At 37.3% G+C, this 143,842-nt stretch overlaps 10 protein-coding genes across 27 annotated transcripts in view; 2 read left to right on the top strand and 8 right to left on the bottom strand.

The window, feature by feature from the left end:
* LOC109095276 (DNA (cytosine-5)-methyltransferase 3A-like) overlaps window positions 1-14,304 on the bottom strand; it is a 17,733-nt gene extending 3,429 nt beyond the window's left edge. Inside the window, exons 1-22 of one of the 3 annotated variants that reach the window (XM_042762188.1) lie at window positions 14,115-14,304; window positions 11,618-11,741; window positions 11,370-11,515; window positions 10,774-10,972; window positions 8,806-10,535; window positions 8,512-8,680; window positions 6,459-6,527; window positions 6,116-6,162; window positions 5,287-5,418; window positions 4,558-4,635; window positions 3,927-4,076; window positions 3,707-3,814; window positions 3,458-3,587; window positions 3,171-3,284; window positions 2,959-3,003; window positions 2,443-2,522; window positions 2,208-2,320; window positions 1,927-2,110; window positions 1,430-1,514; window positions 929-1,074; window positions 631-721; window positions 339-487 (exon numbers count right to left, since the gene is read on the bottom strand). In XM_042762188.1, coding sequence (XP_042618122.1) covers window positions 339-487; window positions 631-721; window positions 929-1,074; window positions 1,430-1,514; window positions 1,927-2,110; window positions 2,208-2,320; window positions 2,443-2,522; window positions 2,959-3,003; window positions 3,171-3,284; window positions 3,458-3,587; window positions 3,707-3,814; window positions 3,927-4,076; window positions 4,558-4,635; window positions 5,287-5,418; window positions 6,116-6,162; window positions 6,459-6,527; window positions 8,512-8,680; window positions 8,806-10,535; window positions 10,774-10,972; window positions 11,370-11,515; window positions 11,618-11,741 — 4,089 coding nt within the window. In that variant the 5' untranslated portion in view covers window positions 14,115-14,304. The remainder of the gene's footprint in view (window positions 1-338; window positions 488-630; window positions 722-928; window positions 1,075-1,429; window positions 1,515-1,926; window positions 2,111-2,207; window positions 2,321-2,442; window positions 2,523-2,958; window positions 3,004-3,170; window positions 3,285-3,457; window positions 3,588-3,706; window positions 3,815-3,926; window positions 4,077-4,557; window positions 4,636-5,286; window positions 5,419-6,115; window positions 6,163-6,458; window positions 6,528-8,511; window positions 8,681-8,805; window positions 10,536-10,773; window positions 10,973-11,369; window positions 11,516-11,617; window positions 11,742-14,114) is intronic. The other 2 variants (XM_042762189.1, XM_042762190.1) reach the window with 2 other exon arrangements.
* An 11,632-nt stretch (window positions 14,305-25,936) lies between these two features.
* On the top strand, window positions 25,937-64,852 carry LOC109072692 (nucleolar protein 4-like). Its single transcript, XM_042762187.1, has 11 exons — window positions 25,937-27,199; window positions 43,512-43,664; window positions 47,983-48,094; window positions 49,603-49,712; window positions 56,271-56,424; window positions 60,151-60,452; window positions 60,577-60,762; window positions 61,040-61,228; window positions 62,160-62,279; window positions 62,416-62,605; window positions 62,771-64,852. The coding sequence occupies exons 1-11, from the start codon at window positions 26,858-26,860 to the stop codon at window positions 62,989-62,991; spliced, it is 2,079 nt and encodes a 692-aa protein (XP_042618121.1). The 5' UTR covers window positions 25,937-26,857; the 3' UTR covers window positions 62,992-64,852.
* A 6,443-nt stretch (window positions 64,853-71,295) lies between these two features.
* LOC109095281 (protein-tyrosine kinase 6-like) lies at window positions 71,296-78,563 on the top strand. Its single transcript, XM_019108968.2, has 8 exons — window positions 71,296-71,735; window positions 72,291-72,412; window positions 72,916-73,082; window positions 74,700-74,868; window positions 75,275-75,433; window positions 76,488-76,669; window positions 76,754-76,907; window positions 76,991-78,563. The coding sequence occupies exons 1-8, from the start codon at window positions 71,374-71,376 to the stop codon at window positions 77,194-77,196; spliced, it is 1,521 nt and encodes a 506-aa protein (XP_018964513.1). The 5' UTR covers window positions 71,296-71,373; the 3' UTR covers window positions 77,197-78,563.
* A 2,324-nt stretch (window positions 78,564-80,887) lies between these two features.
* ppdpfa (pancreatic progenitor cell differentiation and proliferation factor a) lies at window positions 80,888-83,270 on the bottom strand. 2 transcript variants are annotated; one of them, XM_019108983.2, is made up of 5 exons: window positions 83,068-83,270; window positions 81,788-81,886; window positions 81,598-81,675; window positions 81,385-81,481; window positions 80,888-81,297 (listed from the first exon to the last, which is right to left on the bottom strand). In XM_019108983.2, exons 2-5 carry the CDS (start codon window positions 81,840-81,842, stop codon window positions 81,174-81,176), a joined length of 354 nt encoding a protein of 117 aa, XP_018964528.1. In that variant the 5' UTR covers window positions 81,843-81,886; window positions 83,068-83,270; the 3' UTR covers window positions 80,888-81,173. The 2 variants fall into 2 exon arrangements, with proteins under 2 accessions (XP_018964528.1, XP_018964529.1); XM_019108984.2 differs by having other exon boundaries at window positions 81,788-81,865; window positions 83,068-83,224.
* A 501-nt stretch (window positions 83,271-83,771) lies between these two features.
* Window positions 83,772-93,645, bottom strand: LOC109095282 (tumor protein D54-like). Of its 14 annotated transcripts, none has more exons than XM_019108969.2 (10): window positions 93,443-93,645; window positions 92,890-92,987; window positions 91,222-91,370; window positions 90,831-90,890; window positions 89,740-89,787; window positions 87,491-87,592; window positions 86,226-86,249; window positions 85,861-85,905; window positions 85,249-85,297; window positions 83,772-85,085 (listed from the first exon to the last, which is right to left on the bottom strand). In XM_019108969.2, exons 1-10 carry the CDS (start codon window positions 93,459-93,461, stop codon window positions 85,017-85,019), a joined length of 663 nt encoding a protein of 220 aa, XP_018964514.1. In that variant the 5' UTR covers window positions 93,462-93,645; the 3' UTR covers window positions 83,772-85,016. The 14 variants fall into 14 exon arrangements, with proteins under 14 accessions (XP_018964514.1, XP_042618114.1, XP_018964517.1 ...); XM_042762180.1 differs by having other exon boundaries at window positions 85,861-85,902; XM_019108972.2 differs by lacking the exon at window positions 85,861-85,905.
* Window positions 93,646-94,162: 517 nt separating this feature from the next.
* LOC109094875 (dnaJ homolog subfamily C member 5-like) lies at window positions 94,163-102,442 on the bottom strand. The gene is made up of 5 exons (XM_042762179.1): window positions 102,284-102,442; window positions 99,018-99,149; window positions 97,901-98,114; window positions 97,274-97,445; window positions 94,163-97,163 (listed from the first exon to the last, which is right to left on the bottom strand). Exons 2-5 carry the CDS (start codon window positions 99,125-99,127, stop codon window positions 97,051-97,053), a joined length of 609 nt encoding a protein of 202 aa, XP_042618113.1. The 5' UTR covers window positions 99,128-99,149; window positions 102,284-102,442; the 3' UTR covers window positions 94,163-97,050.
* A 270-nt stretch (window positions 102,443-102,712) lies between these two features.
* On the bottom strand, window positions 102,713-107,578 carry LOC109095286 (solute carrier family 17 member 9-like). Its single transcript, XM_042762178.1, has 11 exons — window positions 107,390-107,578; window positions 106,416-106,515; window positions 106,140-106,264; window positions 105,604-105,700; window positions 105,244-105,340; window positions 104,921-105,008; window positions 104,544-104,578; window positions 104,295-104,410; window positions 104,062-104,117; window positions 103,899-103,928; window positions 102,713-103,127 (listed from the first exon to the last, which is right to left on the bottom strand). Exons 1-11 carry the CDS (start codon window positions 107,478-107,480, stop codon window positions 102,961-102,963), a joined length of 1,002 nt encoding a protein of 333 aa, XP_042618112.1. The 5' UTR covers window positions 107,481-107,578; the 3' UTR covers window positions 102,713-102,960.
* Window positions 107,579-109,781: 2,203 nt separating this feature from the next.
* On the bottom strand, window positions 109,782-115,408 carry LOC109095287 (glucose-induced degradation protein 8-A homolog). The gene is made up of 5 exons (XM_019108987.2): window positions 115,327-115,408; window positions 114,609-114,736; window positions 114,223-114,419; window positions 112,110-112,307; window positions 109,782-110,430 (listed from the first exon to the last, which is right to left on the bottom strand). Exons 2-5 carry the CDS (start codon window positions 114,727-114,729, stop codon window positions 110,257-110,259), a joined length of 690 nt encoding a protein of 229 aa, XP_018964532.1. The 5' UTR covers window positions 114,730-114,736; window positions 115,327-115,408; the 3' UTR covers window positions 109,782-110,256.
* Window positions 115,409-124,305: 8,897 nt separating this feature from the next.
* Window positions 124,306-133,148, bottom strand: LOC109095288 (YTH domain-containing family protein 1-like). Of its 2 annotated transcripts, none has more exons than XM_042762177.1 (6): window positions 132,696-133,148; window positions 132,087-132,111; window positions 130,541-130,620; window positions 128,445-130,070; window positions 126,796-126,840; window positions 124,306-125,936 (listed from the first exon to the last, which is right to left on the bottom strand). In XM_042762177.1, exons 1-6 carry the CDS (start codon window positions 132,720-132,722, stop codon window positions 125,910-125,912), a joined length of 1,830 nt encoding a protein of 609 aa, XP_042618111.1. In that variant the 5' UTR covers window positions 132,723-133,148; the 3' UTR covers window positions 124,306-125,909. The 2 variants fall into 2 exon arrangements, with proteins under 2 accessions (XP_042618111.1, XP_042618110.1); XM_042762176.1 differs by having other exon boundaries at window positions 128,436-130,070; window positions 132,696-133,123.
* A 1,019-nt stretch (window positions 133,149-134,167) lies between these two features.
* On the bottom strand, window positions 134,168-141,641 carry LOC109095289 (sodium/potassium-transporting ATPase subunit beta-1-interacting protein 3-like). The gene is made up of 6 exons (XM_019108992.2): window positions 141,398-141,641; window positions 138,852-138,989; window positions 136,214-136,294; window positions 135,785-135,982; window positions 135,399-135,459; window positions 134,168-135,258 (listed from the first exon to the last, which is right to left on the bottom strand). Exons 1-6 carry the CDS (start codon window positions 141,449-141,451, stop codon window positions 135,245-135,247), a joined length of 546 nt encoding a protein of 181 aa, XP_018964537.1. The 5' UTR covers window positions 141,452-141,641; the 3' UTR covers window positions 134,168-135,244.
* Window positions 141,642-143,842: the final 2,201 nt, after the last annotated feature.

Here is a 143,842-nt window from a genome sequence, read left to right as displayed (position 1 = left end):
TCATAAAAGTAAGATGGAAACACTTCTGATAAACAGCATGTCTAAAGGTGTGTTCTTAAGGTGCATTTAGTGTTGTTTGGCCATTTTTCGCAGACAAATTCCAGCCTTTTTAATAGGAATCCAAGCAATATGGAATATCTTGGGAGGGCAAAAGATTTTTCCATTGCAAATTTTGCATCAGGTTCAAGTTCAACCACAATGCTGATTGGTTTGAACGTAACTTCTGTTCTGTATGAGATGTGCTTCATACATCACTACAGAAGACATTTTTGTCAAAATTTCACTAATGGTGACCACATCTCAAGCCTGGTGGAAAAAAAGGAAAAAGTATTTTTTACCTCCAGGAAACGACAGATATCAGCCTTGTCATGGGCACTCATGGCTACTACATTCTCAAAGAGCCAGAAAAAGGGGCGATCATCATCCTCTCTTGGCCTCATCATGGTTAACATGCGGTAATATTCAAAGAACAGTCGACCTGTGCCTTCTGAAAGAAGATGAGAAATTGAAACTGAACTTTAAAAAAAAAATGGTTATATAAATAACTTCTAATTCTAAAGATCATGCTCAGATCAACCTAAATTTCACATTAGCATAAAATAGAAGAAAATATATATATAAATATCTTACCAAAAAGACCTTTTCTGGCTGGATTCACCATGGACAGGTCATTACAGGGACTTCCCCCAATCAGGAGGTCAAACGGCCCCCACTCGGCCAGCTACAAAATGGTACAACAAAAGAGAACTTTTAAAGTGTTCTTTCCAGTGACTTCCCCTTGTTCTTACGGATATGAGAAAGACCATTTAAAAATAGCAATGTTTAGCTATTAAATCTGGTAAACTGTTAAAATTCTTATGCAACTTGAAGAATGTGAATGATGATATTCTATAAATCAATATTTTCTGCGATAATGCTCTATACGTACATGTTTCCTTGTGATGGTGCGCACATCTTTTACATATTCAACCTGGCCCTCATGTTTGATCATCCCAACAGCAATGGAGTCTTCACAGATCTCAGAGGCAATGTAGCGCTCCACCTTAAAACCCAGGTCTTTTAAAACCAGATAGCCTGCAAAAAGTAGAAAATAACATTTAAAACAAACAACAAAAAAAGAATTGTTGTTATAAAATTCATTTAATTGTTTTGGTCTTCAACTCCCATAATTCATTGCCACTGCACAAACTTTAAGGTAAACAAAGACAAAAATAGTAACTGCCGCTGTTTCAGTATTTCTATTGATTCAAACAGATTTAAATGAATAGTTCAGCCAAAGACTCCTTTTCATCTTGTTCCATATCTGTATGACTTACTTTCTTTTGCAGAAGACAAAAATGAATTGTTGAAGACTATCCTGACATCATGAAACATTAATTTTTTTGGTGGAAATATTCCTTTAATATTAAAGCAAAACAAGCGAGCAGACCTGTTGCAATCCCATCAAACAGGGAGAGGACTCTGATTGGACGACGCTGATTTGCTGGAATTGAAGGATACACTCGGTGTGGCTCCTAAAATAAGGACAAAAACAGGGTTCTTCATATTAAAACATCATTCTGGTTTTTCCAGATTTCCTTAATCAGCATATTATAATACTTTTTGAAAGATCATGTGACACTGATAAATCGTCTAATGGCTGATGAAAATACAGCTTTGTCATCAAAGGAATTACATTTTAAAATATATTCAAATAGAAAAGTTATTTTGAAATGCAATAGGATTATTTCACAATTTTATTGTTTTTACTGTATTTTTGATTCAATAAATGCAGCCTTGGTGAGCATAAGAGACTTTAACTTTTAAAAAGTCCTAGAAACACCAAACTTTTGAATGCCGATATATATTAAAATGGTGATGCAAATAGCAAAATATGAATATGACTAGTTGGATATCTAACCCAAGGAGGATAAGAATGACACTCACAAATTCAAAGGCACTGTTATTGGCGAAGTACTCCTGGACACGAACACTCCAGTCCGGCCTGAGCTTGAGCACGCCGTGGCACTTAGAGGGCTGGCAAATGTAACAGCTCCATGGGTCAACCTCCTTTAGCTTATCAAACGTCTCTGGTCCCACCAACACATTCAAACAGTCTTTACAGAAACACCTGAACAGAGTGAAATAAAGAGAAAGACGGTGAAACAATCTGTTATGATGGATAACACAGCATTAAGGTTTAAGTTCGTAAAAGTTTGAGTTTTAACCTGCAGCAGCTGGCGTTTCCACAAAGAATGACCTCTAGTCCAGCACAGCAGATGGTGCAGTACGACTGATAGCCATCATCATCATACCTGTACAGCGTCTCTGTAAAGTTCTCCTACACAAACACAAAAAAATGCACATTAAAAAAAAAATTACACTCCAGCCAGCAAATATTAAGTAGCTTGTTAATTTTATGATTCCACACTAAACAGAAAAGGAACAAGAATCGATTCATACCTTGCACTTAAAACAAAGGCTTCCCTTAAAAAGAGGATGGAAAGTTTCAACGTTGGCATTTCCACAGGACAGGCAGAAATCTGGAGAAAGAACAATGAGAACAGACATTCTGTATGATTATCTTGTAATGAATTAAAATACATGACTGAGCAATTAGAATGTCCTAAAGGCAAAAATAAGTTGTTAAAAATAAAATGATAACATGAAAGGTATGAAAATATTGACAGTGCAAGTATAAATTAAATCTGAAGTGTTTCCACATCTTTTTGACCAATGAATCTGCACGCCCTTTGCTAATTTTTTATATTTTCATTCATAACTATATTTGCACAATTTTACTATGACCTTTTATTAAGTTGTATTAATTTCCATAATTTTTCCAGACAGGGATTTCAGGCCATAATTTTATAATTTCCTCATATCACCAGGTTTTCTAAATTTAAATTACAGTTGATCCCTAGAATAGCTTCATTAATAAGACCAAATTATGAATTTGAGAAATTTCAAGTGACTTACCTTCAATGTTTCTGCCTTTAAGGGTTACCTCATTGACCATTTGATCTGAGAAGCAGAGGAAGACAAAACATAGGTATGTTTTCTCACCAAAATTATGTAAATGCCTAAAAACACACTAATAATCTGCAGTTCAGTGTTTTATGAAATAAAAACATGATTTGTGCTCTTTATGGCAAAGTTCTGGCCTATAAGCAGATTGATCTATAATTCACCTCTGGTGTAATCCTGAGTTGACTGTCTGTTCTTGCTGACATACTTCCTCTTGGCTGGAGGCTGACAATCAGACACAGAGGAATCGGACTCAGTTTTATTACTGGTAGAGCTGTCTGTGAAATGGAAAAAGCAGAAGGCACTGTTGTTAATCAACCTACATCAAGATTTTGCTTATTAGAGCACTTTCACACAATTCAATCTCACTCTTGTAGTTTTTGTTATTTTCAACTTTCAAAACTATTGTCAATCACCGACTGTTTTTGCAATAACATTTTTTTTTACATACCCACAAGAGGCAAAAAGCCATCAGGACCTATGGGCTGGAAGCCTCCAAATGCCCAATCCAGCATAGCCTTCACCTCTTCCCCTTTCTTCTCAGAAGGGGGGAAAGTCTTTCCACAGCGCTCCGCTGCCAACTAAACAAGGACATAATTATATAATGCAATACTAGAATAAGAATAGAAATAAGAACTGGTTCTGGATCCCCAATCCTAGTTTTTAAAAGAATGGCTAAATAATTATGTTTTCACTGTACCTCTAGGATTTGATAGATGGCATTCTTGTAGGTAGGCAGACCTTCATAGGATTTACTACAAAAGCACTTTGCAAATGCAGCGAAGGGCAGCAGTCCCTCTGTATGAATCTAAGATTAACAAGAGAAACATGCTTCAACATGAAAATTATACTTTGAAGATTAAGAGGAAGCATCTATCAGATGAGAATCAGGAAAAAGCAAGCTAACAAACACTCCTAACCTCTGAAAACATGCCATCGCCAAACCACTCTACACGCCTCATAGACACAGGAAGCACCCTGCCCTTCCACACCACCACCAGTCCAGGCCACCAAGAGAAGCCCTTTACTTTTCCCCACACAAGCTCTCCAATGGCATAACCTTTTCCATCCTGCACAGAGAGAAACAGAAAGTCAATTCTACATGTTGCATTCATAACATGGATGTCTTATTCTATCAACCGAAAAGTGACTGTTTAAGCAGCGTGAATATAACTTTTCAAATGTCAGAACAATCCAAAGTAAACCAAAATAATATTACTCAAATGTATAATATTCATAATATTCACCCCAAAATGAAAACATGCTGAAAATGTACTCACCCTCAGGCCAAGGGAGTACATTTTCAGCAATTTATCATTTTGGGGTTAAATACACCTTAAAGTCTTCACATTACAGAAAGACTTTACAGAGCATGTTCAGCATGCTGTATGCAATGACATGCAATTTAGATAATAATGTCTGCTAAATTAATCAATGCAAATCATATGAAACACATCTGAAGTTTACTTAACATGGGTACTGGACTAAAGTATGTTTGCAGTGTGATTAAAGAGAGATTTACATACAATACATCAATACTTCAATACATACATTGTACGGTTGTTCTCTCTTTCCAGGTCTGGGGCTCAGGGTCGAACTTGTTGCAGATGAACGAGCATTGTTCTTAACTTCAATTAGTAGATCAGATCAATCAGTGAGAAACAAACATACACAAAGGTAGAATACATAATCTAAATTTTCTGAAATCTGCACACATAGTTTTAATCAAGTCTCCTGCTGATCTGTCTTTGCCAGCTTTCACAATGCTAACTTCTGAGAAAGTCTTGTTGAAGCTTAAATTGATTAACTGATTAATTATTTCTCATCATGAAAAGATTTGAATTTTTTTTATACACATTAAGCATTTTTATCATTATTTATGTATGTCAGCATATCAGTACAGCATGCATGACAATGCACACAATGAATTTCAATTTATTTGTAAAGCACTTTTCACAACGTACTGTATATCGCTTCAAAGCTGCACAAAAAAAAAACATCATGGAGAAGATGATGTTATAAATGTTAGCAAGGCAATTACAGAGGAAAAACAGACACGGACAGATAGGTACAGGAGGAACATAAAATGAAAATTAAGATGAAGACTCCAGAGACCAATCTACCATCCGGAAAGGAAACCAGCTCACTCATGCACACAATGTAATAAAAAAACAGCTCAATGTAATACAGAGAGCGTAAATGGGAGAAATCTGAGGAGGAACCTCTACACCTGCGATAAACCAGGCGGAGCACTGAATCTTATCCTGGGCAGGTACATACCGCCTCTGGTTTGCCGTTCTTGTCTGGGTTCACCGGTTTGCTCCAGGTGCCTGTACCAGCCTGGAAGACTGTACGTTCCTGTGGTTTCTGCCGTAAACTGCTGTCCCAACCGTATATTCCCCTAACGGAGCCCTACAGACCCATACACATGCACCAAAATTACACACATGTATGCTGTCAATCAGGTCACATGACTCCTATGGTGACGTAATTAGTATCTGGGTGCTAAAGTACAGATGTGTAGAAAAGGAAAGAAAGATGTTAAATCGAGACCTTAGTGTGGTGATACGGTTGGTTTGTGTGTTTTTTTTTCCTGTGATAATCAGTCTTAGTTTACTTCATTATCTCTATACAATGTGAAATAGTATTCAGAAAAGTATTCACTGCCAAAAGCCTGACCATTAGACTGCTATAATTAGTGATAGACTGATATGTTGATCAGGCCAGATTAATAATTGCCAATAACCATTTGTTACTTTTATTCAGCAAGGGCATGTTAAATGGATCAAAAGTGTAAAGACTTCTAATTTGTTAAAATACATTTATATTTCAAATAATGATGTTATTTTAAGCTTTCTATCAAATAGTCCTGAAAAAAATTGGCCAGCACAACCGTTTTACCTATTAAGAAGAAGAAGAAGGAAAGGAAGAAGAAATGTTTCTTGAGCACCAAATCAGTATATTAGAATGAATTCTAGAGGATCGTGTGACACTGAAGAGTAAAATTCAGTTTTGCCACCACAGAAATAAATGACATTTTAAAAGTTATAAAAATATAAAAGAGTTAATAGTTATTTCTCAGCCACAGCTGTTTTCCAATTATTATTACCTCATGTAGTGTGCTACAGATATCTCCATCTTTCCTTATGTCCATTTCTGCAGGGAAATAACATATTATAAATAGTTAAATTGAACAGTCAAGTATAAATGTATATATTTTGAGGTGGATAAACAAAGAACAAAGATAGCAACAATTAAACATTACTTTGAGCACAGACAAACAGAGCATTTACATTTGCAATTTCAATGCAATGGATCAACTTTCTTGAGCATTTAGGGTGGAAGCAAAGGAAGGAAGTTCAGACCAACAGAAGTTTCCCACCAGAAGCGTTTGAGATCATAAAGCATTATTCTGTAGCTGCTCTAGAACCTCTTAAACATTTCATTCACACCTCTCTGACTGGTGATCTTCTCCAGTTGCACCACACACGGCTTCACTGTGTTTGAGTGTTGAACCATGTCTGGAAAACAGCACATTGTTTACATCAATCTAACCAGCCTCTGCTGGATCTGACTGGATAGAACTTTAACTGCACTATACAGCTATACAAAAAATTTATATAGATTACAATTTGATAATTTTATTGTTAAAATGTAAATTAAATGATAACATTAAACTAATCCATGACAATTCACTGGGAAAGTAATATCGTAATATGAGGAGTACGCTTATGATCTTGGCAGTGTCCAATGAGCTGCTTCCCACAATGAAAAAAAGAAAAGCCATTGTCAGCCTGCTCTGACATGATCTGATCTGATCCAAACTTTTTCCTCAGCAATGAAACTTTGAATATCTTTCATACTGAAAGCCAAGAACCTTGCAAAGCCCAATGATTAGTCAAAGTTTTTAGTTCTTCCTCACCATTGCTCATCATAGCAGCCCTTGCCTTGAAAGTACAATGTAGCATTCAGATGAACTAATAAAAAACCAGTGCGCCCTAAATTCCAGAAGTTACATATTTATTAGTGGGTCTGTGAGCATTTTTCTGCTGTGTAGGCAGATTTTTTTTCAGGTTTCTCAACTTGTTGGAGACTGAGGATACATGTCAATGGCTACATTTACATGCAACCAAATAATCAGTTTGTAATTGGATTGACAGCTCAATCGGACTGAAAAATCTTCATGTAAACACCTTAATCGATCCGACTCGATCGGAATGAAATTTCGATCGGATTGAAGGGGGTGGTTTATTCCTTTTCTAATAAGATTGAGAGTGCATGTAAACACTTGATCGGATTGAACCCTGAAACTGAAAGTACTGTGCATGTGCAATGACGCAGAAATACTGTTAGTGACATATGATGCGCGGAACGAACGGCTCTTCATTTTGAATAAAGTGTTGTATGAACGGGTGTCCTGTCATTATAAAACTCTCCTTTCTCTCTGCAACTGTGAAGTGGAACAGGACAACCTCCCACCAGTCCTTGTTTTGGATTCTCATCTACAGGCAACCTGTTTTGGGCACGTGGAGGGGCATTTTTACTGCATGATAAATATGATCAGAACGGCACAGCGGTTTAAACGTATATGTGTCCATAAATAGATAAAATATTAATTCTGCTGTTAAACATAAAGAAATTGTGTAGGAGAGTGGTTATTATGTGCAAACAATGAGAAATGATGTAAAAAAAATCAATTCCGATTTGAAGCTTGTGACATATAAACACACACATCAACCCAATCACTTTATTTAACGTTCATGTAAACACTACATTCAGATTCATCAATATGAATTAATTCAGTCCAATTGAACCAAAAATTGTGCATGTAAACATAGACATTGAATACAACGTTTACATGGACATCAGGAATCTAATTATTTACCTTATTCTGAATAAGACAATATAACGATTAAGGTTTGTACATGAGTTGCTTTTAGAATATTCCTTTCATGTTCCTGTTTTACATGTTATAGTACATATATCGATTAATGGCACACGTCATTACGTTCCGTGACGCCATCCGACGTTCCTTCCAGAATTTTATGTTTCAACAAAGTTCATTTTTGGTACTATACAGTTTTGGGTGTTTCATTTTTAATTTTATGAAAGCTTCAAGTGCAGTTAATTATATGTCATGCTATACGTGCAACAGGCGATGATGAATAAAAATGTGCCTTCTTGCTTGAAGCCTTGCTTTTTTGTTTGCTGTCAAACGGTTGACCATTGTTGTGCGTGTATCCTGTCGCAAAATCCCGCAAAAAGTCCTACGCGATGGTAATAGTGTGATTAAGGTGTGTACATGTCTAAACTGCACCTCAATAAGGCAACTAAAACAAGAATACTCCATGTCTTAATTCGATTAGTGTTTACTTCGAGTATGACTTTAGCCAGACTAAGGCAATCAAAATCTCTGTATACATGGTAGATTCTTAATCAGAGTATTGTCTTAATCATGTTAATATTAGACTATTGTTGTCCATGCAAACCTTCAGGACAAATTACCTGATGTGCTGCTTCTGTTTTTTTTCATTCTCCCATTTCTGGGAGAAGAAATCTTGTCTTCAGTGTGCTCTAAAGAAGAGTCATCATTGGAATCCAGATCTTTCGCCATTTCTGTTTCACTTTCACTTGAACTATCATCCCAATGAGCAGCATCCCCATTTTCAACAGCCTGTGTGTAAGTAAACCCATTTTAAACATGACAAAATTGAGATATATGGATAAAATGGTAGAACGATAGATAGAAACATAGATAGGTAGATAGATAGGTAGATAGATAGATAGATAGATAGATACCTGTGCAAAGATATTTTCTGCTTTAAGAGATGGACAGGGCAAAACCAAAAAACAGAGGACAAGTCTCTTGAAGATAGATTCTGGTGGAAAAGACTTGAGCACATTACACCAGTATCGTTCCAGAGTAAGAGTTGATGACGTGTCTTCTTCATCCTCTACAAGCTGGTACTCCAAGAACTCATCTGTGAGCTTAGCAGAATCCTCAGGTTTGGAGCAGATGCCAAATTGTACTGCAAGGTCAACTATACTCTTTCCTGTGACCTTTAATCTTCCTGCCGGGCTAAGGAGTTGTGAAATGCCCCTCAGGACACTATCGCTCAGAGGTAGACTGTCAGCAATGGAGGTCATAAGAGTTTTGTAGAAAGCTAAACACTCATCATGAAACACGTTCAGGTAATCTGCTAGGTCTTCTTCTCTGGTGGAGATGAAGTCTTCCACCGCACCACCTAGACTGAGCTCAGTAGCAGGAAGGCAGAATGTTGAGTTCTCCAGGAGGGTTGGGTCTCGTTCCTTCAGGTAGCGTATAACCGCTTGAGGGCGAAGAAAGCTGGAGGCATACGAACGTAGGAGCCCACTTGCTTCTCGAAGGATCTGGACAAGATCAGCGTGAACAGAGCCTTTGCTTTGTTGCAGGTGCTGCTCGAAGACACGGAGTGGTCCAAGAGCATGATCCAGAAACATCAAGGTGATCCTAAATTTAGGATTCTCCAACTGCGAACAAATCTGCTTAGCTTTATCATTATTTTCATCACAGGAAGTGAAGTATGATACCAAATCACTCCACATTCCAAGCATCCTTTGAACAAGCACACAAAACTCCTCACAATTGTGTGAGAGGGGAGTGCTGGTGTCTTTTAGTTCATCAATGCCCGCAAACAGCATCTTGAGGTTGTCGTTGCTGGTGGAACAAGTGGAGAAGTGTTCATAGATGTCAGCAATAAGTTCCTGAACCTGACTGGAGTGCACCTTTAGGCCAGCACTGCAGGCATAGTCAGGTATGCTGTAAAGTCCACCAAGATCAATCACCTGTGGGTTGAGCTCCTGAATCTGCGACACAATACTTCCTGAGGTCTGTTCCTGGTCATTAACATAGAGAGCTACCATGTTGCCAGCAGGAAGCTCAAACTTTTGGAGGACACCGAGTAAACATCCAGATACAGAGCTACCATCTTCAGCCTGAAAGACATCAAGGAGACGGATACAATATCTTGATTTCTTTTCCTCAAAAAAGCCGACTAGCACCACATGGCAGGAGCTCCTTTCTATGTTCTCTGCATCAAGTGGCACCTGCCCGTATATATAGATACAGTACGGATTGCTCTTACAAGCAGAAACAATATCATTTGGATAATTTAGGCCGAGGATGTAGCTTGCAGTACGTTGCGAGACCTTGTTGATCCTTGAGGGTAAACTGGAAAGGCAATGGTTTTGAATGAAAAGCAGCATGGTTTCACTATAGGAAATATAGTTTTCAATTAGCTTTCTACCAGATGAATTTAATCCTCCCATATCATGCTTCATATGCTTCTGAGTCTTCTGGTGTCGCTTAAGATCGGAAAAACCAGTGTGTAAAACAATATTGTCGTCACACAAAGTGCAGTAAGCACAGTTGTCTCCCTTATGGCTGGCTCTGATCCATTTGAAGGTTCTTTGCCATTTAGGATCATAAGTCACAGGTCGCCTCCTTCCATTCAATTCCATGTTTTTTTCAGACTCGTCTCTTACTCTGCCTGTATAAAATGGAAAACAAGTTACATCAGTGTTGTGATGGAATAATATATGTATTTCAATGGCGAATTTATTTCCCAGTCCTATTGATGTTTTTATAGATATTGGGGCATATTTTAACATTCTCCATGATTGTGGGAAAACTTAATCAAATAAAAGTCAAATTCTCAATACAAAAAAAAAGAGAAAATTTAAATAATAATAAAAATAAAAACTGAATGGACAATAATGGAGGCTCACCAGATTCACGTGGAGTTCTCCAGGATTTTGGAGACTTAACAGGGTCATCTACTTGTACAATATCCTGACCATTACGAGCTGCAACTGGGTTGTACTCTCTCCCTTGCCTCTCATTGGCAAAGAAAAATTTCTTGAACCATTTCAGAAAGGTGAAACTGGGTCTAAACTTTCCTGTGAGAAGCTGCTTCACAGGGACTGGCTAAAAGAGGCATAAAAATGGGAGAAAATCAACATACTGTAAAGAGCTTGACAGATAACCTACTTCGCAAATTATACATGATTCAAGGGGTGCACGATAAATATCGGCCGATAATTAATGCGCATCTCGTCAGTAAAGCTGGTTCTCTAACAGCGGAAAATTCCATCATGTGCGCATTAATTATCAGCCGATTTTTATCATGCACCCCTGCAAGATTCACATTTAAATATCCAGCGTGTGGTTTCTGTACCACTTGCGGGACTAAACAGAATAACAACAACATAAGAAATACAACCAAATTTACACATATCAACATATCAACATTTACAATTTTATATACAATTTTATATGCAGGAGGATTACTGGGAGTAAAAGAATAGATTAAGGTTAATCTGACCTCTGTTACACCTGATTTTCGGAAAGCTGTCTGCAGAAGACTGTAGTTCTGTAAAAAATCAGACCTCTTTTGGGATTCAAACTTTACTTTGCTCATGTCAATGGATCCTGGGAAGAGCAAGTCCATAAGCTGGCAAAAACAAGCACCTAAAAAAAAAAAAAACACAGTAAAGAAAAAGAAAGAATGATGTTCAGTTTAAAGGTGTTGGCAGTTGTGTAGATATTAACAAAATATAATGCAAACAGTACCTGAACGACATTGCTCCACTTGAGTAAAATTAATCTGTAATGTTTCGTTGATCCAGGACAAAACTTCATTGCGACTGCACTTGTCATCAGGGCTATTGGGGTCCAGACTTACATTCGTAGCCATCTTATGATTTCATAAGCAAAATAATAATGCATGTGAGACAGCAATTAGAAGTAATAAATCATAACCAAAGGTAATTACATTGCACATTTGAAATCATAGAAGTGTTAGTAGTTTTATGCTTACATTTAAGGTATGACACTAAACCAGTAACCACGTAACTTTGCACATCTATATATAATTTTGTAAAAAAGAGAGAGTGTTTAATATTTAATACATATGGGTAATTGAGTGACTCTTAGATTCATAAGAAATGTATAATGTGAAGTTAATCTCAAAAGCATATGAATTATATCATGTAAAGCTCCATGTGAGATACATGGTTTGAGGTTAAAGGCACAATATGTAAGAATTTTTTTTTTTAATTAAAATATCCAAAAACCACTAGAACATTGTTACATATTTTGCTGACTTGTGTACTTACATTATCTCAAATGTTTCGAAGAATGTTTAAATCCAGAGAAATAAGCTATTTTAATTAGTGACACGGATTGTGTCCATAGTGTCACTGTGTCGCCTGCCAATGACGTCACACCACTCGAATTCAGTTTTTTTTTTTTTTTTATAGAAAACAAATGGAAACACCAGAGATGCTTTAATATGTTATGCATTTTATTAGACAGATGTCGACCACACAGAGTAGCATTATAACAGAACTTCCAAACGTATCTAGTATGATAAAACCGCCCTGCTTTCCCCCACATACTCACAACCGGAAGGAGCAGAAGCGGTCGACTGTGGCATAACAAAAGCTCCCGCTGCTTTCGAGCCGTGTGTCGCGCTCATTCAGCGACCTCGTTTTGCTTCGATGGCTTTCAACCTCACCCTGCTTCATTCTACTACGTTAATTAATCATTAACTCATCCATGAACATGATTTGTGCCCGAGTCCAATCGGATTGCATCGGCTGTGGGGATGAAGATGACAACTCCCAGGATTCCACACTCTGTTTATTTTGAATACACACCCTCTAGCGGCGAAAAATTACATATTGTGCCTTTAATCTAAAAGGCATGATAATAAATAAATGTTTTGTATAGTGATGTTACGTTCAACACCGAAGCTTGTATAAAAAAACCAACACATTTCACATTAAAGCACTGTATCGGAGCTTGATTCGTGTTTGAGAAAAAAAGCAAGTGATCTATGACGTCCGAAGCTTCAGTATCTGGTTCAAACGAAGCGAACCTCAGCGGCGTTTCCTTTACATTATAATGTGTTAGCACTGTTTTTTTTTTTTAATTGTAATTTATACATTGATCTTAAAAATTAACTTTGGCCATAAAATAGTATAAGGGCTGCGGCAGAGTTAAAATAAACAGATCATAGATTTAATTTATGTTTTATTTATTTAAAATCAATTAAAACGAAACAAATTAACAACAAACACAATAAACATTAATAAAACAAAATATAATAAAACAAAAAAAATAGTTGTAGAACCAAATGTGAACCACTGGCTGTAATAGAACGTAACACTTTAGAAGGTGTTATTTATTTTTATGACCACTAGATGGCCACAGCATAAACAGTTTTAAAAAGCGTCGAGTAATGAACCTTTTTCAGATACAACTGTATTGAAAGCTTCACTGGTTCAGAACGCTTCACTTCGCCATCACTAGTTTTGTATTGTGAAGTCTAGAGAGCCTAGTTTGGCTCATGCTGGACTTCCTCAAAACTAAGAAAGCCTTCAGCCTCTCTTGCGTCAGAGTGTTAAGCAACTCCTCCCCAGATCAGGAAAATCTCGCGGGGTAATTTTTGCCGCGAATGCTGCACACTTAAAAAGTGGCTTTCAGTTGTACAGGTTTAACCGGTGACAACAACACAGTGAATCGCAAACAACGAGCGGACGAAATCTAATCAAAGTTATGAAATAAACACGCGATATAATAAACAACCCGGTAACGTGAATGAGATATTAAGCGGTTGATTTATTGATGACATAAGCGAATTGTGGTGCTTTAAAGCTTTCGATTCTTTTATAATCTTGTCAGTGATCCTTACTGTCTTTTTGAACCCTTTCAAAACAATTGGATTAACGCTAACGAAGCTGAAATGTCATTTCATTTGTGTGATTTTAACTTTAAAGGTTGCTTTAACCCAGACGTAAACTGCTAACATACAGTGCGTAACATGTTTGCAAATAACGACAATTTAGTAAGCGCTCTTTCTATTGATAAACCGTAACCGTGTTCTCGTTGTATTAAGACCGATTGCCTTTGTCAGTGTGTCTTTGTGTTGCTGTAATGGTCGCTCAGATACAGCGAAACTGTATGGGATCATGACACATAACAATGGTTTCTGTTTCAGCAGAATTGCAACACAGACACAAAATCGGACAAAAACGTGCTTTTAAAAACATCAAATATGTCCTACCTTATTTGTACCTTAGTTCCGGAGACCTCTCTACTCCCCAGTCCAGAAGATTATCGCCAATCCACCCCAGTGCCTTCCCCCAACACATGCATTGTGCTTCCCAGGATTGGCCTGTAGAAACCGAAGTAGGAGGTCCTGTTCTGCATTAGCTAGCTAAGATTTCTCACGTACGAAAGAGCGTGCTGATTTTCGGTGACAACGGTATTTTCACGTCAAGATACAGATGTGAAATAAATTTGAACTGATTTAACACGTGTCCAGCTGTTTAATTCGTAATTTAGCAATGCACGGAGCGCTCGCGATTTTTATCGCAGAGTTTAAAAATATCCCTATCGGTTATAATACATTGTGTTAGTGTTTAAACCCATAAAAACTTATTTTAAATATTTCGATAAAATTATATAGTGAAATAATTAGAATGTAAAAAAAATGTACATGGAAAGTTATACTTCAGCGATGCTCGTCTGGACAGCTTTTTTTTTTTTAAAGCAGAACGGAATGATTCACGTTTTACTTAAATCTTTTCAAACGAACTGTCAATCATATTTAATACATTAAATGATACAGTGATGCATATTTGAGTACAAGCGAAAGCCACGTGATGGCCACGCGCAAAAATGTTTGTGTGCTCAATAGTAAATAAATGGATTTACATTCGTACATTTTGGATTATTATATATCAGTACCATCGGTGATCAAACAGACATTTGAGGAATTGTGTTGTTTTTATTGTCAAAAGCACACAAAGCTTGCGGTTAAAGTGTTTAAATGCCGTCACATATGGCTCCAATATAAATATTCTACACAGTAAACAAAAAAAGGTTATGACGCTGAAATGGCGGGAGGCGAGCCGTGGGTTGAACGCGTGCTGATATGGCGCCTTCGGGAGAAAGGGCTTGTTTTTCACCGCCTAAAATGGCGGGCCAGTTTAAATTGGTTCTTCTGCAGTCTGTTATAACTAATGTGACTGGATTTGTGTACTTTTAGACCGCAGTTTGGTTCCACATGTACTAGACAAAGGCAAGACGACCGTGTAAGTTTGTAAATCTCAATTTTGTCAACTGTTTGCCAGCTGTTTACATTCAGCCACACATTAACACGTGGTTAGTGTTTTCCATTCTATTCTGGAAGACCATTCAACCAATCTCAGCGTTTGATTTTTTAATCATTCAAATTGTTATGTAAAGAAAGTAGCCTATAGAGCTTTAAGAGAAATAAATGTTGCAGTGATAAAAGCACAACCCCCTTTCAGTCCTTCCAGGATTTTGCAATCGCTGAATTTATTGCAAAATCTTCTCAATTTTCGCAAAAGCTCACAAATTTTCGTAATTGCTGCAGATTTTCCGGAGATTTTGGGCTCCCCGTGAAGTCATCGCAATGCACATTCAGTCAAAGAAAGGTTGTTTCTCAGTTCCAAAAATGGAATTAACAGCCTTGCGTTCTCATCATGACTGATTTACAAGAGCTACATTGGATAAACGAACCGAAAGCAGAATCCGTGCTACTAGTTTGGGCTGCGCAGCGCAGACCGTTTATCTGCTTGGGCTGGAGCCGCGGGCTGATCTTGATCACGCGACACCATTATACACAGCACTGGGAGATACAGTGAAGAAAGCATTCGAATTCACTGAAGAATCAGCACCACCATTTACCATGGATTTAACATAGTAAAACTACAGGAACAACTTGTGGCAGAAATGGTCTAATGTTTTCGAGTGATTTTAAATTCTTCACACAACTTTTCCCACATCAAAGCTTTAAGTAGCCTATTACCGAATTTGAAAAGTGAAAAAGTGACGTGACATACATGTCTTTTTTTAGTTGGAGGGTTTGGAGGCAGTCCCTTTAAATTGCAATTGCACGTTTGTTTTAACATTGGTCATTTGTTTAAAGGCAAAGCAGTTGGACAAACAGGACTGGTGAGCTTCCACCCATGACAAGCTTTTTTTTTTTTTTTTTTTTTTTACTTTTTCTTTCATGAATAAATCTTTGAAGCCATTTTGTGTAATTGTGTTTCTCTTATCCCTTCTGCTGATAAAGCTATAGGAAAGACATTACTCTGAGCATTACAACCAACCCAAAAGAATAATATTGACACAGTCAAGACTGTGAGTTTGGGGCAAGGCTATCTGCTTTTCTAACCAGTCGTATTGGGAAACCTGTTTGAAAACAACTATTTTTGCAGTTCTGTTTGGTGATTATAGCTGAGGTGTGAATTACCTTACGAGACAGGAATTCAGATAGGAATTGCAATGATAGGAGGAAATTGTCAGAGGGTTTAAAAAATGGCTAAGTTTACAGACCAATTCTTTCTAAATAGCCTGAAGAGAATCTGCAGCTATAACCCTCAGGGTAAAACAAAGGATTGGAAATGGGAACAAATTTAAAAGAAATTGAAAAAAGCTTATCACAAGAGAGAACAGGATGTAGGTGCAAAAGTAGGCTATGTGTTTTAATGTTTATGTTGAATTACTGACATTGACTGTCCAGTGGAATACGGAAACTTAAACTGAAGTGAGTTCCTTATCAGAAGTGAAAGAGGTAGTCAGCGATCCCTATCACTCTCGCTGCTTGACAAAACAACAGTGGTCTTTATCTTCTCACCTTCCTGTCTCCTCCAGATGTGTGCTGTTTGAAACTGAAAATAACAGTTTCACGACGGCCTACCTTAAACCCACACATAAATCTTTCAAATGCATATTTCACAATGTCTCCTTTGGCACTCCCGAGAAAGTCACGATTTAACTTATGTTTGAGGCACACTGTTTCTCTTGTTATTATATGTAGCTTTTTGCAGTTTGTCAGCAACCACTTTTTTAAGAACTGAAAACACTTGGGATACCTGGGTCTTTCAAATGCTAAAGCAATAGTAAAATGAAAGTTGTCATCATTTACTCATCGTTTACCCTCACGTTTCTCTGACCAGACTTCTTTTATCTGTAGAACACACAAGGAAATATTCTAAAGACTAAAGGTTTCTAAAGGTTTTCTTTTGCAATACTGGGGAATTTAAAGCACCAAAAATAACTCATAAGAACCATGAAAGTACAACTCATGCTGCAAACATTCTAAAGTCATGTAGATTAGTGTACAACTTTAAGTGAACATCAAGTGCATACCAAATGAATGTTTAGGTTAAGATTTTTCCTTTATTTAAATTTTTTTAAAGAGTTTTATATTTTAGTACTTCATTTTAAATAGTGGAGGGACAAGTGTTTCATAGTCTCTCTGTAAATATGAGCTTATAACATGTTTTTTTGTGTGTGTGTTTATAATCATTTTAGATGGAGCATTTCGCACCACAGTACACAATACAGATTCCCTTTAAAAATAGCAGCGAACCGAAAAGTGCTTTCTGACAGGAATGCTCCACTCTTGCCTGTAGCCATAAATGAACCTAACATCTCAGACAGCCCCTCACATCACTGACCTCGCTATTGAGATGGCAAATCCTATCTTACTCAGTGCTAGTCAAGTCTGGTCTAGACCACAGCCGGGTCACAGGGGTCAAGGCAAGCATTGTGTTATCAAGAAGCAACGCCCTGTGAGTGACAGGAAAGAGAGAGTGTGGTTCTAACCTTCAGGAAAGAGAAGTTTTGCTTAAAAAATGGCTACAGCAATCAATGAATTAAAGAGAAAAAAATATGGCTGAGGTTTGTTGATTTTGGTCACATTAGCGAAATTTCACAGGCAAAAGGTTAGCTGTTTATTGTCAATAGTGTAGAGATATATGAAGCACAGATACACCAAAGTCACTTTCAAACCAAATAACTGTCTCTTGGTCAATGAGGTAAATGCGAGTGACAACCTTGAACCCTGTTATGATTTGCTCACACTCAAAATTCCCCACATGGATTTCAAACATGAAAAAGTATGACCACACCTTCTGTAATAAAGCATCTTGCAAATGCTTAAACACTCTGGCATGGAGCGTGAACACAAGTCAGGATGGGGGTATTTTTATAACATTTATTTTTTAGGGGCAGAGAGCTATATGGGTTGCTTGAAGCTGCATTAGCAGTTAAACTGTTCTTAATGAGTCTTACATCTTGTAGGTTGTACTGTACTGAGCATTATTTGGATTTGAAGCTCTCATGTCAGTTAAGAAAGAGTATGTTCTTTAGGGAAATGTGCTTGATTTTAAAGGGAAACATTAGGATAAAAATCCCTATGTGAAAGACCAAGGACGATGAATGAGCGTGGTAAGCAATTGAGACGGGGAAAAGACAGAAAACAATACTAGAGGTCAGGTCCTGACAGGTGCGATCAAACTCATCACAAGCTCCCAGGATAAGGGAACTCACAGCCATCACAGGGGGTCATGCTGTACTTGTCACAGCCAATCAGACACAGCCACAGCATGAGCGCTGCCTGTGTTTGTGTCTCCTCACTGTGAGACTTTTCTATCCAATCTTGATTGATTTTGGGTTTGACTGACAGGGATGAAGGAAGGAATTGCAAAGCGTGTAATAAAGGTCATTGGAGCTAGAAGTGTTGTAAACTGCTCTGGACATGTGTGTAAAATTTAAAAGCTTAACACTCATGTATGTGAGGGTGTTGTGTCAGAAATGATCCAGGATTTAGGGAATAAATGGCACAAAAGGAACAAAAATGTCCCAGGTAGCCTATTTAAATGCAGGAAAAGTGCAAGAAATGTCCATATAGTGAATTCCACTTAATTTCAGGGGGTAAATATTGTCACTTAATAAAGTTAATTTCTGACGCTGTGAGTGTTTAAGTGTATTTTTCAGTACTAGATTAGTGCAGCTTCTAGTTAAAGCAGACATGAATATTGTTAATGTGTGACTGAGTTGGTTCATGTGGGAGGGCTTAAGATGGGGCCAAGAGGGTCATAAACACACTTTGGCTTTGGAGTCATTGTATTATTCTTCCACAGGGGCACCACAAGGTTTTGAGTATTGTTCACAGCAACACATAGAGTCTCTAGTTTAGAGAGACAGGCTACATTGGCTACATTTCACAAGTGTTGTCTCTTTCTTACTGTTTATTTTTAGACCATGTGCTGTTTTATTATTTGAAATCCAAAGACAGACATTTACTTTTCTCTAAAACCATGTGGCAAACACATGGCCATTGTGTAGCCAGATACTTCCCCTCACAGCAAGACTCCACCTGCTTGAAATATGTGCTCCAAAAGCACAATGTATAGAATACCTAGTTAAAATATACACAGAGCGACCTCTATTGGACATGTATGGTCATTACAACATCTGTTATTAGAGCCTGCATCACATGCAGCCAGCCATTCGTCCGTTTCCTTAAAGAGATCTGCAGTTGACTTTTATAGGCTCTTTAAATATAATTTTTTTTTTTTTTTTTTTTTTTTTTTTTTTTAATTGATGGTTCCATGAAGAATCTTTAACATTCACGGAAGCTTTCCATTGCGCAAAAGGTTACTTACGGAAAAAGGGTCTTAATAATAATTGTTATTTATGACAACTTTCATGAACAATAATAATAACAATAATTTGCATTATTATTATTGTTGTCGTTGTTGTCTATAAATCATTACAAATCGAAATTGTCAGCAGTAATTTAGAACATTTCTTCTGCAGGATCCCTTTGAACTCCGGCCACCAGACTCTGCTGCACCCCCAGGAGTCAAAGACATACACACTTGCACACACGCAGACATACACATATCGTCGTCAAGGCACTGACCTTGAGTTGCCATGGCAACCTCTCTGCTCCACTTGAAACTTTACTTAAGTAAACAGGCAGCGCTGTATCATGTGTTGAATACACTTTACATACACGTGCTGTAAGTCCGTGTATGCATGACTGTTTGAGTGTAGGAACTCCAATTATAGTAAGTCTATGGCACAAAGTGAATAATATTACGTTTATGGAAGGTAGAAAACAGTCAGTTCAAATATAACTAGACTTTTAGGAATAGATGGGATATTTGAAGTGACTCTTTAACTGATCATGTCAAAGGAACACAGGATAACATTATTGATACATGCATACATCAATAATTTTGCTGCATCACAAAGCTTTGTAAGCTGCTGAGTAAAGGGATGCTGCTATTCATGAAGAAATTAAACATGTTACAGTCTGTTGGATTTCATTCATTTATTGTTGGTTCCAGTAGTTTACATTTCAATTGACTACCATATTGTTTATGTAACATCTGGTATGGGGAAATTGTGAGACAGAGGACATTGTTACTCCTGCAGAAGAAGTCCTTTTTTCTATATAACATAAGTCAGTTCTAATTAACAAACATCTTTGTATAATATGATTGATGGATTGCTAAGCTAGTGGTTGTTCAGAACTATATTTGCCTCTAAACCCATATGAGATTATTGTCTATCTATCTATCTATCTATCTATCTATCTATCTATCTATCTATCTATCTATCTATCTATCTATCTATCTATCTATCTATCTATCTATCTATCTATTTATCTATCTATTCTTATTGCCTGTGAGATTTACGCCTTTCTCTATTGCTCTGCTTCTAAACCCATGTGTCACAGTTGGTTATAATGGTGTCAGGAGCTGTAGGTACTGTAGTCCATACTCTGTCAGTCAGCCAGTCTTCACATATGGTGCCCCCCACACACCCAAACACAGGCAGGTCGAAGCTGCTGTGGCTTTAAGATGCACACAGATGTGTAAACACATATTTACCAAAGTGCAAACATGTTGCTTTGTCAATTAACATCATTGTCCAACAAGAGTTCAAGCCTGTCCCATTAGCGAAGACCTCCCTCCTTCTTGATCTTCTGTCTCTGCTTCTCCCCTTTTCACTGCTCATTTCCTGTTACTTGGTTACCGGCTGCCTCGAACTGCTTGGGCCAATTGCGTTGCCATGGTGACCATGCCCATTCTGTCATTTCCCAACAGCATCTTGGCTCTCCTGTCCTGATATTCCCCACTGACCCCCAGCCTGCGCGCCCAAGCCCTGGCCCACCCTACGCTGATGTCCCACGAGGCTGTCTGTGTGTGTTTGCTTGCGTGCGTTCATGTGCTCACTTCCTCCCCCTCAGTTCTTCCTCAGTTTGGACGACAAACAGACTGATCACCTCCCTGTACAAGCAATTTAACACCTGCTGAAGAATTCATGGCTTATCTGCATAGAAAGACTGAGGTAGAGAGACAAAGACTGAGGGAGATACATAACTGGAAACAGCGATTCGTTGTTATTTAGAAGAGTTTATCCCAATTTTGATCCGGGAGGACCCCAAACACTGAACAAAATATCCTAAATGTGCCATTTTGGGGGTCCTCCACGACCCCCAATTGAATAAATCACTGATTTAAAATCATATTATGGTACTGAGTTTGATTTTGTTGTTGTAAACTATTCAGAATGGAGCACAGGATAGTCAATCTGTGCTTTTCTGATGGACTGCATTCAGTGCACATTTTAATAAAAAAAAAAAAATGTGTCAGCTTGGTCATTATTCTAAAACTGTGTTGCCACTGAAAGTAAAGGTATAGTATAAACTCTTTCTCTCTAGTTCAGCAGCTTTAAGACAAAAAAAACATACTGCATTGTGAGTGAAGTACCATGGCTGAACGTGAGGTGGCAGCAGCGAATAGCTCATCAGTCAACACCTCATCGGTGATCAACTAAGAAATAAAGTTCGTCGTCAGCATTTAAACTTCATCTGATTCAGCACTTCCCATTCCTTCTCAATCTCTCTGCTTTCATTTCTTAATCTTTTATTCTTTTACGTTCCCTTAGACTGGTAAAATTTTTTTTTTTTTTTTTTTTTTTTTTTTTTTTGTGTGAAAGATCCAGATCAGACCAGGCATATGATGAATGGAACAAGGACTTCAAGTTATATTAAAGGCATCGTTCACCCAAAATTAAAAATTCTGTCATGTTGTTTCAAACTTTCTTTCTTCTGTGGAACACAAAGAAATATGTTCTGAAGAATTGTTCAGCTGTGATTGTCCATACAGTCAAGTCAGTGGGGTCCAACACAGCATCATCTTCACACAGGTATGTTCAGATCGGAACATCAGGTGAGTAAATGATGACAGAAGTCTTTAAGGCTTCCCTTTAATGATGAAACACAAAGTCAGAGTGCATCGAGCTAAACATCTCAGAACCAGGATGAGACTACATCTCCTGCTTGACACTAATCACCACAGTTAGAGAACAAGTCATGTGACCCTTTGAGGGACCTGAAAGGAGGAGTGATTGCTTCTCCCCCTCCTCCCTCCTTCTAAATGACAGGGTTATGGAGACGATTGCTAAAGGTTCATCATTGTCCTCATGTGAAGGGGGAAGGGGAGAGTATTAAGGGGAGTTTAATTATGAAGTGAGGGGCTTATTAACAATGTGAAATGATAAACCCCCTCCCTAAGCAAATACACACACACCCTTCCCCTTTTCATCCCACCAGCTGATCTTGATGTAATTCAGGCTGCGGGGTGTTCCGGCACCAATCTAAAGGGGTAAATGTCAAAAAAGTCAAAAGATCTTAAAAGGGACACAAGAAAGATTTTGTGCTGCTCACATGAAGTCATTATTATAACCAAACTGACACACCAGGAGTCACGTATCCCTTGTTAATGTCTTATTTTCTTGCTGTTTCTATAGCTTTTTTATTTCTTATGTAAATCTATATTCACACAGACGTAACTGGATATAAGTGCAGAAGGATGTTGTGGAAATAAAGAGAGAAAATTTAAGCAATCAACAGCAAGGAAGAGAAAGATGTGAAGGAGGACAAAAAATGTTTTAATAGAGAGAAATGAAGGGAGCGATTAAAAGAAAAATGGTGACTGTTTTTTTCCTAAGCTAAGTTCTAAGCTAATGTGCAGGCTTTAGTTACACCCACCCTGAGCCGGCAAATATAAGCAGCAGAGTGTACACACACATACATACAAAACCGCTGCCTCCTCTGCACTGGCACCGTAATCCTTTCTCTCCCATTCACTTCTGCACACACACACACACGCTCTCATTGGGAGTGAGATACACCCTTTGTTGCTGTAACAGAAACCTGGCATGCTGAAGCCAAAGGCTGGTGGTACGCACTGTGTGTGTGGCCAAAACGAAGAGAGAAACACAGAAAGGGAATGACACAGGAACATAGACTCATAGAAACACATGCAAAAGTGCCAGTATATGTTTAATCGTAGCCAGAAGGCATGATGCAAAAAATATTAGGGTAAGCCCTGCTTTTAACATCCCTGCCTGTCAGCAATTAGTCATGTGAGCTGATCTGCTAACTCAGAAAGAATGCTCAGGCCCAAAACAGACCAATCACGGGCCGGAATTTGCACATCTCTGTCCAGAGTTTGTTCAAAATGATGTAACTAAGATAAATTTCACACAAATTTTCACACCTGAATAGCACGTTGGAATGTTTTTTTTTTTGTTTTGTTTTTTTTATTAAAAAAAAAAAAAAATTTATAGAGGTGAACACGAGTATGGTTATAGTTATGTAAGCTTAATTTTGGCTTATTATAAAATAAATAAGTGGGAAATGACTGCCCAAAACACATATGTATTCAATATATCTGAATCATCATCAAATTAGGTGTTTTTTTAATTATATTTTTAATTGTCTTATAATAAAAATGCAATAAAATGAAAACTTGTTTGACACTGACTTCATGCTTTAGGAAAGCCTGTCAATAAATTTAATGTTACTTAATAAGTTCACATACCTGTGGAATAACTATAAGTATTTTCCAAAAGGCAGATAATTGTGGCCAAGATGTTCAGAAAATCTTTTGGTTGTCCCTCATTCGTGCAGTTTTACCTGCAAATTTTTTTTCCCTAAATATTTATTTTTCTAGGTTTATAATAGTATTTCCATTAAAAAAAAAACATGCCCTATGATCAATAAATAATAATATATTTTTTAAATGTATTATGTAAAATTCCTTCCCTAGTATATACTAATAATTATATTACACATTATGAGATAAAAATGCTTGAATTATTTTTTAGCAAATAAACGCCTATTTTCAAAGGCCACTGTCTTACTAAATCACTCTAACTAGCTATCTTGTTCATTGATATAGTTACTAATTAGCTAACTTTAAATTATTTCTCTTTTATGGCGCTTGAAGGTGTTGGAAAGATCAAGTAATTAGTTTAATATGTGCCCACACATTGCTATATTCCAACACTGTTCCTTTTACACAGGTTAACGCAATACTGTTGCAAAACAAATGAAAAAAATCTCAAAAACCTTTATTATCAAGCCATTTAAAGCATCAAAAAATTATGTCTTCTGAAAACATTAAAATAATATAATTACTCTCACTAAGATAACAAAATAAAAAATAAAAAGATTGATTTCAATACATTTTCCACAAAAATCAATTTCATCTTTCATAGCCTTGGCTTGTGATGTTAATTGGTTTGTTAATATCTTTTTTATAAAGGGGTGAACATCTGGGACAGATATGCAAGGCTGTGCCAATCATAGAGGATTTAGTGCTGTCAGTCAAACATTTTATTGGAATTGACTAGTCAGTACTAGCTGGGGGGCAAAACGAACATGGTATTTAAACAAGGTGCAATACCCCTTTAAGAATTGGAGAACGTCAAAGGGACACATTCCTGACAGCTTCATCCATCAAATCCCACACCTTTCGACAGAATTCCAGAGCTCAGGGAGTATGCTGAAATGCTGCAAATGATATACCTCTAAACAGGTTCTAGGACTGAGAGAAGATTCTGGGGTGAGGCTATGCAGTCTGGATGGGGCAGATAGAGGCGGCCTGTTCTGCTTCTTCAGCTGCTGGAGCTGAGCTGCTGTCATAGCAACAGCAGCCGACATCACCAGCAGTCCCAGCATGGTCCTCGAACACAGCCCCGGAGCACTCACACTACACAGAGAAAGAGAGGATGCTCACATACCAGCACTCGCAAATGGGGACACGCACTAACACAATGCAACTAATATGTACACATACGTGACCAAACATGAGCACACTGTCACATAGTGTATTAGAAATTAACAGACCAAATACACACACAGAACCTGACATTAGAAGACACTTTGAACACACTGGACCACACACACACATACATCACAAGCAGTCATATACTGAAAATGACAAACTTGGTTATTAACAGTGATTATTTTCATTAATTTTATTGTTATCACAAATCAATACATATTAAAATTCCCGGGAGGACAAAGTGCTGCTGGGTGTCTGAGCTAATCACAATGTTATTGAGTGCTCTATTACAACAAAAGAACACTCAGCTCAATTTACCTGAACCCTTAAACAGCTGGATCAACAGAATCCCTCTTTGTGTAAGTTAATCATCATCAAATAAATAAGTAAACAAATCATTTTAAACACATTTTTAAAAAGAAAACAAATCCTTTGTAATGGACAGTCAATGGTTTTCTGCACTGGTAATTTTTCACTGTACATTCCCTTCATTTATCAAGTGCATGCTTATAAATGTGGGAAAAGAATGGCTTTTATTTAAATATGGCCTAAATAGGTTTTATTTGAACATTTTCTATATTATTGTAAAATTGTTATATTGAGAAGAATAGGCTACTTTAACGTTAAAAAATACCCCCAAATCACCATAGTGCTCAAAGATGAGAAGTTAATTCCCGTTTATAATCTGTTAAAAATAAATTGCTATGTTGTTTTGTAATCACTGTTATTTTACAAGAGAACAAAAACATCTGAACCATGTTGATGTATGCATTTTTTAAAACTCAGTTTCCATATATAGACTACGCAATAGGGATATTTTCGCTAGTGTTGATTATTAGAAATATAAAGTCATTTTCCCCTTTTGTCTGAATCGGAATTTTCTCTTTATTGCGACACCAGATACTGCCTACCCGCTTTGTAACCACTGCGTCCACGCGCTGCACAGTCTCTACTTCCTGAAAGAAAGAAAAAAAGACTAAGATATAAAGAAAACATAAAGGCTTCTTCGTTACGGCTGCTTTTTATTTTATTGTACGCCACGGAAGACGTTTCTGTCACAAAACTACCAGTAGCTATTAAATCTTGAGGATTCTAAACGAGAAATGTCAATTCGGGACGGTCTCTAGCATGGCGGCAGCAGTGCACGCGCAGGTCCGATTCAAACAGGTGGAAAGAGTGGGACAGTCCTATCGCGTGACGGCAGCTCGAGAAGAAGGTCTATTTTAACCCGCATAGCGTTTTTATTTGAAACATCAATATTAAAATAATTCGAGTCGTTTTTGCTAAACATTCTCGCGCCCGTATGACATCAACAGGCTTGTGCCACACATCTCATAATAGTAATAATCTCGCGCCGGTCGTTTGAAAAGTGGGACGTTAAAGTCAGTTACGCCGAGCTCTTTTTCTGGAGCCAGGAAGGTTTGTGCGTGTGTGTGTTTTTTTTACATTTACGGTATTGACCCTCAGGGTTTTTCCCACTTGCACTGGTCCTCGAGCCGTTTACGCACAGGTGGGAGATACCGAGATACCCGCTTGGTAGGACGGCCCCCTCTCTCAGTTCCTCAGCGGATGATGTGTGCAAGTGACATTTGTCGTTGCGGTTTGGGACAGTAGGCGAGGCGTCTCTGCAAACAGGTGTGCGACTGCCCGAAACAGGCACACGTAATACGACTTTTTTCGCCTTGTTTAGCGGAGGTGGACCTCCAGCACCGGTGTCGAAGCGATTATATCCTCGTAGTGGGACAGGGAGAGGAGGGGGAGTCAACTATCATTTTCAGGCTTTGTAGTTGCATTTGATCGTTTCGAAAAGGGGCTCGAGGCTCACAAAGAGGAAGGGATGGCAACTAAGAAACCATGCTCGGATTTAACGAAAAGGAGCCGAAGTCCCGTCGTGCTGGGGGCAGAGATGTTCAGCGAATTTCAGGACTGGTGTCTCCGGACTTACGGAGACTCGGGTAAAACAAAGACCGTCACGCGCCGAAAATACAACAAAATCATGCAGACCCTGCTACAGAACGAGGAGTCGGACGGTGTCTATGTCGACAACAGCCACATCAACGCCAAATTCAAATTCTGGGTGAAGTCCAAAGGCTTTCAGGTCGGCAGCAACATCTTGGGCGAGCACAACAAGAAAGAGTCATCGGGGAAGCCCGTCCTGTACGTCCCTGTCAAGTCTACGGTAAAGAGCTTTTTTCCAGTTGACTATATGTGAGTGAATTGTGTCTGTGTGTTTGTGATTGTGAGACTTTAACTCTCAATATGGTTCTGCGGATGCTGTAGCCCTTTCTCAATATGCTTCGGGACAGCGCTCGTTTGATTCCACCTACGCGCAATCCACATTGCTGTGCGCAACTTTTCAATCTTACACCTCGGGTTGACAGAGCATATTCATCCCTCACCCCAACCGGGCAGAACAGTCTTACTCTGAGAACTGGCTGCCATAGCAACGCCGGTCCCTTTTAGCAATAAAGGCGGTAGTAATGGTATCTGACGAATCGGCATGACGTTGTCCTGCTGACGGGATCGGGATGTCACAGAAAATCACAACATGGCCCGTTTTTTTTAATCCCAGCAAATCATGATAATGTTGATTGAGAGAACGTTATTTTATTTACTACTTCGCTTTATGTCACTGGACGTTTGGAGGCGGGAGCGCGCGTGTGGTGAGCTCGTGTACCCGATTGATGGGGATGCCGGAGCGCAGAGGGGCGCGCGCCGAGAGTTTTGCTTAGGGGCTAACGATATACGGTGCACGTTAAAGTACAGCTATATTGCTCTGAATGAATCAGTATGTTTTGAGAAATTAGTGTTTGAGGGACTTCAGCTGCTCTCGTGGGCCACTTGAGGGTCTCGCGCACCATCCTCCTCCTCCTGTGGTCATCTCAGGCACGGACACTCGCGCGCTCGCCGATCAATGTGTCATTTAGGGCAGCATTTAACATGGAATAAAAACAGCGTTTGAGCAAGTGTAATGCGAAATTCTCTACCATTTCAACATCGTGCCTCGTGCGTTTTTATTCTGGAGAGCGAAAGCAAGCTCTTGCATTGTTCTGTACCGGATGAGGGCGGAGCGGACGGTTGGCACCCGTTGCTCTGGTAACCTACCTGTTCTGCTCTACAATGCTCGCGTTTTTTTTTAACACATCCCAGGACTATGACTGATCAATCATTAGAAACACAACCAAAGCAAGGGTTCATTTAGAATCAGTTTGATGACCAAGGAATGGACAAAAATTCTGCACTCCGAGGATGCACGATGTTTAATTTGTTCGATGCATAAAGGCATGTGGTCACAAAGATTATTTAAAGACCCGGTCTGGCCAGTAATAGTTTTAATAATAGTTTAATGGACAGAAATAGGTATCAATACCTATCATTACATTTGGGGTTTATCCTTTTTTTTTCATTTAAAATATAAAATGTCCAAATTTAATGTACTGTAAAGACTGAGATATACAGGCAAGTGACTGTTTTCTTGAACACTAGGAGGTCCTCGACTACCACTGGTTCATTATACAGTTCAGGGCTTCATGAACAGACACCATTTTGAGCATTGCCCTCAAGGGGTCCCACCAACAGACCTTTGTCTGGCATCCAGGAGGGACCGACTCCCCTGAGACTGACACACCTCAGCCTGAGAAAAATAAGCAGTCAAATTAGAAACAATGGTGACAAGACTGTTTTTTAAATGAGTATTTTAATGGCTCTTCACACTTGTTTCACTGTTCACATAGAATCCCAGGTGTTTGACTATGCATTTAAAAACACAACAAAGATCAATAATCATACCAGCAGGAGCCACCAAGTGAGCACTTTGTACAAAAAAAAAAAAAAAAAAAAAATATATATATATATATATATATATATATATATATATATATATATATATATATATATATATATCTCATTTTACTTTTTTTTTTGTTGTTGTTGAAAATAACTTAAATTAGTGTAGATTAATCCTCGTTAGCAGATAATTGCTATGCAACCATTTGACAGCTCCTAACAGGCAGTTCCCAGCGTGCTTTTCATTTATAAGACTGCAGAAGAAATGAGGCAGAACTCTGAACATTGTAACATCTCCTGCCACAGTTAACCCTTCACACAGATGTGTCGGTTTAACTACCCAAAGGACGTCCAGTGAGCCTGTGCCAATTACAGATTCTCTATCCTTAAATTGCTTCTGTAATGGAATTAATGTGCAAGTCAGATGTGAAACTGAAGTTCATGACATATTACACATATGTATTACATGTTGAGAAATACGGCCCTCCCCCACCAGCATACACACACATTTCTCCACCCACTGCTTTCTCTCTCTTTCTCTGAGTACATGTGGCTGATCTGAGGTCTGTATACACTGGCATTCTCTATCATTATTTAACAGCTCCCTAATGCTGTGTTTGTTTTACCCTTTATCAGTCATTCTGTCCCTCTGTGGAGACTCCGTGCATCCTAATACAGCCTCCTGTCACTGCATGACACATACACATACACTAGATCTCACAAACGATCAGTCACACAGATAACCAGTTCTGTCATATGGAAGAGGTTATCTGATCTATGGCCATATGGAAGAGCACAGAGAATCACTGAATGGCCCATCACTGCTCAGTCACTATTAAAGCTTTTTTAGCATTTTTGTCAATATTTAATTTAATTACTGTTTTCAAATAGGCATTTTAAACACTCCCCTATCTGCCATTGGTCGTGACTAAAAAAATTGAGGATGGGGTGTTTATTGGTTTATTTATTTTTTTAAATGTATTAATTAAAACTGTTAATTAAAATAAATTCCATTTAATAATTCAGTTATTAAATCATAAAGTTATTCATAAATTTTTTAAATATATATTTTTAAATTTGGTATATATATATATATATATATATATATGTGTGTGTGTGTGTGTGTGTGTGTTTGTGTGTGTGTGTGTGTGTTACACTATGGCCTCACAAGTTACAGTAACCAAAATATGGAACATGATAGCTTTCCTGTGCAGGGTAATGAATTCAAGCAGCTGAGGTCACTTCCTTTCAGACCCACCCAGCCATGTTCTTAACCAACCAGCATGTCACAAAGAACAAGAACAAGGAAGCGCAACCATCCACATGCTTACCCACTAAGAGAGTGAGACGTTCACATCAGCATTATTATCTCATTAACGACTGGAACAGTAAGGGATCCTTCTCAAATTGTTCTATGTACGCAAATTAGACAACAAACAAAGAAAGAAGAACAAACAAAACAGAGCAGAATAAAAAGAGGAACAGAAGCAACCGGGGACCTTTTTACAGTGATAGGGTACAGAGAAAGTGTGGCATAATATCTATGTGCTTCCACTTTCCACAATACAGCTAACGGTTTTCATAATGTAAAATTTAGTTTCATGTTGGGTTTGTGTACACTTCTTTAACATGTTTAATTTCTGGTTCTACTTTTATTTCCTGCTTCTATTTTTGCGTCAAGACAAGAGACAGATACAGTACGCTGTTGTTTACAAATCACTCTCTCTCAGTTTTTTTTCTTTATCATGCTCAATAAACTCAAAATTGACTTTACCCAGGATCCCTGCCAACTCCCATCTGAATGTTCAGGGTGACATGGTGTGGGGTTGGAGCCCCAGTGCTGTGTGGGATGCAGAAGAGTGGCAGAGGGCCTCTCTGATGCAGGTGCACCTTGGGTGTGCCATGTTTCAGTGTGTGGGGGCGAGAAGGAGGAGGACCTGATTGAGCAGGGGCTCTTTATCCTGTGTGGTTTTAAAAGAGCTGCACTGTCATTGTGGACGAAAGAGAGAGAAAGAGAAGCAAAAAAGCCACTAATAGCATATGAGTCAAGCAGCCCATGCTATTCTGTCAGCGCTGACTGGGCTCACAGTGCACATATCATTCATAAAGCTATTAAATATGTATCTGTTGTGTCACAGGCCCACTGTAGACTTTGTTTCATGAGAGTGGTGCTCGATTCAGCTGCAGGGCATCACAAGCTCTGCTCTCTGTCTGTCAAAGTCTTTCTGTATACCACTTTAATATTCTTTCTCTCCCTCCCTCTCTCTTGATCTGCTTCTGCTCTTTCTCTTTGTTGCTCTCTTTCTAGTGAGGGGGAGTAACTTCATTTATCACCTGTTATGTCCTGTGGCTAACACTGGGAGCAATAACACACTTGCACGCAGTAAAACACGTAAAGTCAGATTTAGTTGTGACCACAAGTTCACAGGTGTTTAAAATTAAATATTTTTCTGCTGCCTCAAAATGGGTCAGTCGTTCAGGGTTTTACTTGCCCCGCCAACAGTTTCACTGGCACTATATCACAAAAATGTATCAATTTTATTATTAGTAACATATTTTATAGCTACCATTTCAAAAGTTTAGGGTCAGTAAGATTGTTTTTTTAAAGAAATTAATACTAATTAATAATAAATGTATAAAAAAATTAATAATAATTTAGCAAGAACACATTAATTTGTTAAAAATCCTTGACAGTAGGGATATTTGTTGTTACAAATAAGTTCTATTTTGAATAAATGCTGAACTTTCTATTCATAAAAGAATCCTGAAAAAATATTAGCAGCACAACTCTTTTTAATATTGATAATAATAAGATATTGATATTTGAGCACCATATCAGCATATCTGAATGATTTCGAAAGGATTATGTGACACTGAAATTCAGCTGTGCCATCACAGGAAAAAAATACATCTTTAAATATATGTAAATAGAAAACAGCTGTTTTTAATTAGAATAACATTTCAGAATATTTATTTATTTACTTTGATCAAATAAATGGAGCCTTGGTGAGAATGAGAGACTTAAAAATATTTAAAAAATCTGACCAACCCCAAACCATTAAACAGTATGCTTATGCTCACCAAGTTTTACATTTTTTATTAATGCATTTTTATTTTAAATATGTTTAGCCAATCACTGATTTTTTTTTTTTTTTTTTTTTTTTTATAAAAATACATTCAATACAAATAATTAATTACTACAAAAAAAATATTTATATCAATAGTCAGTCTAAAACCTAATATATTATTAGGGGAAAAAGAAACATACAGTTATATAAAATATAAAAATATTTAACATTTTATATTATAGAGATAATAAATTATACTACTAGCTATATGTCAATCTATTCAAGCTATAAGTACATATCATACATGCTTTTGACTACAGTTGCATAATATACAAAACATTACTGATTTATTTGATGGTTCATGTTCATTCTTGTAATTTTAAAGCCTCGTAGTCACCAACTGATTAATGGCTCATCAACAATTCAAAAACGATCTCACACTAGCTCTAGTTTATTAGTAAGCATTTACTGTAAAAAAAAAAAAACACAAAATTTGTCTCACATGTCTCACAGTCTACTGCATTTGCACCAAATGCTGACAATACTACAGCTCACTGTAAAACTTCACACTGCTTTCCTGACATTCGCACACTCTTGTTTTGCCCCTCATCTATGTCTCTGTTGATTTTCAAAAACTGATGAAGAGTCCAGCGAGAGGGAGACTTTTTAAAGATTTTTCTTATTAAGGGGGCAAAGGAGAAGAAAGGATGTTGCAAGATTTTAAGTGAGGGAAATGATTGCTTTCTGTTGCTATGCCAACTGAAACAGAAATATCCTCATTGCCGTGTATGTGTGTGTGGCAGAGGGAAGGTTTAGTCATTGTTCTGCAGTATGGGCCTATCGCAAGACAACCGTGAGCATATACTGACTCTCTGAGCTGGGGGAAATCTGGTCAAATGTTTGAGACTCACTTATTCCATCATATCTACTGAGGGATGATAGAGGTTCTACAAAAGCAGAAGCAAAAGTTTCAAACACATACAGGTGTTTCAGAAAATCATCATATTTACATCATATTTGTAACCTAATGTGACTTATCTTGTGAATTTTAGGACAAATTTAAATGGAAAGAAAAAGATAAATTTTTATTCTGCCAAGATGCCAATGTTTGAAGTAAATGATTCTGCACCCATTGTAATATGAAAAATAGGTAGTAATTTAAGAAAAGCAAGACAGTAGATACATTACAGATATGTTGTAAAAACTAGCTGGTACAACCTGTAAATACACTCTAAAGCTTTTCTCAAATAATTTTTTGCATTAGAGAGACTGAGGGGGAAAAAACCCTAAGAACTGACATCTTGTCCAATGCAACTTTGTGGTCAACTGTTTTCATCATAGTGTGTGTGTTTGTGTGTTTTTAAGTGTCTACCCTCTCTTGCTCAGAACTCCAGGTCAGCAGAAGGCTGATCTGTGCAGAGAAACACTCTCAAGAGACGTTGTTGTCCAGCCTGCAGGGATCAGGAGACACTGTCCTCTGTCCTGAAGGAGTTGCCTCTCTTGGCGACTGATCTCAAAAATACACACATATCCACCCAAATTGCTGTTGACAACAGGACACGTGTCCACACTCAAATGCTTGAAGAAGAGACGGACTTAAACTGTAGCAAACCGCTTTTTGATTCCATTATTAGCATATCACTGAGGACAAAAATCAGGCAAAAATCTCATTATGATAAGTGATTAATTAACAAGCATATCTGCAGAGAGCCTTGGAGAAAAAGGATCTAAACAGACCTTTTGTCAGCTCCCCTCCCCACCCCTTCAAACCCAAAGACACTCTCTGCCTCAACAGTGGCCTTTTATCTACCAGTCATTTGCATGAATGCTAACAGTTTTGCATGATGCATTTGCAATAGCAGGTTACGACATGAAAAGCCCACAGAGCGCACTGTGCTGTCCACACGCAACATACAAGACAACCACAATGTCCACTGACACAAAGACTCTCTTTATCTCATATACTTCATAGCACTGACCCAAAAGTCCTTAAATCAGTTATTCCCCTAAAGTCTAGCATGCAAAAACTGAATAACTCAAACAAACTTTTTTATTAAACTTAAAAGTTCATGCTAACTAAGACTTAATTTATTAATCAAGAAAAGCTCCTACAAAAACAGTAATATTGTTATTTATTTTTACAATTTAAAATAACTGTTTTCTATTTTTAATATATTTTAAAATTCAATTTATTCCTGTGATGGCAAATCTGAATTTTTAGCAGTCATTACTCGAGTCTTCACTGTCTCATGATCCTCAGACACCATTCTAATATGTTATTTCAAGAAACATTTCTCATTATTATTAATGTTGAAAATAGTTGTGCTGCTTAATATTTTTGTGGAATCCATGGTTTTTCAGGATTATTTGATGTATAGAAAGCTCAATAGAATAGAATTTTTTTGAATCAGAAATTTTTTGTAACCTTATCAATTTAATGCATACTTGCTGAGTAAAAGTGTTAATTAAAAATAAAATAAAAAAAGATAAATAAACTTACTGACCCCAAACTTTCAAATGGTAGAAAAAATTAAAACTTCCTTAATGAAACCCATCTGCTGCATTCAAATAAACCGGTGTCACCTCTTTTTTGTTTGATTTAACTAAAAGTTTGCATTGTTAGCTTCAAGATATCGTATCAGGGGACAAAAATGGTACCATGTTATTGCTTAGATTTACTAAGAACTGTTCTGATTGTGCTACCACACACCGCTTGATTGACCCACTTCAATCTGTCTCTTAGAAGTGAGAAGCCTCCTACTTGAAATGGATGTTTGATTCAGAAGTAGGTGATCTGATCCAGTATCCTCTTTCCCATCTTTTACACTATTGTCTTTTTGAGTTTTTGGGATTCACATAACCCTTGCGTCTGAAACTATAGGAATGTAGGAGGAATGTATAAGCGCAATATGCAAAGTTATGTACATTTATATGTAGATGTACATTGTCATTGTGTGTGTGCTTGTTTTTGTGTGTACCGCATGTTCTTGTGTGTGTGTGATGAGAGAGGGTCGCGGATGGTGCTACTCTGGTGTTCCTCCCCTCGGCTCCTTCTCTCTGTTGCCATGGAGAGACCATTCTCCTCTCCCATAGGAGAAGAAATTAACACCATTTTTAACTGGCTCCAAGGGCCTCCCCCCTACCAGAGAGAGAAAGAGAGAGAGCTCCTACAAACACACATTCGCACACCTACACAGATAACCACACACAGACACGGTCCTGGTACACCCTGCCTCCCTGAGCGGATCAGGGAGGACGTGTGCATGTGTGTGCTAGAATAAAAGCTTTCTCTATCTCTATTCTGGAAGGATGCAGCTTTGGGACAAAAGAGTGTTTCAGTCCATCTCCCCCTCCTCATATTCACCATACCCTCTGTGGCACTCTCTCGTTCGCTCTCTCTCCTTCGTAATTAACTGCTGCAGTCTCTCATTAGCGTTGTGATCCTGTCCGGTTGTCTCACTGTCTGCACCCCCCCTCCCCACCACGCAATTATACCATGACACCAGGGTCACGTGACCCAGCAGACACCTCAGAGCATGAACAGAACACGTTTATACACACATGCAAACAAGTATTTTATTTCTTGTGGTTTGGGCTTATGCAGGGCCATAATCACCATAGTGCTTGAGGTCTTCGGATTTGCGGTCAATCGATATGGGTTTTGAAATGACTGATTATTTATCTTTAAAAGGTTTACATTTGGCATTCGTGGCTATAGTACAGAGAGCAGACAGGAAGGAGAGTGTGAGAGAGGGGGGATCGGATTGGAAAGGACCACGAGCCAGGACTCAAACTCGCCAGAAATGCAACCATGCTATGTGTCAGAGTGCTGCCCACAGGCTATCGGATATGATGGTGCCCACCAGCCTTCAATTGTTGCTAAGATCTTTGAAGATGAAAAATTTTGGCCAATGCTGAAGAGGACACAATGGGCCAAAAAACAACACTGAAAATAATGACTTTAAAAAAGACCCTTTGGAATAAACAAAAATGATTTAAATATTATAATACTTTTGTATTTATTAGAATATTTGTATATTATATTTTATGTGATATTATTTCTTCATGTGGCATTGCTACTATAACATCTTTGCTACAACATTTTTTTTAAAATATAGCATAAGTTTTCAAATAAATGTAAATATATTGGATAACTTTTTTAGCTTTTTTACTTTAATGCATCAGTTAGATCTTTATTCAACTTGAATTACAGCTCATAAACCCATTTTACTTTGTAATGTGACTTATCTTGGAGTTAAATTTGATGTTAAATGAGAAAAAGGGATGGGAATCGATTGGATTGTAAAGAGTGACTGATACAGACCAGAGAGGAGCAAGAATGAATGCAAGCGCTAAAATAGTGCATAAATACTGTAGCTTAAAATGATCCAATAGCAGAAAAGGAAACTCCTTTCAGACAAAGTTTAAGGATTAAGAAGATACTTTTTTCTGAAATAATGAGCACTGGGAATGTGCATTAAGATAATAAATATAAATTTTTGATTTAATGTTGACTTTAGAAGTTACACAAAGATGTTCAATATCCTGCTTGCACACTTAAAAAAATCACACATTAGACATGCAAATATAAATTTAGGTGAGCACGATTGAGGCCAGAGCTTTATAGTGACAGACTAATGCAGATGACAGTAAATGATCAGTTGTGTCTGGGTAATGTGGGTGCAGAGAGTCAGATGGAGCTCAGGGAAGAGCTGCGCCCATATGAGGAGCTGAAAGCGTCTGTCACACCCTGTCAGAGAGAGAGAGAGGAGGGGAGGAAAAGCCGAGTGGCTGAATGAGAGGGAGGGTTAGGAATGAGGAAAGAGTAAAGGGAGAGAGAGAAAAACGTAATATAGATTTAATGGAAGAGCATCGTGAACTTACAGTGGCAGGAAGGAAGGTGGAGAGAGTGGATCGGAACAGAGGAGACAAGAGTAGTGAAAAAGAACGGAGGGATTACACTTCATCTTTCCTTGACCTTCATGCACAAAGATTCACACGCAGCTCCCCTGCCCTGTAACTCTCTTCTAAATCCCCCACCTCCCGCTGAGAGAACGGGTTTCAACGATTTGTAGGTCTATACCTTCTGCCGGCCTCACAGGGTGGAGATGGGACTTTAAAAGGTGACCTGTTATCAGATTTGCAGCAGGCTGATCTAAATCACCTGCATTGTTGAAACAGTTCCTCTCTCACACACATGCACACACACATTTCTGCCTCTTCCACTGTAATACAAATATTTCCCCCATTTTCCCTCAAGCACTATATCACTGTAATGTGTTATGGCAGCTTTAAACAAAGCAATTCATAAATATAATGCTGGGTATTAAGTGTCTAGGTGTCTGATAGTAGACAACACTCAATTCGCTCTCACTATTATAAATTTAGCAATGCTTGCAAAGGCTAGCAGCACTGTATCTATTCATATGGGCGGTTTAGAATTAAACTTTGGCATATAAGTCGTCCTGTGGACATGAATGATATCTCAAAATGTGCGGTTTTTGCAGAAGAGGTGCAATATTACTTTTCTAAGCAATCTAACATATAATTTTTCCCTGGCGGAGGATAAAAAGGGTGAGAAACAAATCCAATAAACTTATATCGAAGGCAATCTAGCAATAGCATTTACTGATGCACTAAACACCACTCAGAATACCCTAGCAACCTCCTAGCAACACACTATACACCACTCAGAACAACTAAACCAAATGATCCACCTTAGACAAAAACCACCATGGTGGTGAGTTTGGAAAAGGCAAGGACCATTCCATTTACTTTAGAAAATATACAAATAAAAAAAAAAATCTTAACCCCACAAGACATTGTGATGCAAAGACTATTGTACTATCTGTGTTTGTTCATCCACATTGCTTTAGTTTATCTGAATACTGATTAAGATTATGTATTTGGCTGCAGTGAAGAAAAGGCTACTGACCACTCAAGCTATATGATTTAAGCTATTCATATTTTATTTTCAAAAAGCATCTTGGATGTATACGTATTTAATGTGTCCTGTTTGGTGCCATATCGGTCATGTTTGTTTATGTTGCTCTAGTCTATCAGGTCTTCTTTACCTTTTTCTCTGTAAATATTTGCTAGGGCTCCTTTTCTCTGTCGGCCCATGTATACGTGTGTGTGTATGAGTGTGACCCAGCTGCCTCCTTTCTCTTGCCCCCTCCCTTCACTGCCCCTGTGTGTGCATGACTGTTCAGAGACTATGCGTGTGTGTGTGTGCGACTGCCAGAGGGGGTGGGGGTCGGGGTGGCCACTTGCCGAATCAGCCCCTCCAGTCTCCTAGCAACAGAGCTGTTTGGAGTGGGACGGGTGAGAGAGGGAAAGAAAGAGAGAGAGAAAAGCAGAGAGAAAGAGAATAGGAGGGATACAGAAGAGGAGAGGGGGATTGAAAAATATGCCACATCTGGAAAAAGCCAAGGCTTGCAGGGTCTCAAGAAAAGAGAGACAGATAGAGTTCAGAAGGGGAAATGCTGATTACTGCTGCTGACAATTCACAGTGCTTCTTTAAAAATGATGAGAGCATGATGAAACCCTGCACTTTCAGGTCCAGAAAGAAGTATCTCACACACACCAGTTCAGCTCTACTGTGGTTTAATGATTAAACACACACGCTGTTGCTCCACGTCGGGAACGAACAGTCAGCTCTACCTGTGAATCTAAACACTGTGCTTTTGTGTTTTGAGGAAGAGTGAGAGAAGAGTGTGTTCACCTGATCAGGGTTAACTGAAGCTAAAACACTCACTGTGTGAATCATACTCTCTGCTGTCACAATTAGTAATGCTCTGCACTTTCAAATTTACATTTTTTACATCTAAATCAAACAAGCATTTCATTGTTTATTTATTTTTTACGGTTTTATGCGCTCTGGTATGCTTGATTTTGATTGGTCAGTTGTTGCATTCTGTAAATATTTTTGACCACTAAACTGTTATTCACCGTTGTCCCAGTCAACTAATTTCCTAAATAGCCAATTCATCTTTATTGTTATTGTGTGAGTACAGAGTCATTGAAATACAATATTCCATATCCACTTATTAATTTATTTGCAAAGTCGTGATGTAATAAATACCATAATGTAACAGTTAGCCAGTCATTATTGCAAAACAAACCACTTTAGGGTGATATTAGATCCCATGCTTTGTACTGGCATTTATTTTGGGATGACCATCTGATTTAAATGTGACATGGGCCATGTATACACTGCACGTTTCAGGAGTGACAACCACATTTAAATGCGTGATTGAGTCCCGTAAATTATCGTTCCATGTGTGTACGGAATACGACTCACTCCAAAAACTGCCATGTATTGCAACATGGTAACCATAGCAACGTTGTGGAGTCTCGGAGAGAATGGAGGCCTGAAGATTAGATAGTTTTGTGTTAGCTACAGTTGACAAAACAAGCATTAGACCTGAGAAAATCAGCAAAACGTGATTAAATCGTGGTCGTCGGGAGAGGCGTCGTAACAGGCCTGGCTCCAGAATCAGAGCACTGAGGGTGCTTCTTAAATTAGTGATATATATTTGTGCCATCCATAGCTGAGTGTTCCATTGATAATCACTAAAAGCTGTCACTCATCTTAGTTCATTACGATCTCACAGTTACATTATAGCTAATCAGTGAAGTTCTCTATGCTGCACAATGAATCTTATTTATATCGCTTATACACTTTGTTATAATGAGATGATTTGCGCTGAACGCAACAAAAAATGCGGCGATCTGAGCGGTGAGTGGATTCTAACTAAACACATGTGATTGGTTGTTGGGTTCATGAAATCAACAGATATGTCTGTGATTGGATACATTGCTCTACGCTTCAAAACATGTTGAAATAGAAACAGATCTCCTGAGTGCAAACCATAAACAACTGGATAGTTTGCCATATCTCTAATGAAATGCCAGTATTAAAGCATTAATTGAGGGTGCTTAGCACCCTCCAGCACCCCAGTAGAACTGGGCCTGCGTCGTAATCTAGTTTTGTTGTTGTTAAACAACCTACACTCTCTTGACCACAACTGGTCAGACGAAAATACACCTCTCTCTGCCATCCTGTCAGATCTGAGGTTAACACTTGATGTCTGACAATACAAGTACTTTGGCATCCTTCTTGTGACGTCATCATTAACAACTAGTTGTTTAGTTCGGTTCCATACACACTGCATATAATTTCTGTAAATGCGGTTGTCATTTCTGTATTTTTCGGGAGTTAATGCAGTTGTCAAATGTGGTTGTCACTCCCGTATTTTAGTGAATTATGTGTGTACACAACATGATTAAGGACTAAAAAGTGAACTGACAGCAGAATTTAGCTGCATTGTGTAGGCTACATGGGCATATTGTTTCTGTTGCACACACTGTGATTCAGTGAACTTTACACTGAACTGGCCCATATTTGGATCTATATGGGTGCAGTACAGTGTCGCTGTGTGTCAGGTTTGGCCCAAGTTAGGCCTTGGGTAGAGCTGAACAGATCGCCCTAATCCTGCTGGCCTACTTTAGTCACCCACACACTTGTGTCCAAGACTGTGATGTGCCCTCAGATTGGGGAAGGGGGTGGGGGTAGAGGAAATGTTTGTGTCTGTGAGTGCATGTGTGAAAGCAACCAGGATGAAGCATTCGAGCTGGGATGGAGATATTTGTAGGACAGACAGAGTCAAACACACACAGTCCTCCCCCTGTGGCTATGGCTGAGTCTTTCTTCTCAAAGGTATTGCAGGAGCCTGTGTCTGGTGTCCTAGAGGGACCATTTCTAGAATATTCTCTGGTAGACAGAGAGTAAGAGTGGTTCTGCATAGGTGTGGCATGGTCACGTCGTGACCGAGATCATGAAAACCAGGTTGGTACATGTTTGACTGATTGTAGCATAAGAGTGGTAATTATAATGAGAGGAGGGAACGCATGCATGAGCCGGACGGCTGGAGAGGGCCGGATTAAAGCGAGACTGCTCTGTGCGCTGGTTTTAGTTGCCATGGCAACCTTCATTACCTGGCACTTGGGAAAGGGGGAGTAAGAGATAGAGGGAAGATGGAGCGGGACAGGAGAAAAAAGGAATGGAGAGCAGCAGAAAGAGAGAAAAAAATGAAGATGTCTTAGGGAAAGGTGATAGAGAAGGCAAAACAAGTGGAGAATAGAGGAAGAAACGTTAGGCCCACTAGGAAACAAAGTAGAAAATTACAGTAAAAGAATTAGGGAGAGATTAGTAATATATGAAGAGGAAGGAGAATGACTGCTGCTTCCTTCTTTTACACCACACCTGTGTGTGTAAAAAATTAAAACAGGCAATACAAGCTATTTTATTTATGCCAGTTATAGAATCTACAAAACAAAAGAAAGCAATACTGAAGTCTTGAAAAGATGTTTGTGATACATTTTGGGTGTACTTTTTCAATGTTAAAATAAATAACATTGTTTAATATTACAATAATCATGTTTATTATTCAGAGACAAGCTATTAGTAAATAAATCCCCCAAAAAAGTGTACTGTAGCTCTGTGGGACTTCAAGAATTGCTCAGCATAGCAAGAGCAGCTGAACCGATGATGTGATTTTGGGGAAGGGCTACCTGCTTGTTTGATCAATGAAAGACAAGAGGAGTGTTCTGGAAACCTGTTTGAAAACAGTACTTTTTGCAGTTCCATTTTCTTGATGCTAGTGGCACAACAATTACATATTTCACATTTAAAAGAAGTTAAATAAGTTACAGTTACTTTGGAAAAAGATGTGTCATTCTGAAGTAAAGTCGAGAAAGAAATAATGAGAGAGCAACAAAGAACAGGTGACGGTTGAGCCTGTGTGGGACTGGGGGAATAAGAAGGTTGTCTGAGCGATCAGAGTTCCTGTAAGTGTCACATGACCCACTGCCCTGCACACCTGCCCGAGAGCGCTGCCAGTTGCCATAGCGACAGGGTCAGCTTTATGGAAAGCAGGGTTGAAGGTGGTGATGGTGGGAGGTGGGGCTGGTTGTGTTTGTGTCTGTGGTGAAGAAAGCAGTTATTTTTAAAATGCTGCAGGAAAGTGTTCAAAAACCACACTATTTTCTCTCACACACAAATCTAAACAGTGGAGAAATTCTGTAAGAAACCCCTTGAGCTGTAGAGGACTTAATGTCAGATTCAGATCAATGAACATCTGAATAATACACTACACAAAGAGAGTCTCTTAGCCTTATACAGTACATAGCCACCATAACCTTGGGGCGGTACTCATAAAGCCCTGTAGCACAGCACTCAACCAGGCACTGTTTTAAGTGACTGAGATCAGCATAAATGTGGAAAATGCAACTCAGAACCTCAAATAATATATGAGCTGTAAAGAATTTTGCCCATAAAGATGCCAGTCTGACTGGTGCAGAGTTGAGCTGGTTGCTGTGTCATTACTGCTGTCAGAGGCCTTTGAGCCTGTCAGAGTGACTCTAACTCCTGAAGTCTCATTCTGCCAAACAAGACTACAGTTTACTGGTCTAAAACAGACAGAATTGCTTTGCAGCTGTCTGAAACAAACCTGCAATGGTGTAATGGGTTTCATCTAGGGATTTTTGGGGCAAATTTATGGTTTAAGACTTTCACGGATTGTAGGTTTTTACATTTATTGTCACTTTACATCAGGGCTAATACGGCAAGCTGTTTCACAAGAAGCAAACAATCATAAACTAAACAGAGCTTACCTCATTAAATATTCATGAGCTTTGTACAGTTGCTGAAACTTCATATGCTGTTTAGTGGCATTGTTTGAGAGAAAAATGAAAATGTCGAACAAATGCAACTGGAGTGAAGATGAGAATGTGTTATTTGTTTTTGTACAGAGCTGTTACTTGTCTAATCAATGTTACTGACCTCATGAATATGCAAATAATAACATCAACCCAGGGTTTACAAATGTACAGTTGGAAATATAGAAACCTGATTTGAAACCCAGTAATACCCATTTACGGTGGTAGTGAAAAGCATAATAAAGTACGAGTAATAGGCCATGTTCACACTGCAAGCCTTGGGGGCTGTTCACACAGAATGTGTTTTTTCCATTCCACTACGCTACTTTTCCATTGCGTGTCTATGTAAACACACTAGAAAGATGTGTTTGACCATTGTACTCATGTCACGGTCCTCAAGTTAAAGCAAGATCGACTTTTAAAAAATGCATCTTGAGACCTTGAATTTGTCTTCACATTCCACTGCCCGCATCTCGTGTTTTTCGAAACAAAAACAGGTTCAAATGTGTGAATGGCCCTGAAATAATCTGCATGTGTAAAAGAACAGTAACAAAGATGCTACACAGAAAGCCATCATCCAAAAGAATCTTTGAAAAGACTCCAGACATCACAGAATTGAACAGTAATGAATGTCAATCTAAAGTGACGTATTCCGATGATACGACTGTTCAGACTTCATTGCAAAACATCGGACCTGTATGTGAATTAGGAACACACATAGAAGTGGCCAAATCAGAATTGGAAAGATAAGACTGCATGTGTTTTGTGCTGTTCACACAATGAAAAAACAGATTATAGTCACATGTGAGCAAATAAATCTGGAAACTTTACCTGTAGTCTAAAATAGCCATAGTTTTTGAATGTCGATCTTTCTTTTGTTTTTCATAATCACATTTTCTCTCTGTCTCTCTACAGTGTTCAGATGGAGGGGCAGCCCAGGACAGCTCTTTGAAGCGGGTTGCTGTGGTGGAGGATTTTTTTGATATAATCTATGCCATGCACGTTGAGATGGGGGCAGACCCTGGACGAGCACCCAAACACGCCGGCCAGAAAAAGACCTATAAGGCGGTGAGTTGTAATCATTCAGTGCATAAAAAATAGTCACGACACACTTCAGCGAAACTCTTTACTCTTGCTATAAAAGTACATGCATCATAGGCTTCGTGTGCAGCAATGTGCAAAACTTCCCTCTATTTATTATTATGACCACACAAGCAACTCTAAAATAGAACATCTGAGTAACTATAATAAGTGGAGGCTGTTACTGGGGCAACAGCAGCCATTTTGACACATCTGTTGCAATGTTGAGCCATTATAGTCTATAAAGCAACAAGGAGTCCAAACTTTAGATAAAAGAACACATTTTGTGGATTTGCTCTTTGTTTTTTTTTAATGCAGCAATGCACTTATGCATACTAGTGATTCTGGCCAGCTTTTTCTGACTCACACCCACCCACGCATGTGAAAAACAAACAATGCAATCTAAAATCTTTTTAAACCTGAACCTGTCTGCCCCACTGATGTAAGTCAACATTACTACCTCTCAAGCTGTCAAACATGACAAGACCCAAGTGACAAGTACTGCATCATGGGACGTAAAGCTGCCTGGTTCGCCAAGCCCAGAGGAAAACTGTATTCCTCAGAGTTTGCGCTTTCGTGAATCAAGAATTCTGTAGTTCTCAGTGGTGCTTTACAATTAATTCAGATAAAACCAAAATTGTGCTATGGCTTAGTTTGATTATCAAATTGCAATTGCTGTGATTCAGTTAAATAAATATATGCATTATGTGTTTCAGAGTGAAGTGCTATTGTGTTCTTCTATGCATGAACAGCTCATGATTTTGTGTTTTTAGTTCACAGTAAATGCAGCTTTACACAAAATCATCTGAATGTGCTGAACATGGACCAACCATCTTTCCACACTTCCAATGAAAATAGCATACAGTATAAACTGGCTGCTGTCAACAAAAGAGAACCTTTAAGGTGTCCCTGTAGTTTTCCACCAAAATAAAAAGTTTAACATTTGGAAATTTTAAAATATGACAGCCTTGAATATTAGAATTGTCATTTTACAGTATATAATAAAAATATCTGTTTTTTTAAATCACAGTAGTAACATTTATAATATTTTTTATTGTATATAATACTTTTATTTAGTAATAATATTTCTAAAATCATATTGGAAAAAAAATCACAGCATTTGGGGCAATACTACAAATATTGTGCAGTCCTACAAATAAGCACAACAAACATGGGTTGTATTTTATTTTTTAATCGCAATCACAGTTTTTATCAGGAAAAAAAAATCAATATTAAGATACTGAAATCGTGTTTATATTGAAATCTCTGACTTTGATAGCAGACTTGGGAAATCTGTGCACAGTTTGTGACTTTGCTGAGATATTTTCTCAAACTCAGCAATACATGTAATATTACTGGATATTTTCAGAAGAATAATCTGGGAAGCAGAAGATCCTTAATTTACTGTATATTAAAAGCAATTACTGAGATCTTGTTTGTGATTTTTCTTCCCTGTGGCATAGGACAAAAAAAATGGCATAGCCACAGACAGTGGATTTCATTTTGGATTAAATATCTAGCTGAATTTTAAGTTGCCCAACTGCAGGTATGAGTCAACCTGTGCATTACCTTGGCAAACCTTTTGTCTCTAGTGTACAGCTCTATTTTCTGTTTTATTGTCTCTTTCTCTGACTGTCTGAGAGGTCTCAAAAACTTAAGAGTGTCAGACAGAGTTTTTGTATGATATTTAGTGGAGGAAAAAAAGCACAGTGACCATTTTTGGTTCAATTCAAAACAACTCTGTCCAATTTCTTTTTTACTGGTGCTCATAATAAGGAGTACTTTCTCAGCCACTATTCTTAGGTGTAAAGGGAGCTGTGTGTGAGAGAGAGCGAGAGAGAGAGAGAGAGAGAGAGAGAGAGAGAGAGAGACTTACCTTTCCTTTTTCTGAGACACTGGTGAATGAAGAAGGAGGAACAAACATAACTGAGTTATTGACTGAATCTGAAGGACCAAATACACTCATATTGAGCTGTCATGCAACATTGTGAGAGGGATTTTATATCACATACCTTTATTCTTGTGCAGTGTAATTTCTCTATGAGGCTGCATTAAAGGGTTTTGTGTAGTGTGTATTGTAATTATGAACAGGCTATTATGTTTCTTAGCACATACATTCAGCATTGGTGTTATTGGGTTATTATGTTGCTTATTATTTGATAATGAGGGAGGGAGAAAGTCGTTATGAAGTACAACCTAATGCAGCATTTAGCAACTGATCCAATTAAATCAGAACACACAGAATACAGTGAACATATATTCTTCTAGTGGTAGGTAGGGGTGTAAGTGTGTACCTAGTATGCTTGATTGTCCTCTCCTGTGCTGTGATTCCTTGGTGTGTGAAAGCAGGTGTCGGGTTCCAGCCCCCACTAAGCTCTGTGCTAATCACCTAATTAAAGCAATTAACTGCCTGATAGCCATGTTTTTGACATTTGGCACACACTGAGCCACTCTAAAACCGCTGGACTATCAGACAAGCAAAGATCAGTTCACTCTAAGTTCTCACCGATTGGCTGTGACCTTCAGAAGTTAACTGTGATTGGCTTGATTTGCTCTGGTTGAACTGACTTTCACTGGCTGTAATCAGCTGAGATTCTGCTTGGTGGTGTCCAGAATCCTTTTGGTTTTACATACATGACCCTGTCCCAAATGCCACCCGAGACTTTCAGGCCCTGATCAGAGTCCATACTTTTGAGACGATGGCACCTGTGATGCGATGGCACATATGGTGACACGTGCCAGGTAGTATACTATAAAGTCTGCACCAGTGTGGGCTTTTCTGGAGGGTGATTGAAATAAATTAATATATTATATTAATTATTTTTATTGTATATTAATATTACAGTATCACTTAAAATGATTATACAAATTATTGTTTATCATATTTATTGTAAAATTATTTTTAGTGGTGATTTAAATAATAATAATAATAACAATAAATATTGAAAAATCATATATTAATTATTATTTCAATTGTATATTACCATATAATTATTATTATATTTATTTTAATATTTTTAAAGGGGTGACTAATAATAAAAATACTGCTACTACTACTAATAATAATAATTATATTATTGACTACTGGAAATGAATATATTAATTATTAATTAGTTTGACTGTACATTGAAATACAATTTAAAGTAATAGTTCCAGTTATTAATAATAATAATAATAACCACCATCACCATATTTAATATGATGTAAGTAACCTCTTATGCATTTGCAGATGTGCATATAAATCAACTATAGATATAATTATTGTAACTAAAGAAAAAAAACAAGATCACTTTTCCTGTCCTGACCTGCTACCCTTTCATACTGCTGCTGTTTGGATACTGCCCTCTAGTGGTGGAATGACAGGACTGCAGTGATACTGTGTTGAGATTGAGACCACTGAACACCACTACCTGAAATTCTATGCATTACTTTTTTGTATTCTTATTATAAAATTAAATGCATGTCTGTGTCTTTGAAAATTTCATTTTTGTGTATAAACAGTTTTCGTTGTCATACTGGACCTCAGTCTGTTCCTTTGTAGGAGAGAGAGGGGGGCATTAATTGGTTTGGACACACAAAGGAAAAGGAGCACCCCCAATACTGAAGTTGAAAAAGATGTTTGTGTGTGTGTGTGTTTTGGGAGTGTGCGGGGGTAGCAGGGGGCTGTGCAATGTCCTTGGAGCAACGTTCACCTCCTCTCCTCATCCAGTGCCCTGGAGAGCCCTACTGTCAGGTCTCATAGCACGACCAGCCCACAGAGACCAGCCATGCCAGACTGGGAGGAGAGGGCAGTCTGGGAGCATGGCATTCTGGGAGGTGCGGTTTTCCCTGTGTGGCCTTTTCCCTCTGTGCTGTCTAAGCCATTCCTACTGCTCCATCACTCTCTCTGTGTGAAGGTCGCACACAGAAAGCCTGCAGCAGAAGAAAGTAAGAGCAAAAGAGAGAGGTGCGAGAAGAGACAGGGACTGAAACAGACCAGAAAAGAGATTGAAGGGAAAAGAAAAGGGAGGTGTTGCAAAGGAGACATGAATTTTTTTACTTTTTGTGCAGTATTTATGTTGTCACTAGTATGAAAATGAATATCTCTGTTCCTAAACCTTCTATGCTGCAAAAGCTGCTGCCTTCTAAGCGAACATCTTTCATGTTGCAGGCACACCTATTATGCATTTAAATGTATCCTCAGTAGGCATCTCAGAACACAATAAACCATTTTTGTCATCATGCTCCCTCGTTTCTGCTTCTCTGTTTGTTTAATATCCCCCAAAATGTTTGCTGACTCTTTTCCACTCTCTCTTTTGGTTGTCAGATTGCAGAGACCTACGCATTTCTTCCACGTGAGGCGGTGACCCGTTTCTTGATGAGTTGTGGAGAATGCCAGAAAAGGATGCACATCAACCCCAGCACTGCAGAGTTTAAAGGTCAGACACAATCCTTGCACTTTAATGCCTAAATTTAAAATTTTTAATGGTTTTGAACGGCACACATTAATAAGTACCGCTGAGTAAATTGCTTGTTTTTGTTCATTTTATCATTAATTGAAGTTTTGGGAGTGCATCGCCCTTTAGCAGTAATTAGGAAGACGAGATTTCCAAAATCTTCATTAAAGTCACACTCTTTTTGATGAGCCACAGAGGCAAGACTAAAATTCTGCACTTCTACAGGCCCCTCGTAATTAATGCATGAATAATCCGCCCCACACGCTTCCCACAGTAAACATCAGATTTAAAAAAAAAAGATTGAAAAATAATGCTAAAGGAAAAATGCACACAATCCCTCTAGTCATGACATAGCAGACGCTGTGATGACCTTCAAATATGCCTTCTGTCTGAATATTTGCATGAATATTTAATTTAGAGACACTAGTGCTCTTACAATCAAAACAGCTTTATTATTATCATTATAGTGTTTTATGACTTATTAAATCAGCAGCACAACAATAAGCACCTTTATTTGAACATGAATCAGAAGGAATTTGTAGAGATTGGCTCATTTCTCTGCAGCTGAGATATTATGCTCTATATGATATAAGTCATCTATCTGCGCAGACATGACGTCGGTCTGCCATTAGTCACAGGCTGATGTGACTAATTCACACTGCCACAGATGAGCTTGATTTCTATGAAGCTGAAATAGTCTCAAAATGAAAAAAAAAGAAAGAAAGAAAAATGTGTGTGTATATATATATATAATTATATATATATATATATATATATATATATATATATATATACATATACATATACATATACATAAACATATTTATTATTCACAAATGTGTAAGCTAATTCACATTCACAAAAAAAGTTATCTCATAACTCATAACCTAATTCATATTTACAAAACATGATTTGCACATGCAAAACCAAATTTGTGCGTTTGGAGAGAATGAATGTTAAACAAACTTTAAATAGTGAATTAGCTGATCAGCTCCTGCCTGCAGGGGTTTCTAAAGGGTTGTGTCATCCCTGCTCTCCAAAGCAGTTTATAGAATAGAAATTAGCTATTGAACTGTTCCCATTATATAGCAGCTGGGAACCCTGTAGAGTCAGAAGATCTGTGTCCAAACAAAAGCCTGCCTGCATTTATTATGTTTGATTTTAACAAAGACCCAGGGGGTTTCGGCAGGGTCTTTTGGAGCTTTGTCTCAAGAGTGCCTTCTAGAGGACCAAACTGGGTCATGCACACTATAGGATTGAGTGAAACTATATTGGCCTTCAAATGAAACAATTACTTGCAGGACGTGTATGAAAGGTGTCTTATGAATTAGACACAAATCTTCATAAGTAATTAGCTTCATAAGTAATAAGCTACCTTTCAAGTTTCAAAAACATAAAATAATCTTACAGACCTCAAACTTTTGAACAGTTATATAATCAGTCAATCAATCAATAAATATGAACTTTCATTTGTTGTTTTTCACCCATAGAGAATGACCGGCCCACCTCTCTGGTACCAGACCTCATCGATTACAACATGCCTCTCACTGCCACCTATCTAAAACAGATGAAACTACAGTGCATGAACACCAATGAGCAGGTAGGTAGAGCAGGAGAGTGAGAAATACAAGAGTATGGAGTGAGAAAGAGATGCTTTGTTTTACAATACTTAAAAAAATGTCTGTTTGGTTTTGCAAGCACATACAGGTGCATCTCAATAAATTAGAATGTCGTGGAAAAGTTCATTTATTTCAGTAATTCAACTCAAATTGTGAAACTCTTGTATTAAATAAATTCAGTGCACACAGACTGAAGTAGTCTAAGTCTTTGGTTCTTTTAATTGTGATGATTTTGGCTCACATTTAACAAAAACCCACCAATTCACTATCTCAACAAATTATAATAACGTGACATGCCAATCAGCTAATCAACTCAAAACACCTGCAAAGGTTTCCTGAGCCTTCAAAATGGTCTCTCAGTTTGGTTCACTAGGCTACACAATCATGGGGAAGACTGCTGATCTGACAGTGGTCCAGTAGACAATCATTGACACCCTTCACAAGGAGGGTAAGCCACAAACATTCATTGCCAAAAGAAGCTGACAGAGTGCTGTATCCAAGCATGTTAACAGAATGTTGGGAAGGAAAAAGTGTGGAAGAAAAAGATGCACAACCAACTGAGAGAACCGCAGCCTAATGAGGATTGTCAAGCAAAATCGATTCAAGAATTTGAGTGAACTTCACAAGGAATGGACTGAGGGTGAGGTCAAGGAATCAAGAGCCACTACACATAGACGTGTCAAGGAGTTTGGCTACAGTTGTCGTATATTCCTCTTATTAAGCCACTCCTGAACCACAGACAACATCAGAGAAGTCTTACCTGGGCTAAGGAGAAAAAGAGCTGGACTGTTGCACAGTGGTCCAAAGTCCTCTTTTCAGATGAGAGCAAGTTTTGTATTTCATTTGGAAACCAAGGTCCAGTCTAGAAGAAGGGTGGAGAAGCCCATAGCCCAAGTCTCTTGAAGTCCACTGTTAAGTTTCCACAGTCTGTCATGATTTGGGTTGCAGTGTCATCTGCTGGTATTGGTCCATTGTGTTGTTTGAAAACCAAAGTCACTGCACCTGTTTACCAAGAAATTTTGGTGCACTTAATGCACCTTCTGCTGACCAGCTTTCTGAAAATGCTGATTTTTAATTTTCCAGCAGGATTAGGCACCTGCCCACACTGCCAAAAGCACCAAATGTTGGTTAAATGACCATGGTGTTGGTGTGCTTGACTGGCCAGCAAACTCATCAGACCTGAACCCCATAGAGAATCTATGGTGTATTGTCAAGAGTCAACTGAGAAACAAGAGACCAAAAAATGCAGATGAGCTGAAGGCCACTGTCAAAGAAACCTGGGCTTCCATACCACCTCAGCAGTGCCACAAGCTGATCACCTCCATGCCACGCCGAATTGAGGCAGTAATTAAAGCAAAAGGAGCCCCTACCAAGTATTGAGTACATGTACGGCCAACAATTCACTAAAAAATTTTTTTTATTGGTCTTATGAAGTATTCTAATTTGTTGAGATTTGAAGTGAGAGGTGAATTGGTGGGCTTTTGTTAAATGTGAGCCAAAATCATCACAATTAAAAGAACCAAAGACTTAAACTGCTTCAGTCTGTGTGCATTGAATTTATTTAATACACGAGTTTCACAATTTGAGTTGAATAACTGAAATAAATGAACTTTTCATGACATTCTAATTTATTGAGATGCACCTGTATATTGACATTAATATTAATTTGTATCGAAGTGTTGTTTCCAGTCTGTGTGTTTGCTGACAGCTCGTAAACTTGAATTCTAGAGACAATATATAATGCTAAATATGCCTCAGTTTCTGGGCAAAGAATTTAATGTAAAAGTCACCTACTGTAGCTCAAAGAAACTGCGACAAGGCTTTATGGTGTGGTTGTCAAGGTACACACTTATAGACATGGTTGCCTCAGCAACAGTATATGTGATGCCTGGAATAGCAAGATCTGGATGTGTCTGTGGGTCACTGTGCTATATCAGTGGGGTGATGGTAAATACACAACTCCCATCCTTATGAAAGACAGTTCCTTATAGCACTGAAATAAAACAGTACATAGATGTAATTGTAAAGTAAAGAGCATGTATGTAGAATATTTACATTGTATATGTTATATGTTCATAAAGGAAAGCTAAAGATACACCAGGGCACATCACTGGGTCAAATGCATTTACAGTTCCCTGAAAAGCTATCAAGATTCGTCTTATCCAGGATCACTTTAACTCCTGTCTGCATCTCATAACACAACATAGTATAAATGACATTGTAGTTAAGAAAGCTTGATAAGATTGGATGCAAAGTGTGAAATGTACAAAGTTTATTTTATATATTTTATTTTATTTTTGACATTAAGAAATATATAACATGCTGTTTGGCATTTAAATGTGTTTGAATAGGCAGTTTTTATTTATTTCTTTATGAACCAAGCCTGAACCACAAGCTCATTTTAGATAACTGCAGTAAACACTCCTAAACCAGTAGGAACATAGGTGGGTAGGTATATACTAGTAGGTATCCTACAGGTTTGTGGGTAAGGGGCGCCGTTGTACCACTCTCTATGAAATAAAAATAATCTGTACAATTTTTTTTTTTTTTTGCATGGAGTCCTTTGATTTTCCAGAACAAGAAAAGACAAAATATTTCTGGGAGGTTAGCTGAACAACATGTGACTTTATCTAGAATTGTTGTATTTGTTGAAAGCTATCTGTCCGTCGTGTTCAAAATAAGACACAGTTTGATGTACAATATGTAAATAAGTAAAATAAGTATGTACAAATGAGATGTAAAAACTGAGAGCACTATTATTTCTATGCATGTCACGTGGCAAATAATCAGATTGCACAGGCTAAAGATTGTTTAGAGGTTTTTTTTTCCTATTTTATTGCTTCCCTCTTAATGTAATTTACCCTACTATATGATGTGTTCTGGAATCTACATTCCTATCAACCAATCATTTCAGGTTTAAAGTTAGGATTAGGGCTGCAGCAGGGGCTCAGACAAAATTCTTATCAACAAATAATTTCTCTCAGATTATAAGGCAGGCTGTGGTTAGAGTAGTCTTACCTTCTGACAGCACACCAACGGGCCGTCTGTTGTTCAGTGACTGCCTGATGCATATTGCACTTTCTCCATCTGGCATGCTCAGTTTTACTTGGCTGGATTTACGCAACTTCTGGAGTGGGGACACACAGGATTTTTTTGTTAGTCCACCAGGAAACAAAGGTGCTGTGCTGATATAATGAACGCTGTTGAGGATAAAATAATCACTGGATTTGTCAAGTTTGCAAGGTTAGTGACATAAAATCTTTAAAAGATACTCAGAGATATGTTAGATGCACTCTGTAACAAGTAAACTAGATATTCCCACAGAGCACAATTATATTTTTTGTTTTCAGAGCTACACTACTGTACAGAAGTTTGTGGTTAAGATTTTTTTATGTTTTTGAAATAAGTATCTTATGCTCACGTTCTTTGATGTATAGAAATTTCAAAAGAAAAGCATTTATTAGATATATTTTTTGTAACACTTGCGTTAACATTAACATCGGCGTTCTTAAACCGATTATGCTTAATAAGTCGACAACGCACGTGATCATGTAAACGATGTAACCCGTTTTTTTGATCGAAGTAAGATCATAAATGACGTAAGCATAAACCGGTCGACACGGGTAGTTTTTTGCCTCTTACCCTGATTTCGCGCGTCATATAAACACATTAACCTGCTTTCTGTCGGCTTATTGAAGTGCGCGTGTGTGAAACGTGACAGGAACGTATGGTCAGTACAGATTTTAAGTGCATTCAGACAGAGCCGAGTTTTGCAGTAGAGAAAGAAGGAAATATATCACAAACGCAAGACTCATCCATGAACCAGAAAATGATAAAAACGTTAGGGTTAGGGTTAGCATTCTCATCTCGTGCAGCGGAAGTAGAAGTGGGTCAGCCAAACTCTGTAATTTCATGAGTGGATAATATATGAGCTGTAAGTTTCCTGCTTACATGTTGCAAGCTTTATTTAACATTACAACTGACAACATAGGCTATGGAATACTCAGAGATACGCAAGTGACTTTGTTATGATGTCACTACAGGGAAATAACCTGATTCATTAATAGTCATGTTAATGAGGTTTACTTACGTTGTTACTGATGTGCATGTAGATGAGGAAAATTATATTAATGATATTTGTGAGTTATCAGCTTATTGGTGTGCATGTAAAAGTGCTCAATGTAAAAGTATTTCTGTTACTTTTGATCAATTTAATGCTATATACAAGTATTAATTTCTCATTTAAAAAATCTTACTGACCCCAAACGATTGAACAGTCGTGTATGTCTTCCTCTTCCTTTTGTTTTATACCTGCACCTTTAAACCTGCATCCGCATTGATCTTTTATTGTCCACCTTTTTTCCCTCTCTTTCTCATTGCTTGTGTTACTGACGCTCCACTTGGTACCTAATGGAGTCAGCAGCGCACATATCAGCCCTCTAAACAATCCTCAGTGGGAACCCAATTTCTCACATGACTAAATCTATGAATCACATGTATCCATGTTTACAGTATGCACACGTGTGTATGTTTGCACATGCATGCGTTTTGTTTCACAGCTGTACAGGACAGTGTCAAATCACATTTATGAATGAACACCTGTCATGTTTTCAATCTGTACTTTAGATGACTGTTGGGATCATGATGAAAATCATTATAAAACCATATGGACCCAACATTTCAGGTCTCGGGCTTTCTGTCGCAATACTGCGAGTTTCAGAACAACAGGGGCCTCAAGCTCAAGCTAATGCTTGATGAATCTGTTATGTTAAATCAGTTCATTTGTGACCATTAAGTCCTCTGTGGGGTCCCAGGATGTTTTGTTTCAGACCTCTTTCCTGTTAGCAGTGCAGTGCTGAAAAGGGGAAGTGATCCTTTTGAGTGTGTTACATGGAGAGACAATTCACAGTGACAGTTTGGAAGGGAAATCATAGTGACTTTTTCATCTCTCACACATGTCTCCATCTACACACCTGCATTTCTCACCTTCTCTTGAGTCCCACTGATGATTACATTCTTCCAGTATGATCTAATCTTCAGGTTGCCATGGTAACAATAAACACGGAGTCTAGATTTGTTTGTTTGTGTGTGTGGGTATGCAGGGAGAGAAAAATTCTTGGTAATGTGATGCTAAATAAATTGAGCTTATTAGGAAGTAGAATGTACTTTTAATTGTCAGGGCAAGTTCAGGTATTTTAATAAATAAAGCTTGTTGCAGTGGCCTGCTGAGAATGGAGTAGTTTGATGCCCAGGTGCTTGAGGGTCTTTCGGAGAAACAAGGAGATCAATTTAATTCCCTGTTCAGAGTGCATTTCTAAAGAGGGGGATGGTTGGATAGAGAAATGACGGGTTTGTTTGTGATAAAAATGAGGAAGTGGCATACACGGGTGGGGGTGGATGCTAGTCTTTAACGCAGTGGCTACAAGATTAGCATTGGTATTGTGAGGGTTTGATCTGAGCAGATGGGTGACACAGGGTGTATTATGGGTTTTTCTGAGCCGGTTTTTGAGGGGTTGTGAGTGAAGGCGATTGAAAAAAGCATTGATACTAACTTTACCAGAAGCTCTAAAACCTGCTGTGAATCATGGTGAACTTTAAGTTCTTTAAAAAGTGTCTAAAATATATGCTTATATAAAGAGTATATTATGTTAATTCACATTAATAAATATCACAGCCTGTTATGGTTTGACATATTTTTGTCTTTTTGCATACAATTTACAAATATATATATATATATATATATATATATATATATATGTTTTATTATTTTGTGCTTTTAAGTTTATATATCTATCTCTATATGTTTGAAATATTTATTTTAGTTTCAGTAATTTTAGTATTTCTACTTAAACTTATTTCAGTTAGTTCAGTTACTTTACACTTAAGTTTTTCATCTAATATTTATATTTTAATTTTAAGGTTTATTTGATTTACTGAAAATGTTTTGATAGCTTTAGTTTTACTTAACAATAACAACATTGGAAAATAAACACTGCTGTGAAAGCATACATAATGTGGATTTACTACATGTAGCTCTACAATTCCCAACCATTGTGTGATACCTGAAGAAACAATAAATCTCTCATGATCTTCTCATGCTGTGTGTGCATCTTTTGGGTTTTGGCTCCAACAGGGTTAAAAATAGCTCCCCTTGTAGTCACTCATTATTTAAGAGTCTCCTCCTCCTGTCCCTTTCCACCACACTCTTTCCATCCCTCATCCCAGAATGTGGAGTTTCCTCAAGAAAGGACACACTGGGATGATAAGGGACTGATGTAAAAAAGAAAGCAGTTTGCAAAGTGAGATGTTGAATTTTTAATTTATATCTTACATATAGCAGCATGGTTGAACCAAACAAGAAGTGGTGGAAAGAGAATGTTTATTTTGAGACAGGTTTGAGGACTCTGGCTGTAACGAGATGCTGAGGAGGAGATTTGGGAGAATCTAGTGATGTCTAGGCAATAGTGGGGTGGGTGAGCTTCATTTCATGGACAGAATATCCTGAGCTCTCTGACCCCCCCTCTCACACACACATACAGGATGAGAGTTCGGTAAGCAGTGAGGATTTGGTCATGGCTGAGCCCGCGTGGGTCTCTACTGAGCGTGCTCCAGCCGCAGAGCCTAGCAGCCCCACCGCCCCGTATACAGAGAGGATGCCTACACCTCCACAGCCCAGCATTAAAGAGGAAGAAGGTACGATGTCTCTCTCTCACACACTGTGTTTATGTAGCTGTACATTTTATTGAAATAACAGCCACCTTTTACTGATGTTTGTCAGCATTTATCAGTGAAGACATTGTGCTGGTAAGAATGTGATAAGTGTCTAGTAAAGTTGATGTTGAAGAGGTGCCTGAAGGCCCTTTTCCCAGCACTCCAGCCTCTCTCGCTCTCTTCCATTACGCTCTGACAGATGTCGGTTAAATGAATGTCTGGGCCGGGTATGCCTAGCCATGCCAACACAGCCTTATTTTTTAATTTTGGTCTGTATGTGAAAATCGTCAGTGTGAAGTTCTATAATGTATGCCATTCTCAATTGTCTGGGCTTCTGTGATAGATAGATAGATAGATAGATAGATAGATAGATAGATAGATAGATAGAGAAAGATAGATATAGAATGAATGATAGATAGATAGATAGATAGATAGATAGATAGATAGATAGATAGATAGATAGATAGATAGATAGATAGATGGATGAATGGATGCACAGATAGTCAGATAGTTAGTTAGATGGATAGATTGATAGACAGTAAGTAAGAAAAATGTATCGATAGACAGACAGATAGATAGATAGACAGACAGACAGACAGATGGACAGACAGACATACAGATGGATGGATAGATAGATAGATAGATAGATAGATAGATAGATAGATAGATAGATAGATAGATAGATAGATAGATAGATAGATAGATAGATAGATAGATAGATAGATAGACAGACAAAAATCAAATAGTAAACATTATAGACAAAAGTACATATTCAGTTTATCAGACTATCTATTCTATTCTCAATCTGAATCATATCTATGTAATATTATATCTTCTTTATCATCAGTGTCATTGTTCATGTAAACAAAACAAGTCTACAAATTCTAATCTGTATCTGTAGATAATATAGCAATTGTTATAAATAATATAACAATCTCTAATGCAGAATGTACACAATAATCTTTGGCCAAGGGTCCCATATTTCCAGATGAGGATAAACAACTGCAAGGCTTCAGGGTGGTTGACCTTGCCCCCTTTTTGGAATTGAACACACTTCCTTCTTTTTACCAGCATTCGCTCTCGTGTCTCTAATTCAGCTGAGTGCAGGGAGGCTGGGGTGGCATATGAATGGGACAGGAGAGTAGAATATATGGGCAGGGGGAGGGGGACATGGAGATGTTTTTTAAAATGGCTGCTGGGACAGTCAAGGGTCTTACTGGGTGGTAGAGTGGGAGGAAGCAGCCTGGGTCACTTCTTTGTTGGCTAATCCTGTGTAATCTTGCTCCGAGGGGGCTGCAGGGAACAGCTCGGCTACACATACAGGCGCGTGCCCGCTTACTCCATCATAAGGAGAGAAAAAGTGACTAAAGGGCCGTGCACATGCACAGTGCACCTTCCCCTTGATGGACAGCTGTAGAGGCCCATCCAGGAATTATCCTAAAGAGGGATAATAGTATTTTAGGGATGGCGGTCAAAGCTGTGATCATAAAGATTACCCCTCTACTTGACATTGTAAGCTTGTCTGGTTTAAGCATGTTTGACTTATCACTGTCTCAGAATCAAAGTATAAATACTGTTTGTGACTGCACTTTGTCCATATGTGTTAGCTTTGAGGTAATCTACACTATGGTTCAATGGTTTGGGGTCAGTAAGGTTTTTTTCTGAAAGAAATTACTACTTTAATCAGCAAGGATGCATCAAATTGATCAAAAGACACAGTAGAGACACTTGTAGAGACAGTTGTGTGTGTGTGTGTGCATGAGAGACTTTCAGAAACAACATTTAAAAATCTTACTGACCCTAACTTTTTTTGTTAGTTTACTTATCTATTTTAATAAAACACAATTTTAACAGATTTACACATTTAAAATTTGTAGGTTTCTCTTCATGAAATGGGGAAAAAATAGTGCAGATTAATCCTTTACTAATACAGATTTTGTCCAATCTGATAATCACAGGGTCATCCAGGTTCTTTTTTCCCTACTGTTTATCAATACTGTGAGTTCAGACAGATAGTAGCAAAGGATGCATATTTGTATGCAACCTATGATGTGGGCCTGTGATATGTCCCTTACAAACTTCCTGTTTCAATAGGAAATATCAACAGGTTATAAAAGGTCCTATTCAAGCAATGCCATGGGGTCTTTGCTAACAACTATTTGTTTTCCCTATTTAATGAGTATTTGACTCATGAAAACACTATTTAGGTGGAGCAAACAGATCCAGACTGTCTAGGACTGGTTTATTAATTTGATATAGCTTTTATTCCTGCCGTTATCATGGTTGTTCTCTCACAGACACAGTTTTGTAGGTTTCCAGAATTGCCTTGTTTACTCAAATCTGCTTTGTAATTTCTATATCTGCACTGTCTGGTGTGGTCGTTATGGGATGTGTTTATGATCCATTGCTTGTGCTTTGCAAAATAATAAGGCTTTTCCCCCATCCTGTACTTTATATAATGTAACCATGCACTAATGGATCCCTCCCTTGACTCACGGCAGACTAGCGTGCTGTTTAGAGCCACACAGGGAAAGAGGATGATGATTTAACCCACACTCCACCATCAGAGAGGAGCCATTCCACATTTTTTTGTCCACACAGTGTCTGTCAATGTCTCATTGGATAGCTAATAAATAGCCTAAAATATGATTAAATTAAAATGGCTACATTAATGAAAGAAATTTAAAATAGTCCCTTTAAGTACAAATTAAATGTTTCTGCTTTTTACAATGTCAGTTTAAGAATCAAATTGGATAAAATGTTTTTTTAGAGAATGAATGTTGAATTAAATGTATTTTTATTTATTAACATTTGAATTATACACTATTTTTCTTGTTTTAAGCGTCTAACACAATATAGTTTATATATATATATATATATATATATATATATATATATATATATATATATATATATATATATATATATATATATATATATGGAATGTTTGTGTGTGTATGTATATATATTAAATTTGCTAATTGCGTAAGAAAACTGAAATTATTATTAAAACATTATTTGACATGTTGTTTCTTAAGTAAATTTACCTTGTTTAGGAATGTTTATACTACTGTTCAAAAGTTTAGGGTGAGTAGGATTATTTAAATTAATTAATACTTCTATTCAGCAAGGATGTAAAGTGACTGTAAAGACTTCATAATAACAAAAAAATGCATCAGTTTCCACAAACATATGCAGCACAATAATTATTTTAAATTGTAATAGTATTTATGGTTTACATTATTTATTTATTTTTTCATTTCAAAAACATGAAAAAAATTTACCAACCCCAAACCTCTGAACAGTAGTGTACATATTTTTACTGGAAACAAGACTATAAAATTGCATTACATATCAGTGTTTTTTTTTTTTTTAATTATACAGTAGACACTTACATCTGTGCACTAAAAGGGTGGACAAAAAGGGGTTTCTTATTTTTTCATCTTTCCCCTTCCCTCTCTAAGCTCTGTTTTTCTGTATACTTCTTGTCCAGTCAGAAATTCTGGCAGAACCCCACACTCATCTCATTCCTCTCATCCTAGCTGTCTGTCTCTTCACCTCTGCCGCCTTCTACTGGTTTGACAGTTGACCCCAATGTTGCTCTACTGTTCACACAATCTCTTTCCTCCAATGGACACACATACAGCTAGACCCCACATCCACACAACTTTATGAACACGCACTAAAACATTTCTGTCTCTCTCTCAGATGATTCCTCTTCAGAGAATGGCAGCACAGCTAACGGTCTCCCTGCACTGACTCCGCCTAGTGGTGCTGCCATGGCGACAGGAGGAGTTCCTGCATCTGAGGGAGTGGTTCCATATGGAGAGGTGAACGGTAATGGTGCCACAGCCCCACTGGACTTCAGCACCAATTCATCACCCTCTTCCTCACAGGAGGGACAGCAGCCTGTCAACCTAAGCGACAGACTGTTGCCCGGGTTGACGCTCGGATCCTACGCAACTGACCCCAACAGAAAATTCCCTGTCAAAACTGAGTACGGTAACAAGGTATGAGATTAAATTTCTCCACATCATTCTAAGCATTTGTATATATTAAAATGTAAAGTAGTAGTATGGATAATGCTGTTCAGATAGAATCAGATTAGGTTTTGACATACTGTTTGTTGTATAGTCCCCTCAGTACAGCTCAGGAAGCTATGACTCTGTGAAGACGGAACTGAGCACGTGCGGTGAGGACATGACCCCGGGTCGCTCTCAGGTCATAGATGATGATGACGATGATCACGATGACCATGATGACAGCGACAAGATAAATGACGCTGAGGGCCTGGACCCTGAACGACTTAAAGCTTTTAACGTGAGACTGACTCCCTTAACCACTTTATCTCTCATATTTCATATGGTGTATATTAGATTTTGTATTTTCTAGCTGTCAAGATTCAATGACCTACATTGCTTATGTTTGTTTACATCTTCCTGACTATTTTTCTTTTCTCAATGAATATGTTTTATTGAAACATCAGATTAAATTAAAGTAATTACAAATACAGTCTTCCTTTTCCGATTCATTGGTATATCGTTCATCCTTTTCTGTTTCCTTTTTGGACTGCTCTAATATTTCTTTCTGTTTTCAGATGTTTGTGCGGTTGTTTGTGGATGAGAACTTAGACCGGATGGTTCCAATCTCAAAGCAGCCCAAAGAGAAAATCCAGGCCATCATTGAGTCCTGCAGCCGCCAGTTCCCAGAGTTCCAAGAACGTGCTCGCAAACGTATCCGGACCTACCTCAAATCCTGTCGCCGCATGAAGAAGGGTGGCTTTGAGGTAGAGAAACATGGGCATTTGCACACTGACAAACAAACATGCACATCTGCCATAATTATCTGTGCTATGACCATACCACAGACATTCCAAAATGTTTAACATTAAATTAAAGCTTGAACATTTTCGTGCTACACACCATTCAATAGCATACTACTGCCCTCTAGTGGCTGATAAGGTCACAGACAGTCATTTTTAACCTTGGTACTTGAGGACCACAGCACTGAACATTATTATTTACCAAACCTGATTCAGCTCATAAGCTACATGACCTGAACTGAGTGTGCTAGATAGGAGAAACATCCAGAATGTGCACTCTGAATGTGTACCTTTATGTTACTAATTTGTACCATCTAGGGGTGAATAAGGTACAAAATGTACCTATTAGCCTTTGTACCATAGGGTGTTGCACCACTAACAGCACTGTTCCTTTTTTCTGAGTGTGTAGTGCTGTCATGATTGAAAACCATTATTGAGAATCACTGCTCTTAAAGAACAGATTCAATGTTTACAACAGGCATTTCTAGAAATGATGCTGCTAGTGGAGCCAAAGACTTTGGATAAATAAATCAGATGTTTTTTAAACCTAAATGTATATGAAGCAGTTGGAGCTAACTTCAGAAATTTAATTTTGCAGTGGAGCTTTTCAGAACATGTTTTTAATAATCATAAACCAGGAGCATGCATGGTTATACTGTTTTTTCCCCTCTTTTAAGTTATATCTTGTTAATGCTTTACTAGAATATTCATTTGAATGTGTTCAGTTCCAGAGAAAAGCTATAATAATACAGATTTTTTTTTTTTAATTATATCACACCTACAGCAATTGGTAACAGTTTAAATAATAATATGGGTTAAAAACACTATCCTACAAGATTAGGACATTCATAAGGTGATGACATTTACCTTTTTCTGCCCTTTCTGATGGTGTCAGACACGGCCCACACCCCCTCACCTCACCTCCGCCATGGCTGAGAACATCCTTGCAGCAGCATGTGAGAGTGAAACACGTAATGCTGCTAAGAGGATGCGCCTTGACATCTGTCAGGCCCATGTGAGTGCATGGAACATCTTTAATCAGATCAAATTCATTCCAGAAAATGTTGATTGGTTTTTAGATTACTTGGTGAGATATCTGTGTCTTTCTTTGCCTTATCATATCCCTTTGTCCTTCCATTTGCTCCATACAGGATGAGTCAGCTGCAGCAGACAAGTCTAACTCCAGAGACCCAGCTGCTCTGGCTCACTCAGGCTTCACATTGGCCGCCACGGCCTACTCCCAGGACCAACTCTACACCAATGGTGGACTTAATTACAGTTTCCGTGGATACGGGACCATTGGCAACAGCCTCCAAAACAATGGCACATCACAAACCAATGGTGAGTGAAATTAATTAATTAAATTTTAAATTAGAAAAATGTCAAGAAACATTACATTTAACTGATATTGCTATTGAAACTGGTATTGTAGTCTTTTCTATAGATCTACTATATGTTTATTTTATGTAAATATCTCTATCTTTCTTTTCTTTTTTTTTTTTTTAGGTCCTACTGATCTCAGTATGAAATCTTTGGCAACCAACAGCACTTCCTCCTCCAGTTCAAACAGTCATGGTCAGGGTGGAGGAGGCGGAGGGGCATCTGCCCAGCTCAGCCCACCCGAGGTCACGGCGGTTCGGCAATTGATTGCAGGCTACCGTGAGTCTGCGGCCTTCCTGCTCCGCTCTGCTGACGAGCTCGAGAACCTCATACTGCAGCAGAACTGAGAACTGCACACAGGCTGGTGCTGCCCGTCTCTCTCTCATTAACACACCTACACAAAAATGCACACTATGACAGGAAAGATACATGTAGCTATGTGTACTTCTGTACATACACACCTAAAGCCCATAGGCGGAGTTTGACTTCACTTGGGGGAAGCGAAATGGGGGGGATCAGAAGAAGCTTTATCTGAAGCGGATGTACAGGGTACAAAATTGAGAACATTTACCAGCCGTAATGATCTCAGGTCCACCGGCCATTAACCTATATTCTGCGTAATTTATTTTTGTTTTTTTTTAATAAAACTTTATTTATTATTATTATTGCATATTTTCAGTAAACAGCACAGGTCATTGTTTCACTCGCTGCACCATACATTGGCCAAATTCTATAAAAAACGCTACCTCTCATTAAAAAAAAAAAAAACTTTGTTTTTATTTCAATATTTATTACAGTTTATTACTGTAATAAAATGTTAAAAATAAAAACCATGTATTATGTTGCCGTTCCAAATAAAGTTACCAGCCAAATTTTACTTGGCAATTTTAAAAAAATTTTTGGCTTATACTATGTAAAGCGCTTTACACAGACTTGTTAATGCACATAGAGGGAATAAACATACTTAAACAGAAATTGCAGTCACTAGAATCAATGTTTAAGGCACTTGACGTATGTTAATTCTAATGCACAGCAAAGAGATTATAACAATAGCAAAATTTATGACGCAGGCCTAGAAAAAGGGTTCACTAATTTTGCCCACAACATCATTAATAAAAAGATCATATATTTATTAATATCATTTATTGAATAATTTAAAAGAACTTATTCATATATTTATTAATATCATTTTATTTGAAGATTTACACTAGCAGAGATAAAACCGTTTCAGCTCCAGACACTCGAATCCCCTGACACCCCCCAAGCTCTGCCTATGTTCTTTCTATAAACCTACCTATCACACATTGCTCATGACAGCTTTATGTCCATGATCGTGTTTATCAAATTTCCTTACCTTAGAGTCCAGCGAGGCTTTTTCGGAGGGATGAGATGACTTGTTAATTGTTGTTTTATGATAAGATGATCAGAGAACACAAAGCAAGAGGTGTCTGTACTCATGGCAGAATTGCAAGTGTCTTGCAAAGAGCACAATCCCACAGTGAAAGCTATCAATCCAGACCTTTGAGACAAAAAAAATATAGCTGTAAATTTAGGAGAGATGCCCAAAACATATACAAAATGATGTCATCTGCTGCCTGAACTTTACACAATGGCACAAAATATTAGTATCAGATTAGATTCCTCTATGTCAGTGCCATCTTGTTTTATTGTCTTTGAAAAGCTCCTCAGATATTTAAGTTGTTTTGTTACATAGACATATCCATGCAGCAGCTTTGCTCCAGATTTAGCCATTTTAGATATAGAACAGATCCAAGAGAAAAAGGGTTTTTATAAGATCTCTTCTTCTGTTCAATGCTAATGAGGTTTGGGGAGAAGGTGCAATGTAGATGATAATCGTTATAGTGTGTCAGTGTCTGAAAAAGTATCATTTCAATCATAAACACATTACCAGATGTCTTTTAAGATTTTTCATCCTAGCTTACACATGCACAAATAAAAAGAAACAGTGATTAGTGAGCGCAAAAAAAGAAGATGCTGAAATTCTATTGGCTGGGAATGTTGGACATTATGCAAATGAAGCTGTGCTGAGTGGAATGTTTCGAACCTTTTCCTACATGCTCAATTGCGTTGGCAAACCTCCATCCTCAGTACATCAATGCATTTTAGGAAAATGTCTCACAGGAATATAAGTGACATCAACCTCCCAGAAGGGAGGGCCATAAATGGACTTGTTGATAAAAAAACAACAAATGGACATTTCCCATGCTGCATTGTGTCGCAAACACATTTTTATTAAGTTGTGAATGCTGCTCTTTTTTTCTAACCTCATGACTGAGACACTTTCATCTTCACGGGGACCAATCAAAACAGAGGGACTTAACATCCTATTGGCACACATACTGTATATGCATAGTGAGTTTGAGAGAAAGGACCTAATATTAGCAGAAGGGAAATGATGGTGACATTATTTCCTTTCAATCAGCAACACCCAAGAGCTTGAGAGGCACTGATTGGTGGACTAAGGTAGCATTATCCACAGAAACCGAGTGTAGAACATTGCCGATGCATTGCTCCTCAAACACCAGCCTCACTCTTCCTCCTGCCTGCATTTTCTCATGTGCAGAAATGCCATCGTTAAAAAAGTGTATTAAAAGAAAAAGCAAAAGACAATCCTGAACAATTGTGACTTGAACCCTCGGAAAATGGCATAGTGTTGTGTGAGATCTCACTCTGACTCTCCAGCCTTTAGTAGAGTGGTGACAATACAGGGCCTTCAAGTCTTGTAGCCATAGCTTGAACCGTGTGCTTATTCTCCAACATGATTATGCAGAACAGAGACCATTTCCCTCTGTTTAGCTGCAAACATTCTTTTTTAATTATCTAGATATATTTATTTCTCTCTGTCCATTCCATTTGTGCTTTATTTGTTGTTTTGTGTGACTTTTTATTAAGTAAATTAAATGTCTTTTTTTACTTTTTCTTTAAAAACTCTGGTTGTAGGACACTGACGGTCTGAAGGGAATCATTGTTGCGAGTCTCAGCATTGCAAATGTAAAAGATGCATCTCAGATTGGTCTCCAAATGACTGACATCCAAATGATGCAACTTGCAAAAAAAAAAAACACTTAAGTTGTCTCCAACAGCTTAGTTTTTGATATGTGGCTCAAAGCTTATTACCTCTTACTTGTTACTCATTGAAACAGATTCATTGATGAACAGATAAAATGATATGTGCAGGATCATTAGTTAATTTATATTCAGTTACACTTTATAAATTATTAAATTGGTTAACATGGTAGCACTTTACCATCCGTGAAGGAAAAACATTTATGGGATGGAGCCTTAAAACCGCCTAAATTATGAAATGCAGCTGATCATTCTCAAGCCATAACGTTCTGTCTTTATTTGCTCTGCATTGTAATTATTTGTTCCCTTACACCATGCAGGAAAATGTGAGCCCATCCAGCATTGGGCTTTGAGCAGAGAAAAGAAACGGTGATTGCAAGAAAACAAGCATTTGAATTTACCTACATCATAAATGTTGGTGTCTTGAGAGTCCAAAAGTTGTACTAGGCCATTGATCTTTGTTTGCTCTGACTTTTTTGTACCTTTTTGTTCCTAAATGACATTAGAAGTGTTAGAGTTTTAGGAAGCTGTCTGGACATCTGAGGTTGGTGAACACAAGACATGCGAAAAGGCAAGAAAATACATTTTTTAACAACTCTTTTTTTTTTTTTTTTAAACCGTGCAGCTAAACTCTGCAATCAAATGTGGTAACAACCATTGCCTGTGATGTATTTTCATTTTGTGGTGCTTTGTAATATTATTATGATTATGGTATTTTATTTGTTTTTACTCCTGTACTTAAAAGAAACTGTAGTCTGAAGCTCAGTTTCTCTTTGTATACCAATGTGAAGCTTTGTATAATTTCTTTCTGGTTTTTTGACTCAGTGGAAGTGTGTGATGTTTACATGTACAGAATTTAAGATTTTTTTGTTGTTGCTTTTATTTTTGTTGTTGGTTTTGTTTGTCCTATTAAAGCCCTGCCTATTGTCCTGTTGTGACCCCACAATGTGCTTTTTACTTCAAATCAAATCTGAACGGAGGCCAACATGGACATGCTGAACTTAAACCACAGTAAAGGCCTTTGCACACTTTTGTGCATCAATCTCTGTGTATTTATTTTCTCACAAGTTGTTACTTTAATCCTTGCAAATGTTTTTAAATACTTAAATTAAGAATATAGTGTGAATTGTAAGTTATTAGCTGTGCTTTAGTTTTTCCTTTGTCAAAGTTTAGTTTCACATCCAGTGCAAAACGTTATCTGTGTAAGGGCCTTTAGACATGTGGTTGTCACTGATGGTAGATGCCGAGGATGAAAGAGAGAGGAGGGACTTATCATCAGCTCAAAGGGCACCACTAATTTTCTTCTCCACAAATGTGGGAGTAAAATGCCCCTTTACAGTTAGTTCCCTTAGTTATGCCTGTTCTAGAGAAAAAGCAAAAGACAAAACTCTTGATGTCATGTCATTTTTATTATTGGGAATATAGAATAGGGGCATTGTGTTTGGGACAGGGCAAATCCACCCAAGTCAGAAAGCCATTCCCCTTACACTGTTCTTATGTATGGGACACATGCAAACCTCAGGAACCCTTTGGATCTGTGATACTTTTTTTAACCAGGTCTGTAAGTCTTGGCTGACGAGTCCTCCCTCTCTCCAGTATCAACCCAATTATATTGGATTTGCTATGTATGTGTTTTGTTTGTTTTTTTATATATATTTATTGTGATTTTAAAGTGAATCCAGTACATGTGGCTGAATATTTTAATTCTTTAGAAAAGTGTTGATAAACATAAATATATATATAAAAATATATGTGAAGCGCCTAAAAGATGGAGAATATGGCAGGTAAAATTAATTTCTGTTTGTTTAATGTAAAAAAAAAAGAAAAAAAAAGAAAGAAAAAGCACAGGTGGGTGATTTTCCTGCCTTTTACATATCAATTTGCTGAGAGACTCATTCTCAAAAAGACATTTAAAATTTTTCGGTGTGGTGTCATCGCTGTGGTCAGAGAAAGCACCTGCAACCCGAGTTGCTCTTTCCTCCAGAGCTGTCTGAATAAAATCTGTGAACTGGAGTCACATTGCAGTCTGACTTTCTTTCAGTGGCCATGATCACTATTTTCTTGTTCTAAGTCAGTGGCACAAAGAACAGATGTTTTGTAGCTTAGTCTGTTGTTTTCCCTGAGCAGTATGCACTGTAGAAATTAAGATACTTGAAGAACTATTTGGAGTTCCTCAGCTCACATGGCTACAGTGGTCTTACAGTTTGGAGAATCTCTAGACTGCTTTTATTGGTGCCTAAAACCTTTTACTTATGACAGCATTCTTGGAAGAACTGTGGACAGTCTTTAGAGTTCTTACAGAAACTTTCATGGGTTTGAAAACTGCCTCTTTTGCCTAGAACTTCTCCAAAGTGTTAGGTAGCGTTGCAAATCTGAAGAACCCCATATGGCAGCTCAAGTATCTTTTTTTTTTGCCAAGAGTTAAAAACTGCTGCATTTAATATGATGCAGTATCCTCATACATAATTCAAGACTTATCAAAAGAGGTCTCTGTTAAAGTTTAAAAAATACAAAGAAGACAAAGAAGTGATACTGTCATCTCAAAAGCAAATTGGGACATTTTTTCCCAGTCATCTCAATGGCAAAAAGTGTCCCACTTGACCCAAATTCACTCTATTCTATATAATGTAAAATCTACAGAAGCTGCAAATATCTGTCTAATGTTGCTCACTTTTTGATTAATTTAGGAAAGGAACTGTCACATATGCTATATAAGTCATATATGCATTATACATGACTACTGCTCTTGATTTGAACTGTTTGAATAGCGTGTTCAAGCAGCTCTCTTGAGTTTCACCAGTAGCCCCTCACTGCAGAACAAACTATGCTCGTGTCTCAACTCTCACTGTACACAACCTGTGTGTGCTCCTCCCAGCTCTTTCACTCCCGTTTAGTCACCTACCGGTGTTACGAGATTTTCGGTTTCAATGGGCGGAGCATACTTAAATATCCATGAGTTTCCCGGACATGCGCGTGGAACTGAGAATTTCAATTCACGCTCCTTGTATCTCAGCAGATTTAACGGAATACTTCCAAAAAGGTACAAATATTTTCAGGGTTGCACAAACTTAAGCCTAAACTACATTTGTTCATAATTTCGTAACACTTTATAATGTGTTTTTTTTTTTTTTTTTTGCAGGCTTAATTTTTTTAAGATTAATCGCATCCTCCATGCCTGGATTTTGAGTGTAAATCACTATTGAATTCATATTATTAAAAACAAAATGTCACTGTCTCGCATAATATCAAACATCCACACCAACATTATAGCTACTAAAATCTAGTTAGCAAAAGCTAATCACCACGATTCAATCTTTATTCCACCTTAATTTGATAAAAAGTGCTTCTAATTAAAGCTAAAGTAAGAATATATATGTTTATGAAACTTTATGACGTATAAATTGTAGAATGAGTGTCTGTTCTGCATTAAAATAGATCATGCATTTGTATCAGTGATCACCCTGTATCATCCAGGTACAGTGCAACACATGGTCAAAGAAGCTTGACAGAACAACATCAGTGTAGGTTGCAAAATGTTTATTAAGCCAATGATATGGTTGTAGATGTTATTTCATTCACTGCCAGAGGATGAGTTTTACACCTTAAAAAGTAACAGAAAAGCATAACAATAAATAATTGAAACGGTACTTGGTGCACATGTAGCCTATCTATTGATAGCTTTCAGACACGTGACTGGCTCGAAGACCTGGGCTGCGTTCAGCCCCGACAAAACGTTGCAAAACGTTTTTTAAACGGAAACGGTGGCGTGTTGAACACCCTGTTGTGATGACGCAAGCGTTGCAACTATGGCAGCTGAGAAGGCCATTCTGTGTGTTCTTTTTGAAGAATTTTCGGAGCCTGATGATATTGATATAAAATACTTGTTTAATACTGCAAAGTACCCTCGATGTTACAGTCACTGCCCTTGCCGTCCAGAATGAAAGAGAACATCTTAACAAATTCTGACTGAAAACACATCTATTTTATCTCCTGGTAGCTAATCAATTCTAATTTAAATTATTTTATTTCTAGTTCTTAATTTTTAAATACCTTGTATTAATTATCATTCTCATTTTTTGTAAAGCACTTCATTACCACTGTGTATGAAATTTGGTATATAAATAAACTTGCCTTGCAATGAAGTTAAAAATATAAACAACTACATCATCATGGTGATATGCTATATTTTACTATAAAACTCTTACGGCAAACATGTCTTCTAATGTCTTCAATTGTTGCATATACCGAGCTGCAGCGGACACATTTGTAAACTACTTCACTAGGACCCATTGTGCGAGGTGTCTCTTTAATACCGCGTGGTTTATATACATGCTGCCGCTGATTGGGCCGACATTTCTGACACACCCACCAAACAAGAGAAAACGCATCTCAAACCCGTTGCACACCGTTGCACACCGTTTCCAGGAAACGTGTCGTTCAACCCGGAAAACGTAGCAAAACGTTGCGCACCGGTGTGAGCTTGAACGTGCCCCTGGAGGGCAAAACATCCACAGAACTGCTGCACAAGCCTATCAATTTTCCATCTGTTTCACATGCCGCAAATATTTAGATTACCCCTCAAAAGAATAAAACAAAGGTAGGCTATGTGAACAAAATGCAAGTGTTGTCTATTTGCGATCCATATTAATCACCCGCGGCAATATTTCAATCATTAAACAGTGAGACAAACGTTCAAAAAAACACTTAAAGTGCCTTAATATATTTAAAACTAATATTAAAAGATCAAATTCAGTAATCACTATATTAATGATGCATAGTTTACAGGCAAGCAGATGAGTTCGGAATATGAACGCAATCCGCTTAATAGTTCAGTGTTTTCCTTATAATGGTTTTCTATAAGAAACAATTAACGTGAAACTTTGCATATTGCGTTTATATTCTGGCTTCATCTGCTTGCCTGTACAAAATATACATCATCAATACTGTTTGCTGAATTTCACCTTTTAATATCTGCGTTTTACTACATTAAAAATAGCTACACTACCCCTAGCTATTTTTACTTAAAGCAAACTGCTTAACAATAGCTAGAGGTCTGTGGAGCAAAAGGTTTGAAGTTTTGCCCTACAGGTGGGCGTTCCCATGAGTGAAAACTATCAATACTACTATTGTAAATCAGTGCAGCTGCAATCATCCAGGTGTTCTGGGATTTTTGGTTTCACTGTTCAAGTGGAACCTTAAACCTTGTGATAATCTTCATTCTTGTAAACTACAAATGAAGAGCACATCGAACTGAAAACAGTGTATACAGCTAACTGAGGTTTGCTGTACTTTATCCCAACATTACACAAAGAATGCAGTCATTCAGTCAGTGACGGCTGCACAAAAGTTTGTGAACAAAAATGTGCACTATGAACTAATAAAATCATTATAAGCTGTTATGAAATGATGAAACAAGTTGAAGTGCGTAAGTTTCCGCAACGCTGAAAATATATTTACCTTTTTTGAAATATTCCATCAAATCTGTTAAGATTCAAGGAGCGTGGACTAAAATTCTCAGTTCCACGCGCAAGTCCGGGAAACTCATAAATATTCATGTATGCTCCGCCCATTGAAACCGAAAATCTCTTAACACAGGTGGAGGATTCAGCTTCGACGTCTCATCAGTCCAGAATACAAATGAAATGTCCAGGGACGGATGCTGCTCGTGCCCCTGTTTGGGGGCCCTGTATGAGAGATTTTTCAAGTCGTCTAAGACTGAATTTGAAAAACCAGCGAATACCGGTAAACTTCATACACAACATGTCTCAAATCCGACCCTTTCATCCGCGACTGAGCCCGCCGGTGAGATCTACACGGCGCTGTGGCCCTTCCAGGCTCGCGCGGACGAGGAATTGTCCTTCCAGGAGGGAGAGCAGTTCCGAATCTGCGAGCGTCAGGGTGACTGGTGGACTGCCGTTAAACTGGATAGAAACGGAATGGTGACAGCCAAGGGCTTCGTTCCTCAGAATTACCTAGCGAGGAGGGAGACAGTGAAAGAGCAACCGTAAGTAGGCTACAGTTATTGAGTAACTTTTTTATATCGTACATTTCTTCAGTGCTAATGTAAATGAAGCGTTTTTCCACCCGCTTTAAGCATTCCATTCCACTCCCGGTTTATTTCACTAGGCTAGTTCATTTGCCAGTTCCCCTTACACTGGTGATAGAAACCACAGACATTCTGAAATTAAAAATTATATCTGATAAATGATTAAAAGTAAAAAATAAACACACAAGCTTTCTCATTACTTACCTAATAACACAATTAAGTTTCTAAATATTGTAGAAACTTAATTTTCTGTAAAGTTGCTTTGCAATGATTTGTATCGTAAAAAGCGCTATACAAATAAACTTGAATTATGAACACTTTTATGACTAAAACTATATTAGTTCTGAGTAGAGAGTGCAAATACTTTTAAATAAGTGTCAAATTATTGTCCTTTATTTTATTTTATATGCATGCATCCAAGTTTAGGCAAATGCAGTCCTGTCACAACTCTGCTGGACATGAATGTGGTTTGAGATGTGTGTACAAGACCTTAACCACTGTGCTCTTCTGTAGTTGGTATTTTGGGACGCTGAACCGCTTTGAGACCCAGAATTTGCTCTTGGCTCCAGGGAATGGAGTGGGTGCTTTCCTGTTGCGACACAGTGAAAAAGATGACATAGGGTGTGTATTATCAGGTAGGTCAGAGTAGTTGTTGTGTGTATTGAACTTTTTTACATCCATTTTACATCCAGTTCTGCCTATGCTATTAGTCTATACAAGTAACACGGCATAGTGTCATTGTTATAATGTAGTAGATTAATCTCTGAGTCATTTTTTTTACACTGGAAAGTCAATCAGGTGATAATTAGACCTGTTTATAGTGGAAACATATTCTTCTCCCCTATTCAGTTAATTCACTGTTTTGCGACCCTGTTTCTGGAGGCACACCAACAGTACATAAGGATGTCTCCCTTATCTGACCCATCTATTTCAGATATTGGAGTTTCTACCACTGATGAGTTGATTCAAGTGTGTTTGATTAGGAAAAAGTTCAAAAATGTGTAGTGTGTTGGTGTGCGTCCAGGAACAGGGTTGGGAAACACTTGGTTAATTCATGATGGATGCAGATTATCAAATAATTTCTTATCATTGCTCCTCTACTATTTGCATCCTTTCTCTGTGTGTGTCATTCTGTCAGTGGTAATCAGTGACAGGGAAGTGAAACACATTAAGGTCCATCAGAATCAGGATGGAAGCTTCCATTTGGAACAGAGTCAAATGTTTCAGAGCCTGGAGAAGCTGGTGCAGCACTACAAGAGGAACATCCTGAGCTGTGGTATCTGTCTCACACGGCCCTGTGCACAGGTGAGTGAAAGAAACGGGAGAGAAAAGTAAAATGCAGAAAGTCTTTTAAGTAAAACTTAACATTTAAATCAAGTCATTTCAAACCTGTATAACTTACTTTTGTGGAACACAAATGGAGAATTTTTGAAGAATATCCTGGCCACTCTTGAATATAACACAAGTTAGGACTGAGGCTGTCAAGCTTCAAGATTACAATAAATAAATAAAGTATAAAGTGAGCCACATGACCTGTGCTCTATATTGCAAGTCTTCTGAAGTCACAATATAGTATAACTTAAATAACTTATAATGTCCTTTGAGTTATTCACTGAAAGTCTTGACATCCACATCTGTCCTGTCTTCAGCTGCTTTTCCACCAAAATTACCTGGAACAATTTGTCCCAGGAACTTTACCTTTTCCCCAGACCTGTTGCTGTCTGTATTTTAATGAGAGAAGCAGTTCTGTTTAATGCATGAACGAATCCCTCTTTTGAGTCTGATCTTTTCAATGAATCATCCAATTCACAAAACCGGTTTAAATTATACTTTTGCAGTCATTTTGACGCTTGCAAGCTCCTATTTCCAAATTTGGAATGACATGAAGTTGTTTAAAATCAGTTTTGTTTGAAAGTTTTTCTTTAAGTAATTAGTGGGTGTGTCTGATTTGTACTTTTCATTGCGACGTTAAATGCGTGCTATTTAAGAGTAACCAAGATTATCCAAGACCTACCACAAGAAAACGTGTGACATGAGGAAAAAGAGTGTCTGAAGAAAGTCAATGCACATACTAACATGAGGCAAATTGTCCATTAAAATAGAGGAGTCAGTTTATATAAAATTAAATAACTAGTCATTTTGAATTTCCTTGCAGCCCTGATAATTCACAAATACAGTGGTTGGACAAAATTATGTGAACAGCCATTATTATTGGGGTTAATATAATTTGTGTAAACTACAGTGAAAATACAGACGCTGCTATTGTCTTGTTTATCTCTTCCTTGTCTATAATCTCTAGTTTGTATCTCAGTGTAAGTATGTAGTAAGTGTTTAGCAGTGTTTAGTACAAGCTATGGATGGGAAGGGTGTCTCGTCAGAAATCCAAAAAGGGAGCATCTGTAACCTTTACAGCCCAATTGTTTGGTGTGCCAATGCTGAACTGTGAAAAATATAGTGTTGTGATCATAAAACCTGGACAGTTGGAGCACCAAAGTGAACTTCAACATCTGTCCTGGCCAGACAGATCACATGTCTTGAATATTATCAAGCCACTGTGGGCAGTTTGGGAGAGAAGCAGATCCCCTCCTTCAACATGTCTAAAGCAACTGGCAGATGTTTTTATAGACAACATTCAGTTGGAGATTATTCATAAGTATGAATCTATTCTGATAAGGTTGGGGGATATTTTAAAGGCAAATGGTGGTAAAACACCACAATAATAAAATTGTCTCAGATGTTCACATTATTTTGTCCAACCACTGTAAATTATGCCTGTATACAGCGATTCCCGTTTATCAAGTTAATAGTAGATTACCACAAACTTAATGTACAATATGTATATGTAAAAAAAAAATGCATTTGTTTGTAATACTGCATAATTCCCCAATAAGAGTTTCTCTCTGTTCTGTCTTATGCTAACAGCCAGAACCAAAACCACAGGATCTTTCCCACCAAACCGTAGATGACTGGGAGTTACCTAAGGAAGAGTTCACTCTAGAAGAGGAGCTCGGTAAAGGATACTTTGCAGATGTTTACCGTGGAAAATGGAAAGGCATGGTTAATGTGGCCATCAAGATCCTCAAAAACAACGGTACGGTTGGTGCATGTAAATAGGAAAGAAACATCTGAAGGCTAAATGAGGGAACGAGTCTGGTGGACCTTTTAATTGGAGTGGACTACTTCCTCGTTGCCTACTTGTTTTCTGTTCCCGATACTGTGTGAATGTGAGAAATGTTGTGTTTCTTGTTCTGTGACTGTGAGAGCTAGAGGAATGAGATCACAGGCTACTGCCCTCATAGCCTATAGCCAATAGAGCACATAGCACACTGAGAACAGTTCTAAAACACTGTTAAGGCTTCTGTGTGTCAGACTTTAATTGAAAAATTCCCCTGAAGGAGTAAAGTCCATATTTGGACAGATGTATTAATAAATACCAACACTCTGTTGTACTGATGCTTATCTGATGTGCTCAACTGTGTTTCCTACTCCTCTTCTAGAGTCTCTCAATCACAGGGAGTTCCTGATGGAGACTCAAATATTGAAAAAGCTCAGACACAGACATCTCATCACACTTTTTGCCGTCTGCACAAGCTCCACCCCCTACTACATCATCACCGAGCTTATGGAAAAAGGCAACCTGCTCAATTTCCTCCGAGGTTAGTCAAGTCAACAAAGACAATCTCTTTATTATTTGATGTCAACCCAGTTAATATGAAAGTTTTTTTTTTTTGACATTTTTAAATGTTTACTGTAACCTGTCACTAATGTTGATTATATGTGACCATGTCCATGTTTAGACCACAAACACATTTTGAGTTTCATGAACTGAATGAGAAAGTGAAATCTAAAGGCCCGGTCAGTCACACCAAGAACATTAACTATAATGATAAACATAATAACTATATTAGCGTCCAAACCAATGCATGACAATGCTCTTGTTTATTGCAAGTAAGCACTGCAGTTATGTCACGTGGTTTTTTATCGTTCATCGATCTGAACGTGATTCCAACTATATCGTTATCGTTATAGCTGTGAGGTGGACTTCCCTTTTCTCACAGAATTAAAACATTATAGTTGACTATCATCTTTGGTGCTAACAGCCCTCAAGTTTTTGTTTTCTAATCATATATCATATCATAATCATTTAGATTTCAGATGTCATGAAAGTTTTTTTTTTGAGATAAGTGCCTCTAAAGATTCCAAACAATTTTCAGAATTGAGATTTATTCAAACATACGTTAAATGAGACACCAATAAGTTAGGTAAAAAATGTAATGATTTTAGTGCACATATTTAACAGTATATTTAAGATTTTAGCGATATGCTCTTCTAGAAGTATTTCTAATGACCTAAGCACATGAATGACTCTGCTCAGGTTAATGTTGCTTTACCTGACATTCACAAGCTATTTTATTGACGCTTTCTGTGAATAAAACACTGATTTACTGATATTTTATAAAATTGTATTTAATCAAATGGAAATGTTAAAGCTGTGATTGTTTAATCAAAAATAGCATAAAAGACTAAACAGTCCAAATTCAAAGTTTTTTTTTTTTTTTTTTTTTTGCTGCTAGTATCACGTTTCTTCATAAACCAATCACTGCAACTCATATATACACTTATACCTCTCCTTGGAACGAGTCTTGTTTTTTGTAGAAAACCAAAGTCTTAAAGCAGACAGACATGATTCCCTCGGTTCTCCCTTCACAGGTGAGGAGGGGCAGAAACTGGAACCGCAGGAACTGATAGAAATGGCAAGTCAAGTGGCTGATGGGATGGCATTCCTTGAGGAGCAGAACAGCATCCACAGAGACCTGGCGGCCCGGAATGTTCTAGTGGGACCCAACTACATCTGTAAACTGGCCGACTTTGGCCTAGCTCGAATCGTCAAGGTGAGGATTACCTTTAGTCAATCAAAGACAGTATATTCATTCTGTAAATTTGCTTTTAAAACTTGTGGGGTACTTGTTTCACAGGAGCCAGTTTACTCATCTGAAGATAAAAAAATACCATATAAGTGGTGTGCTCCTGAAGCCATCAGCCATGGAAGGTTCTCCAACAAATCTGATGTTTGGTCATTTGGAGTCCTCCTGTATGAGATGTTCACTTATGGCGGAGTCCCATATCCAGGTATGTACACCACTTATGTATCTTTTTCATGCAGATCTAAAAAGGTTAAAGTACATCATTTTTTTGTGTGTATATTTTTGCAGCTTTCTCAAATCAAGAGGTGTACAACATGATCACCTCCGGGTACAGAATGCCTTCACCCCCTAAGTGCCCATCACACATCTATGATATAATGCTGATGTGTTGGAGAGAATCAGCTGACAAAAGGCCAGATTTCAGTGAACTTAATATGCTCCTGGAGAACTCTGGTACTGGATACATGGAGTGGAGCAATGGAGCGCTGCAATGACACATCAGATCCAGCAGAAGGCATCAGTTAACAGTGCCATGCAGAGATAAATGAGTGAGGGTGTCCCAACAACAGTTGTTCATGCATCGAAACACCTTTCCACTCATTTTCACCCCTTTTTACAGTATTTTCACTTTTGTGTACTTATTTTCTAATTTCATGTGGAATTATTCACATTTAATGTAATCAAGCTTTTCCTCAAAACTACTTGGATAATACTAGTTGATACTGAAGATTATTTTTCTACTACGATTTTTCCCATCCTGATCTGGAGACAGATACGTTTCTGTATGGATCACTTGGACTTATACATAAAACCAGTTTTATGTTCATTATTAACAAGTTTTACCCTCGTACTACAAAACAACTTGTATTTTAAATTAATGGTATATAATTGAAGAACCCTAACTTGAAACATTTGAAGGGTTTATTTTGAAAGTTAGTGTTTTTATAGAACAATGAAGTCAAGGATTTCTCATGATTTGACCTACAGGTATTTAAATCATGCTGCTGCAAATAAGCCTTTAAATGTGTGAGAGAAAGAGTACACAACATCCGGAACAGAACGAGTCTGGCAAGTTCCTGTGGACACGGGTCATTTCACAATCTCTAGAAACTTTCTACTGCAGTTTTCAGTTGGCACAGTGCTGTCAGTTCACGAGTAGAAGCTAACTGATTCTCCAAATGCTTTAAAAAAGCAGGAATATACTAGACATTATACCAGACAGAATGCGCATTTCATGAAAGAAAGAAAAAAAAAGATTAATTATTTGATTGAGCAACATTCATGGGTTAGATAGGACTATGTACTGTTTATACTGAACGTACAAACACACACACACGTACTGCAGATGCAACACACCCTGCTGATTGTTGCTACTGCTGAAACATTCAAACTCAGTAACATGAGTGTTGCCACAACGTGTTCATGTTATGGGTGCATGGTAAGCAGAAATAGAATCGAGAACACTCTGGACTTGCCTGGCCAGACTAATGGGAAAAATGACAGGATGTTCAGGAAGGTGACATATGCATGATGACTGGCATCTCTGGAGAATTTTGTACACCTCTTGTGCTATGCAATCAGACACCCAAAAATTCAGACATCAGTGGCAGGGCTACAAATCAGAAAGGAGAAAAAATATGATAAAGCACTGTTATAGCATAGCCCTTGTATACTTTCACATGGTCTCTTTTCTTTTAAATAGTTCATCTGCATTTCAGTTTTCATCTTAGCATTGAGTGTGTGTTGAAATACCATTGCAGTCCTGTTTCACAAAGCAGTATCACAATAGGAAGGGCTGTTTGGTTGCCTGTCACTGCCTGTACAACTTGCTTTAGGCACAAGAGACATTTCTTCAAACAAATGGCGTGTAGTGTGCTTTTTATTTAACTTTGCTTCATAAGTCGGTATTACAAAATACTGTGTAAATAAGTACAGCTGCATAGCCATAGTAATGTCAGAAGTGGCTTGAAAACCAATATAAAGTCAAAAAGGATAAAATCAGAGATAGGAGAGAATTTTATATATATATATATATATATATATATATATATATATATATATATATGTTTATATTACCTGAGAAAATAAAATAAATAATAATAATGAAATAAAATTGTGAAAAATGCCCATACAGAAATACAAATTGATTTGACCGATAAGTTAAGTGAACTGAAATGATGTTGCATTTGGGTTATTAAACTTGACCATGTATTGTGTTTCATTATTTTGTGCAAGATACACAATGATATTTCACTAGATTTGAATCACATATAGCAAAGAGTAAAACAAAGATTTACAATTTAGCCATGGTTCTATGTTTAGAGGTTCTTGGAGAACTGGGTCAGTCTTACTAGTACTAGTACGCCTAATCATATCATCTAGATGGTGTTTAAAGTACAGGCACTCGAAATATTTGCATGGTGATATTTATCCACATGTGAAATGTGCGTTAATTCACGAGGGTAACAAGGGCAGTAAGCAAACATGTCAGCAGATAAAATAATAGAAAATGACAAAAGTCGTGGCATAATATGTATATTAGCAATAAACAGAACTGTTTTTATTCTAATCATGCTAACTGGAAACTGTTTTGCTGTTTCCAAACACTCTGGGAATACCCAAACAAACAGAACAGCATGAAACACTTCCAAGAACAAGTCTATACACAAACTTGTCAGTGTGCACGTGTTCACCTTTGTGCAGAGTAACCTTGACGCGCGGGTGAGAGCGAGCAGCGCTCGTGAAGTAGACTGATTGCGCTGTTTTTAGTTCGTCTCAGTTTAGAAACAACTGTAGGATAGGATCAGTGACCCGAGTATATTCTTATAGGCGAATGACGATAATAGAAACATTAAAACATTCACCCAAATAAGAACATTCATTAAACAGGCGAAAGGCAGCACCATATGTGGCGTGCCACACGACATCTGCGTATTTTCTCTAAAATATCCCGTACTTTCGCATAATAGCTGCGTTGCGTAAAGTTTAACGTCAGTGAAGTTATCCTAAATAATACAGGTGACCAGATCAGGAAACCGGGGACATTTCTAGTTCATTGTTCCAAATATCATTGAAATCTCACTTGTACAAACCTTTACAGAATAAGAAGCACATGAACTTCACGCGCAATCACATATTAAAATGACGTGAAATATTTGAAACACATATAAAACTCAATTGAAACGTGGGTTTGCAACATTTTTATGGTGTAACTGTGTGAAACGTGAACATGTGGACAATATGTGGTTTACAATATGAAAATGTTCCAAACCCACGTTTCATCTGAGTTTCACATATGTGATTTTAAGATATGATTGCATGTAAAGTTCATGTGCTTTTTCTTTGGGGACAATTATTGTATGTTTTTAATTACAGTTTCAACTTTTCAAATGTCATTTTATGTTTGTGTTTTTGGAAATGTATATTAACTATAAATTGGGCTTGCATTTGAGGCTTGCATTTCTGAGCACAAATATACTTTCCTCAAATGAAATTGTTGCAAGAGTAAAGGGATCTCATTTACACACCCTTATGTCGCACAGCAGGCTGGTACATGTAATAATGCTCTACTTTAGGAAGCACAAACTGACCCTCAAAACTGACTTTAGAGAATTGTTTTAATCATGTTTTATGTAGGTCATGGTTACTAAAAAGAACCATTTTATTTCTTGGCTAATAATCAGATTTTAAATCTATGCCACATTTCTTTGATTAGCAACAGATATCGGGGGAATTAGCTTTAGAAGTGTGCAAAAATACTTTTCCCTTCTTTTTGTTTGCCATTAACACCTTCAAGTTGTGCAGATAACCATGTAGCAGCTAGCTGGCTTCTAAAAAAACTGATTCAGTTTCTTGTTGCTGCATACAAAAGATGCATCCAATGAAAGCAGGTGTAAGGTTATATAAATGGTATTAGTGTGTCTTATCTTAGCACGTGTTTTAATCGCATTAAAGCCTGCTTAATTCCAAATGTCTTGCACACAGGCTGTTTATTAGCAGCTCGTTCTCTGTAAAACAGCAGAGTCACTGAACAGATACTGTTTAGAGCTAATCTCTGTATGAAAGTACATTGATAGCCTAATAGTGATTCAGCATAATCCATGCTAATGGAATTGATATGATCATTTCAAATCACATATTGTGTAATGACAGCATGCAGGAGGAATAGAAACTCTCACACCGTACTTTTGGCTGCAGTTAGTAATTTATTTATAGCAAATATAATATAATTGCAAAGTGCACCCAGTGATACAGTGACTTACACTAAAATACTCAAGTCATATGGAAAGCAGTTTTTGCCTTTTAGTTTTACAATGTTGGTCATAGATAAAATAAAAAAAACACTATATAGCATGACATAAAAAGCAGTCAGTTTTTACTAAAAAATAAAAAATGGAGCCTCCGTCGCCTGCTTCTGCCCACGGTGACTCCCGGATGAGAGGTGACAGGTGTGGAATTGGGTTGGGGTGGTTTATGAGGGGAGGGGGGATCCAGGTTCCTTCCCGGAGTCACTGCTCTCACTCATTTGTCTCTTCATCACAATCTCTCGGGCAACACAGGTCACCTGACCATTTGTCACTGTGTAGGTGCCAGTTCTGCAAATCAATATCAAGAACACCTTGCATGAAAACCAGAACTCAGGAGCTGAGTCAAACCAAACACAAAACCTTTCTTAAACTCACTTCTGCAGGGATTCAAATTCATTGAGTGTCCCCATTTGATTCTGCTTCCCAAAGAAGAAACCGGACCACCAGTGGCCAGAGTCCTGTCGTGCCAGACCTGCCATGGAATTGGACATTGAACTTTTCTATTCCTTTACAAGCTGGCTATATCTTACATTTTTATGTGGATTTTTGGGTACTGACTGAGATGATAAACATCTTCAGATGATATACCTGGTGGGTGTGGAATGACCTCCCCAGTGTACTCCGAACTGCCACAGGAACTGTTGCTGGATGTAGATCCTATGCGCCCTGCAACATGAAGAAAAATTGATCACTAATATTGCATTTTATGGATCCTAAATTCAAGAAGAATATTTAATTCACATATTGATTATACTGTGACTGAAAAACATTTACTCACTTCGGTAGTAATCATGGGTGGCTACAAGGGAACCGCTGGATGGAATTGCTGCCATTTTCCCCGTCCTCAAAGTGTCAGCTGTGTGGAAGATGGAAAGACCTGTTTAAAGAAAGATTTACAGCAATAATGAGGACTAATGTGTCTGAGGACGACAGCTGCATGTCATGACAACAACATGGCCTTTAAAATACTAGGGCAACTTGGAAAACATCTCTGGTAGGCAGATGCATGAACAATCTGTGCTGCAAGCCAGCACCCTCAGATATTTAAAGAGGTTTTAACCATGTCTGGATCACAGGCAAGGTGTCGCCTACATTTTCCAAACAGGTTAAGATGTGAACATTAATCAGTGCATTCAGAGAAGTACAGAACCCTTTTGACATTTGAGACAAGAAGGATGAAGAGAATGTTCCACTGAAACTGCACATGCATCCCTTCCTATTCTACAGAGTGTGATGTGATGATACTTAACAGCTGTTACTTCAAGAATAATATTACCATATTCAGCGACCCACTTGCTTATAACAGCCATGACGCCACTGCAACATGCATACAGAATAGCTCATATTTCATGACACATGGCTATGAAAGTACCTGGGTTTCCAAGGTTGTCTGCTTGCTGTTGCTTTGATCATTTAAAAGATAGGAAATCTTATTTAATAAATATATATGTATATGTGACCTTCCTGATATTTCCAGGCTATAGATTATACAATAATCTAAATAAAGTCATAAACACAAAGTACGTGCATCTCCTTTCATCTGCACATAAATTAAAAAACAACAACAATTTAAAGGTAAGGTACAAATGTACAGCAATAATAAACAATATTGGCACACAGTGACTGAGTGATAGCACAATAATTAGTGTGTAAGTGTAGCTTTAGTTTCACATTAAGGACCTGCAGACATCAATGTCAGGTTCCAGATGGGAAGAGGGATTTACCACGTGACCTGGTTAATACCCTTCTGTGCTACATATAATTGACGAGACGTTTAAGTCACACAGTGCTTTGAAAAGCTGGCATGCGCTAAATGTTAAAAACACTTAGGGAAAAAATGTTATAGAGGGGTAAGTGCAAAAATACTAAGATACGCAACTAGGTGACTTCAAATTATAATGACCTCATAATTACTTTTTTTACAGTTTATTCATTTGCATGACCTCAGAATTACTGATATTAATAGTTTAGTTGTAAATAAAACGTAAACAATGGTTTTCCTTTCTAAACCGCCTGTCCAAAAAATAAGAATAATGAACTATTTCTTAATTTCCTTACCTTTTATTTTTGGTGAGTGCTGATGTTGGTAATACACCAAAAGCAAGGCTTGGTCGGGTAAACGCTAGGCGACGGGGCCCATTTGTGGTGTGGTTCTTGGGTGAGACCCTCCAAGGTCTTTCGCTCCTTCGCTCCAAATTCTACAACACGTAGGGCGGATGGACTATTTATTACCTGAGTGACGATAAAGCCTCTCTCTCTCTCTCTCTCTCTCTCCCAGAAGGCGTGGTTTGGCAGCTGGCTCGAACTAAGGGGCGTTCCTTGTCTGTGGCACACGCTGAGGCGTGGCTTGGTCACTGGCACGAGATTGGCAAAACAATGTTGTTTCACTGAAGTGAAGTGGGGACGGGGTGACCACAGATGTCAAAAAGAGCAGATAAACGCTGTCAACAACTCAAATCCACATTACCCATACTATAAATCCAGACAAGGTCACATGCCTCGAAAGTTTGTTTTCTAAAATGAATATGAATGGATGAATGAAAGAAAATCTTTACGTCCCAATCTGTTTGATTTGTTGGAACTCTAACTTAATACAATTTTAATATACAATCGATCCGAATATGAATGTTTGTCGCCACCTGCTGTCTGTTATAATTATTGACCATTTATTTTAAAGGTCACATCCATGATGTAATGCTGCATGAAATGGTTTATTCTGAAAGTAAGTATGTGCAGTGACAGATCAAACCACAACATTCTCGTTAATTTCTTTGCCTTTAATGAACCCTGATCGGTGTAGTACGTTACAGCCACAAAGCATCAAACATGTATACAGTAGTTAGGTCAGTATCGTAACATTCTCTTCCAGACCATTGTATGGACAGTAGTCCCCATCAGCACAAAGAATCAAAAGAAAAATAATAAACTGACCAAAAAATTTATTAAAAACGTATTTTCCATCACCGTACAGTGAAATTGACCTTTTGCCCACCACATTATTTGATTAAATATTACAATCATTAGATTTAATCTTTCTTAGAAATATTACTCTTGAATCTGATTAGTAATACACCATCTTTTCACCAAATTCCTTTATGGTCATTATTACTCTACTGTACTCTGGGGGGAAAAAAGGGAAAATGCTCAATCTATGCCAGACACTGCAATGTAACATATAGGTAACCAAGGGGAAAATATCCAGACAAAAGTCTTTCTTATTTACTGAGACAAAGAAAAACTACAAAGATATTCATTATGTGCCAAAAGAATAATTAAACTAATTAAACTCATTCTAAACTTTTTAAAGGTAACAAGAAGAAACAGTAGTATATGTTTTATTATAACATGGAAAACTGGGGGAAACTCAAAACATACAAGACAATAAAATACATGTGAATAATTTAGTTCACATCTTCAGAGATGATACACATCTGGGGCTCAAGTCATGTCACAAGGAAAGCTTTAGCACCTTTTGCCCTGAGTAACAAGCAGGGTAATAACCAGTGCAATATTCATTGTAGGAAGCATGTAAAGATAATAAACAGTGGCCATAAAGCAGGCTGAGGAAGCCTGACAGGTTTTAGGACATTCTAAGTGAATTGTGCAAACATTTCACCTCTTCATGCTGATCGTAACAGACCATTTACTACTACTGAAGTGTCAGAGAAGCCCTGTTGTTTGAAAAAATTAAATATCACAATACATGTAAAGGTAATTTGATGCACAGAAGGAAACCTAACATTCCCAAAAAGGGTTATCCAGTTTTTAACATTCTAATTTAAGAGGTTTTCTTTGGCTACAATGCATTTGCAAGGGTGACAGTCTTCAGTTGTTAAAGCAATAATTATCTCTTTGCATGTTGGCATCTTAGTTTCTTAAAGCATTGTTTTCTGTCTGTACATTCATTTAAAGTTAACATAGCAGTGGAGAGACTGGAGTGTATTTGGGTACAGCATTATAGAGAAATCACAGAAGTCAGTTCTTGGTCACGAGGCTGTGCTTCCTGCTCAGAAGGGTGCGTTGTTGCTGGTGTGTGAACGGTCGGTCTCTTCATTTGATTGCCCCATTACTTTGTACTTTGGGAGTCAAAACACATAATGGATGGAGTAATAAATGCATGAAAAAACATGAACATATATTATTGTCATTATCCGCAACAGACATAACAGTTGTGCTAGAAGAAAAGGCTCAGCAAGAAATAAAATAGAAAACAATTAACGGAGAGGAAAAAGCTCTAACCTTCATATTTTCCACTTTGTCCTCAAAGGTTTTAAAGCTTGGCGAGTTTCTGAGAAGATATTTAAAAAAATAAAATAACTAATCAAAACTAGTTAGATTTCCAAAATAACTCGAGTTTTTTTTTTTTTACATGCAACCTAGAGTGTAAAGGAAAACGTAAATCATATAAAGGAAAAAAAATAAAGGCCTTTTCTACCCATTTAGGTAAAGCAGCACTAACAGGGCTTAAACAGCCACACAAAGAGAAAAAGCATTTGCTTTCCATGCAGAAAAATAAAGCTGTATATGAAATAAATGTACCTACTATTAAACTGCTGAGGTCAAAATGATGACCACGCCTTTTGGTTCTACCTGATACTATCTGTCTTTCTGAACCTGTTGTACCTCCATATTGCTTCTTGTGTAAATATGACGTTATGACCTATTTTCTTTAAAAAGTGTATACAGATTAGACACAAATGGTTGAATATTCCATTAAAATTACAGCAATATTACATGTAACCATTAACAAGTGTTACAATTTTTCTCAGCAAAGAAGTTTGATAATTAAAAAGATTTGTACATCAGGTGAAAGACAGATATGAATGGGCGAGAGAAGGGCTGGTACTTTACCTCATAGCTGGCATACTTAAAGAGTGACGCATGGAAAAGTTGCTACTGCGGAGAGTAGGTTGAAGACAGAGTGAGCAGGGAGAGTTAGCCGAGCAGACAGTGTTAGCCGAGCACAGAGCAGAGAAAGAGAGATTGTAGAGCCCAATGAATAACTCATTAAAGCAAACTTTAGACAGGATATTATATTTAACATCTCTATCATAGCTATAGTTATTTAAAGTCATATCAATGACAGCTTTAAAGGTAGATTCAGATACATCAGTCGCTTCACTGGTACCATAGAATGCTCTAAAAATCGTCATAGGTACAGGAGACCTCAAAAAGTAGATGGCTGCCATCAGTGCAGGCTCTTGTATAGCTCTTACCCAGAGTTAGAGTACGGCAGAGCCCTGAGCAGCCCGAATGCAGCGGTGTGGAGAAAAACACAGCAATAAACAAAAGAACTGCTTCAAACCTCCATCAGAACATAATATTGACAGGACAGTAAAAAAAGTAGAAACAAGCAGTGTGCAAATACAGGTTGTAAAACAGGATGTTAGTTGAAGCTAATTTACATTACCACTTAAAAGTTTAGGGTCAGTAAGATTTTCTATTAATTTAAAAGAAATGTAACACTTTTTTTCGGTATAGATGCATGCAGCTCAACTGTTTTCAACACTGATAATAAAAAGGTTCTTCAAATCAGCAACATTAAAACAGTAATTGAAAACTGAAAACTTTCACAATTTTACAGTTTATTCAGTATTTTTGATCAAATAAATGCAGCCTTGGTGGGTATAAGACTTTTAAAAATCTTACCAACCCCAAACATTTGAACTGTGTACGTGTCAGGTTAGTTAGTCAGAGAAGCAAAAACAAGGGTATACACAGAAAGCATAATCACGATTTGAGAAGCTATGCAAATTTACAACCTGTTTGTTTGGTGTCAAATCAGAGCAGAATGTCTCAATTTGATAAGCTCTGTTCATTGACATGGTGTACAAAACAATCTGTTTCTCTGAAAAACACCACAGAACTCATGCTACTCTAGCCATCTGGAGATTTCCCACAATACAATACCTCATTATTACAGCTCCTGACACTGTCGGCTATTAGTCCAGGTCTGGAGACAGATGCCTCGCTAATATATGTATTGAATCTGAATGTCTTTTTCACGTTTGAATTAGTACCACCGGTCCATTTCAATTTGATATTAAATCAAAAGTGACCATAATTTCTTTTTAATGGTCTTATTGTGCATGATTCATCAGTGTACATTATTTTAAAGAAATTATTTTTCAGCTAAATCAAGTCTTACCCTACATTTTCCAGAATAGCCTTTTCACTTAAATGTCACATTACAGCAGAATAGTATTAAAAAACTGAGAGGTGATAAATTTGATCCTAATAGGACCAGACCCAAAACTGGATCTGGACTCTGTTTGCTTTAGGATACAACTTCAAACTAGCTTCAAACATACAGTGCATAGGAAAAACAATCATCGTACAAGGAATCAGAGGAATAAAAGTCATTTATAAAAAAGGAGAATTAAAAGTTTATGAGACGGGAGAAGATGATGATGGGAGGTTGAGATAGCTAGGAGAAAAAAACAGTGAGAGAAGGTATGCAGAGGAGGAATATTAAGCTCACCTCATCTCTCCAAATTGGTTTCTGATGGCGGAGCCCATTGAGGAGAATGCAGCTGATGTCATCTGACCTGCCTGAGACAGAGTCTCCTGAGTCCTCTTATAGCTACAGAATAGAGAGAGAGAGAAGGATTTCTAATTTTAGCAGTTGTCAGTTATATTTTGAACACACCAGTTGGCATCAAACTACAGTAGCTGACAGCTCAGACAGCGCAACTAAGAACCAAGACAGCAACATAAAACATCACTTTAAAGGTGAATGCATCAAGAACATGTCAACCTCAAATCCGCAATTGCCTGCTAACCTCTGAGAGCTATGGGTTTAATGTTATGGAAAAAAACAAAATAATATAAAAGCAACCTAAAAGTTTATGTACAATTTGTTCACTGTATACACTACACACCATACAAAAGGCTGGGGTCAGTAAAATGTTTTCAAAAGATGTCTCTAATGCTCAGCAGGACAGCATTTATTTGATTAAGCATACAGTAAAAACAGAAACATTATGAAATGTACAATTTAAAATACATGTTCTCGATTTTAAAAAATGCTATTTATTTCTGTGATGGCAAAACGGAATTACTCCAGTCTTCACATGATGTTGTAGAAATCATTCTAATATGCCGATTTGGTGCCCAACAAACATTTCTTATTATTATCATCAGTGTTGAACATTTTTGTGGTGCTTAATATTTCTATGAAAACAGTGATATATTTTTCAGGATTCTTTGATGAATAGAAAGTTCAGAAGAACTGCATTCATTTAAAATACAAACCTTTTGTAACAGTATAAATGTCTTTACTGTCACACTCCTTGCTGAATAAAAGGATTATTCTTACAGACCCCAAACTTTTTTATTTATTTGTAACTACAGAAAACAATGCATATGGGATCACATTAGGCCTAATAAATAATGACAGAATCATCATATCTGGGTGAATTATTAATTTAAGAGATGTAAAAGCTAACAGGACACTTGTCTGTTAATATTGCTGCTGTCTGAATTTTATTGTACAGAATCTGCAACTGGATTGAACAAACATCACTGCCCTCGATTACATACACACACACACACCAAAAACAAATGTGCAGACTCACATACAACTGCACACTATTCATAAACACACAAACAGATGCACAAGCATGTAGATAAGCACCTGTCCTTTTTTTTCTTTTACCCAATTCTTTCAGTCTCTCAAATGTAATGCAATCTCTGAAGCAAGTACACAGCCACAGAGAATCCCTCACACAGTCCTCCAATGACCTTCGGTAAGGCTAAGCCACTTTGCTTTGGGAAAATCCCATCATGTGTTCTCCAAGTCAGCTTTCTCAGCACATGCCCCGAGTACAAACATTACACCCTTCCCAAACCGCACAACCTGCCCTTTCTATGTGGTCTCAAGGTCTGAGGACAGATGATATCACAGGGCACTGATATCTAATGAGACACATGTCTGACAATGGGGTTAAGAGTATAGTGGCTATAGATCTGGGTTGGTAAAACACTTTATTTAGATTACTATGCCCATAAGGAAGATGCCCCCCTAAAAGATTCCTTATTAAAATGATTCTTTATCACCCAGATACTTTGTATCAGAGTAAAGCCTTAATATCCTTCCATTCTTTGTAATTTCTGATCTGATCTGTTCAACATCAGAGGAGTCTAATGGGTCACACTATGACACTTAGGAAACTTTGTGCCTGTGTCACTTAGAAGCTTGTTGTTTGGTTTCTTAAACCATAGTGACATCAGTGCTGTTACAAGATTAAAGTCTCTCAAACAAGTGCTGAGTGCTACTTTAATAGCCTTTAATTCACTATAATAACACTGCCTGAAGTATCATCTTAACATACTTTACCATGTGTAAATTCATTTTAAAGTTTACTCATATATTAGGCAATACTTTATTTTTCAGTGTTCTTGTCACATATGTTACATGCACTTAGTATAGTAATAGTAAATTATGCATAATTACAAGCAACTAACCCTAAACCAAAAAGCCCTAATACTAACCCGAACCCTATAGTAAGCGCATGTTGTTAATTAATATTACTTACTATTTAATTATAGAATTACACTGTGACTCCTTAAAAGAATTAACATTTTTATATGGCAGTTTTAAATATTAAACAAAATAAAATCAACAAAAATGAAACCCATATTGCAGACACCCTATGCAGGCACATTTTGAACATTTAAAAATAAAATGGATTTAAATATAAAATGACAACAACAAAAAATCAAACTCACGCATCAGAGCGCCCAATTTCTTCAAGCGTGGCAGAAGCTGTAAGGTATCTACAAACACACATTTCCACAGTATTAACGTATAATAATATACAAAAGTTCTGTTTAAATGCTGTGAACTTTGCACACTTAAACTTTTGGATGTCAAAATATTTTGACAGTAGACCTCAAATTGATGATACTTTTTTGTTAAAGGGCTAAGAAAGGGATGGTTCCTGACCAGAACACAAGTCTAAACTTTAAAGATGGCATTACCAAAGTTTAGACACATTTATCTGAACGCAAATCCCTTCAAACACAACCACCTAGAGATGTTGAAAAACACATAAAACAGGTTTGACTTCTCTTTCAAGTACTTTGGCTTACCTGTTTAAAAACCTGCCTAAAACTATATGTGAGCTCTTTTTGTATATGCATCAGTTCCACATTACTGAGCAATAATCTCAAAATCTTCTGCTAAAGAGAACTAAAAACCCTCATGTTTCCATTCCTTTATTTATGCACTGAGGTCTGATAATTTAGGGAAGTTGTAGGGAAATTTCATATCTAGGTGGAAGGGAAGGTCTGTCCATAAAAACAGTTTTCAAATGTTCACATCTGCCCCTATATGAGCCAAAGACCCAACAGCACATGACAAAAACCAGACAAAATGGTCAGCTGAGCTTGACATCAACAACGTTATTTTGTAATATTACAAGCAAAGAGGACAAAGTAGCCTTGAATTCTTATTTCCTCTGATTTTGTTCAATTTTTCACTCACTTCACAAAGCATTTGAAGTTAGCCAGCTTCATTGTTCAAGTAATATAATCAGCACCAATAAAACATTTAGCTTGATTTGTGAACTTTATTATATTTCTTAATTATTAATGTAGTCGCAGTAAATTATATTTTGTTTTATTTTTATTGATTGATTGAGAGCTGGCAAACTCCCATTTATAGAAAGGAAACACAGAAACATTCATTTATTCAGGAGAGGGTCATGGGAAGGGCTACAAAGAAGAAAACTGAAATTGAAACAAGAGGGCAGCAGGTCCATACCTAGCAAACAGAATCACAAGACCAAGCAACAACAGGCAAAAGAGAGAAAACTCACACATTAGATGTGGTAACTCTACGATTCAAGTCTCCAAGAGTTTGTGAGGTTCTCATATAGCTAGAAGCAGAAATATAGATATATTAACAGAAAAGGTCATTTTTAAAAGGGGTTTAGCTGAGATGCTACAGTGAAAGAACACCAAAATTAGCTTCAAGAAAATAGGACTGTAGAGATATTAATTTCTTATATATATATATATATAATGTATACTTATATGCATATACATTACATATTCAAATAAAAAAATAATAATGTCCCATCAGCGGGCACTGTTAAGAGATTCAAACAGCCAGTGTATAAAAAGACAGCATGAGATTAGAAAAGACAGATGAAGGTTAAGGTGATGTTCAGTCAGAGTGGACAGGTTTAACCGACAGGAAGTACTCACGCATTGGAGCACTGAACTTCATGCCAGCCTTTGGTGAGGTTCTGTTTGATTTCAGAGATGGGACTGATGCCAAGCCGACGCTTGAGCTCAGCGGCATGCCTCTCCTTCGCTACGAGAACCTGTCTCAGTGTCTGAATCTCATCGTCCACCTAACAGAGAAAAATACAAGATAAAACTAAACAAATGCATAGAATTTAGATTAATTATTAATTAGATCTTCCAGGGCTCAACAACTGGCCTCACCATAAAATAATTTGTTTTTTTGTGATGCATAAAATTGTAATGCCCTGAAATTGTTTTTTTTTAGAAACCAAAATTTTTAATTTACCTGAAAACTAAAACGGAGTTCTAGTAATTTTTAGACGTCAGAAAGAAATATCAAAAAACATTTCAAATCCAAATCTCATTTTTCATCTTTTCATATTTTTCTGAATATCCAAAGCTGCTTTTTTCTATTCACAAAAGCGGAGAATGACCAGTGATTGTCAAGCTCCAAAAAGAAAATAATAAAATCATCTCGTACTGTGTTCCACAGGCTTTGAAACAAAGTAAGGGTGAATAAACAATGACATCACTTGAATTTTTGGGTGAACTATCCCAGTAAGACATCAGTACAATTAGCACATACCTTCCACACCTCTTCTGACTTTAAGATAATCTTTCATATAATCTTGGCAGCAAATTGTTCTGTAAGTGTGTGAGAAAGGTCAAACCCATCTTTACTGTCCCCGGGGTGCGGACCTCTGTATTTTGTACACTAAAAATATTAGTGAAATAATTACCTTATTACCTTAAATGATGCAACACCAAGACAAACGACTTTTACATTTAAGCTGAATTCTAGCAAAAGAGTTCGGTTTTAATGCTTAAAAGGTAAGATGCAAGTAAGTTGCTTAGCAATTTATATTTCACAACTGTGTTAATATAAAAATTGTTAATATTCAGGGAGGCAAACAATTCAACCAAAACCATTTCAGCACATTACAATTAAGAATGAAAGTGTGCATATTGCAAATGAAAATAAACTTGGTTACACTTTCCTGATAGTCTTTTAGTAAATTCACATTTCATCCTCAGACCTACACTAGAACATAGTAAAACTTGTGACTTTGACAAGAGTGTTTTTAGGCTGTGGTTAGGACAGTCATTCATAATATTAAATTAAAACTATTTGCAAATAGATCAAATGCATTACAATAATGACTATTTTTCTTTATACGTCTCCTTCATTCCATTAAATGTCTTTTATTGATAAGAAACCCCTAAGTGTCTGCAACCTTTCTATATTGTAATGTTTATGGCTGGTCTGTGCTCAAATTTTAAAGGTATAGTTCACCTAAAAATACAAAATTATATCATCATTCTGTTATCATTTACCTATTCAAATTTCATCATTTCAAACCCAGATGCTATTTTTCATGACTGTGTGTTCATTTTTATTTTTATTTTTTATTGAAACAGACAAAAAAAGTAAAAGACACTATTTTTAAGATATTGCTATTTAATCTTTGCCTTCTAGATGTCTTAAAACACACATATGTAGATCAGGAAAATCAAAGTTTTCCCTGAGTGCCCGAACACCCCAAAATAAGCAAAAACCCCTGTGTATGGTCATGAGTGTGAAGGTTAACTGTCGGGGTTCAGGGTGGAGGAGGAACTCTGTGATACCTTGGTGAGCTCCACCTGCATCTCTTCTGCCTCCTCTTCTGTCAGGCCTGGTGGTAGATTCCCTCCACTGGCTACACCTGTAGATGACACTGAGGGGCCTATAGACAAATAAAAAAATATATAAATAAATAATGACAGATTCAGGGCACAGGATCAGAGGTGTACATGAGGGACCTTATCTAGACAGTGACGCCAAGAAGAATTACAGCTGTGTTTCTTTTGTTTAAAAATAGAGTGCTTACTCTAATTCTAGTTTTAAGTGTCTCCAGCACCACATGTTCAGCTGTCAGGCCGAGCAGCACTGACCTATTATAGACCTGGCATGTGATGTACCGACAGTTTTAATGCATCCAATGAAATCCAATACAATTAAAACTGAGAAAAATAATTAAATGGAGGTTTTCCTGAACACTCGTGTTTTTCCTATAGGGCATTCTCTTTATAACCCTTTAAATACGAGTTGTTTTGCACTTTTTATTAGCGCCACCCACTAGACACGCTTCTCCGCCGCACCTGCTCAAACCCAGAAAACTCACCCACAGACGACGCTTACCGTGCTCAGAGGAGTCCATTTCGGATAAAATACGACCTTCGATTACGTTTACCTATGTGTAAACAAATGTCACCGCGTATATTTTGGGATGGATGGAAAAACAAAGTTGACCCTCCCTGACTTCAGCAACATACACAAGAAGATTTAGGTTTAACCAGCGACGAGCTTGCGCTTCCGGGGCGCGGATATGACGTCACCACGCCCTGCGCTCGCTTCTACGCACTCTGAATATAATTCGAACTAGTTTTGTTTAATATGGTTAATATTCAGTGTTATACCACTTTTATGTCTCGTAAGAACACAGAAAATATAATATTTTTATGTGGCACTTTTTGGAAATATATTTTAAAAAGGATTTGGTTGCTGGTACTTTCTCCTGAAGATGTAATATGGTAGCCTTGCTCTAAATGATGGTTTTTAATTGCACTAATATTCAAACTTGGGTAAATACTTCATTCATAAATATAGCAATGCTCATAATATTAAGAAATAAATTAAAGCAAATGTTTAAACATTAAAAAATGAAAATATAGTTTATTAAATATTATTCTTTTAATTTAATTTTTATATACCGCCTATATAGAGAGAATGGGATTCTCTCACACTCGACTCATCCATCATATTTTTTTCTTTTTTTCCACTTCACTTTACACCTTCCTAGTATTTTTTTTCCCTGAAAATTATTTGTTTTTATTTTAAGAAGACTACATTCACATCAAATGTTCATAAACATTTATTTTACACCGGCAAATACGTTTTTTTTTTCTTTTAGTCATACAATAACCATGCTACAACATAAAGGTCTAGTATTATTCTTTTTAATAATTCAGTGTATGTACAAGAGACCTTCACTATAGAAGTTTCAGAGTTAAATTCATGTAACATACCATTTGAAACAAGGACAATTCATTATAAACATGACAAAATAAGATCATAAATAAAAATAATGCATAAAATTACCATTTCACTATAATTACACTAAACATTTTCTCTTCTTTCTGAAGACATACTATGCAACAATTTCCTGACCATTTTTCTCCAGTATGTTTTATTTTTTCTCCTTTAAGCAAGGTATTCAAAGTAAAATCCAACATTTTAATGACTAAGCCATACTCTTTATACGAGTGTGGTTCTGATACAGGTAAATGCACAGGGAGAAAAAAGACCACAGAGGCTAACATCCATTAAAAACCATCTAGAGCATTGAACAAGGGAATGAGAAAGAGAGTAAGAGAGAGGAGAAAGAGAGCAGATAGTGACCGAAGATACCATTGTACTCGATAACGAAATGTAAACAATTCAATGAAAAATGATTGGCTATTGAAAAGTAACTAGAAAAAGTGAATGAACATGGCTGGTGATATTCGTATTTGGCTCCAGTTAGAGCTAAGATAGAAAATGAGAACGGACAGATGGCAAACAACATTCAGACCTGCCCACGTAAGCAGGCAGTGTGGGGTGTCCGAGTAAAAATCATGAGTTAATATGGCATTGATGGTCATCTAAGTGTTTGTAATTGCAGATTCAGGAAATCAGGTTTGGTATAAGAAGGTTATTAAAGCACTTTCAGTTATACTTGACGAGAGAACTGACCATACCGAGGCAACACAGATCCCTTTAGCTGTTGATGTTGCCACACACACACCATCTAATTCACTATTTCACTGAAAACAAAGCATAAAAATAATCAATAGCAACACAATGCAGTTTCAGGACCTATTACACAACTAGGCTTTATGAAACAAAAATAGTTTAACGATTTAATCTTCTGAGGGATAATGCCACATTTCTGAGGCTACTAAAGAGGAGAAACTATCAAATAAATGCTAGTGTTTGCAGGTAGCATCAAACCTTAGCTGCTCAAATAATCATCAAGGATTTCAAGTTTGTTGACGAACTTGCAATTTAACAAAATGAAGGAAAGCACAACTGCCAAGAAAAAAAATCTCTTACATAGTCTTACATTTGCTTCATTTTGAAAAAGTCTATTTTTAAGACAATTAAGATTTTAGCATTATTTTCATGACAATTAAGAATATTTCTCTCTATCCTTCTACTGCAGAGAACAATCCCATGAACACTACTGTAATGTTAACATTACAGAAATGTCCTAAAAACAGGCTTCATTTTATTTAGGTATAATATACATATTTTGTCCTTTCATGCTTTGAGAGATTGGACTCATGTATCCAGACACTAGTAGTGTTAAAAAAAAAAAAAAAAAAACTTTGCCACTTCAATAAATAAATTGGAGGAACAAACATCATACATGGCTACCGCTTAGGAATGAATGTCTTTAAAATACAAGCGTTTCTCTCACAACAGACAATAGTCTCAAGTGGCCACAAGAAGCCATTACCACACACACCAAGAATAGTTATCTTAATAACTATATGCGGCAACAACTAAAATATAAAAATGACCAAAATATACATATATCGTACATACACATGATGTGTATAGATTGTATATCTATATAAAAATGTCTCATCTGTTATAGTTTCCACCTTACGGACACACTCACTGTAATATGACACTATGGGAGTTTATGTCAGATTGTGTTCACAATTCCCTTTTGATAAGAGAAAAGAGACACAACTGGGCCAAACTGAGCTTAACACTAAGACCAAAGCCAAGAGCCCAACATGTTATCACACATCAACGAACAACTACACTACACAGAGATGACGGTTAAATCCATTCCATATATAGTTTGGCTCAGCTTGTTACAAATGGTTCTCAGCATAAGACAGGAACACCAACACCCAGATGTAAATGAGCAAAATACTAGGAAGGAATGAAATATTAGAATTTGCATCATTTGTATCTCTCTATCTCAGAAAAAAAGCTCTAATAAAACAAAAAAACAACACTACTTTTGTATTAACAAAGCGAAGCAATCCAAAGAATCCAATTTAACGTTGAATGCTGCGGTTAATTTCTAAACTGAACTCAATTTCATGACACAAAGCAGATAAAATTGCCTACAGGGACACAAAAGATTCAAACTCTGCAGTAAACCAGGAATATTGGTAAGGTATGCAAACAGAATATTTGAGATTTTTAAAATGAAATATATTCTTGCTGTTTCTCAGTGCAGTCGCACTAATCTTCGAACACCTATGGCAAGTTCACGGAGTCAAATTTAAACCACACTCAAGTACTTATAAATGGAAACAAACATTTCATGTCAATAAATATACCAAAAACGAAGTCAAGAAACAGTGCATGCCACAGGACGACGAGCAAATCTGGCTGGAGGAGCGAGGGAACGAGTGGAAGGCAAGATCGGAGGTTGAAGGCAACAAAGAGATCAGGGTCAACAACAGGATCTTTTTTTATCTTTTTTCTTAAGCTTGTTTTATAAGCTACGGTACGGTGAGGCGAATGTGAGCCACTCTTGTGTGGGTGATGGAAGTGGTGCGTGAATAAGGGACAGGATACGCTAAAGAATTCAGCTCCATCGCTGGCTTTCCTCCTCTCAAAAACAGGCTTTTTTTTTTTATTGTAGTTGAAGGATTCTTTCCATTCATTTTTTTTCCTCTTGGAGAGATGGCGCAGAGTGGTGAGAGACAATCCACAGGGTGGAGGTGAAGAGAGTGGGGCATTTAATTGAAGCCGGTGTCAGTGTGGTAAGTAGTATGGTAACCGTCAGACGTTAGCTGGGTGGTTTCTGTGGCAGACGAGGGCTGCATCACGATGGGCTCACCTCCACCTGCCTCTGCAGAAAGATTTCAACAGGACATAATGGTTTAAATATAAAGATTCTGGAGGACAACAGGGATAGCTGTTTAAAAGTGGCATGTTGTGGGCAGATAACACACATCTAACCTCTCTCATCGGACTGCAGTTGGGCCTCTAAGTCTTCGGGGGAGACATAGAATTCCTGTTCCTGTCCCTCAGGTGGCCGTGGTTTACACTTCCCACAGCAGCAGTTACAACAACAGCACAGGCAACAGCAGAAGTAGCAGCCTGTAGCCAGGCCACAGAAAATAAACAGAGCCTGTAGGGGGAGACAGAGAGCAACACAATTTAGAGTAAAAAATAAATGACTGTTTAAAAGTTAGGGGTAAGATTTTTTTCTTTTATGAAAAAAATTATACTTTTATTTAGGAAGAATGCATTAATTAATCATTAATTATTGATCAAAAGTGACAGTAAAGACATTTCTATTTCAAATAAATGTTATTTTGAACTGTCTATTCACCAGTGAATCCTGAAAAAGAAAGTTTCAAAGTTTTTACAGAAATATTAAGCAACACAGTTGTTTTAAACATTGATAAAAAGAAATATTTCTTCAGTACCAAATCAGCATATGACTTGCATATGATGATTTCTGAAGGATCATTTGACACTGGAGTAACAGCTGTTGAGAATTCAGCAATAAATTATTTTAAACCTTTTATCAGGTCCAGTCAGGAATTATTTTAAAGTCCAGCCAGAAACACACAGTCTCACCTTGGCCCACCAGCTGGACAGGACAAAATAAGTGTTGACGTTCTCTTCACCAAACTGTTCAGCCACATAAAGTCCCAGAGAGCCATACTTGTCATAGATGTTTCTCTTTGTTGAGTCGTTAAGAATGGCATGGGCATTGTTGATCTCTTTAAACTTATCAGCTGCCTCAGGGTTGTCAGGATTCTTGTCAGGGTGATATTTCAATGCCAATTTCCTTTAAAAGATAAAAAAGGGCACATAAACTACATTAAATGCTTTCATAGTTTGGTATTTGGACATAATAAAAAAAGTTTTATTTGTATCAATACATCAGATTTGAATGGAGTCAGATAGACTGTTGCAAAATAAAAAGTACTTATAAAATAAATAAGAATTACTTTTATTATATTGTTTAATTTCAATATCTATTCTAAACTAACCATGAACAAATTATTAATTTGGTGTAAAATTTAAACAAAAATATGAAAATGGGTTTCTGATTTTACAAACTTGGACTCCTCTCATACCAACCAGGCATACTGGAGTGTTTTTATTTCTATCGATATATCTGATATGGATGCAGCCCAAAGGAAAAAATAAATGAGAACAGCTGAATTTAATCTTTGTTCCTTATTAGTGAAACCATTTTTACTAACTTGAAAAAAAAATGCTATTACATTTAATGTAAATTAATATACCTAGTTAATATTTTCAACAATATCACACTTTTTAAATATACAGTAAAATGTGCTTAGCATAATATTCTGGCATATAAATATATCAAAAATAAAACTGGCATTGAGAATCATGAAATATCATTAATGCATAATACAATGATAGCAATGCTGTGATATTTCCAGGTTACTGTACCATGAAAATCTCACACTGTGATATCGCTTTAAAAAACCCTTTATAATGAGATCCATTACTTTCTGTAGTCCTAGGGTAGGATAAAACTGTGCATGGCACACAGCCCCTGCATGCACTTAGTTTTATTGAGCTGCAGGGTTCCACATTGCTGTGTGCTGCATTTAGCCTATAAACATCTGATGAAAACTCCAGCCAGCAAAAGTGAAAAGAAGCAGAGCAGAACACTGAACAGAGATGCTGAGGAAAGGACGGAGCTTCTCAGACTCACCTGTATGACTTCTTGATGTCATCAACAGTGGCCAGTTTGTCCACACCCAGCACATGATAGAGTGATTCTCCAGAGGTGGAGAGAGTGCGCTGCCTCTGCTGCTCAGCCATGTCAAATCAGGTCCTCAACAATCTGAACACACACAAACAACACACAACATGCTGCGTGGCAATATTAAAAAATACAAAGCATGAATACTGAAGCATTTAATTTGAACAACAGGGAACGTCATGATGCAAAATTTCCAAACGAAGTCACTGGCCTAATGACAAATGACCGTCATCATAATCATCAGTGGCAAGTAATCATGCATCCTCTTTATTTCCTAAGAACATCTATTGATCTCTTTGTATCAGGCTTTTGTTTAGTCACCATAAGTTTACTTAAGTTCTCTTTATTATATAATCCATATTCTACAGTGTGACTAATTTACCATTCAGAATGGCGTGCAGTTGTGTTTCATGTAGTTTGGTCAATCTGGGGTCTAACTGAAATCAGATGGCATGGCATATGTAGAAAGTCTCTCCTTTTTTACTGCATAAAGTCGTTTGTTCAAAATATAAGAGAGCATTTTTTGCTTCAGTTAAGATGCATCATGCTGCTGTTAAATCTCAGTAATGATAGCAGACTGCTTCAACTATACAACTAACATGTCTACTCCTCAACACAGATAATGGCTTTTTCACATAAGGCAATGTTGAAAACGTTCAATCTGGAATGTCACTGTGGCAATTAGGATGAAATTGACTGCTTTTAAGTTATTTTTTGAACATTATATCTATAATATTATCTAATATAAAAAAAATTGGATAAAATTGGAATACTCTCAAACTGAAGTAAGGTTTTATTGCATAATACATTTAAGTAAACATATCACAGCTTAAACTGAATTTCACAGATCTATGATTTGAGCAGAAAACAGATTCCAAAGCGGAGAGCTTTTCCCACTCAAAGTAATTTGCTGTTCTGATTAAAACTAAACAACAAAATCTCATTCAGATGTCTGCTCTCATCAATGTTTATCGACTGTTTATGAACCTTTGGAGTTGCTAAATATATATTGATTATAAATTTGCCTCTAAAACCCCAGAGGACACAGAAAACGCATTATCAGATGAACAGCAGACATGCAGAGAGAACATGTCCGATATTCTCCAGATCATAATTTGGGGTTTAAACACTAAAACCACTCAAGATAATTAGTAGTTTAATTGGATTTCAGATCAATACTTTAACTTAGAGACTAAACAGATCAGCTGGATCCTTTAAAGACGCATTAAAGGTTTTAATAGGACCCAAACAACAATGAATATCACGCTGCTTCTGTTCATCTGTCGAAGCATGATGTTCAGGCTGTTGACACAAGAACGGTATCACAAAGATGTTTCTAATGACAGCTTGCCTGACTGCACACTAATGCAGTCATTTTCAACAAATCCTTCACTACTGTAATGATGACATAATGATGACATAAGCAGTACTCATGATTCACCAGCTGACTCACACTTTTCCTATCAGCTTATTCTTTCGTGTTGATCCCAAAAAAAGAGAAATCAATACCACAGGATATCACAGGGTTCAGTTTCCAGCAGGTGCCATATAACAGGGTGATGACAGATTTTTACAAGTGTTGCCTTGTGAATCAATCAAATCCATATTGTCATGTGTACTGTAGACCGGAGATTTCAGCAGTACTATGATGTACCAGAGGACATGAAATACAAAGACGGACAAGGTTTCATACAAGTAGAAGAATAAAATGTTAATCAGTCTCTTCATGTGCTTGCTTGTCTGGAGAGGCCTGGGTTTGTCAGATCAATCTTATGCACCACAATAAGCTTTCCTCAGCTGACTGAAGTACTTCAGATAGTTTACTCAGCACTGCCAGACCCAAATAATTCAGAGAAGCATTCAGGGCTTCTGAGGAAGAGAGCAAGTCTCCTCAAAAAAAGATATTAGGGCATTTGTGTGTGTGACGTTAGTTTGAAAAATCTAAAAGTGGCATTGTGCATCATTTATAATTGATCCCTAAACACCAAACTCGGTTGTGAACTTGGGTTTTTATATGTAATGCGTACATGTTAATGATAAGCATCTATATAGGATAAAATGATAATAAAAATCCTTAGTATTACAAATGTTATGTGTTATGGCTGCACATTTTCCATAAGCATCGTGAGGATTCAGGAGCAGAAGAAATGGCCTGGCTGCTTTCAGCTTCAGGTCGTTCCATGACACTTTCAGACAGACCCACCCATGGTCCCCAAACATGGAGCCAATAAGAAGGAATTCTAGGTAGTGTTCCGTGAGCGGTTCGTGAACGCGCATTGTTAGGGATTCTTTAAAATAATCAACTCAATCGATTCCTGGGCGAATGACTCTTTAAGTTGGTTCTTTCATTCACTCCAAAACATACAGTGAGACCAGTATAGTGGGATTCCCGAACGAAAGACTTAAACTTACATCTGAATAACTCGTTGTTCAAACGGAAACCTGTTGTTAAATAGTATTTTATAAAATAAATTGTATATGTTACCAATTTAAAAAATAATAATCATTAGGGTTTAATCATTCTACTGCATTTATTTAAGTCTGTGAAACCATTCCACTGCATAAAAGTATGTGGCATGTGATTAAAATGTGTAAACACGCCTTATTTCTGATTAAACTATATCTGTTCTATTTAAAATAAATCCTAAATTATTTTATTACTTGGCAACAGAACTCCCGGGTAAGGAGCCGGGATCGAAATCGTTAAATTCCGCACGATTCCCATCCTTACCGTTTAGAGATCGACACGCAACTGCGCTATTCGGTCTGCATGAAAGAGCGCTCGTTTTTATAACACGAAATGTCGCACTGTGTGTCCGTAAATCGGAGACTCTATATCTCAACAAGAGAAAATACACATATGATCCATTCATTCATATAATAAAGCTAAGGACGGAGGGGCAATTTGCTGATGTGAATCAGAGCAATAAACGGATTTTTTCCCTGCCCTTTAAAATGCAGTTTGCGATCTACTGTGTCAGTAGATTACTGCAGTAGATTACTTCACTAAAGGGAAAAGATTTACAGTTAATCTCTGATTTGCTTCGCTTCTGCATCATCAGGAAGGGCCCGGTGCTTCTGTTTGCGTTGCGCTCCAGCATCCATATTCTCTGGCCTTTTAGCTCGCGCTCCCGTTAACAGTTACAGCACACAAGACCAATTCAGCCAAGCCTACGATAAATCAGGAGAGTGGTTTCAACGCATGCACCGCTTACCGTTTCGTCGGCCCCGACGTCGTGATTTAATTTCAGTGCGTTAAAGGAACCGATGTTAAATTTGTGGTTGCATCCCCGGGAACCGCGCGATCAAGTGTACCAGATGCAGCAGATATAGCTCGGCTCCGCCCACCCGTGACATCACCACAACGACGTGCGCTTTCACCCCCTGTAGAACTAGGCCCGTGTCACCGTTCACACTGTGATTGATATCTTATACTAACAACAAAAGCATAAAAAAAAAATGGTAAATAACTAATTTTTTTTTCTTTTTGTAATGACATATTGAGTTGTGATTTTTCTTTTCTTTTTGTAATGACATATTGAGTTGTGATTTTTCATGCGGCTCCAACTGACCTCTGTCGCCACCTTCTGGTGAGTGATAGAACTTGCATCTAATCATTTGTAGGCTACACAAGTGCTCATTGATCACTTAAGACTGAGACCGTTTAATAATTCTAATCATATTAGTGGAATGACAATTGCCCTGCTGTTGCATATACTTCACATTTTAGATAAATAATTGTTATACAAAACATAAAACATGTTTCATTGCATAATTTCAACCAGCCCTGCTAATACACATTTAAATTAATGAGGTTGAGGAGTTTCAATCCATTTGTTACAAATGACAAATAAAGAAACCCCAATATGTCTCTGAAAGGAAGAATTTGTTTTCAACATGATGTTGAGATGATCTGAGACTGATCAACTCGCTTTGCTTCACCCAGAGCTATGAATACGGTGACACCAGTGACGTTCACCAGAGCCAGGATTGAGAACACATTCACCCAGGAGCCTGTGATCTCAATCATGTAGCCAGACAAGTACACCAACAGCAAACCTGTGACATACAGTACAAAGAGAATAAGATATGGGGAAAGAACAGAAGAAGAGCAATATATAAACATGAATTACAATTAACAGTACAAATATCTGCACAGGACTTAAATGTGAACATAACATTTTGCAGTATTGTCTAAATTATGAGAAAAGGTTGAAGTCTGTTAAAGTTATGAGATAAAAGTTATAATTATGAGATCAAGTCTAAATTATGACAAACATTTGAAATGAGTACTAAGTCATACTTCTAAGATTTAAAGTCAAATTTCTGACATACTAAGTATTAATTATGAGATGAAAAGTCCAGGTTATGAGATAGGAGTTGTAATTATGAGATCAAATTCTAAATTATTACAAGAAAAACTATTACATACTAAATCAAAATTATGAGATAGTCTAAATTATATGAAAGTAATTTATTGTCATATAAAGTCAAAATTGACAATAATTCTGACAGTTATGAAATTAAGTCAGTTATCATTGTCATAATTATTTTGTCATATATTTATAATTATTTTTTGAGTTTTTAATTTGTCAAAATGATTACTTTTATGTCAACATTTTCAGATTAAAAACAGTTCACCTTTACTATTTACATTTTTCTAATTGTCAAATAGAATTCAGAATGTGTACACTGACCTATCAAAAAGTACTGTGACTAAACTATTTAAAAGCTCCTTCTACAAGTGTATGAGGACATTAATGTCCAGTGAACTGTATAGTCTGCATACATGTAATTGGTTACATTACAGAAAAAGGATTATAAACCCACCAGTAAAAGCAGAACATGTGTTCATAACCCCTGCAAGAAAGAGAGCAACATATTTAGAACAATACTTATTGCATTTTGATGAAATGAATAAAATAAAATAACATATAAAAGATAATTAAATGGGATAAAATAAACAATTTTTACAAACAAGAGGTGGACTCACCAAACAAGGCTCCTGCACATGATGGTGCCTGGTCATGCACATTCACAGACACCCCACTGAAAACACACACACACACGGGTTTCTGTGTTTTACAACCTCTTCACTATATAATGTTAGCTCTGCTGATTGGCTAAATCTTCTACACATTTATATTTGAGCATGAAAGATCTAATAGACTGTATACAGGGTAATACATGTAAGATCATGTTTTGGATATGACAGTTCATTCTAACCTATTATTAAATGTGGACAGCCCAACAGCCAGAGAGACACAAGCAACCGCATAGATAAAGCTGTCCGTCTTACAGAGAAGTAAGATGAACACACTGGCTACTCCCATTGCCAAGAACTACACAAGCATGTTTCAAACAGACACACACAAACACAATACAGATTATATATTTTGATGTATTATATGAATTCTTATGTTAATGTAATCATTCAGAATATCAGGGTTAAGTTCATAGCTTATGTTTTGTTACCTGCATCAGTTTCCTTACAGATGCTGTCCCGCAGCCTGACAAAGATATAAATGTCAATATTTACAGCAAGATATTTCGTTATGATTACTTGCAGAAACATCAAGGTTACAGGGTAACTATCAGGTTAAGACTAATAGAAATGTCATCTCATGAGAAAATGAAATTAGAGGCTGGAATTTAATTCATACATTTTGATTCATATGAAATTATTATTATTTTTTTTTAGAAAAAGTAAACAAGAAGGTCCATTCCTAAACCTAATTTTCAGTGTGGAATAAGCAGATTGTATGAAATGCATCAATTCATACAAATTAGCCACCAATTTGCGAAAACAAAATAGATATGCATTCCCATCAGAGTGCGTTGGATTTGTTCACCTTGCCTAATGAGATGATCAGAGATAGAGCCTCCAAAAAGTGAAGTGGGCAATGCCACAAACCAGGGCATCACATTAAACACCCAATCCTGTCATCAAACAAAATAGAGAATGCTTTAACAAATGACAACATCAAACAACCAGAAAAAAACCCCCATCAAAACCTTATGCACTTCCTCTAGCCTGTTTGAGTGCATAAAAACTCATTCACCATCTTATGATTGAACATTTCATTTATTAGTATAGAGATAGACATTGTAACTAACATATTAACAAATAACAAGAGAAATAATCATTGAAGTTAATGTGCAATGGCTGAGCTACCTTGGCATGAGGAAACATGTCTTTGAAGAATGTTGGTAACCATGATATGAGGGTGTAATGCGTGCTACTAAAGCAGAGATGAGCAATGATCATAGCCCTAAAACAAACACACACACACAAGCAGTAAGCAACTCTGCATTAATACTCACACATCTTTTTTTTTTTTTAAATTGAAGGTTTAAGTTTATTTGAGTTTGTAAAATCAACATTTAACATTACATTCTGTAAGAGAATGAATGTCCTAAAAATTGGAAATCGTGATGGAAAATGGCAAAGCTCAAAATGGACAACCAAACATGACAATGAAACAAGTGAAAGTAGAGAGTAAAATGAGGGACATGAACATGTTTTGAACCTCACCAGACACTAGGCTCTCTGAGGAGATACAGCCAATTGATTCTAGAAGATTCAGAAGCAGAACTACTGCTCCACGGTGAGTAGAGGGAGAAAACTGGACCTGTGACAAACAAACAAACTCTGTACGGAAACATTTAAAACTCTGAGATATAAACACAATTTCTGAATACCAGCGTGAGATGATTAAGATATAGCAGGGACCTCAGTTCAGAAATCTCTTATTCCATGGTGCTGCATGGTGAGTCAGATTTTTAAAAACGGGGTGTTGTAAAATAACACTGGCAAAAAAAAAAAAAAAAAAAAAAAAAAAAAAATCCAATTATTCTATCCACGCAGTTGCTATGGCAAACACAAATACTGAAGCCGACTCTGATTGTTTCTGATTCACTGCGACTTCTCTAGGAGACTTGATTATACAAATTCTGGCCTTCAGAGCAATAAAACAGCACTCAATCAAGAAAGAGCACAAAATCTGAAGAACAATGCTACTTAAATTAAATATGTAAAGGATCATATAAAGATAAGTACATTTTAAGTACCTTGAAGAAGACATTTCCTTACACAACAGGTCCAGCAAACAGCAAGGAGACCAGCTCCATAAAACACACTCCCCCATCCAAACCAGTCCATCATCAGGGAACCCACACCTCCAACCAGCAGCATCCTGAGAGATAAAGACACCTCACTTACAAAATCATGAATAGTGTGGCACACTACATTAAGGTATGTAATTCAGAGGTGCTTGCATAAAAGAGTGAATCGGTTTTATTTCATACTTCTAATAAATAAATGGGAAAGCTGGGTATTATTCTTACCCTAGGTAACACCCACAGGCCAGTGTGCTCATCAAAAAACCTCTCTCTCCCTCCACCACACGCTGAGCACAGATACTGACAAGAGAAGGGTAGTGAACACCTAAAAACACAAACTCACAATCATGTCCTTCTGAGAATTACTCTGTGACATACAATAAAAAATTATGCTCATTTTGAATCACTTGTTGCCTTTATGGGACCATGGAAACACATTTCTGCCACATTAGAAAAAAATACTTTTGTTTCAAACAAACAAACAAAAAATAAGTATGACATAAAAAAGTATTACAATACCAAGTCACAATGATGAGATACTATAATTACGAGATTAAAAAAAAGTCAATATAAGGATATAAGTCATGATTATTAGAGTGAAGTGATCTTTGGGTTACAAGTGAGACTCTCTTAACCATTAGGGCACACTGCCCCCAATGAGATAAAAAGTCAAAATTATCAGATTAAAGTTATAATTATAAAACATAAAAAGATTATCACATTAAATTATCATAATTGTCATTATTGTGATAAAAAGTTTAAATTATATTATTCCACGTTTGAAGACATAATTATGACTTATGTCACTTTTTTTTCATAATTTCAATTTATGATGTCATACTTATCATGTACCAAAGCATGATTTTTTTTTCTCATGTGGTGGAAATAGGATTCGTAATGGGCAGAAAAAAATATAAGAGAATGCAAAAATGTGTACTTCTTAAATTAGTCAGGGAGAGCTGATTCTGATTAAACTACCAAACTAACTTAGACCCACCCTTTTAATTACAGACAATGCCCCCCAGCATCCAACTTGCTGGTGGAAATTTCTAGTTCAGACATGTAGATAGATTTCTCTGGCTCTGTATTACATTTTTCTGTTCCCTTTTTGAGGTAAAGAAATGTTCTGTCTAATTTCCTCTCATTCTTTTTACAGTTTTCTCCCTTTACTCCTCAACTGTCCCTCATAATGCTCTCACCCTGCATTACCCCCAGTAGAAACCTGGTCACTGTCATGGTAACAAGAGGTTGGAGTCCAATGTTGGCCAGAAGTGGAGTAATAGCTGTCATCACAGCCCAGGAGGAGGTGGACAGCAGCAGTACTCTCTCTCCTCCTATCCTGTAAAAACAATGTTCATCAGCATCAGCATCTACCACTTTCTATAACTGATCTACAACCTGGGCGCTTCACAAAAAAAAAAAACTACAACCACCAATCACTCCCATTACCTCATAAAAACAGAAAAAAAAAAAAAAACCAGAAAAAAAAAGCACCCAGCACTATGCCAGTCTCAGTTTTGCTCCATCCAAATTCTTTTGCCATAGTGACAGCACAGATAGGCATGGCCATCCGTGACCAGTAGAGAAGGCATGTGACTAACAGAAGCATCAGAGTCCACGTCCGGGCCAGTGGCCTGCAGCAGATGGGACATTACATTTACATTTAGTCATTTAGCAGACGCTTTTATCCAAAGCGACTTACAAATGAGGACAATGGAACCAATCAAAAACAACAAATAAGCAATGATATATAAGTGCTATAACAAGTCTCAGTTAGTTTAAACACAGTAAAAGTAGCAAGGGCTTTTAAATATTATAATAAATAAAAAGAAAACAGATAGAATAGAAAAAGAATAGAGCAAGCTAGTGTTAGAGGTCTATTTTATAACTGTATAATAAATGAAAAGAAAATAGATTTTTTTTTCTTAAGAATAGAATTAGAATAGTGAGTGCTAAAGTTAGAGGGTCAAATAAAGATGGAAGAGATGTGTTTTAAGACGATTCTTGAAGATGGCTAAGGACTCAGCATTGCAATTACAACAGTTCAATCTGGTGGCCCAGAGCACAGCACATTTTAGGTGCTTTGCTCTGCGGATAATGAGTTACAAATGGTAAATAAATCAGGAAGATATACAATTGATGGCATGGGATACTTATACAAAACCTTCAGTCATTTCGGGAGTGGATCGAATTGCCATGCTCAAAGTACCTCGAAAACATCCATTCAGAACTGATTTTTTTTTTTTATTTTTATAAACTGTTCATATGATTTTTTGGATGCTTATTGCACTGGTAAAGCCATAACAAATCCACAAAAAACTAATCAAACCATTCTGTAACTTCAGAATTTGATTGTCTCATTGCACTGGTAATGCCATGGTAATTTTTTATGTATTTATTTATTTCTCTTTAAAGTTAGAACTCATCCACCAAAAACTTATCAGAGACAAAGTAGATGATTTATATGCATCTATTGCCAGGAATCGAAACTGTCTGTTGGATGCCTAGATATTTATGTACCATGGTATCTGGGCACAGTGTTTTAAAACAGCCATTCTGTAACCTCAGAATTTGATTACAGTCAACAGACAGTAAATACACAGTCAGTAAATAAAGTCGCACGGACGCATCAGTAACCAATTACCAGTGTAATGGTGTGTATGTATGTATACCATACATAACTATCAAGGAACGAAGATACAAAATAGACTATTTCTATTCCACTATTGCCAGGAAGAGAAACTATAGAAAGGTGGATAGAGGACAGCGATGTGAATTTCACTGCCCATCACTGGTATTGACAACTACCGCTGATAATACGAGAATGATTAACTCGCCCCTGTGTAGTTCACAACAGAAACTATTGTTAATGCAACTAATGCACAAATACACGATGACATTTCGCAATGTTTTAATCTCCTTTAATAAACAAGTTGCATCATACCTTGACCATACTGTTGTCTTGTCGTTAATTTGCGTTATCTTTAACCCGGACTTATCACACACATTTCCGAAAGGTGTTTTCCACCGGTGGTCGACAGGTGGTTTGAAGCGGTCCGATTCTTGCTCAGCAGCCATTAAATCCAACTGAGTAAAAACCAGTGCCGAAGAGGAAAGTTTTCTTCTGCATTTATAAGGCGACCAGTAACGAATAGGAGGCGGAAACACACCTACACGCCGCCACACCTACATTAAATGTTTGAAGAGCAACTCGTCCTGGTCTGCATTTATTTTTAAAGACTGAAGGTGATTAATAGGTAGGAATGTAGTAATTTTGTACAACTGGTGACGCAAGACCGCAGTAGGAAAACGTGTAATCTTGCAACATCATTCTGTATTAAATCTCTGTGATCTCTATATTAAATCTGCAGAAGCAGCCTTATTTATAAAAGAAAAAAAAAAAAAGAAAACTCCAGTCAACAAAACCTACTGAGAAATCAACTTTATCCCAAACAAGCAGTAAAAAATTTGAACAAAAATGAGACAAAAAAAATCATAAAAAAAAACATCAATAACAACAATATTTTTTTAATAAAAAAAAACTAACATAAAAAAGAAATAAAAAAAAACAAACATTACTCAACACAAACTATCCGGATCTGTAGCTTCTCATGAATAAAAAATGAAGTTGTTCGATCCATGATAAAGATAAAGTTATATTATATCAGTCTTTTTCTTTCCATCCAGGAGCTGATATTTCCCTAAAAACAGCCTAATATAAGCATGAGGACATACTACTGTATGTGAAACCAGTGGAATAAAATAAAATCACAAAACACATTTGATATGACAGACTGAAAATGAGCAAAAACAGTACCATAGGAATATTCCATGTTCTTCAGAAAATATGCTACCAGCGTAGTAAATGGTAGAATAAAGTAAAAATTTAGGTTTAAGGGTTTCAATCAGTATAGTTTTGAAATAAAATCATATACTGTTGATTAAGTTACTTTTTATAGAGCCATCTATAAAAAACATCTTATATAGATTTATATTTGCTATCCAGTCACTGACTGTTTATAAATAAGACAAACAAATTCAAATGTGTCCATGTGGATTACAGTCTCTACTTGGGGTCCTCAATGGTGCCCTTGCTGAGGTCTGTCATTCTGGAGTATTTCACTTTCTTCTGGTCCAGTTCGTTTTGAGCCCACAGTAAAAGCTTCAGCAGCTTTGCTAATTTTGGAGTAGATTCCCTGTTCTCATAGTCTAGAACAGCCTGGTTCACCTCGCTCCACACCTATAGAGGCAGACAGAACCCCGAATTAAGGATGGAGGAACAAGTGCAGGATTCACAACAGGTACAGTCACAGTCAGTTTTTTTATATACATATAGTACACTGTGTGTGTGTGTATGTATATATATATATATATATATATATATATATATATATATATATATATATATATATATATATATATATATATATAAAAAAAGGAGAATCAACCATCATGGAAACAAAGATCACTAACTTGTTATTATGGTTATGTCCTTGGGGTGTGCAATATGACAATTTTTGATCATGGATGATTAAAATGTCTCCACAATGTGCTTTTGAAGAAATATCGTAGTATCGCGCTACAGCGTACATTCTATCAGTTGCAGTTTTAGTGCCTCCGTCTCAATATAATGTACAACGCGATATACATTCACATCAAATACTAACTCAGCATTAGAGTTACACTTATGGGACACTGCACTTATTTACAGTCACAAAATTACATTATTTGCATGTGCTTTAAAGCCTTGCTGTTTAAAGGGTTGGTTGATCAGCTTTCTTCGAAGGCTTGATTTGTGTTTATGCAGCGTAACATGTTCATGCTTCATTTAAAAAAAAAAAAAACAACTTTATTTTCACATATTTTACTTTTATTCTACGCCGCTGTTTGCATTCTCATCAAAACAGTCTGTTGATGCAATTGGGCTCAGATTGGTTAGCTGGCCCAGTGTGTTGTGATTCGCTAACCGCCTATAGTGCATGTTGTCCGGAAACGTCACACCCCCTTACCATTACGGATAGTTGCATGTTCGCAGGGGCAGGGTCTATGTAAACAACGGAGTTAGTGATGTCACAAACCCGGGAAGAAGCTCGTTGTTGTCCCTACCAGTCTTTTTTTTGTAGTCCTTAAACTGCCATTTCTTTCAAAGAAAATATTTCCCTTGGACATTACACACTAACTAAAGGTAAAAAAGTTAAATCAGAATCAACCACCCCTTTAAACATTTAATTTGTGTGCTGTTCTGACGTGCTTTTTTTCTGAGCACGCACATCTGAGGCGTGCACACTCTAAAAAGCCTGTCAAACAGCGCCTCATTACTGGACAAAGTTATCTTTCATATCTGATTGTGCTAAAACTGTGGAAGAGAACTGAATTGAGCTGGACGATGACATCACTGAAACAACAATGAACTGACTTTAACTGATAAACTGACTGTTTTCTATTGTCCTTTTGCATTATCAGCACATGGTTTTCCTGTTTAACAGTATAAAGGTGCTTGACACAATCTGTATTGTATAATATATTTGTTCATTCAGTTTCTTGAATGCTACTGCTAAATACACCTACTCTACCTGAACAATAAAACACTGTTTGTTTTATTTGTATATTATGTGTATTTGTAAGGGTATATCTTTGTTCTTATTTTTTTATGGCAAAGATAAAATAATGACAAAGATTTTTATCTTTGCCCACTTTGGCCTTAATGTCTGCAATTTTTTTTTATTTTAAATTCTGATACCTTACAAGGCTTTCTTTTTAAAATAGGAAAATTAGTTTGGCTGTGCTGCTCAGACAACTTGCAAAATAGTAAAACTATTGATAAAATCATGTGATTTTCCTTAAAAAAAATATTGATATGATATTTTTTCCATATTGCCCACCGCTATTATGAACAAAAAAAAAAAAAAAAACACATACCTTCTGCCTCTGCATCATGTTGAGCAGGTCTCCAAACGGTGATTCTTCAGGGTTGTCGAAGGCGAGCAGTGCCAGGGTTCGCTCCATCTCAGTAAGACATTCTCTGCTCTCCTCTCCCTGTTCAGCCAGCTGTGACTGCGCAAACTCCAGCGCTGCCTCAGTCTCTCGCAGGCGGATGAGCTCAATCAGATGCTGCTGCTACAAGAGAAGTAAAAAACAACAGTTTAACAGTGAAGAACAGATCAGGTTTTACTATAAGGATTGTTTTCTTTTCAGTACTTTTCAATTTTTGTCATCTGGGGTGGAACAAGAGGCCTTCATTTCTATGTTTGCTTGTGCATTGTAAATAAACGCAACATGCCCATGGATTCGGTATGGTTTACACTGGCTCTCTAAAACACTCTCTTAGGCCTGGTTTATACCTGCTATTTAGATGTATTTTTATTGATCCATGAACGACACTAAATACAGGTGTAAACAGGGTCTAAAACAAGCTTGTCCAATTTCAACCACTTCCAGAGGTAACGGATTGCTTTCATAGTTTAGATGCCCATGTGGTGAAATGCGTTCAAGCAACCACAAAAAAAAAAAAAAAAAAAACTGTCTCACCGCCCACTTCCCTAACATGTAATATTTTAATGGGACAAGTTTTGAGAAAGCACAACAAAACAGTTGATTCAAACTAATGGTATATTGTGCCAAAACCCACAGATTAAGATTGACAACAGTTACTTTATGCCGGTGTCACACTGCATGATTTTAACCCGATGTTCACTCGCGGACAGTTTTGTGGAAATCGCAGATTAATGCCCCAAATCAGAGGCAAATCAGTGCTTATTCCCATGAGTGACAACCACATAGTGTGCATTATATAAGACTCAATCTAAGAAAAGCTCTGTTGGCGATTATCTGCAATTCTTCATACTGAAAAGTTGTGTAAGGTGTGACCCCTTGTCACTGATCTGTCATATAGTGTGCACACAACAGGAACTAGATGGTACCCCAGCCAGTCATGCAGAGTGAGCAGCAATCCGACGACTTTGAAAGTCTTCAACAATTTTCAACAATTTTTAAAGTCGTTGGATTGCTGCTCACGCTGCATGAGTGGCTGGGGTACCATCTAGTTCCTGTTGGCTTAAGGTGAGCATATGTCCTCTTTTTCCTGGCCAGAATTTTCTGAATTGCCTAGATCAGTGGTTCTCAATTCCAGTCCTTGCGTACCACCACTCTGCATATTTTGCATGTCTCTCTTATTTAACACACCTGATTCAGATAACCAGCTCATTAGAAGAGAGCTCCATGCAAGAACTGTGTTCTGATTCACATGGTCCCTACACAGTGTTCTTTGCTCAAGTTTAATTCACTTTGGAACATTAATTCACAGTTTTGTGTTATGCCACGGCCTGCAGCGTCTTCACACGCTTTGAGAACCACTGGCCTAGATATTTTTCTTTTTACATTCCCAAACGTTCTCATACATTATATGTATGTGCATTGTTTTTTGACCTTTCTCTGTAGATCCCACCTTCTTGCATGCCACAATTGGTTGATTGTCTGTACAAAGTGCACACTATTGGTCAAAGTATGTTTCAGTAATTACCTTCAAAAAAACTACAGGAAAACAAAGCCGAAACCTGGACATTTTAGGTAATATAAGCCCCTTTCACACTGCACGTCAGACCCGGCAAATTGCCGGAACATTGCCGGGTCGACTTCTGTGTGAAAGCAAACACGTCCTGGGATTGATCCCGGGATTGAACCCGGGTCGGGGACCTAGTAACATTACCCATGTATTTGCCGGAATCGCAGTGTGAAAGGGGCTTTAGAGATCCAGGGTAGGACATGTCCAGTAAAAAGAGGGACGAATTGTCACCCTATGTTACCATTCATATTCTTTCCTTTGCATGTATGCAGTGTAATGGCTTAATTTTCGCATTTGTATTCATGTGCTGCATTCAGGCCTGATGCAAAAGTGATGTAAAGTGTGACAAAATAAGAGGGGTCGGTCTAGATGAAATCCAAGCAGGAAACACATTTAAAACGCATCTTAATACCAGGTACATCTCCCTCCCTCCCTCCCTCCAAGCATATCCATATGAGGTCAGATGTTTACCTGAAGGTGAAAGTATAGGTATCGATTGGTGTTGAGGAGCTCTGGGTGGAGGCTGTTAATGAGAGCAATGGCTTCCTGGATCTGACCTTTCAGAACCATTTCCCTGATCTTTATCCTCTCATCCAGAGAGTCCAGATCCACATTCGGCTCAATTCCAGATTCCATACGAAACTTCTCTGCAGCCTCTTTAAATCCCTCTGTGGAATACAATCATGATCAGAGGGGAAGTTTATGTATTTGATATTGCATTAACATAATGTAAATCGTGTAATGAGAAAAAGCTACATGTTAGTGCAAGTATACTCGTATTTTTTTTAATTTACACATATCTGTGCATTTGACTTCAATCAAGCACTATGCTATTCTATAAAATAATACTGACATACCTGTTACAAGATAGTTCATGATGAGCCTGTTCATGTCTGCCCTCTGAAAGTGCACATTGTTCAATTTATCCATCCATTCCTCCTTTGTAATATCCTCAGGCTTTTCTGAATAACTCATCATGGATGTACTGTGGTAAGCATGCCATGTAAAAAAAAAAAATTGCACACATCCAACATAAAAATGCACGTGCACTCACTTTCAAATGCTATTATCAGAGAAGTAGTTTGATTCACTTTTAGTGTACACTGTTTCTAGCTGTCCATGTAATCAAAAAACAAAAAGCTATTTTCACTTTTAAGTAGTCTAAGGTTGTGATGTTGGTGTTTCAATGTAAATGAATGAACTGCACTGTGCGTGTTCATATTTTCGCGGTGTTTCTGCTCATAGACAGCACAACAGACGGCTCACTGGCCAGTCAACAGTGTACGCGACGTCAAAGGAATTAGGAATGGTGACACTGATGAAATGATTAAAGACTCGTCATTAAGGGATGAAATTTCGTATTAATTATTTTTCGCTTTTATCGAGGCATGAAAATAAACAAGCCCCGAGTGCGTGAACCTCAGCACCGCTTGTTCGGCTGATTTCTAACAATAACATTTGCGAATGACCACGCGTGAAAACAAAATAGTAGTCAGTTATATTGATTTTAGCTGTTGTTTATTCATGTTACTTGTTTTCTTCACAAATTATGAAGAATGATGATAAAATACTTACTGTTTACGGTTATATATAGCGGTGGGCCTCCGCGAAGATCACGCGAGAACAGACGAGAGCTCTTAACGAGACTTGAGAGGAGGTCAGTGATTGGACAAAATACTGACGTCACGGTTGCTGTGGCAAAGCTGGTAAGGTTGCCAGATCGTGTGCACAATATTCTACTGATAATACAGATTTATTTTATTTACGGAACATTAATATATGGAATCAAGTATTTTTTTTATTTAATTTTATTTGTTTTTATTTGCTTTGAAACTATTTAAGAAAAAAATGATAACCGTTTGAACTGCGTATTATAAATTTCAGACTGAGTTCATACCCAAAAGTCTAATGAAAGTCTAATGATTAAAAAAAATAAAAATAGGCCTATGTTATAGATCTTATTGTGACCAATTAATCAGTGAAATTTCTTTAAATTGACAAACTGACAAATCAGTCAACTTACTTCAAATTGACCATGTAATGATTAATCAAAATGTCATAACTGGACCTCAGCAATAATAACCAAATATCTTTTTAGCATTGACTTTAACTTCTCCTGCAATTTCAGTGTATGTTCATGAAGAGATAGCCTACAATATAGCCAGTCCTAATATAAACAATAACCTTTGATGGTTAACCTTGTTATTCTAAAACCTTCCCAAAACAAGCATGAATTCGCCTAATCCTCTTATCCAACACACTGCTGTTCTTGCAGAGCAGGCATCAAAACATATTCTGTAGGGCGAGAAAGATAATTGATTATGTCTCAGAGATTAGATGAGACTCGTCTTTATTATGTGGACCTGGCTGGACCAGATGAGAAATCCTCCTAGTGGAGGGGGACATTTTTGTTGCAACATGTCAGATAAAACAGTACAATACAATAACTCTATTGTTTATTTCCCAGCAACAGCCGCTAAGTTCTCCTGCTGATGACCAGATGGTATGAACCAATGAAATGTGTTTGTGAATGTGTTTTTGTTCTTTCAGGTTGAACCACACCATATGTTATTTCTCACACAAAACAGGTGATGCAATACAACTTTTGTGAGTGACATTTGTATTAATACTTTTCAAAATCAAAACTCTTCGTTTCTTATTTCCTTCCAGAACTCAAGACAAATTTGACAGACATGTCTATATTTATTTAGATGACTTCATTCCACAATAGCTAGCCGACTAAATCAAAGGTAACAGAAAATGTAAATATAAGGGTACAGATTTCATACACCTTAGCCTACTATTAAAAAAAACAAAAAAAAACATTTTTTTTTTTTCAATGTATTCATGTTATAGCCTAATATTTGCATAAGCATGAACTTCCGAGTGTGTGTAATTGAAATATAGGCTTTTTTATTGTGTAATTATAGGTCATATTGTTCATAATTAGCCTACGTATTCAAGATAATTAACACGCTGACATAAAGACTTAATGTGACAGTATAGGCTATGTGTCATAATATTTTGTCTCATGTTCAGTTGCTCAACAATCCTGCACAACTCTTTCAAGGCCCGAACTTGCAGCAGGATGTGGTTTTTGGCCAGGAGCAGCGTCGCTATCTTGGACAGTTTTTTCACGTTTTGATTCGGCGTGTACAGTGCGGTACAGTGTGACAGCTCGCAGGTCATCCAGCTCGTCGATTAGATCGTGCACGCGCCTCCGTTCACGCGCACTGATAAGTAGCCGCAGCGCTTTCGGCTTTTTGATTAGTCCGTTTCTCGGCGCCGAGTTTCTGTGAAATCCATTTTTCAGACACTGAAAACTTTTTCTGTCCATCTCCGATGCTGTCTCTTCGATTAGGCGATGGTTCGTGGTTAATTCATCGGAGGGCTGCGTGGAAACTCTTTCACCGAGGCTCTGACCGTGGGGCGTGCAGCTCATGGAGGTGTGGATTCATTGGATTCATTCTCCTGATGTTCATTCTGTCAGCAAATATGACTGTATTATTTGTCCGCGTCCCTTGTCGTTAGAGTTTGCTGTATTTGACCTGTCGAAACTTTTGAAGGATTATCAGACTGTCCAATCAAATCTGCGTCCACCAACACACACATAAACAAACATGTGCTGTTTTAATCTAACAAGAAGCGTATTGTATTTATTTACCATCATAATAACAATGATATTAAAAATATGTTTTTAATATGAAAACGTTTAAATCCATCCAAAATTATAAATTACTATAATAACTATAACTATAATAAAATATTTTGGGGTTAAATGACAAATGTCAGTAAAGACTTTTAGCCTAAATGAAAGCAAATAATTCAAGCTATTAGGTTATTTAATTATTTTTAATATTTTTTGAATGTTTATATTTTGTATAGGCTATCAACTCAGAATTTGATAGGCTATTGTTGATATTCTGTAATATAGACTGACTTTGTGAGAGATGGAAAAGACTGGCTTTGCTTTTGGAAACACATTTTCAAAAAATCCCCCTCAAAAAGTGAGAAGGAAACTGGGCTGCACACAAATGCTGTTCTTGAATGACAGTAAGAGTGAATCCTAAATAAAACATAAATGTAAGTAAGTAATTTAATTTATAAAGGACATTTACACACAGCGCAAAACTGACCAAAGTGCTGTACAATGAATAACTAAAAAGACAATAAAAATAAAAACACATAGAATCAATAATCATAATTATAAATAATTATAAAACATGAATAAAAATAAAACCTTCAATATCAGGGCACACAAGACAGAGATACAGAAAACAAACAAACAGGATTACCAGGTTAGGGAACAAGGAAGGCCAAGGAATAAAAATTAGTTTTTAACCTGGATTTGAATGCAGCAATGGAGGGGGCAGATCTAACACAACACAATTGTAACAATTTATTCTAGAAAAACAGTTTGCTCCCATTGTATAAACAGATTTTATGTCAGTCAAATGATATAATAAATGACAATATTCCTCCTACACTGGAGAAATGCCCCTAACAAGTCTGATTAATTAGTCATCATTTACTAATGCAAATGAGCATGAATAAAATTAGACCTGCAGTGCTGGAGGAATCCTGTGCATGTGGAGGGGGTTGATGGAAGGCAATCAAGTATTTTGTGAAAAGGAGAAACACATCTGTTCAATAAGTGAGAGTTATTGGCGTAATTTGTTTATTCTAAATGCAAGCATGATTGCATTAGCCATAAACATGTAAAATAATGACAAGACTCCAAAACATTTTTCTTAATATGTTTTTTTGGGTGAGTTTATCAAATAAAGCTGAACTTTTATGCAGCTCTGAGTCCTTATACACTTAAACACACACACACTAAATAAATAAATACAATTAAATAAAACAGTATGTTTTACAATAAAATACTATTTCAGTCTTTCTACTTCAAAATTTTATGTTTAACTCAATGTGTTACTTGCCATTTTTCATAATTATTTGTGAAATTTACTAGCAGTGTCTGAGTAAAAAATTGTAAAAATTGTTTCTACACAAAAAACATTTTCAGTTTAATATAGTGATTGCAAAAGATTTTCATCAGCACATAATTACCTTTGGCCATATCATTAGTGTAGCTTGGACCGCCTTTCAGTAAATAACACATGACCAGAAATATATATCGCATGAGCTCTAGTTGAGGACTCCCATTCTATCTGTCAAATATAATAAAAAAAAAGAGGAGAGGAGGGATTGAGGACACAACAAAGGAGATGCACCAGAGATCAGTGGCTGATATAATGTATGGAAAAGCACACCATCTCATCATATATATTGCTGATGACCTTTCACCTGAAGATGTCCGCCTTATTCTATTCATGAATTAGATCTCGATTAAATTAAAATCATAGGTAAATAATGGCTGTAATTGTTTTCCATAAAATTAGATTATATTGAATTTCTCAGCAATATATATTTTACATGCTATATGTAAAACAAAATGCTAAAATGCAATCACAAGATCACAATATCCGAATCACAAATAAATCAGACACACACACGCACACAAAAACAAATAAAAAAAACAAACAAACAAACATAAAATAATGTTTTTTATTTTCTGCCTGATGTGGAATACATCTCTCCTCAAATGGACCCAATGCTGCGATCAACGCTGTGAAACCGCAGATTCCAGGTAAGAGAGTAACACTTCACTTATCAACAAATTCATCCACTGGACGGTTGGCTGTGGGGAGATGGGGGTCCCTGAGTAGGAAGTGGGGTGAAAGTAAAATCCATTGCTGGGCGACTGAATCATAGTTGCTATGGTGAACTTGAGTTGAGCAGCTGGTCCAATCAGCTGAGACATGTAGGGCAGAGTGGATCTCATACTGAAGAGAGTGATGTAGAAACACGTGGGAGGAAGAGAGAAGGATGGTGGGAAGAAGAGAGAGGGAGACTGGAAGTAAAAGAGAAGACTGACACAGTAAAAGAGGAAAAGAGGGAAGTATAAAATGATCAAACAGGATGAAAATAGGACAGCAATGAGGAAGATAGTGAGGACGGAAAAGCTAAATAATTAAAAAATAAAATAAGAAAATTATCTAGTCCAAAATATTCATATACTTTATTTTATACACATTAATTTTTATTTAAAAATTACATTTTAATTTAATTTAACATGTAGCCTATTCTTGTGTTCTCTTTTCAGGACATTTGATTATTTTTCATAATGTTATTTATTTATACAATTTATTAACTATGATATGTGGCCAAAACAATTGTTTGTTATTATTGTATGTTGCCTTTTCAATTTTTGCTGTTTTGTTTTAGCGTGTAGGCTATAATTTCCCGTAAAGTCAATACCTTGGGAGTTTTGACTCTTTGAATTGATGTAGGCGAGGCTTATTTATTTATATATTTAATTATAAATTTAAACGTCTTTTAATAATCCCTTAAAGAATATGGGGCTTCTTTGACCTCGACAGCAGGGTTAGAAATACATGACAGTAGAAGCAGGTGCAGGCAGTTACTTCAACTCAAAGGGCTTTCTCAGCTCTTATTCATCTACATTATCTTGACTCCTCGTCAGTGACAAAGGAGCTAAATCGCGCCCCTGCATTACCAAAGCCTCCCTGCTTGCATTTGTGGTGACGTCTTGTGGTGGAGAGGCCCCGGTCGCGCGGTGGGGTGGACGGGCCGCTGAAGAGCAGGGACGCACGGGATGAATGGTCCGGATGGTATTGTAATGCAAAGACAAAACTCCTCCCTTGCGCAGTGGAGAAGGAAGTAGGCCCAAAATATCGCTGCAGGGGAAGAATAAATAACCGTTTTCCTGTTTGAGCATTTATTCTGGATTTTACACATTTACAGTCGAAATGAGGGGGATTGAAAATGAGCTGAATTCAAGATGGTGAATGAAATTTAGCCTACTGCAGCAAACTGTCAGGTCCATGAAATTGCACGTGGGTTTAAAGTTCCTAAATATTCAAATCCCTTTTCACTTCCTATAGTCCCACTGGCTTTGATTTGTAGAAATTATGGGCCTATTTGTTCACGATTCACAATTTTTTACGATTTTATGGAAACTCTTGCGACCAAATTGCGCATCAAATATCCTACTGGACTCTGCAAGCAGAGTGCATGCATATTATGGATTTTCTAATTAAGGTTTGGGCCACCAATTAATATGTAGAGTATGTATTAGCTTATACTTTTAAAAAGTCATTTCAAACGTTTAACTACGAAAGTAAGATTACAAGGTGCAAAGTTGCAGAACGCGCGCGAAATCGCATTCATCGGTTACTATAGCAACAGCGCCACTACCGCACTTTGCTGCAATAAGTATCTAACATTTGCATAAAATCGATGGAAGCGGTCAATTTGAACTATAACTGTACTGTAGATTAAATTTTTTTAAATGTAAAGCATCCCTCCTTCCATGAAAGCTCAGAATCTGCATGCAGTGCAGGTTTGAGACGGTGGAGATTCTCGCTCCCCCTCTGGAAATAAATCAGACAGAAGTATGTGAAGGAAGTGATAAACCATCAGCTGACCGTGGCTGATATTGTTTAGAGTGCTTGGGGACATTTATTACACTAGCTGTGGTTATGAACAATTTTAGGAAGCTACAGCAACTCAGCTGAATGTGAAGGGCGCTAATGGCTCTCAGTCCTCCGAATGTCAGCCTCACTGGTTTTCAAGGGCATCGTACTGATGGGGATTTGGTTAACGGGAGGGGAGGGGGCTTTCGGTGCGGGTCATGACGTCACCATGTCCCGATGTAATCCTCTCGCGCTTGAGTCCTATCAGCAGAGGAGGGCGAGCGCGCGGGGACGCGAGGAAGCACTAATCTCTCCAGAAGGGATCAGCGCAACCAAGACGCAAACGAGGCCATTTAACACTGCAGCAGAAGACGATTACGATTAAAAACGGGATACAATCGGTGTATTTCATCGGTAAAAGGCAGGCGTGACCTCATTGCTGGTTGCGGGATGCAGGAGGGATACGGCGGCAGCTCAAAAGATGCTCGACGGAGAAAATGGAGCATCGTGTTTACGGGGGACAGTAGTGGTGCTTCAGTCATGTTGCATGTTTTGGCGGTGATATAATTTTAAACGAAGTTGGTTGGCAGCTTTTTGTAAAAGAGTTGATTGTGTATTTTGAGATTTTAAAAGTGTTTTGTTTACACTTCATGTAGTCTAAGGGATGCACTACTGCAGAGGTCAGCAAACTGAGTGAGAATCATAACAATGCGCGCCCTTCGGACGGATGCTACCTTCTTCATTGCTTTCATTCTGCTGCCTGTAATGCAATTCCTCGGTTTATTCGACAGCTATTAATTCATGATATGCCATACTTGGGCATTGACATTCTTTTTGAATTCCTAACCGTACTGTCACCGAGGCACAAAAATTCCAGAGAATCAAAAGAAGGGGGACAATACCCATGGCTGCTTGAATTGAGGCTGCAGAATCATATAGAGAGCAGCTCTTAAAGGGATTGAATGTAGGCCACTGGCCGGCCCGCTCTGCGCAATATATGCTTTGGCATTTGACAGTGTGTCACGCAAAATTGAAATAGGAAACAATGTAGAAACACTATTGTGATTATTATTTTGACGTTTTGTCGTCGTCGTGTTTTTAAAACGCATTACGACATCCCTCTTTGCGGTACTCTTTGAAGAGCAGCCTGCTCTGGCGTGCGCGCGTCATGGAGGGTGGTGACATGGGCCCGCCACTCTGCGTGTTCACGGCGGACCTTGATTTAATATCCATACAATTAAGGCACGCGGTGAATGCCAAGAGAGGGGCCTTAAAACGGCAAACCTGTATCGTTGATCAAAAGGAATGAGGAATGCGCACATCCAGAGTGAAGACTGCGCGGTGATTCTCGTAAAGGCAGAGCTGAACAGGAACTGAGGCCGCTTGGTTTGCAGACGCATGATAAGAATATTAATTTCGGGAGTTGACAGGAATGTGAAATTCCTCTTCTAATTCAAAGTATATTATTGTTTTATTTTGAACATCGCTAAAGTCTATTTCTACTAGTATATGAGGTCATTTTCATATAATAATGATAAAATTGATTTAAGACTATTTAATAGATGACTAATTCATAGAGTCCCATGATTTAATCAAGCCATGCAGTGTAAACATGAAGAATAGGGATTTGCTAATGTAGACATTACACTGCTTGAAGGAACCTTGAGCACAAACATTTATTAAAATGTCAGCTATATATTAATAGTTTCTGTGTACAAAAGAAATCTGGTTCCCATTGCAACACAGAAAAACCCCAGACAGTGCATGATGGAGGTCAGTATGGCTAGTCTGACATTACCTGGATCATCATGTTTTGAGTGTATACTTGTAAAAAATACTGCATTCAACTGAAATATATGGATTTGTTTAGATAAAATAAAAATAAAAAAATGGCATGATAAAGTCAGGAGGACATTATTGTATAACATTTAGAATAGGACTTTTCTTTTCAAATATCGTGTTCAATCTTTTAATGCCCATAGAGCATCTTCTACCAAGACCTGTCTCTTCCTTCCACACTTTCTTTGTTCACCTGTTAATAAACCCTTATTTCATGCAAATCTGTTTCATGTCTAGAAATCTTACTTCAAGTTTTTTTTTTTTTCTGGCCAGAACTCTTCTTTCTGTTAACTATGGGTAGAACAAGATGGCAGCCAGTCAATTCAGATGGCGCTGTACTCAGAGATTCGACTCTCATACAAGAGTGATAACATTTAATTTTGAGCTGTTTCAGTAATAAATTCAACATCTATTTTAATATTATTTATATGACCTTTAGGAAATCATATTGCTGTTTATATGTGCCAAACATGCCAAAGCCCTCTGCGTTTGACCACCATGTGCTGATGTAACTACTTTCATTGGCTGTTTATTTTAATGAATGATGTTCCATCTCAGCAGTCTAAACAAGTAGCAGGTGTGCACATAAATAAAACGGGCTACCATCTTTATACTATACAACCTTTACTGTATAAGGCTTATAGTACAATGCTTGTAGATAAAGAATGCTTGTTCTCTTCAACTCAACAATGAATGTTTAGGACAAGTTGGAGTGCATAAAATACTTTTTGCTCTAGTATCTGAATATCTAAAAATGACAGTTAACATCTTTAGAAATTTGATTACAGATGAACCATTTAACCTTTTCAAAATTTAGGCAAATCAAACATTTATGAAGCATTGGCGATTATATTGATATGATGAGGGAATTACAATATTTCCACATTTGTTATAATTAGCTCTATTTCAAAGCTTATTTTACAATTCTCAGAAGTGACAGTGCCATAAATACGTATCCTGTATAATTTTGAGACTCAAAAAATAAAAAAAATAACACAAATAACAAATATACGTCCATCATGTCTGAAAATTAAGCATGTTTATCCTGTGTGGTCATCAAAGGTCAACCAAATCCTCTCAGGTGGGTGCGAGTAGGTTAAAAAGTGATACAAAACTCTGTTTTGGGCACCTCTGTGCAAAAACAATCAGTAGAGTAACAACACAGACAGTATGCCCAACAAAACATGGCAGTAAAAAGAACACCTTCAAACAACAATTACACCATATAGTATTATTTTAATAATGAGCATGATCAAATCTAAGAATGTGATAGATAGTGACCTTCCAATACAATGCATATTCATTTCAGGGGTGACTTAAATGTTTGTCTTGTAACTTTTTTTTTTTTTTTTTTTAATATTTTTAGTATTTCATATATTTTCATGAATCTTTTGTTATATGACTATAGAAATCTGAAACCCTCGCACGGTTCAATTCCGCTCTCCCACACACAAACACACAAAACAGCAAGCAGGTCCTAAAAAATCACGCACAGAAACCATATACTCTTTTTTTGTTTGTTTGTTTGTTTTTCTTACTTTTAACAGTAATTTAGTAACATTAATTTTCAGGTTACACATTTGAGGCGTTCTTCGTTATTGTTATAATTATATGATCCTACGTTAAAGCTTAGCAATATACTGAGGACATGAGGGAGGAAAAAAAGCGATAAAATGACATCTGTTAAGAAAGGACAAAGAACAAAAAAAAAGGGTGATGCATCTAAAGTGATTTTTAAAATAAAAAGCAGTGAATTGCTACATCTCTCAGATTGGCTTAAAGAAACAGCGACCTCTGCTGGGCGGTGTTGGAACAGTAAGTAGTTACATTTCTGCTCTTTAAACATTAAGTGTGTACGTGAACGGTGTCTGAGCACTAGGCTCTGAACCGCAATGAAAACATTACTTTTGCTTTCCTTTTTTTGTTTTGTTTTTAGTCCAGCCAGTGACAATGTTGACTTCCCCTGGTTAAGGATGCATGGGATGTCGTCTCCCTGATAACGCTGTTTCAATTGAGGTATAGAACAGCCATTATTAAACGGTTTCCGTAGCTTTAAAATGTTAAGGCTCCAAGCAGGAAAAACAGAAAAGAAAAAACAAAACCTGTAACATAAGTGGCTCGTCACTGAACAAAAAAAGTCAAGTGTTACATAATTCAAAAAGTTTTTTTTTTTTTTTTTATAACATCATCTCATGTCAAGACACATGTCATTGTCCCTTCTATGCAGATGCACGATTCTCCACAAATGGGATTCAAACCACTCTGGATCTAAAGAACATAAAACTGGCCCATTACAGTCACTGATGCTGGAGATACCCCTTCCCCCCCACTCCCTTACCTCTGCCATATCACATGACTAACATACACTCCACCATCATCCCTGATACACACGCATACATACACACACAGAATACACTACCCACTCATTTAACCAACTCTGAAGGGCATGATGTGGAGCAGTGGGGCTGAAGAAACACAAATACAGGATGAAATAAAAGACTTGTGCAGATATCAGTTGGTCAAAGGGGGGAGGGAGGTGTATGAAAACAATACCAAACCACAGAAAAGAAAAGGACGAAAAAAAAAGAAAGAAACCAAAATGATGAGGCGACGTTGAGAGGTGCTAATCGACTTCAGCCCCCACAGGTGAAGCCGGAGGCGCAGAGGCTCGAGTCTGATGCTGGCTGAAGTCACCAGAATTAAATAGAAAAACATAATGATTGTTTATTTTTTTGAAATTTCATCTTGTGTCCTCTTTAAATTTAATTTTCAAATGGTCAGTCCTAAAACAACTGCTCATCATATGTAGGGGGCAGCCTTCTATTGTTTATTTCGGTTCTGGCGTTCCTGTGAGAGAAAGAGAAATGGAGGGAAAGTTACTTTGATGTACACAAAAACCAAAAACTATTTTCATTTCAAAATACTACCACTGCAGTCCAAGAATAAAAGGGCATCATTTTGTATTACTTTTAAATTCTCACACACAAGCCAGGGTTACCACAACTTTTCACCAATGAATTTCCTTTACTTGTACAGTTATTCATAATTTGGATCTTTAAAAACATTTACACTCATAAGGAGTGATTGTTTCATGTCACGCCAGATTCTAAGGCAATTTTCATGTCAAGAACAGGGCAGTACATTGTAAAAATGATTTTTCAAAGTTATAAATAAAACAAAGATTGTTTAACAAGAAAATATTATTTCAGTCTTTCTACTTCAATATTTCATGTTTAATTCAATGCATTACTTGCAGTTTCTTTGTAATTATGTGTGAAATTTACCAGCAATTTCTAAGTGAAAATTGTTTCACTACATTTTTTTTAAGTGTATCAGTTAAATAAAAATAGTAAAACCATTAATAAACATGGATAATTTACATACAGAAAGATGCAAAATTTCCTCTACACATTTTAATAAACAGTCTTTAGGGAATTTCCTAAGAATGTTGTATGTGATTCAAAAATAGAGTTTAACAAAATATCTTTTAAAGTCAAATGAGTGTTACAGGAGGAGCAAGATGAAAGTTAGCAATAAAAGATGCAATGCATAGCTAGTGAAATATTTTAGATTTGTGCATAAACAAAACATTCCAATCTTGGTCTAGAAAACACAATTTTTAATTTCTCTGACATTTCCAAATCTTCCATAACCATGTTAACCCTGGAAAACGATAAAAAAAAAAAAGAAAAAAAGAAGAGCTTACTTGATCAAGTCGGGATCGGTTCTGGAGAGGAGCAGGCTCTAGGTTCTGTCAGTGGAGATGAAAGAAAGAGATTAAAATCAATAATCAAAAACATCAGCACTCTCTTAAATTCTTGTTGAATAAAAATGTCAATAACTAGGCTAAATACTCAACATAAAACAAGGCCAAATTAACCATAACCAGTCAAAAGCATGAATAATTTACAGTGAATAAAACCACATTTCAAATGAGCAAACAAAGTGGAGCCACGTTTTAGCTTAATCTTACTGATAAAATAGAATTTTATTAGCAGCTTGATACTTGACTAAAGCAAGCGCATCACAGTATTAAAAAAACACCACTGGATGAAATTTTAAAGACAGAACAATGAAATAACTGAAGCATCAACAGCAAAAGCAAAGAGCATCAACCATTCCAAAAACAACTAGGCATCTATTAGTGATGTGACGATTCTCAAAATAATATTGAACTGTTCGGTACGTCATCCACAGTTCAATACACGCTTGTGAAATGTCCATGTTTTGCGTTTATATCATTTCTGTGCTGAGATGAGGAAATGCCTCCCTGCTTATAACGTACATTTGAAAAAGCAACACGCCAAACACCTTCCCTTGTAATGGCTTGCAATGAGAAGTGTTTCTAAACCGGTTGTCCAACAAAAAAAAGAGAACATTATAACTTGTTTGTACTTCACAACATCAGTCATGTGTTTGAAATAACTTAAGTTTGTCGATCTGATGTGGCTTCTTAGCACAAAATGAGTCAAAAAACAAAGGATTATAAGTAAAAAATTTATCATTAATAAAAAATCCAATACATATATAATAAAACAGATAAAGAAAATACCCAAGATGGCTTGAAGAACACATATAAAATAAATATTGTACAAGGCAAGTGTTTATTGTCCTCATGTTTCATCATTCAAAATTTTCTTTTTATTCGGTTACAGCGATAGCAATGCCTTTGTCCATTAGGGATTTCTTGGAATGTCATGAGTTCTATTACTTTTGTAATGCATTGTGGCTACCAGTATGAATGAAATTATGAATGACGTGTTTCTAGTGCTCAATAATGGCCAATCCATCCTATTTTTGGGCAAAAATAGGAAAATAATACCTCTTTGAAAAGAAATTTTAAGTAAATATATTATAATCCACATCTTTCTCCATCATGCAGATGTTCACAGGAAGTTTTTGTTGTCAATTTGCTTCAAAAATCACATTATAAATGGCAGAAAACACTCTGATGTGCCAAGCCATCAGAACCGAACCGAAAACTGTGGTTAAAAACCAAGGTATGTGTTGAACCGTGGGCTAACTGTATTGTGGCATCCCTAGTATCTATGATCTGTGGCATTTGTAATCAGCTGTAACCTTTACATTGGCAGTTTCAGTGACATGAACTGTAGCCTGAACCCTTCACATGCTGTTCAAAGTTCTTTGGTTAATCACTACTTATGGACATCCACCTCTAAACAGAAATATTTTCCTTCAGCATATGCATCTCTAAACCTTAATCTCATATAAAAAACACAATATCCACAACCATTAGCTAACATATACACATATCCCAATCATTAACTAACAATGCAGATATTGTTACGATATAAAAAAAAAAAAAGAAAAAAAAAAAAAAAATACCTTTCTTACCACCTCTTCCTCCTCCTGCCGTTTCTCGTAGTGTGAGAAGTCATCGAAGATGGAGGTGGTGTGTTTGTAGGTGGCGATGATCTTCAGCACCTGCTTGGCCTTCTCCAGAGGCACCTCCTGCGTGTCACGGGAGTTGGTCACGGGCTTGTTGTCATTGTTCTCTAGACGGATGTGCCTGAGCTGGCTGTTGGGCACGTCTTTAACAAACAGCCAGTCCACATCAAATTTGCCCTTCCACTTGTCCTGTGCCCAAACCCCAGCGCTGGTGCCGTAGTCTACAGGTGAGCGCATCTCTGCCACGCCGCAGAAGTGTCCGCTGCCGTTGACGCTGAACAGCAGATAGACAGGACCCTTGCCATTGATGGCGCGAAAGGCCGAATCCAGCCGCTTGTTACCGTGTTCCGTGCTGCACCAGATAGAGTACTTGATGGAGCGGTGGATGTCGTCCTCCGAGTAGCTCTTAATGATGAAAACCCGGCCATTTTTCAGGTTCCAATCAAAGTCCTTGGGATTGTAGCTGTGCGCCGCACGCAACTTTTCAAGGACCGGGTGGGATTCGATAGCACCGGAACCCGGAGGTCCGCCGCCACCACCGTTGCCGATCCCTCCACCGCTCGAAGAGCCACTACTGTCCATGCTGCCACCCCCACCATAAACAGGGTTACGGTTACGTGGGGCAATCCACCGGGTTTGAGGGGGAGGAGCAGGGGTATGGTTCTGGTAAGGCTGTGGAGGGGGCGGACCCTGCATCACCATTTGCTGAGCAAGTGATTGGGCAGACGGCATAGGGGGCTGAGGTGGGGGCGGGAGCCCGTGATGGTGAGGCGGTAGGTGACCCTGGGAGTGGAGTGGAGGCTGCTGCTGGTGGTGGGGCGGCAGTGGTGAGGCTACTTTAGTCACAGGCCCCTTATTATCCCAGGTGCCAATGTCCATGTTGTGTTTGATGGGTGGTGGGGGCAGGGTGCCTCCAGCCATGGGCATCCCCGGCTTGCTCTTCACTTTCAGTTGCTGAGGCTTGGCCGGTTTGCTCGCAATGGCTGCCCAGGATGTGGGTTTGGGAGGCGGCATCCCGATTGGAGTCCCGCCGTTACCTGTGGCCACAGCTGCCGCCACTTGCCCTCCACCAATCACAGAGCCCACCGTCTTCACTCCGGAACCACCTCCAGTCACATCACCGCCAATCTTCAACCCTACCATGCCCTGCTCTAAGCTATTCATACCTGGCGCCTTATTCAGGGTGTCGCTTGGGAAGCCTGTTTGCCCGTCGGGTACCAGGGTGCCACCTAATGAACTGGGCGGGTAACTGTAACTGCCCCCGTATGCAGAACTCTGAGTCTGCTGGCCCTGGGAGCCGCTCGTACCCCAGGCGGAAAATGCTGGGTTTTCAGGGAAAAAGTTAAAGCGGTGTGGATAGATGCTACTGCCCAGACCCCCTGGCTGTCCGAACACAGTGTCATGCATGAAGTGATGATCCCCATTGCTGAGGGGGGCATACGGAGTGAGGTACGGGATTGGTGGATCTCCGCCAGTGGACCAAGGGGCCTCGCTGAGGGGGTACGGGAACCCAATCGAGGGGGCATAGTAGCTAGACAGGTATGGGTCGGTCATTGATTGGTAACTGTTATTCTGAGGGAACAGAACAGAAATAGAGTTGTTAGAATTAATAATGAAACTAATAATGAAATAATAAAATAATAATGAAAACCTAATTGGTTAATATTAATTTCCCTTGCCGCAATTACAAGTTATTTCCTTTTTAAATGTATAGAAAAATTTCTCAGTGTAAAACCTAGTTAGTTATTATTATTCCTCTCTTCCTCATTAAACACAGCAGAACAGTTCTTTCAGAGACAAATGAAGTTATTCTACTTTAAAAATATACTGTTTTTACATGCACAAGCCTACAAGGACAACGCACTTGAAAAAAAGAACAAAAAAGCATATTCAGTATTTAGTTTTCTTAAAAATATCAAAAACATGCTTAAGCTGAGAAGCTAAATTTTAAAAACATAAGATTTTTTCAGACAACAATGCTGAATTAAATGTTTTTTCCTCCATTTCACACCCCAAGACAAATACAAAAACACATTTCTCACCGGATTAGACTGGCCAGTGAGGTATGGTTCAAAGTCATTGTCGTGGACCGTTTCCTTCTGATGAAGAGAGCCATTTTGCACTGAAATAAAGAATGAAGTTAAACCATTCAGACCTGTACATCTGATAACAAACACAAAGCACATGCTAAAACCAAGTCTTCTCTGTCTCTTGGAAGATATCACTTTACCAATGCTCTGCTATGCACATTTTAGACCTTCAACAAATGTTAAGCGACTACAGTAATGTGTATTTCACCACACCGATCTCAGTGAGTCATTCACCGCATGCTCTGACTACCACAATACTACAGACAGAGTCACAGATGAAGAGGAGCATCTAAAAATTACACAAAGCCAAAGGACAAAAATTCACAACTACAGTAGTTAATGCTACAGAATTATGAAGCATAATTTATTTAATGTGTTCAAAAGCCAAGCTCCCATTGCCAACTGATGTGTCAGAGTGGTGTTAATACAACAGGAGCAGGTCTGGACTCCAAAATGAGGTATATGGCTCCATCAGGTGATTGATTGAGCTCTCAGACAACATTATTTGAATGATATAAGAGCAACACAGCAACCAGGCCTTGATATAAGTCACAGAGAATAAATGCCCAAATTTGACTTAACAGCCATAGCCAAGGCATTAATAATGATAAAATTGGACTTAATGTAAATTAAAGGGATACTCCATCCCAAAATGAAAATTGTCATTAATCACTCACCCCCATATCATTCCAAACCCATAAAAGCTTTGTTCATCTTCCGAACACAATTTAAGATATTTTGGATGAAAACAGGGAGGCTTGAGACTGTCCCATAGACTGCCAAATAAATAACAGAGTCAAGGTCCAGAAAAGATATGAAAAGCATCGTCAGAATAGTCCATCTGCCATCAGTGGTTCAACCGTAACATTATGAAGCGACCAGAATACTTTTTGTACACGAAGAAAACAAAAATAATGACTTTATTCAACAATTCCTCTCCTCTCTGTCTCTCCAAATCAGCGTAGACCATTTTGACAAATATGACTAGTACGGAAGTGGTTTACGCTCTTCTGTGTCAGCCGCGCCACAAGGATACGGTTTTTTACGTGTATTTACGCTTTGGTTTGAAAGCAAACAGTGCATCGGCGCAGCGCGGCTGACACAGAAGAGCATACGCCATGGAGAGACACAGAGGAGAGACTCAGAGGAGAGGAATTGTTGAATAAAGTCGTTATTTTTGTTTTCTTCGTGTACAAAAAGTATTCTCTTCACTTCATAACGTTACAGCTGAATCACTGATGGCAGATGGACTATTCTGACGATGCTTTTCATACTTTCCTGGACCTTGACACTGTTATTTATTTGGCAGTCCATAAGAGAGTCACAAGCCTCCCGGTTTTCATCCAAAATATCTTAAATTGTGTTCCGAATACGAACAAAGCTTTTACAGGTTTCGAACGACATGGGGGTAAGTGATTAATGACAAAATTTTCATTTTACGGTGGAGTAACTCTTTAAAGAGAGTATTAAAGAGATCTATATTATAAAACAAACTCACCTTTAGCGTCTTGCCCTTTGGATGTCTTCCCATTCAGTGGGTGATCAGAGGTGGATAAAAGAACAAGATAAAACATTAACACCTTTAAATTGTTGTTTTAAACACGAGCTCTTCGTGTTTAACATGTAAATAACTACACAACGTTTCATGCTCCTAATCCACATCGACTCCATCAGAGCATCACCAATAAATCAAATTCACTATCAGCAGTCGCTCGCTATTCGTTATTAAATAGAAACGAGGGCTTAAGTTGATATTTATTTAGTCAATCAAGGAATTGACGTTCACACATTTCCTCGACCACGCAGAAAACTGGTTATAACTCTCGGTAGCTGATGAGAGAGATTGTACTAAATTAAGTTTTATCCTGATGGTACACATTTTGCGATGTGTCGAACGGAAATGTCTGTTTGGAGCGAAAAATGCGATGTAATATTCAATTACACAAGTGGAGAGAGAGAGAAAAAAATGCTAGCTCGTTAGCCATCGCGCTTGTGTGAAGCAAGCAGAGGCAGATGCCCGTAACATCTTCGCAGCAGCGGCGGAGGCTGCACGCGCATTCCCTGCTCCTCCTAAAGGCCTTCGCGACGCCGTGCCACTCCAACCTACCTGTGGGTCAATACTGGTGGCAGACATAATTCATCAAGAGGGCCTCTTTAGATTCAGCAAGAGTCTTGCAAAGAAACAGAAGCAGCAGCGAGGGTGTTCGGCGTAACCCGAAGACCGTGGGTTCCTCTCGGCTCCGTGCAGGCTGAACTGCGCTTTTTTCAGCAAGTTCCACGACTTGAATTCCGGCGATCCGGTCCTCTCGAGTGCACTAAAAGTCCAGCCTGAGGATGTTTCCGAGAGGATCAGAGGCTCAGCGGTTTTGGGGTTTAATCCAACGCTGTCACACGCCGAGTGTAAATTTATTTCAAAGTGTATATATATATTTTTTTTTCCCTCCTCCTAGCCCGCAGTTATTGTGCACCTCTGTTCACTTCCGCCCAATGGCCGCTCCATCCGGGATCTGCGCGGAGGGACTGACGCCACATGGACCGGGTGGCCATGCGGAGGTGACCAACCTGAGAAAATTGGGAAAAAATTTATCACTGCGTAAATGTCTTGTTAATCTTAGTAAAAAACTATTTCATGTTTGTTCTTCCTTCTAATAATTGCCTAAAGAAATTTAAAGTGTAGTATACTAAGGTACTAAATGAGAGTGCTGTATATTTGGCATTGTAATTTTACGTATAATTATTTTTATCTTTATAGTATAAATAATTTTTAAAAATAAAAACAGAAAATATAGAATATGCTTTCATGTAATGAAAACTAGCTGATTCCTCTTCTTGTTCTTAAAAACTTCATTCATTCATCATTCACCACAGTATATGTTTGTCAGAGGACCTGTCACATTAGTTTAAATATTGAATGGGTTTGTGTTTAATTTAGACAAAAAGAAGTGACTATCACAAACCATCCAGTATAGATAATAAAATATTAAAAACATTATACTTTTTAATTAATACTATAATGGAGTTTCAGCTGGTCCTTTCCTTTAGTTTATTTTCATATATTCATAAATAGACGAATACATACATTTCACACCAGTTGTTGTTGACAAGCTTGATTACTTTTTCTTCAAGCTGTAGTAAACCATTTGCCTGGGAAGATGAAAAATGTACTTCTTTTTTAAAAGCTTGTAGGCTTAATTTAGTTTAATTATAAGCCATGCCAGCATACCTTTATCATTTACAATTTCAATGTTAAAAGAATGTCATTAACAAGCACTGAGAATCTTGTATCAGCCAAACCTCATGCTGATAAAAGGCATTCAAGGTAGCTCATTTATATTTAGATCTAACTATTGATCTTAGTCAGAGATGGGTGGGATGGGGGTCTTTCTGTTTAATAAGTTTGCAGTATACTAACTATAGGTGACTGGAACCCTGCAGGGAGCAGCTCTTTTTTTAACATAACACACATTTCACAGATAATGTAAGATAATAAAAGAGCTTCACTGATGAGATGCTTTTGCTGAATTTCCTAAAGTTAAATTTATCAGGTGTTTTCAGCTTGAAATTGATTCAAAATGAGAGGGAACATGTTGGATTTGGATTCTGAAGGCTTTTGTTGTCCACAGGAAAACAAAATATTATATCACATAGCACATAATAATCTGGGTGTGCTTACTTATCAAGATCATTAGCAGGCAGACTGATACTTTTTATAGTTAAAATTTGGTAGGCCTATGTATTGTAGAAGGCTACAACGAACCGTTGCCATCAACAGATTCAACTTGCGCTTGTCTAATACCACTAGGTGTCAGTGTAATGTGAGTCAATTGGGGAACTTCGTCGATTACATATCAAAACTCATTGACACAGAGACTAATTTTCCTATAAAACTGATGCATTTATAATACAGTGTTAAGTAAATGCTGTATTATTTACATTTACAAAATGAGGTTTGATGTTTCATATGTGTTACAACGTTTCTGTTTTCTCTGGGCCATTAAGACACAGACCAGCACATGCAGGTTTTATACAGGTACTATATCCTATATACACTCACACAAATATGGCTTGTGTTACTGATAGTAAAATAGACTGATGTTGATCATTAACATTTAACAGCATTTTGTGTGTAATGACATGAGTGCATGTGAAGCAATTCATCCTTCTTCATTTAATCTCCACTATTAAACCATTAAACTGAGATCTTTACAATGTTTAAAATATACAAAATATAACATTTGAACTGTAAAATTAGAACGGTAAGTAAAAGTGTTTTGCAGAAGAATCATATCCTGACATTAAAATAAATATGTATTCATAAAAGCATGTGAGGTTCACTGCTGTATCCTTTAGCTTTGGATGAATAGTTATACAGATGCCTTGTGACTTGCTATTTGTTCATTGGTTGAGTTCAATGTGTCATTAGGCAAAATAATAACAATAAAACACACATACACATACCTTTGAATTTTCATGTTCACATTCACATCACTCTTATTTTCTTACATTTTGTGTAGTGTCATGTTTAAACATATAAATAATTGGGATTCCATCCAATCCAGTCCATTCTGAGAATGGTTAATGTTCCTTTCTTCCATCTATTTCCCTTCTCAATGTTTCTTTTCTCTCTCTGGAGATGTTGATGAGATCTGGACACTGTTACTTATACAAATCTGAAAAGTAACACAATGCAGATAAAAATTAGATTCACATGAAGTAACAATATCAGTCGTTTAGGAAGATGAATAAGAGCCAGCAAAACAGACAAAAATAAACACTTTTAAAGGTAAAAGCTAAAAATTATTTTACGAACATGTGTCTTCCTCTTCATTGAAGATGTTGACAACATAGCAGGCAAATACAAATCCCAGGGCCTACAAACAAACAAACAAAGCAACAGATTCAGTAAAGTCATGTACAAGTACATTTTTTTATGAGTGTTTCTGAATTTCTGTATTGGTGTATATATGGATGTATCACAGAAAAATCTAAGCCGAAGTGTTGTGTTCTTGTTAAAATTTAAATATGTAATTTTTCAACATTATTACAGTTGCCTACTTATTTGTAGGTAACAAAAACCTGTGCCTGACACAGCAGCATAGCTGGAAGACATGTTCAGGAAACCTGTTTGAAAACAATCATTATTTCTGCACACTACAGTTTTAACAGATAATGACTTTTTCAGTTTTAGGGTCTTACAGAAATGAACAGTTGCAGGACGCTGTGCATAACTTCGATGTACTGATACTCTAATACACAGCCCAGCTCTGAGACCAGAGCAGGACTTTCCAGATGCTGCCATCTAGTGGTTTGGAGGTTTCTGTTCTCACAGCCTGGACCGTTGTCCTTCCACCATGAACGATAAGACGAAAGTCCCAGTGACATATAATCACTGTCCTAAAAGAGCACAGCACAGAAATGCCTAAATATTCTTAATTTCAATTTCATGGCTTTGTAAACATTATTTAATTTAATGCTGTAGTACTGAGGAAACATAGTGTAAGTTTAAAATGGTGTTTAATCCTGTTCATCTGTGGTATGTAAGCCTATACCCACAGTGATGATATCATTTCATACCAAAGGCATGAATGCACTAGACTGACCCATAGGAGCAATGGGACACTTTACCTTTGAAAGCCCTCCAAGATCTAGATAAAGGCAACAGATGAAGACATTCCAAGTCACCCAAAACACAGTCCAAACTATATACTAAGAGAAAAGGAAAGAACATAATTACAATGGTCATCAGGACTCCACATCTACTTAACTTTGACAAACAAAAATCCATATCTATGTAAACAACCAAATTACTGCATTAGGCTGTACATATACATACATACATACATACACACACACATATATATATATATATATATATATATATATTTACCCTGGACCACAAAACCAGTCTTAAGTGTCAATTAAGAAATTGAAATTGAGATTTATACATCATCAGCTTTCCATTGATGTATGGTTTGTTAGAATAGGACAATATTTTGCAGAGATACAATTATCTGAAAATCTGGAATCTGAGGGTGCAAAAAAATTTAAATACTGAGAAAATCGCCTTTAAAATTGTCCAAATGAAGTTCTTAGCAATGCATATTACTAATCAAAAATTAAGTTTTGATATATATTTACAGTAGGAAATGTACAAAATATCTTCATGAAACATGATCTTTACTTAATATCCTACTGATTTTTGGCATAAATGAAAATGTATAATTTTGACCCATTCAATGTTTTTTTGGCTATTGCTAAAAATTTACCCCAGCAACTTAAGACTGGTTTTGTGATCCAGGGTCACATATTATATTTGCTCACCAGAGTTGCGTTAATTTAATCAATAATATATTAAACAGTAATATTGTGAAATATTATTACACTTTGAAATAATACTCATGTGATGGCTAAGCTGAATTTTCTTCAGTGTGATCCTTCAGAAAACCAGTATGCTGATTTGGTGCTTAAGAAACATAATAATAATATTACGTTGAAAACAGTTGTTCTGCTCAATATTTTTGTGGAAACTGAGATACATTTTTTTTTTCAGATTTTTCAGGAATTTTTTTGATAAACAGTAAGTTCAAAAGAACAGAATTTGTAACAATCTGTTATAAACACTACTGTCACTTTTGATCAGTTTAGTGCATTCTTGCTAGATTAAAACATTCATATCTTTAAAGGGGTCATATGATGTTGCTAAAAAGAACATTATTTTGTGTATTTGGTGTAATGAAATGTGTTTATGCGGTTAAAGGTTCAAAAAACACATTATTTTCCACATACTGTACGTTATTGTTTCACATACTGTACATTATTGTTTCTACAAAGCCCTTTTGTCTGAAAAGCGAGGTGTGCTCTGATTCGTCAGCTATCCAGTGCATTGTGATTGGCCGAATGCCTCAAGCGTGTGACGGAAATGTTACCCCCCTTGAAATAAAACCCATTACAAAGGAGGCATTTGTTGCATCCAGTGGGGACATAATTACGGATAATAATGACTTATACTGTGTTTTTACGCGTTGCGTTGCGTTGCATTGCATCGCACCACGTAAACATAAAACCATGTCTGCATTGTGATCAGAGAAACGACAAACAACAAGTGCTACTCTACACCATTGGTTCTCAATTCCAGTCCTTGCTTCCCCCAGCTCTGCATATTTTGCATGTCTCTCTTTGTTAACACACCTGATTCAGATAATCAGCCAATTAGAAGTGAGCTCCTTAAAAGAACTGTGTTCCTATTGACATGGTCCCTACACAATGTTCATTGCCTCCTACTCCCTGAGCAGGGGAAATCTGTTGACTTCACTTCGGAACATTCATTCACGGATTTGCGCAGCACAACGTCTTCACGCATGGATAAGTGTGACATCATATACCTCTGTAAATAAATAGAATTTAAATTCACATCTCGCACACTTCAATACACTTTAAATGGAACATATACGTTCGCTTCGAACTGGAATCATGGTGGAATATCCTGTGCTGAATATTTGGGTTGAACTGTTCTGGAACAAAGTTGTAAATACAACTTAACCACTGATTTCTAGTTGTGTCCTCTTTTGGAAGGCCAAACAAAATATTTTCGCTTTCACAATGAAGAAGCGTCTCCATGACATGGCGCTGGCGGCGACAGCAAGAATAAAAGTTACGGCTTCTTTCTTTGCGTGAACATTTGGGCAGCGTTATGCAAATCTTCCCACATCATGACATAGACGTGGGGGCATGTTTAAATGAGGCGTTTTAGGGGTGCGTGCTAACTTTTATAAAGAACATCTCTTTGGGTTTGAGACTTTAGTCTTTGCAACTTTAGGGATCTTATCTATTCACAAACAGCTTGTAACACTCCAAAGAGAAAGGAAAACTTGAAATCGCATCATATGACCCCTTTAAAAAATAAAAACTTGCTAAACCCAAACTTTTGAACAGTATTTGTTTATTCATTTATTTTTTTAAATAAGGAAATCAATACATTTAATCATATTAATCAATTAAAAATGTATTATTGAATTTTATACATTTATTTTAATAAAAACATTTTTATTTTAATACATTTAGGTATTTTTGTCATCTTTTTATATTTAATGCCAGTATTATATAAATTAAGTATAAATAATGTATTTTTATAAATAACTTATAGGTAATAAGTTATATTGTATATTTAATAAAACAAGTTTTATTAAATGTAATATTATTTAACATACCTATCAAAGTTCAACAGTTATAAAAAAAAATGTTATGAGGTAAATACAGTACATACCAAAACTACATAGCAGGGCTTATACTGGACTGTTCCAAACAAGCCCAATATCACCACAATGACGTGCAGGAAGTTGACAAGGATGGGCGCCCACTGGTAACCTAGAAAGTCAAACAACTGTCTCTCCACAGCAGTGATCTAGAGAAAAAAGACAGAGAGTATGATATGATCAAGATCTCTACACATTGTTAAAACAATAAAACCACCAGCTACTTCGCATCTACACAACCAAAAAACACCCTCATGCTGCCCCAAACACAATAATGATGGAGACCCCATCTCTCTTTCCCAGAGACACACAATCAAAACCCCCACCTCTGTTCCACATGCTGGCTTTTTACTTAGGGTTGCCAGGGTAACAAAGCCAATGGGGTGCAAAGCTTGTGACAGAGAAACAGAGAGAGCGAGGTTGAGAAATAGAAAAGGAGGGCAGGAGGGAGAAAGGGTGAGCAATAGGAGATGAGGGCTCTCCTTGGAGGTCAGAGGCTCAGTGAGGGGAGATGTATGATTCAGATGGGTGTGCTGGGTGTGGGGGATGCTGCTCCTCTCATAAAGCTTCACTGCAGCAGTCATAAACCCTCTCTCTGCCACTAAGCACCCATCCCCCATACAATCTCTCTCTGTATGCCATAATGCTGCTGTGTACCAGCTGTTCCCAGAGGTTCCACCTCAAATCAACCATTCGTAGCTTCACCATGTATTCACCACAGTCCCCATCCGCTGTGTTCCAACATGAAGTGAGTTGACTTTAATGAGCCAAACATAAAACAGTGAGATTTTTCACAGATACTTGTCAAGGAGAGCCACTGGGTATCACAATTTTATGTTTTATTTCGGTCTGTTTCTCATACAAAAACTATGGCTTCAGAAGAATATATTTTCAACATTGAAAGCTTTCGTTTTTTTATAATTGGGCAGAAAATAGCATGGAAACCATGATGAGCTATCCGATCATGCAGCATATATCCATCCTGGTAAATCTAATCCATAAAAGTGAAACAGTCTCCAACTCATTTAAAATATTTTAAAGGAAATATGAAACCACCATTATAGACAGCAACAGTGGCTGAACCTGCTGATATAGTTGACATGAAGGATGAAGGTTCAGCCAGGACTTATAGGTGCCAAAATATTACACAAAATTGGACATGGTATGGCAGACATACAGCAGACCTCTCTTCTTCTATTCACTGGCAGTAAAAGGTGTGAAATACTGAATTGAATTTGCTAAACCGATTAAACCATACAGCTATATTTTCTTTCTGAGCCACCCTGAGATCAAATATACCAACTGTAAATACTAATATCTGCATGCTTCTGTTCTGCGCTGTCCCACTGAATCTTCATCATTTATTTAGAAGTTGACAGTATTTTTTTTAAAGGTCAAGGCTGAGTTAATCTACTGAAATCATAGACCAAATGTAATGTCATACCAGATAAATAATATATAATGCTCATTAAAATATATATATATATATATATATATATATATATATATATATATATATATATAACTGGATAAGCATCTTCACTCTCTATTTCTTACATACACATTCACACAGTTGATAGGAAAGAAAGGAAATGTTAGGAAAGACAGAAAAGCTAAGGTTAGACCAAAGTTAAAAGCCATAAAGGTTAAGCAGAATAACAACAGGGATGTAGGTCACTGTCTCTAAACACAAGTGCAACTACTTAACTGAGATGACAAGATGAATCCAATATATCACTTTGTGAGAGGAAAAAAGGATTCTCACACACCAAGTGCTATCAATGAGCTAAAAATGCATTAAACACATTAAATTGCACACAAACATTTCTCGGTAACACAATGCACAGTTGACATATCGCTCGTTTTATGACTTATCTTATGTCTGCAGTTAAAATACAGCTACATAGCAAAAAAAATGTTGCAGTAGCATGGATGGATTATGAATATTTTCAAAATTATTTGAGAAAAATTATGGTGCAATACCAGCAAAACAATTCAGAACTGAGACACATGACAGAGTAACACATTACAGTAAATATAGAATACAAAAATATCAAAATAAGAATGAGACAAAAGAACAACAAATGTTTCCAAATGAGCAAAGCTATAAATACACTATGTGCACAATAAACACAGTAGCTATTCAAAATATACTATAGACCTAATGTATTATTTGCACTTCAGTTCTCATTGTACTCTTATTACAAATAAATGGTCTAATTTTGAGTATCTTTCACAGTAATTAGCCTACTTTTTTATAATAGTCCCATAACTGCCCAAGAGTGTTTGAGCAGCCATATTCTGACGAGGTAAACAAACGCTTCCAATATACAAAAAACTGTATGTACAATTATTGCCTATGTTATAAATGAAAAACTTGACTTCTTTCAAACAATGGACTATTTAAAAGACTGCAGGGTTTAACTTGAGATGTTCAGAAACTCGTCTAGAAGTTCATATTACAACGTAAAATTTCATAAAGTTTTTTTTTTTTTTTTTATCAGACAGATTAATAAATGCGATACAAAAGACGCTTGTTTTTCTATGACGCACTTACCAGCTGAAGAGCGCAGAAGAACATCAACACACTCCTCCCCGAGCAGCAGCCCATCTTCACTATCTCTCCGGTATACACGTAATACTCAAAATGGTAAATAAAACAGATTCATTTTTGAGGTAGCCAGTTTATTAGCGGTATTTTTCAGCAGGCTATGCTTCCTTCACAATGGGCTGTGATCGTAGCTGTACATAGCGCAGAGGGTTAAAAACAATAAGAAGCGGTAGGCGGGGGTAAAGAGGGTGTGATCGGGGGGTAAATAAAATGGGGTGTTTCCTATATAACAGCCAATTAGACCTATCTCATAACAGCCGCCACCTCCCGATGCGCTGTCGAGAGGGAGCGGCAGGTGGAGCACTGCACTAGCGGCTGGAAGAGTTGGGAAATGGTTAGATTTACATTCCATAGAAATCAAGATCTGACTACCATTAACGCTTCTGGGTTGTTTTGTTTAAAATGCTCAGTTATGCAGTAGCATGTTCTTTGCAGCTAAACTTTTACCAAACAAAAACCATCTTAAGCTGATCAGGTTGGTGTGTTGTTTGGGAACTTTTTTTTTCTGTATGGCCCCAGAATTAACCAGCTGAGTACTTGCTGACCAAACTGGAAGACCAGCTCCTACCTGGCAAGACCAGCAACCAGCTGTTGGTTTAAAGCAGGGGGCAACAGCTTTTACATATAGCCTAAACTTTGCTTGTTGTTTTTCAGAGGCAAGTTTAAGGTTAATGATTTTGTAGAAACCCAAGCTTACCGCAGGGTAATTCATTACAATGGGGGTAAAACTCAGGAAGGTTATGGTTAGTAGTTTTTTTTCCTGTGACGTGTAGCAAAGTATGGTGTCCCATATACTTGGAATTTGTGCTCTGCATTTCGCCCATCCACACACAGCAGTGAGTAGTGAACACACACACCGTGAACACACGCCTGGAGCAGTGGGCAGCAATTTTTGCTGTGGCACATGGGAAGCAGTTGGGGGTTCTGTGCCTTGCTCAAGGGTCGCACCTCAGTTGTGGTATTGAATGTGGAAGAGAGCACTGGTCATTTACTACCCCTACAATCCCTGCTAGTACCAAGACTCGAACCTGCAACCTTTGGGTTACAAGGGTTACAACCATTATGACATGATTGCCCATTTATAGCATAACGTCCGAGTTGCTCATTTTCATTCAGTGTAAAGGAATGGTAACCATGGATGTAAAGCAACGCAAGATATTTTTTTGTGTGCAGTGCCTTCAATTTCAGCCTGTTGCTCACATAATTGTTGTTATGCAAATTCAAAAGACCTATAATGAACAAGTCTTGTTCTTGGTGCCTTTTTTGAGTTTCCCAACAACTTTCATTGTATGGAAGAGAGTAACTTGGACATTCTGCTTCTGGACGTCTTCTTCTGTATTCCACAGAACAAAATAATAAAGTCATAAGGGTGTGGAACAACAATGATGAAAGAATTTCTTTGTAATCCCTTTACTTACCTGAGCAAACACTGAAAACTCAGCACACACAAACACAAACATTGGAACATCATATATGCAGAACCGTATGTGTTATCTACACATTAGCTTTCCATAGGATTTGTGTGTAAATGTTTTTGAGCATGGGCTCCTAAGCATTTGTGTGTGTGTGTTTTCTACATTTAGAGTAATTAAGATGTCAGCACTGAGGTTGCATTTTTCATAATTTGGATGCCCCCCTACTTGACTAGCTCCTGCAGTGCCCAGCCATGTTCAGCACATATCACCCACCTGAACACAGCTGCTTGCTGCAGTGAGTATACGCTAGCTGGCACGGTCCGAAGTCCCACAGATGGTTGATTAACAGCAGGGTGCAGTGGTTTAGATCTGTGAGTCTCAGTATGTGCTGATAAACAAATTTACTATCTTTAGAGAGAGCTGTAGGTTTGATTGGTGGGTTGGCATCTAGAACATGTTTGTGAATCTCCTTTTGAGCCTATGTCTCTGTGTGTTTGTATATAGATTCTTGTTATCTAGTTTGTAACATGAAGGTTTGTAAGTTGATTAAATGTACAAAATCATGAAAAACATACTATCTGACATGAAATGAACTGTTCCTGTTGTGCAAATTAAACTAACATTAAAATTAACCATTTATACAGCATGAAACACAAACTACTTAAAAATAGATATTATTTATATTGGCACTGATGGTTCCATTAAAGGGATACTCCACCCCAAAATGAAAATTTTGTCATTAATCAATTATCTCCATGTCGTTCCAAACCTGTAAAAGATTCGTTCATCTTCGGAACACAATTTTAAATATTTTGGATGAAAACCGGGAGGCCTGTGACTGTCTCGTAGACTGCCAAGTAAATAACAATGTCAAGGTCCATAAAAGATATTAAAGTCGTCGTCAGAATACTCCATCTGCAATCAGATGTGCAATCTGGGTTATAGCAAGCGACGGGAACACTTTTTGTAAGCGAAG

This window comes from Cyprinus carpio, chromosome A8 (genome assembly GCF_018340385.1).
Source record: "Cyprinus carpio isolate SPL01 chromosome A8, ASM1834038v1, whole genome shotgun sequence".
Lineage (NCBI taxonomy): Eukaryota > Metazoa > Chordata > Actinopteri > Cypriniformes > Cyprinidae > Cyprinus > Cyprinus carpio.
Note: the sequence above shows the minus strand (reverse complement) of the source record. Positions and strands in the feature narration are given on the sequence as shown.

Bases quoted from the DNA above. Each gene is read 5' to 3' on its own strand.
- LOC109072692 (XM_042762187.1), top strand. From the start codon at position 26,858: ATGGCAACTAAGAAACCATGCTCGGATTTAACGAAAAGGAGCCGAAGT. The intron at 60,453-60,576 runs GTATGAGATTAA...TTTGTTGTATAG, and splicing joins AAACTGAGTACGGTAACAAG to TCCCCTCAGTACAGCTCAGG. The intron at 62,606-62,770 runs GTGAGTGAAATT...TTTTTTTTTTAG, and splicing joins TGGCACATCACAAACCAATG to GTCCTACTGATCTCAGTATG.
- LOC109095281 (XM_019108968.2), top strand. From the start codon at position 71,374: ATGTCCAGGGACGGATGCTGCTCGTGCCCCTGTTTGGGGGCCCTGTAT. The intron at 73,083-74,699 runs GTGAGTGAAAGA...TTATGCTAACAG, and splicing joins TCACACGGCCCTGTGCACAG to CCAGAACCAAAACCACAGGA. The intron at 74,869-75,274 runs GTACGGTTGGTG...CTCCTCTTCTAG, and splicing joins CAAGATCCTCAAAAACAACG to AGTCTCTCAATCACAGGGAG.
- ppdpfa (XM_019108983.2), bottom strand. From the start codon at position 81,842: ATGGCAGCAATTCCATCCAGCGGTTCCCTTGTAGCCACCCATGATTAC. The intron at 81,676-81,787 runs GTGAGTAAATGT...TTCATGTTGCAG, and splicing joins CACCCATGATTACTACCGAA to GGCGCATAGGATCTACATCC. The intron at 81,482-81,597 runs GTATATCATCTG...ATTCCATGGCAG, and splicing joins GGTCATTCCACACCCACCAG to GTCTGGCACGACAGGACTCT.
- LOC109095282 (XM_019108969.2), bottom strand. The intron at 91,371-92,889 runs GTATCACAGAGT...TTTCTCTGTTAG, and splicing joins TGCAGGTGGAGCTCACCAAG to GTGGACGATGAGATTCAGAC. The intron at 89,788-90,830 runs GTGAGTTTTCTC...GTGTGTTTGTAG, and splicing joins AGAGTTACCACATCTAATGT to ATACCTTACAGCTTCTGCCA.
- LOC109094875 (XM_042762179.1), bottom strand. From the start codon at position 99,127: ATGGCTGAGCAGCAGAGGCAGCGCACTCTCTCCACCTCTGGAGAATCA. The intron at 98,115-99,017 runs GTGAGTCTGAGA...TATCTTTTAAAG, and splicing joins GACATCAAGAAGTCATACAG to GAAATTGGCATTGAAATATC. The intron at 97,164-97,273 runs GTTAGATGTGTG...ATCTTTCTGCAG, and splicing joins ACTGCAGTCCGATGAGAGAG to AGGCAGGTGGAGGTGAGCCC.
- LOC109095286 (XM_042762178.1), bottom strand. From the start codon at position 107,480: ATGACAGCTATTACTCCACTTCTGGCCAACATTGGACTCCAACCTCTT. The intron at 106,265-106,415 runs GTAAGAATAATA...TTTATCTCTCAG, and splicing joins GCCTGTGGGTGTTACCTAGG to GATGCTGCTGGTTGGAGGTG. The intron at 104,411-104,543 runs GTAACAAAACAT...ATGCTTGTGTAG, and splicing joins CTGTAAGGAAACTGATGCAG to TTCTTGGCAATGGGAGTAGC.
- LOC109095287 (XM_019108987.2), bottom strand. From the start codon at position 114,729: ATGATGAGTTATTCAGAAAAGCCTGAGGATATTACAAAGGAGGAATGG. The intron at 114,420-114,608 runs GTATGTCAGTAT...TGTATTCCACAG, and splicing joins CATGAACTATCTTGTAACAG to AGGGATTTAAAGAGGCTGCA. The intron at 110,431-112,109 runs GTATGTGTTTTT...CTGCCTCTATAG, and splicing joins ACATGATGCAGAGGCAGAAG to GTGTGGAGCGAGGTGAACCA.
- LOC109095288 (XM_042762176.1), bottom strand. From the start codon at position 132,722: ATGTCTGCCACCAGTATTGACCCACAG. The intron at 132,112-132,695 runs GTAGGTTGGAGT...CTGAATGGGAAG, and splicing joins CCACCAGTATTGACCCACAG to ACATCCAAAGGGCAAGACGC. The intron at 125,937-126,795 runs GTAAGCTCTTCT...TTTCTCTCACAG, and splicing joins ACCGATCCCGACTTGATCAA to GAACGCCAGAACCGAAATAA.
- LOC109095289 (XM_019108992.2), bottom strand. From the start codon at position 141,451: ATGGGCTGCTGCTCGGGGAGGAGTGTGTTGATGTTCTTCTGCGCTCTT. The intron at 135,983-136,213 runs GTAAAGTGTCCC...GTGCTCTTTTAG, and splicing joins ATCTTGGAGGGCTTTCAAAG to GACAGTGATTATATGTCACT. The intron at 135,460-135,784 runs GTAAGACCCTAA...GTTTGTTTGTAG, and splicing joins TCCTGCAACTGTTCATTTCT to GCCCTGGGATTTGTATTTGC.